Here is a 144,179-nt window from a genome sequence, read left to right as displayed (position 1 = left end):
CGTTACATACACATTCCAACGTGTAACTCTTATTGTTTAATTATAAAATTGAAATTAAATCTGACCAGTCTATTAACTGAGTAAATATTGGTGGCAATCCCTACGCGGTGAACTTTATAAATATTTAATAATCGCAGCAAGCGTTAATTAAATTCAACTGTAATGAAAGTCTTAGTCGAAGTGTTATCCAAACGTACGGCGATGCCAGGCTAAGTTTGTTAATGATCTTGCCAATGTCTAAGTCAATTTTAATCAAATCACAAAATTGCTCTAAATGAGGGAATCCAATTATTTTGTAAATGGGTTTCAAAGTGCCGATGCTTGTGAAGCTTGTCGAAATAAATTACGTTATAATTAATGGGGTCTACCAAAAACGTTTCCTTTGGCGAGTGCTTATCGCTTTTTGCTACATAAAATGTTTACAAGACGAGTTCTCTGAGTGTCGTTTATCCTGATGTCTGCGTCCGTAAATAACAAATTAGAGAAAAAATAAGTGTCTCAAAATCTTGGGTACTTAATGCGGCAACTCATTTTGGAAATGTTGTTTGTATTAGTCGGCACATCAAACGACTATAGTCGCATAACATCGTTACGTTAACGAATTTCCCTAAAGGATTATGGAATGGTGGACCTATTTCCTCGTTTCGCTAGCTTTGTTAAGTGCTATTTATAATGCACATGTTATACAGTGTGAGCAATCTGAAACTCTATAACGGCAGACGCTGTGCGTATAACTTTGACATAAAGTGGATCACTTTCCTCTTGAAATGGAAGTCGTACACGCACGCACACATTCGTAGTGAGTATATATGGGGATAAACAAGGTACACATGTAGGGGTATTTATGTAGTGTAACGTAGAGAGGAAACTCACGTGGCTGGTACGTGGTGATACCCACAGGAGCCTGTTGCTCAACGCAATTACTGAGGCAGTCGATGGCGGGCGCGTCGAGCTTAATTAACGATGTTCGGACGCATTACCGCGGGACCATCGCAAATATTCCTAGTGATGGCTCGCATATTCTCAATACTTTGTTTGGACGGAATTATAGGATTTGTAGCGATGCCCCGCCAGGCGTTAATAGAGATGTGAGTTTATTTTTCCAGTACGTTACGGTTTTCGCAAACTGATATCATGCCTAATGGTCAACACTGTAAATTTTTTCGAATTTGTTATTAATTTTGCTAACAAGGTACTGAAATGTATTAATTACATTAACACATGAGATTATTAGTCTCTTAGTAAACATTGGTCTCTACGAATTACTCACTAAGAATCTACAAATTTTTGTAATTACAAAGTGAAATTATTCAACGAGATCGTGCGTACTTTTATCAAAAATATAGGTACCTACTTAAGTCTCTTTACGCGAAGACGACGAGCGTTTCATTAAAGATAACGAAAACATTTTAAAACACCCGTGAAGTTATTAATCAGAAATGTTAATTACTCTATAAAAATCTCTGAACAATTTCCCGCTCGCGAGCCTTCGAGAAAACTGTCGTTTTATTACACTTTTATAACTTTCATCAAATGATATTTAAGCGAGAGTATAAACATTCATAGATTTATAAATTCGTAAGAGATAATTTTCGTTTCTTTGGAACAAACAATAATTTGGTTTATAAAAATGTAAAGAATGAAAATGTTAAGGTAAAATAATTTAGTTTATACAGAACTTGTGTATATCAATTAATTACTTATTATCCCACTATCTTTTTTCGGGGAGCATCTTGTAATGAAATCGCTTTGGGAACAAAATCTACGTTTAAAACGAATTACCGAAAGTGGACCGACACTTCTGCAAAACTTTCAGACAGTTTCAGGTGTAATAATAAAATCCACATTGTTATTTTAACCTACATATCTGGTACTTGCAGGGAATTCTGAAACCAAATTGAAAACTGAACTAAGATTGTTAGAATTCGTCATACACAGAACAGAAAATTTATTTAAAGCAGAGAACATCGATGTACAAAATGTAAACAAAACTGTTTGTAACAAATAAAATAATTCAAACAATTTTCATAGGTTGTTATCTTCGGAAGCTAACAACTCAAAGGGTATAACATTCAGTACAGACTCCTTGAACGAAATATGGGAGTTTATAATTGAAAATCGATATATATCTGACTTCAGATAGCGAGTCAAGAGTAAAGACAAAGTGGAAGTGGCTTGCTTCAGTGCGCAATACAGTGTAGTGCTTGTAGTGGGGCCAACAAAGCGAGGGACGCCCGATTGTTGTACTTCACTAGACGTTGTTGTGTTTCACTTAATTTATTTGTAACACTACAGGCTTTGACGTCACTACAAGTACCTACTTAAAATGTACTATTTAACAGAATTTTCAAAAGTTTCATTCCGCGGTTTACGAAAACCTGCCTACACTTTTAAAACCTGATCATACCGAAATTACGATTCCAAAATGACGACCCATTATAAGGATTGAACCAGATTGTGAGCGTAAACCCTTTTAATGATACTCAATTTATGGGGTAATAAAATTATGATACATTATTAATAAGTTTACGCTCAAACCATGTTTACTGTGGCTTACCAACGAATTGTTTTAGGATTAAAATACCTAAACAAGATAATGATTGTGCGCCCGCCCTTGTTATTTGACGCAAGCACCTTGTTAAATTAGATGATATTTTTTATAAACTTAAGACAACATTGAAAATTGCGTTTGATCTTTTAACTGAGAGAACAAATTAACCTCGCTCTACAAAAGTGCTTTAATCACACATTTTAAGAATGCTGGCACAATTGCGTGAATACAAAATGTAAAACACGAATAACAATATTATAAGTAATTAAAAATAAAAACAATGAAAATGATTTGCTCGCTGTAAATGGAGTTCCTTTGTGAGAGGAAGGAACGGGGCCCGCGAATGTTTGTTTGAGGCAAACAATGAGTCTGCAATTTGCGGCCAACGACGCTGGCTTTGTTGATGCGAATCAAAACCTTAACAAAATAGAGCTCAGCGGAAACAAATTTAATTATTTCATCCTGAACACACAAAATTGTAAATCGCTTTGAGGTTATTCTTTTAAGTAACTCGCTTTTTTCTTGGTATATATATACTGCATTATAATAATATGAATGGTTTGAGGAATTCCGAAATAAAGTTTACTTTTTTTGGAATTCTACAATATACATGGGCGGTTAACCCGTACATAAATGCGACGCTAAGAAAACACAAGAAAACGAAATCTTATAAAAACCAACCAGTTTATTTTTCATCTCGGCCGTTACCGAGTGACTTTTCCTTTTATCATGGCGGCCAAAATATTAAATCACTTTTTTTATTTAAGAAGCAAATAATTTATTCTCTTCCTTTTTTGTCCCTTTGGCACTTATTTAAACCATTAAGTTAATTAATTGCCAAAATAATCCGTCTGTTTGAATTTCAATTCACTTTTAAGATTTCAGACTAATTGACTTCAAAACAATTCGTGGATTTAATTGCCATTTTATTTTATTAATTCTACAGATTATTTGTATGTTTTCTTTTGTTATTTACTTCGTTTGTACTTCTTAAGACATAAAATCTGTAAATCTATCTGATATTTTACCACATAGATAATTTAGCGACCAACCAAAAGTTAGGCATCTTCTGATAACCGATTAAGAGCCTTTTCGAAATACTGTCTTGCTTACTCTACTTATTATACAATACGTTGATGTGGCCATTAAGACAGTGAAAATATAAGTTTGTTTAGTGGGTAAAAATATTTGTTTACCAAATTAAGTTCTTTGAAGCGCTAGGCGCATTGATTTTAAACCAGACATGATTATTTATTGTAAGTGTTTTAAGATAGCTTACTACACTATACAGTATTTCACGCACAACGGTCGGGCACGTAACGTGTTGATATTTAATTTGCTCAGCAACATAACGTACTGTTGGCATCACGAACCAGTGCCGTATTAGTTAAACTTTATACGATTTCCGGCAGCTAGGAAACCCAATTAGCAATATCATCCGGCCTGAGAGTGTAACGAGAGTGGAGTGGCAATAAACGCCGGCGGTACAGTTAACATACTGCAAATTGCTGTTAAATTTACTTAAACTCCCTTGTTACGTCACGAATAGAAGATAAGCGCTGATTCCGCAATTGCATAAGCGGTGCTCTTTTGTGAACACCTCGTTTCAAAGCAGTATACAGGTACGCGTACGCTTGGCTCAAACGCCTGCCTAATTTTATTGTATCTAATTGTCAGACGATGTTTAATTAAAATCACCGCAAACTTAATCTCTTGTTGTCGATGAATCAATTTCTTTTACAAATATCTTGCTGCATCACGCAATTTATACCTTTGAGTTTCAACTACTATTTTCAGAGTAATGGTCAGTGGTAGCACAAAAGCAGACAATTCACATGACACATGTGAAAACGGGTGGAATAGAAACTAAACAGTGTGTCCAATCAAGCTGTTACATTTTACACAGTTTATGGAACTCTCGTGAAGGTTTATGACATGTTGACTGTTTAGTTCAATAACTTAGTTCTATAACAATTCTCAGTCTAACTCTCTCTATCCTGGGGTAGGATCGCTAAATAGATTCGTACTACTTTTCAGGATCATTTATTTCAAACGCATGATCAAGATTCCATGAGCAAAATCGAATAGGACGAAATGATAATAGTTGAAATATTAAACTATGAATAAAATCTTTAGGAAAAAAAATCTTCCAATAGCACAGAATACTTTAACCCCAATTAAATGGTCTGAAACCACTATAATGAACATTAATCAATAGGATTGTATACTTTTCAACGAATTGAAAGCACTCAATAGGTACGTTGCCATAATAATTTTCATGAATCATATATCTTCGAGTTAATAATTTGCTTCATCAGATACGATGGAAAATGATTTCTTGGAATGGCGGTGCGAGGAATCGTATCTGTTCTTCTTTTTCCAACCAAGGAGAATGTATCTGAAAATAGGGATGCTACATCGACGGCCTCTCAATAAAGAATTCTATTGCACAATCTGTAGATGCCATCGATCTTTCGCGAGGATATAAAAGGACAGGCCGAATACAGCCGGGATATTTATATACACCCTCGATGTCGCCGTGTAAAGCACTGGCATTACGTCTTTAGCGCGACATATCCACACCCTTCCTGCATTTTGTGAGTTGCGAATCGGTTTAATAAGCTCGTTTTGCAGATATCTGTTAGCAGGTTGTTGATTTCTTTTACCGAATTTATTTCCCGGTAATGGTTAACATATATTTTACTCAACAAGATGTCAAGATATTTTTTAAAATCAAATACCTCGTGAAAAAGTAATATCTAGCTTTTCTTTAAGGTAAAATGTTATTTTTTGCATGCCCTAAAGTCAGTATTTTTCAAACGTGAATCTTGGAAATGGCCTCGTCCCCGAATACAATTGAACATAAAAATGTGACAAAAATCATTCATTTGCTACCTACTTAGATCGGATCGTGCGAGATTGGTTTGTGTAAAAAAGTAAAGCAAATCGAATCGAATGGCGATAATTATCGACAATCGTAAATCAAACGTGAATGGTTCCATTTCGTTTTCGTGTGTACCGTAACTGTGAAAGGCCTCGGGCAATGCCGCTAAATGAAGATTTGTGGCGGGTAATAAAATACTTGTGTTGTGCTCGACCCGTGGCTATTGCACTACGGACAATGGCAGACAAACAAGGAATCGTATGAAAATCCTGCCGGCCATTCACAATAAGCTTATTCGAATAATTCGCGCATTTCCCGCTAAAATCCTGTTTCGCTGACATTTCAATGAGCGTTTCACTGAATTTTATTTAAATACGATGTATTGACAGAGCAAAACCGCTTTACGTACAAAAATAAACTGTATTAATGCACGATCTGTCGTTTATAATATATAATTAATAACAGGAATAAGGAATTAGCATTTATACACTGTATTTTTTATACCTTCATTAAAACATTATAGGATAAATAAAGCTTTTTGTAATTATTGAGACATGTTTAAACTGTTCAAAAAATTACAATTCTACATAATCTACATTCATCGAATATTGGTTATTACAAGCCGAAACCAAATTAAATAAAAAAATTATAACAGTTAAAAGCTGTTGCTTAACCAAAAGTACTCGAAAGCAATTATTGAATTTGAACGCCTTAACAAAGTATTTTTTCAGTCGGCAAATGGGTCGCTACATTACCCTCATGGAACTGACGTTCCATATGCATCTGATTCTCTGAATACGTGTAAATTAATCCGCAGTACACACGAAGCTGTAGGTTTTATCTCGTGTGTTGTCAACAGCAATATATTGCGTCGCAAATTGACTACGGGAGCGCTTTTTAGGTCGAATATCCGTCGAACAACGGAGCTATGGACAATCAAAAAGCTGATGCCGCCCTCGTATCAGCAAGGAGTGGCTCATGTGACGGTGCATCTCGTGGATTTATCGAGGCAGGTAAACTGTAGGATTCTGCAACAGGCGCGTGACGCAATCTACGCGGGTACCCGTCACGATATTGCGTTGAATATTGAAACGACGGACTGTCGCCTTTGACAGCACGTAAATGTAGCCAGTGTTGATGTATGCAATGAGTTCACCCTCTATCACAGGACTGTCTGAATTCGTCACTGAAAACAAGAAAATCATTCAGTTTTGAATTTCTACTATTTCTGTGAGTAAGAATTATACGAAAAAAAATAGTGTTTTTAATGGTGAGACGTCTAGCTACGTATAGAATTGTTGTCTCTGAACCAAACTTCGTTTATACTCAAAGCGATTCTCGCTGAATATTTCTTGGAATAGTATTGACGTTCAGATTTCCATGAAGGTACCGGATACAGCCAATCTGCCTTTATTTGAGCAGTATTTGTTTTATACCTTTGACATATCATTCAGGTGAAATAAAAACTTGATCACCTAGAATAATGTTAGTGACTGGGGCCAAATATTAATATTAAATATCATTCAGGAGACTTTTGAAGTAACAATATTTGCATTGTTGAGAAACTTATGAAATATATATAAATGTGCTTTACAGCACGACCTACCATCGGTAGTATCGCGCTAAGAAAACTTCGAAACTAAAATTGCCTAAAGAAAAATGTTCTAGCCAAATACGTTAAGGCTGCTGATTTTTACATTAAAAATAAATATAATGATAATCGATAGGAAATCGAACTATAAATTACTTCATCCTTACTGTCTACTAGTTTTTTGTAAAGGAAGGTGAGGCACTAGATTTGTCTCAAAGCAGTTGACTTTGTTTGTGTAGCAATCACTTTCTTCCGAATAAACCATAAGTAACTTAAAATGACAACTACAAAACCATTATTTTATCTGACGAAAATAACAGTCTATTGTTTGCGTCAAAGATCTAGAGGAGTAAAAGTTTTAATTGCACTTCGCGTAGTATCTTGACTGTGATACTCGCATCGTGAATTATGTAGGGGGAGAATTTATTATTCATCAATCTTCCGCGCCGCCATTACCTATTGGTGTTTGCGGGTCATGGGCGACTGCCAATATCCCTTGTAAATTATGAAAATGGGATACTACTGATTATGTTATATATGGATATTCGTACTAGAATTATTTATGTAACTTAACGTAAGCGGTGACAAAATATTATGTATGCGTATGTTGATAAAAAAGATAATTTTTGGACACATAGTAGGTATCACGCCTTTTTCTTTCAGAAGTAGGCAGAGACACGTGTTTAAGAAATAATGATCACTTGCTGAAACGTGAAGGAAAACATCGTGATAAAACCTTAAAAATGTCTTGAGGGCATGCAAAGTCCCCAACTCGCATTTGGCCAGCATGGCGCACTAATGCCCACAATCCTCCTTCACATTAAGAGGTAATGCCTACCCAGCAGTGGGAAAACAATTAGATAAAAGTAGAAACAAACATAAAAGTTAAGCAGAGACATTGTTTATCTGATAGACGCATAATATTTCTCTTATATCCAGTCGGTCATCACGTCTGATATAGACTAAGAATTGCCAAAAAGGTACAGGTACCTAACCTACAAAAAAAGAGAACAATATCTGTCCTCGCACGTGTGTAGAATTTTATTTGGCGGTTATTGTGACAATAAAAGTATACAACGACGAAAACTAAATTTGTTAAGTATTAGAGTTCTTTATTATATCACATTTACACGGTTAATTATTATTTTTAGTATTTTACACTTATGTAAACTAAACTATAGTCATAGTTACAAAGTCAAATAAATTTGTTATGCGAAAGTATTGAAATAATGCATCATAAAATATTATTATTTCCACATTGCTGCCATCAATTACCGCACCAAGAAGACTGGCAGCACTGCCACGTTGAATGACAATGCTTAGCATATTATGTCCTAAAAAAAGGCAGACAGGCTTTGTAAAAAGGCAACCCTGTGGTCATTGCATCGATATGTCGCTATGAGAGTTCTCGGAATATTTTGGATAAAAACATTTTTGTTAAATGTCTAATATCTCACGCCGTGTTATTGGCGTGTAAAAATATTACCCATGAGGACACTTATTTGACGGTTTTATTTTTATAGCCCTGTCTAGACTAGAGTTGGGCCTTACTTGGCAGATAGGATGGGAGTAAGGATGTCGTTTCGGAAATAGATCTGTATTAAGTGATTTACCGAGAATATGTACAATACATTGTTCAATTTTATGTACATATTGCTAGATTTATTGATGGAGTAGGTATTATCACAATATTTGTGCATTATATTAAAACGTGACGTAGATTTATTTGTCGCAAATTCAGTCTTTTCACGATTTTTTGTTTTACAATTTCTATTTAAAATCTAAATAGTCGCTAAAATATATTAGGTCGGGGAAAAAGTCTTTTCGCATTGAAGTATGTATGAACTTGAAATAAAATCTCTTTGGCTTCAAGAATCACAAATGAGTACACGGTACATTAGGTTTCTTTCAGTGAGCTCGTGAGGTACCCAAATATCGAGTTTTTTGTGTAGAGATAAAAGATTTTATTACAAGTTTATACATACTATAATGCGAAAAGACTTTTTCCCCGACCTCATATTTGAAACAAAAATTAAGATCGAGTGATTGCTGATGCACGCGCTAATACAAATTGAGATAAGTACAAAACATGCTGGCTGTACACAAAATATCATTGGCGTTACATGACGACATCATAATCTGACATTTATTCCGATGACGACATAAATCCGACATTCGAAATTCGAATGTTTATCCTTAGCATACAGGGGGCGGCATTACGAGTTCACGCAGTCAGCAGTTTCACAAAATTCATGTTATTTTCTCAGAAGCAAGTATCGGCGCAGTTAATTGAGTTAGCTTCATTAATCTCTACAGTAAATGTATAATTATTTTGCTCGGGGACAATAAACAAGGGTACGTTGACCTATAAAAACTTCTATTGTGCGGCTAAAGGTGCATTCAGATTATGCTGTACAAATATGCATAATATTCTTTTTCTTATATTTCTTACTACTTCATCTACTTCTCAATTAGTTATTGCTAGATACAGAGCTAATTGTAAAATAATAATATCAAGTCTGAAGAGGTTTTTTTTGCAGCATTTACAACAGACGAAAGAATCAAAGACCTGATGCATACAATATGTTAGCATTATTTAAATAAAATGAGTGTTATTATTTAAATAAATTGTGTTTTAAACTATGTAAGTTTTCGGTGATCCTAGATATTCGAAACGTGTTACTGTAAAGCTGACATTTGATTAAGCAATATTTACCCTCGTAGGTGTATATTAAAATTGAATCATGCAACAGAAAAGATTAAAAAATCACTGTCTAGTGTAGGCACAGTATGAAAGCTCCTTAACGCGAGTTAAACGAGATGTAATTGAATCGAAGCCACTCAGGGGCCGCGTTTCTATTAAATCAAATTATGAACCGCATTCAGTGACGTTGTTACATGCTTTGACAGTTCCATGATGGTAGGCGTCTCCTCTGTATCTGCTCCGTCGCCTGTCTTCAAATCGTAGGCAATTCAATTTAACCAGGTTTCAGGTATAGAACCTCTGTTCCATGCTACCTTTTTAACACAAGTTAATTTTGGTAAAGGGTTATTTATGTATGGAATAAGTTGCCGGTATTCGTTGATTTTGCGTAAGCCTTTTATTCTGGAAAAACGTTGTGGATGATATTATTATTAGTAGTATTGATTTGAGTATTGGATTTTCATGAAAGGGTGCGATGTATTTTAGGAATGGTTCTCGAAATCTTTGACTTACATTCGAAAGTTTACTACTTGTTTTAAGCCCTCTTACAAAATATTCTCAATCGTCCATCTTATCAGGTCGATTGACTATAAAAAAGGACCCAAACTTTGAACATCAAATAAATAATTCTAAGCACAGTCAAATCCTAAACGTATCCTTCCTAAAGCATTCAGTGGAACAATTCAAGTGGCATAATCGAATAGAATATATTCGTCATAAAGGCTGATAAATTGTACGCATTCCGCGAACAGAGACCATAAAGTTCAACCCCAAGAAGAGATCGGTAGCGGAAACTTGGGCCTACAAATTTGCTATCGTTCTTAAGATAAGTACGTATAACTATAGCCAAGTAATATCCATTTCGGAAAACGGAACATCTTCTAAGTGTTATGTAATTGAATAGTGAGAAAATATGTGATTGCGGGCTTTAATAGGTTTCCTGTGGTCAGGAATTCAGAGAAACTTTGATGATTAATTTCTAACTGAGACGTATGAGATATAAACCATTATATTTGAAGTAGCTATATTCTACAAGTTCAAGGAAGATCGTATTATACAAAATTTTACTTTCACAATCATTTCGGAGATCAAAAATCAGGCAACGAAATGATTTTGTAATGTATGTTAATGCGAAATTGTCGGAAATCGTGAACATACAATAATAAGAAGTGACAGGCTGCAAGCTCATCACTTTGCGAAGATCTCGACGATCTATTTTTGGCTGTTGGTAATAAATAATGTGCAAATATAAACGCAGATAGAGACAAATATAAGCTAGCTTTTATCTTGCATGTTTATCTATACATAATATAAGTATAGAACATGTTTTTAGTATCTACATCTTCATATATAATTGTCATTAATTCAACGATTAGGTGTTTGCAGAAGTCAAGAAACCAAATATCTTACTTCTCCGCCAAAGACAGAAAATGACAAAAGTAAAATGTGCCGCGCTATCACGGTAATGGAGCTCTACATCACTATGTTTACGTCTTTTTAATGCTCTTAGGTCATCACAATAAAAGCCAATACTACCGAATAGTGCTGAAAAAACATCTATCCCAGATATATTCCGTTTTATTACGTTATCTGTGCGAACAATACTTATATGGCGACTATAATTCAAGATGTCATGTTGAAATGAGCAATAAAACAGATACAGCCGTTTGATACTTATATCTACTGAGCCACCTGTTATTAGATTGTTATTATCATTACTCTCATTATGATTTATTATCAGTTATGCGATGAACATTGTACGTATTTACATACTTTTACTTTTTCTTTTATTTCTGATGGCCGATTTTTTTAAAGAGTGGCTTTGCCTGGCATGATAGACAAGCCAATATAAACATTAGTCATCGCTAAGAGATGAAAGCTGGTCGAGGTGAAGAAATCTTTTGCAAAGTATGGAAAATGTACGTAGGTTTCAAACAAACATTTTCTTACAAAGCAAACAATTACTTTTCTGTGGGAACAAAGGCTTTGGTTGAACTCCTATAATAATATAAATATTATGACGTCAAAGTATGGCTGATCTTCGTTTCAAGTCGAAAGTTTTCACTTACTTATTCATCTAATACGTCTTTATTAACGTGGAACATGAACTTTATCGCTTCATATCTCTGTTATTTGAACTATGGAATGAGTTTGTTAGAATATCACTTAATTGAAAATTGTATACGAACTTCCAATGAATTTTGAGTATTTAATAATGTTAGTCTATCGGAATCTTTGTTCTTGTTTCACTCTTTATTAAGTCAGAAGTTTATATTGCCTGCAATTACTTCGTACTTTTTTATTCTATTTATAGCCTTGTGTTTGTAAATTGTTTTGTTTTATATGATGAATTTACGTATACCTACGTTACGGCCACATTACAATTATAATTACCGAACACTCTACAATATGTGATAATGGTTTATGAAAGTGACTACATACTTGTATCTAAATAGGAAAATTGTTATTAACTAAGATTTTTTCAGAGATATTAATGAAAATCTGTGTTGTTTTAAATATTTCTAAAAATCTTCATTCATATTAAGCCTAACTATGATAACGGGTCAAGATTACGAAAGAATCAGGGCCCTCGTAAGACTGTTTGTGTGTTAGACAATGTTATAAACCGCGTATATTTTACGACACACCTACAGTTTTACGTTGGCAAGTGTACGTGACTGTCGAATGACAGAGGTCATCTAACTTGGCTCATAAACAAGTTGGGGAACCGAGGTGCACTCCACATCATCCTTGTAAATGGATTTCATTACATTGTTGCCGGATTTTGTGTAGTAACTTTTAATGGTTTTTTGTACGCTATGTTAGCCATTAGCTTGAGGAAAAACAGTCAGTTATCAAAAACTTCACAAAAGAAGCAATTGATGATATGTAAAATACTGAAAAAAATGTTTTTTGTCTTCGCTTGTCTGTTGTCAATCGATCTTCAACATTGCCGATTGTGAGCCGATTGTGAACCGATAAATATATAAATCGATACAAATTAATGCATTTGACATATAAGGTTGACCTTTTTCGGTTCTTACAAAACGGAGACCCGGTATGTATATTTTCGGCCTTGATTTCCCCTTCGTTTATTCATTCGACATACGCTAGAGGCGATATAAAATTGTCGATCAACTTTCCATGTAAGAATGTGTTCGTAATCGCCCACATGGTGCGCAAACTTTATACCCTGCATATCTTAAAATAAAACAGGGTACTATTGCAATCTTCACGTCAAACAAGGTCCCTAACAGGCTGAAATCAGGATCAATAGGTTTAGTACAAACAAGTAAGTTTGTTTAGAGTTTAGACCGTGCTAGTTTGTCTAAATTTCGTAGAAAGCGACCAGATTAATTTAGGTTAAACTCGTGGCTCTTACGTCACTTCCTCTTCTGCCCTAATAACGTTGATCTTCTAAATCCAACTAATTGGAATCCATGAGCGTAGGATAGTTTGGGGCTCAATGGAGATTAGCTGTGAATGCTATATTCTAGTGACCAAATCTATATCGTCAACTTACATTGCTTGACCAGTTGGAGTGAGAGTATAGCTCATGGGTGATAATAATATATGTATTTATTAAACCGATTGTCGTCTATTGCAAGGTTGCAAGGTGTAGTGTACATTCACTGACGCCAAAATTCAAAAGACGTATCAGAATTTTCTTTCAGAAAACTATGCCTGAGCGAGACTTGAAGACTTTTGTATCAGCAGTGTATATAGAGAGAACACCGTCGCAGGTGCAGTGCAAAAACTTCGCAAAAATAAACGCTAACAAAATCACAAGTCCAATGAGTTTCGTTCATTCGCTAACTAGTACAAGTGGGGGTTTTATCCAGTCGTTCGTTAGCTCTAAGTGCTCTTCTGCACTAGTCGAGAGCTTGCCCTTTGATGTTTGTGCTGAGAGTCAACCCACTGCCGCGCCCTTGGCCTCATTAACTCAAGTTGACATGTTAACCCAAATCAATGATGGCCTGATGGGTGATATATGAACTATAAAGGAGCATCCGCTAATGTCTAAATTCTCGGATGTAGGTACGGTACAATGATTTATCTTATCCGCTGTAGTGGGATACAAATACATATAGTGTAAATAATAATGTCACGGCAAAATCAGCACCTAATCTTCTGACATGAAGATCAATTGCTCCATTTCAACGAGTATATGACGTAGACTTCTAGTTTGTCCGTAAAGGTATGAAAGAGGTTAATTGTAAATAGAAAGTGAAAAAATAGGTCCAATTAAAGAAAATTTTGCTAAAATAGCAGTCTTTTTTAAATAAATAAATTAAAAAAAAGACTGCAATCTTTCAGCGGTAATACATTTTATCTTTAATTGTAATAAACATTTTTTATGTTACAAAGCTTATTGAGAAAATGAGCCCTCATACATTGCTCCCCCGATTTCATTAACTCGATAGATGTACAAATTAACTCGGCGACTCGTTTATAGGCCACAAATAACTTTGGTAATCAGAGCAAAGTTAAATTGGACCCGAAGTAAGTAAGTTTTTTATTGTTATAAATAAACAGTTGGGTGCTGAGTGAGATGAGAACTTAGTAACGATCAATAAGTTAGTCTCAAGCTGGGTTTTGAAACTGTTTAGTTACAGATTAAGTTAGTTGGTATTGAACTTATTTCTGTGAGAGTAAAATGTAACTGTTAAGTCAAGTCACCTCACCGTTAAATGTTGGTTCATGTTTCTGTGCACACGTGTCGTTGATTCAATACCATACAAGGAATAAATGTTCATATGAGCCAAGCAGTTTTAGGCCTGTTCTGCGTCTATTATTTGCGTATTTGCACACCTTGTGTCCTTCCTTGTGTATTCTTAGAACAGGAGATTTCAATAAAAATGCATGAAATATTTTGTAAAAACACTATATTATAAGTACAATACATTTTAATATAATAAACTGTAAGTTCAAGAGTAATTGAGTAGACATAAGTGATTAATCTTAGAGTCCGCACACCGATTAGATGCCGACCAAGCAAGACACATTTAATTACAATCTAATCAGCGCGCTACCCTTGATTGAAAATCAGATATACCGACAAATGAGAGAGAACTTGCTCCGATCAATATTTGGACGTCTATATTCACTGGACACAGGTTCTCAAATTATCAACCGCGGAGGATATTATTTTTGAGGCTAGAAAAAAATACTTTTATCTTTTCAAATGTGAATGGTTCATATTTAGAACTATATTTTATATCCTAAACACAATTTAACTTGATTTATAATAAAATATCGTTTTGCTGAAGATTTAAATAGCCTTGTAAAGGTACGGTGGGCACCATATAATAAAAAAATCTTCCTTCAGTATTCAAAATTATACTCACAGCCTCAAATCACTCAACAAAACAGTAATTTGACTCTTTGCAAAACGTTGAGATCCGTTGGTCAATATTAACCAGTTATTGGCGTTACCACAGTTTGGAAATAACTTTTCGTTAGACAAACAATATAATTCACTTTCGCTGTATTGATTGTTGGTTGTTGCGGGAAGACTGCTACGTTTGTGTCAAGTTGAGAGTAACTTGCGTCAGGTTATGCTGTTTACTTGCCTGTTCTGTTCGTGTATTTACTCTGTGACTGATATAGTATACTGTGTTATTTATATCACTATTGTTTACTGAATTGAATTGTATTTGTAGTCATTTATATAACATATTAATAGAACAACCGATTGAATTATAATACTCGTTTTTATTTGGAAACTGGTTGGTCCTATTATCTCTTCTTCTTCTTCTTAACAATGGGAGCAGCGGGCTTCCTTCAGATTTTCTTCACGGACAATGACATCTAATGCCTCTTGACTTTGATGTAGCACACCCCAGCTCAAACAGTCATAGAACTCATTACGTTCAGCGATTGGATAAAATCCTTATCCATTTTCAGATCTCTTGTGATCAGTCATATATCAAAGAGCGTTCGCTGCGTGCGACAGTTTCAAAATAACTTTTGTAGACAAACAATGTAATTCACTTTGGAGGGATTTATTGTTTAGTGTAGCGGAACGGGCAATGTCTGTGTTAGTGCGTTTGTGTGTACTGTTACGGAACTATTATGTTGACGTGCCTGTATAAATAACTTTGGTATAAAGGCATTGTGTGGAACGCGGATTGAAAGGAATTTGTTCTGAAGTGCTTGTTGATAGACGAAAACAATCGGTAGATTTAAGCGATGTTTAGTGGAGGCAGTGTGGGATGGTTTAGTGGTACTTCAGTTTTGTTTGTTCAAGAGGAAATTGGCATCCATTTAATCGCTATAAGTTTTGGAACCAGACTAATGCTTTGTAAAACCACTCTCTGAAACAAAAGACGAAAAATTACCTACGTATTATTATTTAGGACGGTGGATTTTGGATACACTCCTGCCCTTAGCTATACGAGCAGTACCTTAACGTATATAGAAGTCGCTACAATTTTATGTTCGCCTAGTCCTATTAAACGTATTTCTGTGTGAGTCTGAGCGACAAATTAGATGAAGACGCACGAGGGAGCGTATCCAATATCGTGCAGCGTGCTACGTACTACAGAGTCTACGTACTAGTGGTATTTGCAAGCGGGAGAAGTTAACAATTTTTATTTTTATGGGTGAACGACCCAGGATATTGCAGACGCTTCTAATTTCCGCCCAGGCCGCCCTTTCACGGAGTTATTACCTGCGTACTTTACACTGAATATTTTCTTCAGGTTCAACCTTAAGTTGTAAAAAGCGGATATCGTTTAAAAGTTTATATCATTAGTCTGTTATACAATTTTAGGTGGAAATATTTGTTCCCTTACCAACTAACTCGTATTCCACGTAACGTAACCTATTTGGTTATAATTCGAAAAGTTACCTGTGAGAAATGTATACAGTGTAGCTATTTTGTATTAATGACTCCATGCAAGTTTAGTTTTTAAACCATTATCAAGCTTTACACACCCATTTATGAAAATAAAATATGACAAAACCGTCATAGTAGCCTGCGTAACAACATCGTATAGTTGCCCAGCTAACATTTTAGCAAAAGTTTATGATGTAAACGACGAAATAAGTTTTGTTTTGTCCCGCGTGAAATAATTAAAACGTCACTGGCTGGCTATATTGTTGGGCAGCGGAAATTTAAAATCAAGTTTTTATTGTCCGCCAGCAAAAGTTTCGGTAAATTAAATATGAATATTGAAAAATTCAAAAAAGAACAGGAAAACAATCGCGTGGGGTTTCATCAATTCCATCACTGGAATGGAATTATTCAATGGGACGCGCCTCACGCTTCACCCTGGATTACGAAAGTGATTTAAAAAAATCAATCAGAAGTTTTTAAATTTCATCGAATTTGGAATTAGCTTTTGTGAAATTGAATGTTTTTGATTTGGTTCCAATTTATTGTTGCTTTCTACCTGCATAAAGGGGAGAGGTCAAATTTTGTGTCTCTTTATTGGCAAATTCTAGTTGAATTGTTAAAAATTGTAAAAACATGACCTACGAAATGAATGGGTATAGTAATTAACATTATTTCATAGAAGCGCATTATTAATAACAAGTTTTCTAGAATGCAATACAAATTACCGATTTACTTGCTTAAATCAAAATATTCACAAGCAAATTATCACACAAATGGGTACTATTACAACGCAAAATGTTTCTCATAGGCAAAGTTTCAAAGTCCTCAACCCCATACAAAGTGGGCTCCTTTATGCAAAAACGTATTATAAAGATTTTACACATAACACGTACAGGACTTACGTCAGAGGATTTATAAGCACGTAATAGAATTTATAATAGGCAGTTACGTGCGTATCAAATTTAAATGGATTTCGTACAAGAGGCTCGGTATGTTCTGACGATTTAATTATGCCTGTCTTATGATGAGTAACAACAAATTGTTATTAAAGGTTATTTAAATGAAACGTGGTAATGTTATTAAATCATGAGTATTATCGCAATGATTTTGTTTACTTTACTATTTAAAGCAAGATGGTTTCAGATAATGTGGGCACATGCACTTACAGCTACACAACTTATAGTTACAACTTGTAGTTCCGGTCACTCCTTTAGCTAAACTTCAAAGTCTATGAACATCTGGCCTAGGAACATACTTTTTGTACTACTTGTGTCCTAGCAAATACTAAACAGTAGCGTAATGTGAAATATACTATGTACGTATACTTTGCATTCCTTTGTTTACTCCGTAACCTAATTAAAATTTTAGATTACCATAATATTAGGGTCAACGGTGAAGTTTGTCTTAAAGATCTGGGCGAGAGTGGCATGAAACAGGAATGATTGACGTAAAAGGCCGTCACGTTTATGCCCCGTAGTTGGCTGATAAAAGCTTAGTAAGAGTAATATGTAACGATTGAAACACAGGCGTATATGCAAGCCTAAGTTTTACTTGTAAAAACGTATGAATGCGAAAGTAGTATTGTTCTTTTGTTGAACTGATTTTAATGAAATTCCTGGATGTTTTCTCCTGATAACCAACCATCTACTAGGAACATATGCAATGAAATAAAGCCCTGTAAACAATAAAGCAAATGCATTACAAATAAAATAAAAACTCGGAGTAATGTTTCAATCAGGCAGCGCAGTATGTTGCACAAAAGGATTTTACACAATTTATTAATCAGTTAGATTAGTTGAAAGGTCAATTGTGGTCTGGAATTTAATCAAAACGGAAGCGGGTTCGCCCCCATTACACGTAATGAATAGAAATACTTTGCTACATTTTCGTATATACGCACTTGCACACAAAGGATGTTTCAGCTGCGAATATGTTTCTGTATTCAATTCTATATTGGCGATGCTACAAAGTGTCAATCCACCTGTAAACTTTCGAACAAATGATGAGTTTCATAAAAACGTAAAGAAAACACTACTATTTTGTATCTACGTTTATCATTATTAAACCAAATGAGTCATAAATATTCTCAAAACCCCGACAAAATCTAAGATGCATTTTCCTAAGTAGAAATACGTGGGGTCAATGTACTCGTAAATAAAACAGGCGAAGCGTCTCGTGGCGTGAGTCTGATAATGTTAAACGATACCTATTTAGTAAGCTTTAAGCTCATAGTTAGATTTATGTATTTTCACACTTGGACTACCATTATAACCCCTCTCGTAATTTTCTGTAAAATTGATGTTGAATTTTCGGTAATGAAATCTCGTTTCTCGCTACATGGTATTAACGATATTGCTAAATTAGATTGATGGGTGATCAGTGACCGCATTCCAATAGTATTATCGCGTTGGAAAACGTGTGCACCCCCTGCCACTCGGCCCTCGCTTCATCCGTTACGATGCCCACGGGAAGTGATGCGGTTGCCCACATGCTCCCGCCCTTAAGGGATGCATAACTTAGTTTGTTACCCTCGGATACCCACCATTACAAATAATAAAGTGAGCTTTGTATCTCTGCACGGAACTAACGTTGGTTTCTGTTATATGACGTGACGGAAGACCTCTTTCGGCAAGATGAGGGTTAGTCATTTGTTTCATAGCAAACGACCAATTTGAAGCTTATAATATTTGAAGATATTTACAAGTGGTTTCAGCATTTGCAAATAAATGTTGACAGTGGTTTATATTACATCATTTGTTACAAAATTCTACAGATAGACTATCCAGCAGTTACTTCTCAGTTTGTACTACCGGGGCCTTAGACTTAAAGCTATATAAGTTAATACGTAGTTTTTCTTTACAAAATTGTATAATGAAATTAGCGCTTAAGGAGTAAGCACCAATACATCCAAAAAAGACTCTAGCAAGCCCGTGCTCAGCAGAATTAAGCCGAATTTCTTCATTTACCCGATCCATACTCGATAGTTAGGTAATGTTATTGTTAGGGACCCTATCCCTATAGCGGGGCTTTGCCGTCTTTCGAAGTATGTGTCCACGTTTCAGATATTATTTCATACGTGACCTGAAAAGTTGCGAGAGGCAACAGGGTGTTTCTGACTTTATTTTTGTAAGACTTGTACCTTTTCTAGTCAATTTAAGAAAATAAAATATTAGCTGTTAAAAGTATAGCAATCTTTTAAAGCATGAGTATTTATTCTCTAACTTAAAGTTAATATTACAGAAGCCCGTTTCTATACTACTTACGAGTATGTACAACCGGCTAGCTATCGAAAAATTTTGAATGAAAATCAGATCAGCGCCTCTAGCGGACGTCGTAAAAACTGTTTTTGCCGTACATTTTAAATGTCAAACTCTAGCTGGAAGCGTTGATCAGATTTTCATACAAAATTACTGATAGCTAGCCGTTTGTCGATGGTCGGTAGAGGCAGAGAATTGCGCTACAGCTGTGCCTACTTACGATAAACCAAGGCAATATTTTTCATAAAATTTGCATTTAACTAAATACAGTACTAAAACAGATGCTAAAATACTTTGTTTCAGTCCCTCTGGAAATTATAAATGTATAACCTGACTGACTGGAACTAACAGGTCCGAAAAAACCTCATCAAACTTTCGATAAATAAACATAGGCAGTACGTTTCATACCACAGTTGTTATTAATGTGGCGCAACCAAGTACGGCCTCTCTCGGGAATACTATGAACTGAGATTACCAATAACACAGTGATTGCCACTGTTTTTCCCTTCAGGTGAATTTTCGTTTTCAAAATTGCGTCCAAAATTGAATGGCAGCTGTCCGTTGCATGAATAAAGATATTTTTTTGCGTTATCGGAGTGAGGAATAACATTTATTTATGAGTACAGATACAATTCCATTATTAGATGTGCAAAGTATCAAAAGTATTATGGTAAGTATAAATGTGTTCTAATAACATAACAGCGTTTAAACAACGCTATTTAATTTTTCACCTAACCTTTTACTTCATTAAAATGTAGTGAATGAATGAGTACATTTGACAAATAGTCTATAAAAATCCCAAAATTTACGATAAACAGATTCAGATGAATCGGCGCGATTTTTACGAAATTTTTCATGCTTATGTCCTCTTTCTGGTTTTACATTGAGAAAGTAAACCCACAGGCAACAACTAGTAGTAAACAACGATCGGATTCTAATCTTAGCCGGGTAACGTAGCACAAATAATTTAATCTGTTTCTATTAACGATCTCAATTATGGAGGCACAGCAATTACGAACTAATGGATTTGGTACCACTGTAATTTTCACTAACCTGTGATTAAAGTACTGTGAGCGTTCTTTGTTTACCTTTCTAATAGAATTTTGTGGTCTATTTATATTCTGTTTGTGTGTTAGTTAATTAAAAAGTAATAATAGTTTTTAATACAATTGCCTCGGCTTTGGAATCATTGTGCATTCTTAACGTCAAAATTTCGATAGCTAGCCGGTTGTCGGTCGTCGATAGTCGTAGAGAATCGAGGTACAGGTTATTTTTATAATGAAAAGTAAAACATACAAGAACATGCGTTATGATATTATTATGGTTGTATTTTTTACGGATCGTCATTGAGATTTGAACTTACTCTACTGATGGCTTATTTGTATATATCTTGTTCGTTATACCTTACTTGATGTATGATGGTAAATGATAAATTATACCTAAATATTTTTTCAGTTTCATCGACGTGAATTATAACAAACTTTACAAAGCATTCAGAGGAGTTACGAGCTTACATCAATAATCTATTAAAATATAGTAATAGGTGGCGAAAAGCTCAAAATAAGATCGAAGCAGAAAATACCCAGTTTTCATCGAATAAAATGTATTTGCAAACGAGTCTAATATTGTGCTCGTGATTATACTATGCCGGACTAATGTTATCCGAAAACTAAGTTGCATACAAATATTTTCGGAAGCGCTTTCCCTGTAACCATATTGAAACTATAAGCTATCGAATGATAGGTTTCGATGGCACAAGTTGTTTTTGTACGGATCCTCAACAAACAAAACTTCCCTCTCTATAATATTACTAAGATAATAGGATGAAAACAAATATGGCGGTCGTTACTGCCTATTTAGAACTTTTCAGCCATTTTCGTAATGGTAATTTACTTTTTGACGATATCGTAATAAATTATGTACGGGATATCACAAACATTATTCTGTCTTTTTTATTTGAGAGGATGCCTGCACCTTTGGGAACAATTATGTTATGTTTGTATGTCTTATTCTGTCCCAAAACTTAGATCAATGCCTTAGTTGAAAAAGTTGTTTAAACATTTACAATGAACGTTAAAATCTTTCAAACTCAATAACTTGTGAAAACCGCATGATAATCTGTTGTGCAGTTTATAGCGACAGGTAAATAGACGCTGTGGGGAAGTTTGTTTTTGTACTGTAGTTCTTGTTCTATCAAGAAACGATTTTGTTGGAGGTCATAAATCAATTAACGTCAGCTAGTTTGGTGTTTTTATTTAAAAAAAAACACGCTTTACAACAAACCTTGAACACCATCGTGACATTTTGTTTACATACAAATAACAATTCAATATTTTTGTCTATGATTGTACAATGCACTCCTACAAATATTTTTGCAATTCACACGAAGCGTTGTGGATGCCATTTCATATTTTCTACCGTAAAAATCCTTTAACTTCAGAGAAAAGACACGTAATAGCAACGCCGTGGGGCAACGCTGTATCAGCAAACTCCATATTAAGACTGGCGGTAAAGACTGGCGGTAAAGACTGACGGTATGTCGGTATTTGCGCAGGGGAGGTCAACAAGGCGACGAAGGTTCATAATTGAATTTGCGAGGGTCGCGATAAACGCCAAATAGAGACAGTTAACATCATGAGGAACGTCATGCGAAATCCTCAAGGACTCTAATCCTCAATTAAGGTAATTTGATTCACTTATTAACTTACAGCCGTCGCAAATAATTAGAAGGTAAACGATTGATGATTTTGTTTGGTCACAACTTTGAAACCGGATTAGGGTGTGGTTTTCTAATCGATTTTGGATAGTAGGCGTGACTTTTACTTAACAGTTTATAGCTTTAGCATTTACTTATGAAAGAAACCTAGAATTCCTAATAAAATGAGTAGAAAGTAAGCATTTTCGTTGCTTTTAAGAACCGATTAAAAGCTTTGGCATTGAAACTAATATATCACGGTTGTACTTAATTGAAATCGGTGAAATACGAAGAGTATTTAACTCCCTCTTCCTCAGTTGACTTGTAAAATAAAGGATTAATGGGCACGTTCAAACATTTCAGTTTGCACACGACGGAGACGTTTCCACCATGATGAACAGGAAACACGTTATTAAACTTCGCTTTTGGTAGAAAATCAGGCGGGTGTTTGCCAAAATTCAACCGATAACTAAGTTTACATTGAAATGTGAAAAAATGATTTTCAATTTACATTATTTTGGCCTCATGTCTTATTTCCGTATGCTTGTAATTAGATTGGTAAGTCGATGAATTGCACGTTTATTCGTTTAAAATTGGTTCTTTCATAATGTATGTACATATGTTTATCGGGCACAGTTATATTTGGGCAAGTATGCGAGTTTTAAGTATTTTTTTTTCTATATTTGCACAAACTTTTTTTTTTATGTCGTTACCGAATACGAACAAATAGACGACTCATAAAGTCTTCATCTTTGAACAAAAAATTCATAGTAAAAGTGTTTTGTAAAGTTGTGTTGTGTTTCTGAAAGCCTAATAAGGCGTAACGATTATTTTCACTGTGTTTAACAGCCGAAAGTACAATGCTATTTACAGATGAAATGGAAAGTTAGCGGCGAAAGTTCTTACTTTTAACAGATTGTTGTTCTTATAGTTAGTTTCGTTTCATTTTAACAAATCAAAACTTTTCTATTCGTTAGAAACAAACTTAAAGTAAAGCGTTTCGTGTACCGTATTTAAAGTAATTAGAATAAATTATTTGATCGTCATTCTAAACAGTCCTAATGGTATCATAATATGCCTAAAAGAGATCACGTTTCACTCAACTGTTTAAACATTTACGGTATCCAGTGTTCAGGATAATCTTTTATATTCTCACTATATCTTTGCTCTTGTACAAATCTTTTGAAAGTATTTGCTCAGTGATCCCACAAGATTATGGTATGGAAATTCAGACGCTTGCATAAATGTATTCGGAATTATTCATTCAGGCCAATTCGTTCACTTTGTGTGGAGTGGCCGGAGATTTATGTCGTTGGAACTTCAACTTAGTAACGTACGGTGGCCGCGACCAGTCGTGTTCTGTCTGAATAAATCAAACTCTACCCTCTAAATGCAGTGTTACGACTCTATTTTCAACGGACCAAAATCAGTAAAAAGTTTAATAGCTATACCCACATTATGAGTCGATATCCGCATCGATATTTAATTTTAAACTTTTATCGAAAGATTGTTGGGGTCCTGGAAATTCCTTTTTAATAGCTTTTGGCAGTAAAAAATATGTGACGTAAGAATACAGTGGGTTTTTTTTTATGTGAAAACTTGTATAGACGAAAATAGTCTCAAAATGTCTTATTTACATAGGTATACGTAAAAAGGCACATAATGTACAATTTTACACGGAAATAATGAAGCTAATGAAGATTGGTAGCTAGGTAAAGGCCGTACTTCCCTGAGTCGTTATTTCTCGTGGAAAACGTAATTAAAATGAATCTTTCTAGGACAAAGCTTTTTGGACACGAAAAGTTAAAAAAGAGAGAATGCTTTTAAGTTTCTTTTTGTAAACGCGTCTAATCAATTTATTTTAGAATGAAGGCAATTTTCGCCTGCTTTGAATGTAAGTTACGGCGACGTTGTAAATACAAGATAAAGAGTCCATTTTCCACCGAATTAAGGAGCTTATTGAATAAATGTGTTTAGTATTTGAGATGAACGAGATTTAAACGTTTAAATTGGGTTATTCCGGTTAGCCTTTTACAATTTTATTACTAGTTTTAGCAATAAATTTGCTTGTTGTATCAGTTTTTTACCTGTTTTGAAAAAATATGATTGATTTGGAAACCTGGAAATATGTGAATCATACATATTTACTATTTGTATAGTAATATACTTCTTATAAAGCTACATAAATTTGACTTCCGTAATAGATAGATTTTAGAGATATATTTCAGAATAAACATGTAATATCGAACGCATCGCAATAAAACAACACGATTGCACATCACATAAGAATAAAGTTGACGTGAGTTTAGTGATAAATTAATGATGCGCCGGGAACTGAATAATAAAACGGGAATGATTATGAACCACTGTTGAGTTTCCATAGAGCTGGTATAGTCCAACTTTAGTACAGTAGCTCGATTCTCTACTACTATCGACTACTGACAACCGGCTAGCTATCAAAATTTTGACATTTAGAATGTATTGCCAAAAGATTTCCTAACACGCCCGTCAGAGGCGCTGATCAGATTTTCATACAAAATTTCTCGATGACATGACAGTTCGGTTGTCGGTAGTCGATAGTTGAAGAAAATTGAGCTACAGAGCCTTGTATGTGTAGGTTCATGGCTAGCCGAGGTATATGAAATTTAGAATTTAAAATAATAAGTGACCCATGCAGTTGACGGTTGTCAGTATAATACAGCTCCTGTTTTTGAAAATACCCTGAACTGTTAACTATGATATATTATATAATAAATCGTGCATATTAAGACTCTGCTAAGTGAGACTGTATCAAGTTGCTATAGAGATTCTTTGTTTGTAACATTGAATACTATTGGATCAAGCGCATTTTGAGGTATGCTAGTATGTATATGAGATTCATACATAGAACCAATATTTATATAATTCACAAACAAAACGATGCCTAATTTTAATTATTCATATTTTAATATTTCTCTTCTGTATTAAGTTGGATTTTAAATGTAGCTTTTTAAAGATGTCTTATGCAAAAGTAAATATTAAAAATTATGACAACCTGATAGGTATTTCGTAAATACATTTTAGATGAAGTACATGAGTGAGATACCATAGTATTGAGAGTTGAGAATCGCGCCGCTGAATAATAAAACTTGAGTTGTTTCAAAGCGAATTACAACGCTGGAGCCATGTATAACAAAACGCAGGGCAACTCGAGATAATATTATGTTAGGATACTTTGACAAACGAGGTGTACTGTTACAGCGGTTTACGAAACGTAATAGTATTCGATCTGAGCGTATTTTAAAACAACAAACTACTTTTTGATGCTGATCGGGGAGCTGTTTTGAAGTAACTAGTTGTATTTTTACGGTACGATGATTATATTTTTATATTACGGATGATGAATTCATATTGTATGGTTTGGTAGAGTCAGCTACCAAATTCATTAAACATTTTAGTATTTCGAATCTCTTTATTTTGAAGTATGCATTATTCCATCGACAAAAACATTCGAAATTGATTGATACGTTTTAAATAAATTAGGTATTTCAGTTGATAGGCTAATTTGAAAGCTGACTGCAAATAATTTGGTAAATACATTAAGTTACAGTTTCCCTCATCTACTGCTTGTAGATAAAGGGAAAAAGAGTCTAAATTTACTTCATCTGATAGACGATAGCAAACTGTATTTTCGAAACCGTTGTAGTTTTACTAAACAGGAAGAAAGTTTACAAAACAAAATATATGAATAGAAAAGCGACGAATGATTAATTATATTAGTCACGTCAATTTTAAAACACTACCTTTTCTTAGAAAATAGTTAGTACCAAGGAAGTTGGAATGGTGCCAGGTATTGTGTAGACACAAGGAAACATAGGTAACAAGTCTCTTTGCAACCGTTTGCGGTATTTCTGTCGTGATATTATGTTAAAATGTTACATTTAATTTGCCAAGTAATTTGACTGCACTATTGCGCTGTGAACAAATACATACATAACATTTTGGTTAGTTTAATAGTTGTTCCTTGTTTTGTTTGTGTCCAGTCTCGGGTCGAGTTCGTGTAATAAGTGAAGGATCATTGCCGTTGCGGCGTTTCAGTAAGATATAATTAAACTACTTAATAACATCATTGTTTCCTATGACATAGTTACGAAACCCAAAAAAAATTGATTCTAAATCGTAAATAACAAACCGCTGACGTTACTTTCTCATTTATTACATTTGTACTCCCTGCATACAGAAATAAGTACTTATAAATAGTAAATTATTTCACAAAGTGGTTTTAAATAAAAAAAATATACTCACATTTTATATTACAGAGGAAAAATTTCTTAGAAATGTACGTTGAAAGCTGCCATCTTGTCCAATGTCCGTTTTATTGTACACTTCTGTTCGAGTGCAGTATATGACGAGTGCTGGCCGATACATATAACCTTTTATGGCTCCACGAAGCTCTTAGACAACATCAATGGCGATATTTTTAAAAGTACGTAGGTAGCTAAGAATTCTGAGTTCTTTTATATCAAACGAAAATACCTGTAAGTACGAATGACGTAATGCAAGGTATAAAAAAAGGAAAGCAATAGAAAATAGGTGTCATTCCGAATCCGTATCGCAGTCGCAAAAAAAATAAATCAGTATTATAATTTAATGTACATATGTACATGATGAGAGTCTTCAGAGATCTTTGATATTGTACCTTCAGTTAATTTGATCATTAGTTACATTATTTTAATTCTGTACTAACGAGTGTCGAGAATTTGTCGAGTATCTGCCTGCTGCTGTTTTGAATTCTGAAATTTACCTTGATTTCCTACTTTGTTGTTGGACTATAGCTTGATTGTTCAATCAATACAATCTAAGCTTAATTTCCAGTAATAATAATACATGCTACTGTTTTCTTAAAACGCGAATCTGTAAGATTTATAGGTAAACTAGCGGACCCGATAGACGTTGTCCTCTCTACACGTCTTTAATTTGAAAATTTTAAACTTTTTTTAATAATCTAAACCATTTTCAGATCCCCTTGAACACACACAAAAAAATTCATCAAAATCGGTCCAGTCGTTTAAGAGAAGTTCAGTGACATACACACTTACAGAAGAATAATATTATAAAGATTACAACTTGATTTATAGAGTTTTATGCAAAGTTATACTCCATTTAGTTTGCAGTTCTTCGTTTGTAAGTGTGAAGCAAGTTTTTATCTCTAAGGGATCAAGATTTAGCCTGAAGGTAACACACCTTTAGAGTTAGGTGTCGGGGAAACACGCAAGAGTGCAATAACAATGGCAAATGCATGTACTTTATACATAAATCAAGACTTGCGGGTACGGCATTTTTGTAATGTTGGGATTGCATATACTATCGAACAAACTGAATCATGACCCACCATGTGCTCATTTTCTAAAACGCGTCTATATACGCGTAGGTCGAAATTGGCTTGAACCTTCGTTTCCTTGGTAATGAATTTGTTATCTGTCATTATTGCGACAAATCTTTGTGCGCCAATACAATAATGCTTTGCTACCGTTTTCAACAGGCTCCGTGGCGTAGTGTGTTGATGTTACGACTGCGACGCGTCAGGAGTGGGTTCGATACCCACTCAGGGCATGGTTTATTCGGCCATTATAGGAAATAATGTAACTATAAAAATTAAATAATATAGGGTAACCAGCATAGTTATTACCCGGTTAAGGAATTGATAAACAATTTTGGTCAATAGTGTCTTTATTTAGTAAAACATTGACATAAACTTTATTATAAACGCAACTTAAATATTCTTTCTAAAAGAACATCAGTCCTTTGTTTCAATAACTTTATACTAATTCAATATAAAACACTTAAAAACCATAAATACTAGCGAATACTGTTAATTCAAATGTGTTATCCTTAACAAATATTGCAACAAACTTTTACTTTTTCTTTTCGAACTACACGCCTGTCGCACAAACGTCGGACATGAGTTCTATAAATTTAAAAATGTTACCAATATTCTAAAAATGATCGCAATTAATTTGAACTGGTTACTTTAGAAATTAAAATAAAAGTATTATTCCTTAACATTGGCAATCACTGTATGATGGGCAATGAGTGTAATGGTTACCCTAATCGTTTCACAGATTTCTAAATGACGTGCTATTTGATATTTGACACAAATAGGTTTTTTCGTAGTGAAAAGAGTTTAGACTATTTACATTCTACATTCAAATTAAGAGTGATTTATCGAAAACGTATCTACTCACTGTAATAACAAAGGTCAAAATTGTATGTAGTCGTAGATACATCATAACACAGTCGTATGCATGTTTAAAATGTCCTAAGTGCAACTTTGACGATAGAGACGAAATTCTTATAGAGTAAGATCCCAGAGCTGCCAGACCTACGTCATTTTAGCAAAGCTGAAACTTTGAGGATTGTTAGTATAAAGGGTCTGTTAAGAGGTATGCACATCCACTACCTTGAAAGCGGGGCCGTTTCTGAGGTAGCGCGGAGTGAAGGTGCGTAAAAAACGACCCAACCCACGTTATAGTAGCAAAGTTGGTTTTCAGATATGTTATTAATGATATTATGTAGAATTAAAATTGACTATTGCCAGACCGTTTCCCGGGGCCATTACTTCTGCCAGACGCCTTAAATGTTATAAAAAAATGAGGTCAACTACGTCATAGTAGCAAGCCTAAATTTTATATATGTTATTAAAGGTACAATTTTAAGACCCCCTGTATGCGGACAGACCATTCCGCGGGGCCCTTCGTCCCCTAGACGCCATTAAACTTTCCCTATGAGTGCGAGAGTAAGAGCATTATTCATATGCATAAATGAAAAACAATTGAATTAAAAAAATAAAAATTGAAAAATTATTGAATACTAACTGACCCGCGCATCTTTGCTTGCGTCACTTAAGAGAGATAGGTCAAAATGTTACATAAACGGGTTATGTAACATTTTTCACTGGTACTCTGCTCCTATTGGTCGTAGCGTGATGATATATCGCTTATAGCTTTTCTCAATAAATAGGCCATCCAACAGTAAAATATTTTTTTATTCGCACCAGTAGTTCCTGAGATTAGCGCGTTCACACAAACAAACAAACTTCTCAGCTTTATAAAATTAGTATAGATTAAAAGTACTTGGAATGTTTAGGAAGATAAGTAGCATTATTTTGGGAATTATTTTAAAAATAGATATGGTTTACACTATCCACAAAAATTATGAAAAAAAAATTGTAGTCATTCATCATCATCAACATTATCTGAGCTCTTACTTCCCTCATCAAATTGAATATTTAAATCATCTCCACCATCGTCTTCATTGTTACTTGAATTCTCTGTAAAAAAAAAATGTAGGTAATGATGTTGAAAACAGTTACAAGTAGGTATATTGAAATAATTTATAGTTAAAATAAAATACCTAATTCGTTTTCAAGTGATTCGCTTACGAAACTTGGCAATTTGTCACCATCAAACCACTTAAAATGATAATGGTTATCCTTTAGAACCCACCCTTTATTTGCTGGGCTTAAAATGCTAGGACGCTTTATATGAGCATTACTCCAGACACCCGCAATATAATTTGCTCGTCGAAATTGTTGAAGCAATTCAGATTTACAAGGAGGTAAATTACTTGCGTCGAATTTTTTAACATTTTGCCGGTGGAATTTATCATTCACATCGCCGACTGTATACGTGTTAATGAAAAGTTGTAGCCGTGCAGCATCACCTACATTTTTTTTTACAGAGAATTCAAGTAACAATGAAGACGATGGTGGAGATGATTTAAATATTCAATTTGATGAGGGAAGTAAGAGCTCAGATAATGATGATGATGATGAATGACTACAATTTTTTTTTCATAATTTTTGTGGATAGTGTAAACCATATCTATTTTTAAAATAATTCCCAAAATAACGCTACTTATCTTCCTAAACATTCCAAGTACTTTTAATCTATACTAATTTTATAAAGCTGAGAAGTTTGTTTGTTTGTGTGAACGCGCTAATCTCAGGAACTACTGGTGCGAATAAAAAAATATTTTACTGTTGGATGGCCTATTTATTGAGAAAAGCTATAAGCGATATATCATCACGCTACGACCAATAGGAGCAGAGTACCAGTGAAAAATGTTACATAACCCGTTTATGTAACATTTTGACCTATCTCTCTTAAGTGACGCAAGCAAAGATGCGCGGGTCAGTTAGTATTCAATAATTTTTCAATTTTTATTTTTTTAATTCAATTGTTTTTCATTTATGCATATGAATAATGCTCTTACTCTCGCACTCATAGGGAAAGTTTAATGGCGTCTAGGGGACGAAGGGCCCCGCGGAATGGTCTGTCCGCATACAGGGGGTCTTAAAATTGTACCTTTAATAACATATATAAAATTTAGGCTTGCTACTATGACGTAGTTGACCTCATTTTTTTATAACATTTAAGGCGTCTGGCAGAAGTAATGGCCCCGGGAAACGGTCTGGCAATAGTCAATTTTAATTCTACATAATATCATTAATAACATATCTGAAAACCAACTTTGCTACTATAACGTGGGTTGGGTCGTTTTTTACGCACCTTCACTCCGCGCTACCTCAGAAACGGCCCCGCTTTCAAGGTAGTGGATGTGCATACCTCTTAACAGACCCTTTATACTAACAATCCTCAAAGTTTCAGCTTTGCTAAAATCACGTAGGTCTGGCAGCTCTGGGATCTTGGTCCATTACTGTTTTGACGGTGTCAAGCGAATTATTGGCAAAATGGGTCATGAATCAGTTGGTTCGATAGTACATTATACTAAGAATGTGACAATTTACGCAATGCAAAATGAAGTTTTGACACATTTTATATTAGTTCCAACAGCATCCGCTAGAGGCGCTGATCAGTTTTTTTCATACAAAATTTGTCAATAGCTAGTCGGCTGTCGATAGTTATATCAAATTGCCCCTCAGCATATTAAATATTTCAATTAAACGTATTATTCTTCAAACACATTTTAGTGTGAACAAACCCAACATGTAGATATACGGTGCAATGATCACCTCCTCGGGATTTATGGGTGGAGCCATAAAACCTACATTCTTATTCATGTTCATGTTTATGTTCATTGATATGGGCTCATATAAATGGAGATGGCTTTGAACGGGGTATAAAACGGCGCCTGCAGCCAACTGGACAGACGTACGCATTACCTTACTATAAAATTCTCTCGTAAACTTCAAAGGTAACTCGGTACTGATTATTATGTTTTACGTCACTAGGATAAACATATTAAGGTGGGGTTTACAACTAAATCGATAGGTTTCATTTGTATTTGTATGTTACAAATTATAATAAAGTGTAACCAAAATCTCACAGTAAAAAGTCTATTTGTATTTGTGCGAATTTCGCAAAACGCAGTTTGTGAAATGTATTGATGACCTCTAAAACCTACTCCAAACAACTTAAGCAATATATAAGTCTAAATGTAACAGAAATCATTACAGCTACAAAACATTTAGAATCGCGAGGAAGTATAAACATTTATAAAGTTTTTTCAAATACTTGTTAGGGTTATCCAACTTTTATAGCGTTGTTAGAGCTGGGAACGCTTCAGGCGCTCACTCGAGCAACTAAATGAAGATACCTGAAGAGGTAATATTTCCATAGCGGAAAAGGGTTAAAAGAAAATTGTTCAACGTAACGAAGTCAAATGTCACTGGGAGTTTGCCTTGAAAATTGATAAAACGACGGCGGGATGTATTAACTGCATAACATTTTGTTACTTTAAATATCTGTATTTTATTGCGACTTTATTTATAATTCAACGTTAGTGCGATTGAAACGGACGTGGTGTAAGATTGTGATGATGTAGTGCAATTATGAAGCGGTTATATGGTGAATGTATTTTTCGATAAAAAACTCAAAATGACTAACATAAAACAGCCATCGAATTGAAATAATTTAACATGTCCCCAAAGAAAATGAAGCTGAAAATAAATGAAAAACATGTCCTTCGTTCGGAATACGAAAATACATTCGTCAGTTTTATGCATTACACGGAAAATACTTTAAATTTTACAATACAGTACACACGGTAGCTAAATGCAAATGTTTGTACGTATTTAATAAAAGATGACTTGTTCGCCGAGCGTCGCCCGCCAGCTCTTACGCAGGGTAAACTAACAAATTGCTGTCTCTGCCTTCGGACCTCGACAGTATTTTCAAGTAAATGTCTTGAAAAGGAGTTTGAAAATTTCCACCGCTACCGTCAAACTTCGTCCACTATATTTATAGACGATATTTCTCGGCGGGACCGTCAATTATTTCCGGGAAATTTTCATCTACTACTTTTGCGAATGAATGCAGAATATTTTGTGGTCTTATCGGCTTTTTGCGTTCGTTATAGTAGACGATTGGAGCTCGACAAGTGCCTATTTAAATGTTACGAGATTTTTGTAATTGCCTTGCTTAGTGCAAGTTTGTTGTGGATTTGGACTGTCTAACTAAAGTCTGTTTACATTGAAGTAGAGCCATTAAGAGCTGAGTTAAGCGATTTATATACACCAGCAACAACCTAAATATATATTTATTGCTACAAATATTATTAATCCACTGGATTTCAATTATATAATTTTACGCACACATTAATTTTATACGTAGCGACAAAATCGTGGGTAAATTAGGTTATCCCGTCGACACTAATGTAATTATATAACCGTCTTCAAACGTTAAACGAATAAACTGAGGAAATAAGCCGTAGAACCTATTCTACGAGTAACGTTTTATTTTAGGATCTACACAATTCAACCACCCACAAACATTTGGTGTTTGATTAAAATGTCGGCAGGGGTTATTTCATTATCCCATCTTGTGTAGAATTCAATCTTGTTAATCACGATTGTTATAGACAGACAAGTAATCTTTTAGTAGTATTTAACGTTAATTAATGCTAAAATAACATTTTTATTGGAATGGACACGATAAATACATAAGTAAAGTTCAGTTTTACTTATTTTATCCTCGGAAATAATATTTTGTAAAACAGTAAAATACAACCGTATTTTATTAAAGCATACCTAGTTAATTATTGTTGATTGCCAGGGTTATATTAAATATATATTTTTAGGCGAAGATATTGCTCAAAATATACAAGGCACAACCAGAAAATTAATCCAGTAGGTGACTGGCCGCCGCCAAAATTATATCGAAATTATTGATAAACAAAGCTGTTTCCTCTCAATTGTTGTTTGCGCTCGTATTGTTTAGAAATTCGGAGGTTCTAATTAAATAAACAAGAGAAAATATAATAAAAGGGCAAGGCTAAAGTTGAATTAATAAATGCCCCTTGTTTTCTGTTCATTTTGTGAATTGATTCCATGCGGAAGAACGCTTGGAGCTTTTACCGCTACGTGGAATCCATAACTTTAAAAGGGAAATATTTTCCATAAATATAATTCGGTTTGAAGGTCACCGGGCGAAAACAGAAATTAAGAAAACGTTAAGCGTTGATTACTTTTGATTATATTATTGTTATTCTGCTGCAATGTAAGGAGCTACTATGGATTCTTTTAGTTTAATATAAATAATTGTATTGTTTATTCGTATATTATAAACTTCTGCTACTGATAGGACAACCTATCAGGGGTTAGTAAAATTAAAAAGTATTTTTCTTTTACCTAATCTGGAAGAATGGAGTAAGTGTGAATAGATTTTCTTGTTGGCGAAGTAAGATTAGGTGAGACCATATTTAGACGTACACGCCAATATTCAATACGACGATAAACGAATTCTTAATATTACTACATAATACTTCTAAGGAAGATACATAGACATAAGATAGACGTATCTTACACGTTTATTAAGTTAAATGCACACGGATTCTCGTCGGAATTCATGAATAAAATAGAATTGCAATTGATTGTGGAACAGCAAACAACGGATAACAATGTTTGACGTACCGTACAAACATTTCTGGTATTTAGTTTGTTTTGTAAGACGAACAGTTTTCATCGAGAACAGCGCCGAGGGTTTAAGTCCAAACTGGTGGCTACTAAAGTAGCGGTTCGGTGAAGAAATTAGTAATTAATTCCTTCTACAATTAACATTTACTTATTATTTACTTTAAAAAAAGTTTATGTTCTACTACTTCTAAATGAGTACCAGTTAGTTTGCTGTTGTTTTGATATATGTATTTGCTGTTAATTTGTCTGCTGGATAGATCTTCGGGCACTTCGGCGTTATTTCATTTCATAATGATAAAAAAACGTGAATTTGAAAGACCACACACATATTATTTCATGTACTTTTACCTACCTACATTTCTTTTATCTATACTATTAATATTATAAAGCTGAGGAGTTTGTTTGTTTGTTTGTTTGAACGCGCTAATCTCAGGATCTACTGGTCCGATTTTAAAAATTCTTTCAATGTTAGGTAGTCCATCTATCGAGGAAGGCTATAGGCTATATAACATCAACGCTAGGGCCATAAGGAGCGGAGAAGCAACGAGAAATGTTACAAAAACGGGGAAAATTATGACCCATTCTCTCTTCGGTGACGCTAGCGAAGTTGCGCGGGTCAGCTAGTCATTTATACCTATCAGCAAATTTTTGACCAAGTGTAGGTAAGTTAGTTAGTTTGCAACCGAAAGATTTATCTGCACTTTGAATCAGTCACTAAAAGGACATTTTGTATCAGTAAGTTGTAACTATACTCCTAAATCTAATTGTACAAACATAATAACAGTATCTATACCATTTGAGTTATTTTGTCAATCGGGTTGTCGTTCTAATAATTTAGTTACGTTTTGTTCAATGGTTGCTTGCACTTGCTAACCTCGTTTCAATATTCCGGGAACATTGTGTTGACATGAAAGAATTCAATATTTGCTTTGATCCGATATTGTTTTATTTATTGCGATGTCAATTGTATGCTAACTTTATTGATTTGTTTGTAAATACACTTGAAAAACGTTATTATGTTTGAATACAGATTGAAGGAGAAAAGATTACATTAATTTGATTTAGGTACTAGTATTATCAAATTGCTTCAGTAGTCTCGTCGGTGCTATTAACAACTTCAATTCGTGAGGACTCTGGTTTGATACCAGAGTTGGGCAAAGTGCTATTGGTCTTTTCCTAATTCATATTATAGACACGGAACTTACATGATTAATGGCGAAACGTGGATGCATTTTATACTCTACCCCTACACCTTTGGGTATAAAACGCATGATATTATGAACATAAATATGTATGTATATCATGCATTTTACATATACCAAATACATTAGTTTTATTATTTTTAACTTATTTCTCGCTGTTTTAGAAGCCTCAAACTAACAATAGTCGATCGAACCTATGTTCTTCCACTTCATTGACTCTTTAAATTAAAACTCGTTCTTTCATTATTACGTTTGGTAAACAGTTTCATTTAGCAATACAGTGATGAATAAAGCTCCGTCCGGCATTCATATACTTATGATTAAGGGTGTTCCATTCATATTTTGTAAAATTAACAGTTTATAATGAAATCTGTATTGAAGTAAAACTGCTGTTATTTCAGGCTTCTGTTATTTTCGGGAGAGGCTTTTTACAAGTAGATTAAAGCAGTTGCACATGATATGTGATAGATAAATGCTTAAGTAATTAATAGCTGCTATTGTAGCGACATTCTAGCAGTTCTATTTCTACAGAAGATCGATTCTCTACTATTAAATGTTGTATGATAATCTTATCACCGCTTTTAGCGGGCGCGGTAGGAACTATTGTTGTAGTAGGTAAAAAAGTCTCGGTACTCGATAGTTTCGACTGTCTACTCTAACCGCGCTACAGAAATATAGTCTCATAAAATGTAATAACTCCCAAGACTTTATTTACACTATTTGTTGAATCTGTGTCCAATCGCGTTGTGTGCTAGTCGCGACATCGGGCACGCGAGTCTGGCGTGAAATCCTCCGCTTCACAAACCTCTCCCGAGGGAAACGACGATTTGTTACAACAAATAATACGCCAGACGGCCATCCGTTAAACCACTTTTCAATCTTTCCAATAATTGTTTAAATCGCGTCGATAAATAACGCTGGTCTAGACGACCATAAAGTATGTTTCAAGACGTTTTCGATGTGTCTTTACACGATTCAACGGACTGTTACGCACGAATTACTCTTGTTTATTTTGATGTAGAGTGTATAAGTGGAAAAACAGTAGAATATCTGTAAAAAGATTCGGTAGCCTTAGCTGTGTGCTGTCAAATTATTTAGCAGTGCTTTCGCGCTATTAGGTACAAACTTTATAATGCCATTGCAGATTTTGATATTTTATATTTTAAACAGTTTTTTTCTAAATGCATTTGTTAGAGGTGCTAACTGAGCAGGAGATGTCCGTAATCGCTCTGTAAAGCAATGACCATTGTTAGGACTCCTCCGGCCGCTCAAATACTGGGAGTGTTTGACATTCAGACGCTTACACCAAATTTGTTGGTGTGAAGTGAAGTAGGGGCGCTGTTCAATTACATGGGAAAATTCCTATTGATGACAAGTCGTAAGTAATCCGGGATCACCCCTCTTATTTCCCTCACTGATCATCAATGATCATATCAGCCAAGCGAAATTAACTTACGATAAATAAATGTACCAAAATTTTGTATTACGCGTAAACATAAAAAATGTAAAGGAACGATGTTCATACGTCGGAATTAGATTCATAGCGGGCCTGTTCACTTTTGAATTACATTACCGATCTCTTGCGCCACCAGTGATATTGAAAAGAAGCACTGCAATTTCCTCAAAGAAATATACAACGTTCTGGCTTCCTGTTCCACGTATTTCAATTACATATTATATACAAGGTACAGAAATAATGTATTTGATGGTAAATATAAAAGGATTGCCTATAAATTTGGACATAAAAGCGAGACGACTCATCTCAAGCCTGGATAACATACTATGTTAAAATAATATCTGAGCAATAAAGGAAGCAATGTAGTCTTTTGTCGTAGCACTAAAGTGACTAGGTATCTATTTTCTTTAAAATAATAAAATTATTTATGGTTAACCGTTTACGGATAATGCTTACATACTTATACAAAGTAATTTGGGGAAAAAAGTTGTTTGATTAGCGCTCATTTGAGTACTGTTTACTAACAAAACGTCGCAGTTTAAAAAAAACGTTTTCCCGCACTAAGTATTGCTCTTGTGTCGCGGGGATTTTTACAAACATACAAACAGCGGACACAAAGACAAGCAGACCCGAAACAATTATTTGTGGATCGCACAAATAATAATTGCCCCGCGTGGGAATCGAACCCACGACCTCCCGACGCGATGGTTGCGGCGTGGTGACCTAAGCCACTGCGCCACGGAGGCAGCAAAAAAAAACTTGTTCCTAAGTGACATTTATTTTCTTTTTTATTCTTTCAATCCCGATACATCAAAGGCACGTGCAGGATGTACAATAATATCATATTATGATTTAACAATGCTGGTAAGCCACAATTGGTCAATTACTCGTCTGTATTGGCTAGTAAATGCTTTGATGAACGCTATACTAACAATACATTATCTGAACCGTAGTACGAAGGCTTCAAATTTCTGGGAAAAAGGGAAGGCACGTGTACTGAAATGTTAGCACTTAGTTTAAATACTTCTTTGAAATAGATACTTCAAAGTGTAATGTAGTCATTGGTATGAGTCAACCGGAAAATCCGTTATATTAGTTTTAATTAAGTTTAGTCAAAGGCTTACTAAGGTCGAAGTGATATTTTGTAACTTTAATACGATCTTTACCCTACTTTCCAGATAGATAAATATGACTCTGCCTCGTCGTATCTGCCTAAGCGTAGTTGTGTAGTAGCGTATTATCAGCTATTAGGCAAAATTTAATTGGATAAAAAAAAATATACCTAGTGAGTGGTATGAGTTGACACCTCCCACGCAAGTGGTCGCAGGTTCGAAACCGAGGCAACACACCAATGACTATTCGAAGTTATGTGTGTATTACAAATAATTATCACATGCTCCAACGATGAAGGAAAACATCGTGAGGAAACCTTGCATGCCTAAAATTTGTTTAATACATTTATTGAGGGCATGCAAAGTCCCCAACCCGCACTTGGCCAGCGTGGTGGACTCAAGGCCTAACCCCTCCCTCATTACGGGAGGAGACCCTTGCCCAGGCAACCTGTCCCTGGCAGTGGGACAGAAATGGGTTAAATTAATTAATTAATTTTATTAAAAAAAAAACCGTAGCAACCGGACTTTAGTGAAGCTTTGTTGATTACAACTAAGTAATTGTACCTGCATTGAGCCGACAAAATGAACCTAACCTTTACAAGAATATAGGAGTTCTAATAAACTTCCTGAGCCTTTCAGAGAGAAACAGACGAGCTACAAATACTGACAATGTACACTAACGTTCAACTGCGATATAAGGCCTCTTACGAACTAGGAAGGCTGTAATCAACATTCCCTGTCCTGCTTATATAAATTCTTGCATGAACACATAACGGCTATTACGGGGAAGCTCGGCTTAATAAATATTCGTAATAAGGGTATGCTTGAGCGATGTGTTGTAAAGGAATTCTTTGAGAACAAATGTGATGGATGTAGATTTTCCGGAACTTTATTAAGATATAATGCCTCGGTTAATATCGGGGTTATACTTTCACGTCTTACAATTTTGAATTGAGTGGCTAGTAAAATTGTGTGGTAGCGTATGTAGTCTTAGCTAGAATTAATTCTAAACATGTGTTACTACAAAAATTAACATATTTTTACCTATACTTACTCAGCCGAAATGTAACTAAAATTGTGACTGAGTAGGTAAGTAGGGGGTACACAATCACAGTGTACAGAGGATATAATTTACAAGGCAAAAATATATAGATAGCATAATTGAATAATTTCGTTTTTGTTATACAATCCAAATGGTTTTCAATCATTCTTGTTATTTTACTTGTTAATAAAATGCAATGCACACAAAATTGTTGTTTCAAATGTCATACACGTTCCTACATTATATTACATATAGAAAGGAAAATACAATCAAAATTCAGCAAAATAGTTAGTAAAACTTGCCGCAAAACAAAAGTAAATAACCATCACCGACAACAGTTTAGTAAGCAACATGTGTCGCGACATATTAAACCGTTTGTTTAGTGTTTTTGTATGTTTGCCAGTATTCTATAGAGACACGATATGCTCGCTACACGTAAATGGTGAATCAGAAGTGGATTCGACAGAATTCCCAACGAAAATTCACAAACGCGATCAGAATATCAATTGCTTTCCTGGCCAATTTCCCTGTAAATTGCCACGGAATATTGTGCCGTGAAATATCTAATATTTGCATAACGCCACGTGCGTGTAAAAAAAAGTAAAGTGATAGTGATCCTTGTAACAGGTGTCATTGATTTCATCTGTCTAGTTTTACACATGTTGAGCAATAACCGTAATAAAACATCCCTCGCTCGTGTGCAATTTCACCAAATATTGCTTGTTAGGATTTAGTTTCCATGTGTCAGTGTGTCAGTTTGAACAACGACTGTCAGTTTTGTACGTAAAAAAACAAATCAAACGGTTTAGGCAACCCACGCACTATGTTATTAGCAAATAGCAAAACAAATATCGTTGCTTTTTTGTTATAATACTTATTTGGACAAGTTTCAGAATGTCGAACATGGTATGATAACCACTCAAGATTGCGTAGGAAGCTACGTACGACTTAAACACAAATGAAACGATAGAAACTTAATAAGCATCGTAAAACATTTTATTCTTTAAGGAACGTATTCATTAAAAACGTATAATGTAATTAAAAAATCAATATCGTAGGTATTCATTAGAACGTCCATCAGAACAGTCATCATGACTTGCGTACTTTGAATAAAATAGGAGGCTAACCCCTCATCACGTCTAAGTAGAAATATGGGCTACGGCTTAGCGGTACTCTGTAATTTGTAGTATGTTACAGTTTAAAAAATTACATATACATATATTACTTATGACTTAGTATATTTTGCAACGATCATGTGATTCATATAAATCTACAAATCCATTTCCAGAATTGCCTTACCCTAACAATAAGTTACTTCCGATTGTTTAGTTGATATATTATGACTTCTTCCCAAGTTAGAACGTTTCAATTGCAATAAAGTAAAACAGGACTATACTAAACAGTAACAGTTTTACCAAAACCCTGAATTTAGCCTCTCACGCCCAAAGATTTACGCAGCCACATGTCTCGGACAACAATACGCAATAAGTCCAAATCAAACGCACCATTTACCGCATTGAAATACAGCACCAACGTATAATTAAGACGGCATATAAATGAATTTCCGTCAATGTTGTTAAGGCGACGGCGAATTGAACTAGAACACTGAGTCAGTGCAGCCTCGGGCAGAAAACTCTCGAGTGTTAATTGTAGTTCCGACTTCACGACCCTACGTTGTTATGAAGGGAGTTATTACTTCCATGGTTAGTTTGCCACGTAGCCTACTTATTCAGTAAATACATATCTATAAGTAATACAAGTTTGTTTATGTTGTTATAATTACAAAAGTTCGTACTACGCCGATCACAAAGTTTGGATACTATCGCTTTAGTATCGACGCTTAAGAAATTGAGCAAAATATTTCTAGTAAAATTCGTTAATTTGCACCTGATAATCGATAATTATTGGAAATTGCTTTTCTATTGTACAATAAAGGCTGTTTTTTTTTATAAGCAGCTTATATCTTTCATCGATCGTTCTCCGCTTATGTGCATGTAACATGAAAATGGCTATCACCACGAAGAGAGAGCACTCAGTCCGAGCTCGCTGACAGCATCTTTCGGACGCTACTCGCATCTTGCCAAGTATATCGGAGCGTTTTCGAGTGACTCTCGTAGAGTAAGAGGCGAAAGTTTCTGAGCACTACAAGGCAAACGGCAGGCGGCATACGACGACGGCATTTGTCGCGACGTCAGACGGCAGCCCAACTTACTTGTATTGTGCTTGTTCCCGACACGTGACTGCAAGTGTTTGTCGATCGATTACATTTCACTCTGCTTCGATTAATGATTTGTGATTAAGACTGTAGTTGGTTTTGGTATACGGTTGACTCGATGAAACAGTCCCGCGCTGAGTATAGAAATTTTAGGGAAACGTAAATAAACTCAAATATTAGTAACCTTTAAGTTTTTTAGATCAGTTGACATTGTCATGTTTCGAAACACTTGTATCGTGTTTTGGAAATATTATATTTACGGAAAATCATTCACCTAAATTATATTTTTTATGCAATGAAACGTTTTCTTAAAGTTGGTCGTATAAAATAAATACCAATTATCCATTCCAAACGGATCACTTTACTCGTAAGCGGAAGCGATGAAGCAGTTCACTGTAGTTTGCCTCAGGGCTAGTCTTGTTTACTTAAGCTTAAGTAGTTAGGTTTTATCCTTAACCTGTACGAACAGAGATCTCGATTCTTGTCTCGATCATTTTCAAAATTTTCCTTTTAATTATATTACAAATCACTCATACTATTGTAAAAAAAAAACTGTGGCTCTATCAATATAATAATTTCTAGGTTTTATGGCCCTGGAATAGGTACCTTAATGTTTATACACCGTTTTATCAAATTGAAACATTCGAAGCGTTCAAGACTCAGATATATGAGAAGAATGGTTTGACTCCATTCATCACTGGACTGTTAGGTTCGTGGTCTCTATAACAGATATTATGTTTTGTTCAATAAGTTACATAGTCGAACGTTGAAAAATACTGATAAAACAGACATTAGGCTTATATTAAGCAGTTACATAATATAACGGTGTACAGTTACTGTTTCAGGGAACTGACTTGTATTGTTTACCCTCGAACTGTGGAGTAACCTAATTTCAGCCTCGCGTTCAACGTCATTGTAATATGTATGAATACTTCTGCTTGTGGAATTTCTGACCAAGTTCGTTTCAATGCTTCTCTATTTTGGGATTTGAATGATGTATTCAGTGTTAGGAAATTCTATATCTGTTTCGTATTATGTCTGTATTTCTTGGAAAGTTATTTACGTGTGTATGTGTACTTGTTTCTATGAAAAGATTGATGTTAATAATATTTTGACACATTTCAACTTAATATTACTTCATACCAGACCTGTATTACTCTTAGGAGTAGGCAGAGGTCTATAAAATATACTCAACATTTCGCTATTTACAATACCAGGCACGTTTTTAAGTACCGGGCTCGTTTTTAAATCTATATAAAATAATCTAATATAGATTAGAACAGACTTGAGACCTCGTGGGCAGCAATCGTATACACTCCTCTCTGACCACAGGGGATATCAAAGTTGTAATTCTATCAAAGTAAAATACATTTTTTTCGTTAGTCTTGCTATCTTCTTGCTATGCGGAGCCTTATAATTTGGTCACTAATTCAAGAAAAGTCGTAAAAACCGAAATAAACGTATCTTTCAAGTTCCTCAAGTCTCTTACTTAAGTCAACCAACTCGCGATTTAAAATAATATGCGATTTACACGTTCCATCACAGTCTACATTGCTCTATTAGCCTCAGTGTTCCCGCGGAGTTATGTCTCGTATTTCCTTCGCTCCTTCGCGAGAAATATCTACCATCGAAAATATATCGCTATTTTGTTTCACATGTAAAGTTTTATGACTTCGGGTGTACATAAAATATGATATCAAACCGACAGTTCGTGTCCAATATCTGTAGTCTGATAGCCGGATTATGTCTCACTAGGTGTTTGGCTTTATGAAGAGGTACTATGTGTAACTACTACTACTACTATGTGTTGTATGAATTTCGTTTGTAATTTAAACATGAAATTTATTGATTGAACTATCCAGTCACGTGTATATACTGCTGATTACGAAGCTAGGGTTTTAACTACGGGGTTTCAATAAGTGCTAAGTTTCTCGTTGTTTGGTAACATCCCCGATATAAGTATGCCAATGCGCTCATTGTTGTAAGTCGCGTATCGTATGTGTATTTCATTCAACTCTGCCTATAACTTCGAGTATCACAGTCGTGATGTTCTTCTCCGATTACAGCTCAAACCTTTAAAAATGCAGAGTAAGCAAAGATAATAGTACGTCAAGTCTTTGTGCCCTTTTTTATCTCCAAGGTGACAGATGGCGTTATTTATAGGGTGTGCTCTCAAGGAATCACACGTGCAGAATTTATTATTGGCGGTGACTTTCCCGCTGTAGCCTCACCATTTGAAAGCGATTACCTCTTAATGTACGTAAATTTAGACTAAATGTACCTTGCGTTTTGTGAAAGAAATAAATTTAAGATCGTTTTGGTTGTTTTATTAGGAAAAATATATTTCTATGCTATGTATGTATGATTTACAGATTTATAACATCGCAGGCAATAAGTTAGTATTAATAAAACTGTAATTTAACTTCCTCTAGAGCAAAATGTATCAACATCTTCCTTTAACTAAACTGTTCAGTTTCCCAACTAGGATCAAAGATATTTATGAAGTCTGAGTTTCTCGAATGCGATGCTTTCGCACTACATACTTTACAAGCGAGGCGTCTCTCTGTATGATTTAATAACATTGTTGAGACAGGCAACTGTCTACTATACACGGAACTTTCCCATTATTTCATAATAATGCTTTTACTGAAAACAAAGAACCTCGCAGATATTATGCTCCATTTATAATGAGATACAATTAGCTATTCTGTTGATAACATTCACTTTGAGACAGATTTATCACTGGGTGAGACGTTTTTTTGAAGATTTTTAATTCATTCGTCGTTTTGTCCAATGGCAAGTAAAGATTTCGGACCAACCGACATTATTTTTGACGAGGTTATTGCGTCTTCTATAATACAACAAAGGTCCGCGCTGAAATATTTATCTTTTATGGATCATTATAAGCGATATACCCACGGTGGCTATCGTGATTCGACAAGAAAGGCCGATTTTATGAAAGGCACTTGACGCAGCGTTTTACGGGGAGCGGTGTCCGACCACCGAAAATAGTCATATATCACTTTGGAGCCCCGTCTGACATTTATTAAAAGTCTTTGGCGTTTTGATTACTATTTTCAAATATTCGACGCGTCAATAAATTTTCAATAAAGACGGCGACGTAAACAATGTTACGGAACATGGCACGTGTATTTCAAAATGTTTGTGGATTTATTGAATTTATTCCGGCTTTTAAACGGAAAAAACTAATTAGGTAAGAGAAGTGGTGTAATTTTTCTGCTATACGTATCTTTGTTCTCGATTTTTAATGAGTCAGATCTCGTTTATTTTGGATGTTGTAATGCGAAAATATTCTGGATGTTGCGGTAAAATTATTTCGTATATTACGGTCTTCCTGGAAGTGATGTTAAATGTCAAGGGACGGCGTCGCACAATGTTCATGCAACATAGATTTCAGCTTCCCTCATCCCTCGAAGGAACTGTCATGACTGTACAAAAATAAAATTCAGGCTCAATATTTGATGGAAGCACTTAAAAAGATTGACAAAATTAGTATAATGTCATGGAATGTAAAATCTGAGATGCTCGTTACTTACTGATAAAAATGAAGATGAAATTTAATGATGTTTTCAGACGGCAATCATTATTAGGCACTCTGATTTTCCTGGAGTCGAATAATGCACGCTAAATGGCTCGGGATGGCTTAAGTAGATCCGCTAATGAGGTAGTGACGGAGGGATGCTCTACGGCTTTCTTACAAAATGTCCTAAGCATATTCGATAAATTATTCGATTTCTATTTACCCTGATTTTGAAGGAAACTTAATTTTTGTGAATATTAATTTCAAGAAATTAAGAGTCTGTTTGGTATAATTTTATTACATTCTTATAAGAGATATATTCTTTAGTTGCTTTGTTAAAGATATGCCATGTTTTATGATCAGTAGAAAGTGAATTGTGCTGGTCTGTCAGTTCGACCAAAATCATGTACGTATTATGCACCAGTATTGTAAAAGCCTTATAAACACACGTAACTCGACACAGATAGTATCAGATTAACATTACATACGATCTTCATGTAAATTACTTCACATACATATTTTCCTTGAGTATTCTATAATCAGATTACACCAACACATGAAGCACGCCTTCAAAATTTAATACAATCTGTATAAATTGTAAATATTTAATAAGACGATCGTAATGTCTTGGGATTTAATCAACGAGCTTTGGCTTGTACGAATATAATTTCTTATTTGTTGCGAAATTTCTGTTGACGGCTCCATTAATGCTGTGTACCTAAATTGATGTATGCATATTTAATTTGAATGGAGCGTCGTAAATATTTGATTTTTAATCGCTGTCACCTGGGGACCGGAGTTTCCAGTGGAAAATGTGCTTGTTTTTTTATCAATTTGATTTATTTTCGCTTAGTTGGTTCTAACAGTTTGCTGTTAGGTTTTTGTAACAAACTGATATTGAAAGTGCGAGTGATGACTGTTTGAAAACTTATCTTAACATTAATGTAATGTGCAGAGTCCAAAAAGTAAAAAAAATAGATTATAAAGATTACTAATAGATAATTATCATGAGGAAATATTTGTACGTAAGTTTGTTTGTTGCTCTTTCACATAGATTAACACACCTTTTACCTCGGGAAATGAATTCACGTGGACGACGTCGCGGGCAGTAGCTAGTATTATATAAATACCAACAATTAAATTCATAAGTACTATATGCAAATAAAGGCGTGATCACACAAGCAAATTGGTAGATCAACGTCTTTATTATCGGGGATTATGGTAGCGTCCAACTTAGCACTTAATGGATACATACCGTGGCCGAAAGCTTGCGAATTTTACGAGTACCCCATAAAACCGTGCCGGGAAATTATCTGTTCAAAAGACAATTTATGCCGGTGCAATTAAACGGTACTAGGTCTTCTTAAATTGCTGGAACTGCGTAATTGTATTCCCTTCTTAATAAGGAGTAGCGTCTTTCCTCGTAAATATAAAGCAGCTTAATCCCGTTTAATTTTCTTGTTTACAAAGACTATGGCGCTACTAGTTTTTCTATTAACTTGAACCTGTTATTATAATGTGAATTCTTTTACGGCTATAGTATTATTGTTTCCGCTTGCTACATTTGTTCTGTTTCAAGTTATTTTTTATTTAGATACATAATGTGAGGCACGGTTAAAATTCTTTTTGGGGTATTATATTGCTTTGTCTTTTTAGTTTTTAGATATAGGTAAGTACTACTACTAATATTTTGACTATTACACAAAGTGACAAGCATACATCTCGTCTAGTAGTCTAACCTTGTTTGTTTTACTTTTAAAGTACAATGAAAACTAAAACAAATTACGGGTTATAAACAGTAATAAAATAAGTATATAAAGAACACGTCTGTCCGTTTGTATTATCTAGATATTGAATTAAATTCTTTGTTTTTTAAGTTATTGAAATTTTATTCAAATTATTTAATATATTACTTTTCAAGGCGTTTAACGCTTCACTCTCTTCCCATAATTTCTTTGCGAGTTTATGCAAATCAACAAGTTATTTTTGTTTATTATTTAATGGTTCTGGATCTCGCGTTAAACAGTCTTAAAAAAGAAAATAATATACCTCATTTATACAAGTAACAATACTACCGAAATGTTTACCTAATTACAATAATTTAACATTATGTTCGTATCGAATATTTTACTCGCAAATTTATAACGTATGCTCAATTATTATCTCATTACATATACATTCATTCAAGAAAAGCCAAATTCAACAGCAATAAAATTATCGAAAATATAGCTTTTTTTTATTATCAAAAGTATCAGCGCTTAGCTTCAAGAAGCAATTAGATGACATTATTCCCAACAAATAATTCTGCCTCAAGACGCATATAGATATTTCCTCAAACGTAATAAGGCTTACTATATGAAGACGTGGCAGAATTTATTCCTGTTATTTAGCAGCGTTACATATGACGGTATGTAGGCGACCAACAATATAAGTTGTACAATCTGTCTATGGTTGCCGTCTTGCGACAATCGGTGAGCGACTAACGGAGCGGGAACGACTCAAAATTTATCAACGCAACCCTAACTTAGGGTTGGTGGGTGGAAGTTTTTGTGTAAATTAAATTGAATGTTGCATTTTTTTGGGCTGTTGAAAATGGATTTATGGAGTTTTTAGTATATGTTTTAGATTGTAGTCCTGAATTTTATAAAAGTTCCAACTTGTGTTTATAACTGTTTCGAACTTTGGTTAATAAGGTGTTCTTAGTATCGATTTCTCGACTGTATAATGTTACTCATATAAGGAAAAATGTTCTGGTAAGTGCTGACCATTCCAAAATGTCAGAAAAATATTTGCAAAACGGTTAAAATTTATTTTCTTATTTATTTCTTTGGTCAAATAAAGGTATCATAATCTGTCAAACTGCAAGAATCTAGAATAAAAGAAAATATAATGTTGCATGGAATATTTCCAATACTTTGTAATTCTACACTCTTTGTAGTTGTACACTTTATTGAATAAGTATCGTTTTCAACGCAGACAATGGGATTAAGATAATGGATTAAAATAAACTTCAACTTTTTCAAAGAGTAATATTATCTTAGTTCTATAGAAAAAAAGTATAGACACCTATTTTAACGTTGAATGGTTGCATTTTGTAAAAATGATTATAGTGAGAGTCGAACCGAATATTTCACAATCTATAATAGGTTTTGTGTCTTTTTAATGATGGCGAATTTTAAATCTCAAACATTAATAAAATAAGTATCTTTAATTGAAACATAAATTCCTTTCGCGTAAAATACAAGATAATGAGTCCTTAGATAATAGACTAAATGATGACCTTCGCCCCGTGTTCTTTCAATGAAGCTTAATTCTTATCTAAATTCAAATTATCGCCCAATTTATATTTATTTAAACAATGGCCTTTTTGATGTAATCTAACATTACATTGTGCATTATAATAAACCTGATTTGGTTCATTTCGACAAACGGACGAAAACCTTTATTCAATTTAAATTTTAAATGGAAGCGTATTGGAATCTCTTCCCGTGGTGTCCAAAAGTAAATTGAATTTAACAAATGCGGTTCAAATAATGAGCGAATCGAGTTAGAGCAGGTTTGAGCTTCTACGGAAACGTTATATTGGTAGAAACAGTAAACTGGAATTCTGTGTTAATTGGACTATTGAAATTATATACAGAATTACCGTTTCACGCTTATTTAAGTACCTATCTGAAGCTTCACCGTATTTATCTTCATTATTACCGGACTAACTGTTACATTACATTTTCACATAAATGCTGGAAAATGCATAAACCACACACGACACAGTATTATCAGATAAGTAAGCGACTGCAACGAGACTAACGTAAAAATATAAAATACGGCCACACGAAATAATCCACCTACCAAAAACTTTATAAACACTAGGCCACAATAAAAGAGAACGTTTCAAACAATTCATTTTACATTTCCAGAATCTCGCTGTAATGAGAATTTATTTGAAAATTAGAGCTGGTGTTTTTCACGGCGAGCGCACAGAATAGATGGATGTAGCGAAGATCGAGATGAAGTCTGTGGCATATGGTTAGACAAAAACGTTGCGCCCCGTGTCCATAAGTCATGCTAAATGGGAAGATGTCGCCCGACCACTTTAGCTGGAGCTGCTAAGTCCGTTAGATTTATAGATGCTACGTGGAGACATATTTGATAAATTTACCATTTGCTCAGATAATTTCCAAAACTTTGCGAATGTAAACATTTTACGTCCAAGGAATTACCGTTCAGCTCACCAAGTGTTAATTAATCTAATTACGTGGGGCGATGGCGATAGAGGCCAGGCCAATGTTACGCACACACTCGCAATACATGAATGGGTACGTCACACAACGCTGAAGTTTGTCACCTTCCCGGAATACGAGTTTACGGGTCAAGGGATAATGTATGATGGATTTGATCGGCAATCAACCGTTAAGAAACAGGATGAAGAAACACAAGCTCACCGCTATCTCTAACAAACCACTATAAATAAAGAACAACATCGAAGTATTTCCCGAGACCGCAACATTGAAAACACAAATATTTTCTTCTTTTGTTTCTATAAAGCTGGTTTATCAAATAAAGTATTTGTTCCTCCAAGGATTAAATGTAAATATACATGTGTGTACATTGTAGAAACCAGATAAAATCAGAATGTTCGTAATTGCCCGTATTCCCTGCAGATTTAAAGCTACGTTCCATATCCCGTCAGTGTAATACGAGAGGAAACTGAGTGAACAATTTTTTGCTCGTTCTGGGTGTCAGACAAAAGGGAAGAAGGATCAGAGTCCTTTGTCGTTTAGCGAGCTGATGAGACCCGTCTGGCCCCAACTACAATTTTATCTCATCTTCGGATGAAGAACTATTTAGTTAATTTGTAATGATTTATTATACAAGGCGGCTGTAGTACTTTTTATCATCAAGTAAAAAGCAAGTTCGAAATGTGTAATGCCAAAATCGGTTCAGAAAGTCATATACGCGTTAACTTACATTTATTGGACGGAAAAGATGTTTGAAAAATAGTCAGATATTGTCTAAAATTAATAAGAAAACCCACGTTTCCTTAACTTTTGTTGAAATTGTGCTTACGCAACGCACTGTCGTCTGTCATTTGAAAGACAAATAAATGAGATCTTCCACGTGACTCTAGTTACTTCCAAAGAAGATATTTGGTCGCAATTTTCCTATCGGCAGCCGATCTCTTGACATTTCAACAAACATTTAAATCACACCCCACTCGATTTTATCTGAAATGAGGTACGGGTGGTAGGGGAGTCGAAGATATTGCCAACTGTCTCGATTCGCGTTCGTCCTTTACGTATCATGTGTCTGGTCCTTTGCACTCGTAATTGGATTACATGTACTATGCTACAACTATAGATGAACTCTTCTACCTTATATGTCTGTCTCTTTCTACACTTGGTATTCTTTTTCGAATCTATTACAAAGTGAATCAGCTTTTTACGTCGCTAGTTTTAAAGGTTAGTGCCGATTGAACGGTAGCGTCACGTAAGCGACCTATTAACATTGATAGAAGTAACCTATTCAGATATTCAACTTGATTTACCGCCAACAACTTTCTAGTAACAAGCAAAAAACATGTTTTTAAATGTTATCGAATAAACTAGTTTCAATTGTCAATTTGCCAAAACCATTTTTAAATATTTTATTAGGCAGAACCGATTTTTTGTTTTATTTTATACTTCAATTCAGATAGTATTTTTACAGAATGATCATCTGCGACCATTTTTGGTGCATTTACAAAAAGAGTTGAAAGCAGGAAAACAGGAAATTACTGAAGTATAGTAATAACAACTGCATGGAGCCACTATGTTTGGACCTTTCTTTTCATTTAAACCGATTAAAATTAAATCGCGAAGAAGATAATGATGGAGTGATGACAATTAGCTAGTTATTCATAACTGCATAGGTATCAGAACTATTACCATATCAGCATACTAATGGCAAATTAATATCGCACACAATTGCCGACCACTCGCAATTGTTTCACGTTTCAGTAAAACAGGACACCGTTGTGTCACATTTCTATACCAGCATTATTATTCAAACAATGGAATAAATCAAAATTGAATACGTGATGCGCAACAAAAATGTATATTTATAGTAAATTCGTATAACGCACGGGGAATAAAAAATAACATTACACCAAACAAACACACAGTATAAAGGAACATGCATTTCCAGTTAAATACGAATTAATTGCCGATAAATGAAGTAAAAAATAGAACGTAATCAGTGAGTATTTATTCAATAAAATTAAAATACATGTTTTTAAATAGGAAGCAAATTACGGGTTCGTGAATGGCAGTTAAAGTTTAGGGATCAGAGATTTAAAACTGAGCGCGTCAATGTAATAGAAATCAAGTAACAAAAATTGCATGAAACTCTTAACCGGTCGGGATTATGGTGGCTGGTTGAAACCGAGGCCCGAATGCTCGGCTATTAGACGGCCAATTTGTTTGGCTACAGACGGTTAAGCCTTTAATCTCGTATAGCAGCCTTCAAGAGAAGCCCCGTCCAGGATCCGTCCACGCGTTCAACGACCCAACCTATTATTTTTCGAATTTTAAACAGCGTTCGATTCGAAATTGGCGCACCGTTAAATTGGATTTCTATTTTTACTTTTTAAATACGCTGGGGAAAGCTAAAGTGATGTTATATTCGATCCATGGTTTTATGTTACAAGTTTGCTAAACGGTAAAATTCAATACAACCAGGTACCTACGTTTTTTTTGTAATTATATTTTTTATAGTGAGAATATATTTCAGTAGGTAAATAAAAAAAAAATGCTAAAGAATTCCTAAGAGCAAATAATCAATAAGAATATACCAAACATATAAAGTATTAAAACTATTCACTAAACAAAAACACGAATTATTAAATAAATAAATATACCTACAACAAAAAAGCTGTACTACAATTATGTACTGCGAAGTAAATTAAGTTACAAGTCGGTACATCAAAAAGCGTAGGCCTTGGGACCAGACACGTGTCGACAGTAACAAATTGTCAACTATTTTTCTTTCATTGTACGGCATCAATAACATACCTTTTTGGCAACAAAGTTGTTTAATATGCTCTCAGCCTCTCACTTAGTTATAAATAACCTAAGAGTTAGCGGCGTTCTGTTACGAAATAAGGCTTCGTTTTTATCATGTCTCTTGGTGTTTGATAGAATTGCTAGTGACTGTACGCTTATTCAAAACAAAAAACGCCTGACTATTAAAATATAATTCAATTTTGTTTAGTATGAGGTATATAGTGATAGAATTAAAATTTTGCTAAGAATATAATTAAAACGCAACGTAAGTAAACCTATACTTCCTAAAATAACATTTTAGTAAGTCATAAAATTTAAGTACCAAAACAATTACGTTCTTCTATCTTCGTATTACGTATTCTACTTCTAACTATCTATACTTATTTATAGATATATAAGGTAAATTTTATTATAGAAGTGCTTATATTTAAAAAAAAATAAACGCGTTAAAAAGAATGGAATATAACCGTAAAAGTTAGTAAAAAATGTGATACTATTAAAGCATTAAATAAAACGGAATAACGGACAGTAAAAACTGTATTGAAAAGCTTAAATTATAAAGACACTAACTCCATACATATTCGTAACACAAGTCATCGTTAACAATAACATGTCTACTAAGTAGGTATTTGGCAAGGTTGTTTGGTGTATGTTCCCAGCATCAGTGAGATGATGTTCCATTGTTCTCTTGTGTGCCCGGGGACACGGGCCCGTCATCATACGTCAACATGCTATCAAATGTAACTGTTTAGTCAAAAGCTTATGTTACTAGTCACTACTCATCGTGAATAAGCTAAAGTAGTATCTGTATTATGTTTCTTACCACTACGTAGTGTGGCGTTTCTTAGATCTATGCGAATAACAAGTAAACAATAAGGACTACTTTCATGACTTTTGAATAAGTTTCGGACACTGTCGGATAGCCTATCCGATAGATTATGTAACAAGAAATGTAGAAAAAAAAAAACTGTTAGTATGCCACCTGATAATCTAACCGATACTTATTTAATGTTGTGCTATTGGCCGGACACTATGAGTGTTATATTTGAATGTCTGAATATAGCAACAAGCCTCTGCTGTTATAACAACAAGATCGCAGCTATGTTCATACACATTATTTAAAACTGCGCTTTGCCCGCATTTCTACAAGTTTGGCTATGTTCTTTGACAGGATACAGTCTACATGGCGGCCCAAAAATCTGCACACTACACTAAAATAATTATTAAACTAAATTGATTCAGTAAGATGACGGTTATAAACCTAAAAATTCTGCAGTGCTATGAAGTCTCTATAAAACCACACCTATTATATTAGTTAATGGATTATTTAAATAAACTGACAACGATTTTATCATTTTATTAAAAAATATAACATAAAATGAAGGAAAAAATTAATAAGTGTAAACGTTACAATAATAATATTGTTGCCAAGTGTTTTATATAAGCGTATAACAACAGGAACATTTTCATTGTAGCTGTTCGTCTTTTATGATTACGATACGACAGTACTCATTAAAAGGCCGTATTTCACAAATTCCTCATAAGCCGTCAAACGAAGTACCGGTTCCTTCAGTTATTTCCTGGTTCGTTGCTAATATCTAATTATTACTTTCCCTGAATAGTTGACCTTTGAAGAACCGTCTCTTGTTGCTTTGCCAATATTCTAACAAACACAAAATACAGGAAATATTATATTATACTTATTATCACCGAATACTCATTTTCCGAGGGTGTTGTTTGTTACCTTTTTATTCTAAAGAAATAATATTTAGATAAGAAACAGATGATTAGAATGTCCTATGGTTTAATAACATTCTTTGATTCAGTTTCGTGTCTTGAGAGTTTATTCCATTAATTTAGCTACGTTTTAAATACACAATACCATCTTCAACACTCTGAAGTATAAAATATCATCTTCGTTTGAATACATCGAAAATTACTGAAAATTATCCAATATTGCGACCATAGTCCTAGTTTATCAGCTTAATTTAATTTCAGGGTCCTACATAAACAATCAACACAGGTGTGCAGCTTCAACAACTTGAAAGTTTAACGTCACCGACCAAGACAAGCTGCAGCTCAAAATTTCAAAACCTCAACCATCTTCCTGGCCACCAAGACTAACTACCGTTAAAAATGACCTAAATTATTTGAGACAAAAACTTATTTTTCTTCCAGGCTCATTCGCAAACTTTGAACAAAAAGGTAAGGAATGATAAATCGGTGTATCTGAGTTCACGAAATTAATTGGGCTCGCAGGAACACGAGATTGGAATTGGTCTTGTGTTGGATACAAGTAAATTCTTTATTCCCCCGAGTCCTACCCATCACTTTCACGAACTTACCTATACACGAAATTGGCTGGTATGGAGCCCTTTAAGGAATGAAAAAGAAAATGTTTTTGTTTGTAAAGTTCGGAATAGGCTTATGTTTGTGATATGATTGAGAATAATGTGCGTGTTTTTCTCTGAATGTTCCTGTGACAAAAACTTCAGTATTCTTTTGGATTTACCGCAGTAGGGAAACCTCAGTATGATAATTATGCTGTATGCTGTATACCTCTAACTTTTTAACCTTTTTTTTATTATAGTGTAGCACGATCAAGTTAATTAGTGGGCACAAATTTCACTTGGCTTCAGCCTCACAGAAATAAAGGATTACAGACTAAATTAAAATTCTGCTTCGAAAAGTAATTAATCTTTAATTTCAATGTCACCAGTAACATACTTATTTAAAATCAGAAAATTCGAAATGTACGATTAAAACTCCGCACTAGTTGGTACGTTAATCATAAATTTTGATTACCAATTAATTCGTGTACCAGTAATTTTCATATTAATTTACAAATATTAAGTTAATTACTGTTATAGATGATCGAAACTACTATCATTGAAAGTATTAATACGCGAATTCGTTACTGAATGTTACATAGGTCGTAAGGGACATAGGTTCAAAGAACGTTGAAATAAAATTAATGAATTTATGATGAAAAGAAAACCTTTACACTAATTTAAACTTTAAAGATGTTTTTGACGTGTAAAAGAACTGTAAGTTAATTATATTTAAGAACTAAATCATATTTAACTTTGTGCTTTTGCTGGAAAAGTATAAAAGATTTAGTACCTAACCTTGTCAAGTCTGGAGCACGATCACTAGGCTTGCGAAGTTTCTAACTCTTTCTATGTTTTCGAAAAGAAGCATTGGATGTGTTTGACATTTGACGCACGATTGGTCAGCAAATCGTACTGAGTACGGATGGTAGAGATTTAATAATGTTGCATTAATGACAATGTACTCTGACTGTCTTTAGTAATACAGGTTTGACAACAGCATTAATGCATTCTTCCAATACATAAAAGTTTTTAATTTTTTCTACTCTTCTAAGGCGACACCTGCTATCCTTGGTACAAGATGACTATACTCCCACACTAAACAATAAAAAATACTTAGTTCGATATGTCACTTGTTTGATTGGTTTGTAAATTCCTCATTACACTATTACAGTGAGAAACCTACTGTTTTTTAAATAAATAATGATAATAACAGAGCTAAGCTTCTAGCTTATACTTGTATTTTTAATGTGTTCGTAATTAGATCTGAAGCGAACATATTAGGCGTAACGTCGTGGACACATTACCATAATTAACACGAACCAGTGGCCATTTTGCATACTAATACGAACTTAACCTCATTTGTCTGTATTAGGTTTACAGCTTAAAGGCACGCGTAAACGACTAATAGAATAAAACAAATTAATTATTACTACTCTTAACACAAGATTTTTTAGTATCTCTCCATTGCTTTATTGTTCAAAAGAGTAAGTTTTGCTTAATTTTATATGTTTGTCATGTCTTTATCTATTATGTTTAATTTGCCCGAAAGGTTTCGATTAAAGGTAATACAAAACACTGAAGTTTCACCTTTTATAATGTAGAGTCCGAGTAATAGTTAACCTTAACCAAACGCGCTATTAGAACGCCAGTAAAATAGATAAAAAGTGATAAAAGTATTACTTGTAGCGTAAATCTCAAGCCTTATATAACAAACTTGTATTTATTAACTTATATTATTAACTGAGAACTAAAGAATGTGGGTTCATTGTACGTAAAACTTTATGAATTCCATCTACATAAGATCTCCGGTAAAATACTAGAGAATTCAATGTGTTTTAAATAAGGTTTGTGCCACACGATACGTATGCTCGCCGCCCGCCGCTGCATTTGTGCACAAATTGTATTTTGTAAACACTGAAATCACGTGCGCACGAACGTACAAGCCGAAACGAAATAATTATTCGTTAGTGCATTTTTCTATTTTAAATTCCATGCGAACTAACTAGTAAAATTTGTTTCATTTCTAAATTTGAGGAGTTTCGTAAACCTAATTCATTAGTAAACGTACAATAAGTACGTCGAGTTTATGCCAAATAATTTAACGGTAAGCAGTGATAGCTGAGTAGTATTTGTTGGCACCAATGACTTTTCAAAGTTATGTGTGCGTTAGAAATAATTATCACTTGCTTTAACGGCGAAAGAAAACACCGTGAGGAAACCTTGCATGCCTAAAAAGTGTTCCCAACCCGCACTTGGCTAGCGTGGTGGACTCTAGGAGCCCAGCCGAGAAACAGTAATAGGTAAAAAAAAAACGGTAATGCATAGTGTAGACAATCGCTCTACAGTCTACAAACAAATCGAAATGCCTCGTGTGACACGCCTCTAACACAAGTATATCGCATAACCGAATGCAGCGTTGCAACTCTATAAAACTCATATGCACTTTTATTATCATCATTTTTATCGCAATATTGAACTCGTACTATTCAAATGGTATTTTTATAGTACAGTTGCGGTTCAGGCGGTTGCATTAACTGTAGGTAGTATAAAGTAGATAGTGCGGGCAGGTGCGTGTCGCCCGCCCAAGGGTGGTTTCTCTCGGCCCATTGCACGTGGAAATTGCTTCGGGACCAAAGCAAACTAACCATATTTCACACCGAACAGCGCTCTGTTGAAGCATTTTCATGACTTTTTTAACTAACACAAAGCGACCATGAATTTATAGTTGTTTTTCAGTTTTACTTCTATAGTGATAGTGTCTGTGGCTAGGTTGGTAGTGTTTGCGACTGCCACGAAAGGGTTTGATTCCCGGCTCGGGAAAAGAGCTATTGATCTTTTCAAACTCATTATAAATAAATATTTCTCAGAAGTGGTAAGGAGTTTGTGAACGTACCCGATAAATAGTTCCCTAAAATGGTGAAACGTGAGTGTATTTTCACGATACATCTCAGCCTACCCCTTTGGGTATAACAGGCGTTCAATTAATGTATGTTTGTGTAGTATGGTGTGCCGCTGTCAAATTCATATTGTAAAACTGAATGTACTGAGTTTGTCTTTAACGCTTCTACAGTTAAATGGCTGTACCGATGAAGATTACAATTGACGGGGCTATAGGTAACTTGTATTCTAAAGAAGATGAGAGCGCGCCCTGTGATGCTGAAATCTGCGAAACTGCTTTACACTAATTAACTGCTTTCAACCTACTTACAAAATTACAGAATAAAAAAAAGCTTTTGAAAAAAGGAGTTATCTTTAAACAAACTTATTTATTTATTTATTATTTATTTATTTAAACTTTGCTGCTGTTACGTAGGAATGTAACAGAAATATAAGTGCATTGAATCCCTTCCAGCTATAATTTCAGTTAAACTGGTTACAAAAAAGTCAATATCAATCCAGTCTTCAAAAATACGAAAGACACACGAAAACAATGTTCTAAAATAAACACAATACGTAACAAACAAAACACGTACATTTTTGTTGACACAGTGAAATTGATGTGTGCAGTTTGAATGGGTCTATCGGAAATTAACTGTGTGTTTAGGAACAAGCACCAAGAATCCAAGTACACAAGATAAAATCTCCCCAAATTATTAATGCACGGGAGTAATAATAACTTTTCCCTAAAATTTTCGGTTCTTTTTCCTGTTTTCGAATGGGAATGAGGATAACGCATTAAGAAGTAAGTTACCACATTTTTTTGTTACGCAAATGACCGTGATTTTAACGTTTATTTAAAGTGTCTTAAGCATTTCTTGGAGATTCATTGTTGACCATCCATTATTTAGGATAAAAAATACCATTAAAATAATGAAACGACGTTAAGTTATGATTGAAAGTTGATGCATATTTCGGCTTTCTTATTTATTGTTGGTACTAACTTGCACTTTATATATCTACAGTTTTTCCTATCACAAAGTGAACAATTTGTTGAATTTCATACTTTATAATGAATCAAAGGTTTGATGGTAAGTGATGTGCTCTTTTCAAAATTCAATCCATTTAATTACAATAAGGAAAACCACCTTTACGAAACTGAAAAACGTTAAAAAACGCGTCACATTACCTACGCAAAAGGGTGGTCTGTTGTGCTTTGCTTCATCTAATTTCATTCTTCGTCCCACGTTAGTTTACGAGCGGTAATATAAAGCCATTTTATTATTCTTATTACTTCCAACCGCTCCGTACTTTCGGGGGCCGCGTTGTGATTTTAGTCCACGAATACGATCGCCCAATCCTATTTCATTTTGGCTGTTCCCATTTTATCAACGATCTACGTTTTACAGTGCATCGTCTGATTTGATCAGTTTTAAAAATTCAGTAGCGTAATAGACTGTTTGTTTCACTTACCTTTTACGATTTGGAAAGTTATTACTTTTTGTTTATTGATAGGTATTTGTTTTTATTCTTTTATAATTTAATCAGTTCTGTAGACATTTTTTGGATTTTTCTGTTTTAAGTAGAAACTGATAACTTAATCGGTTACTGAAGAAACAACACAACTGCACTGAGGAGGTAGTTTTGCTTTACAGAAATTATAAGAAATTGAGTTTAAATGAGATTTATGTAGAACTGTCATGTTACCACTTAAGAAAAATACTAAATCTAGATAATTCTAGATAAGCTTAAATGAAAGAAATCGGGACGAATAAAAACTGTGTTGGCATGAAAAGTTCCCAGACTTTCCGTTAATAAATCAAAACTTCATACTTACCAACTTGCTGTTCTCGAATTTTTAAGTCTTTATCTTTGTTTATTGTTCGCTCGTCTAGTTTACTGAATAGTTGCTGAAATAAATTATCATCAAAGCGTACCGTATAACTAAAAAAGTTGTATTAAAATGCAGATTTAGCAAAAAGTCGGACATATGCATTGATATTATAATAGAGAAAAAGCAGCATATTTGGAATACTGCAAGTAACTTGGAGTATTTAGTTATCTGAACACCTAAAAATAAATCTATATTAGTATTTTTGCCCACAATTGACTGCCTCCGTGGCGCAGTGGTTTAGGTCGCCACGCCGTTACCACTGCAACGGGAGGTCGTGGGTTCGATTCCCACACGGAGCAATTATTTGTGCGATCGACAAATAATTGTTTCGGGTCTGGTTGTACTTTGTGTCCGTTGTATGTATGTTTGTAAAAAGTCCCCGCGACACAAGAGCAATTCTTAGTGCGGGAGTTGTCTTTAAAATACAAATTATACAGTTAGTGTTTAATAAAATTATGGTAAAAAATATACACTTAAATAAAAACTTACAACGATAAATAATGCTTATAATAGATATAATATAATATCTTAGTCTTATAAGAAGAAATTAATTAATCAAATAAAAAAAGTAAGCGGCACACTCGAATTTCTTTGCTTCATTAGCGAGAGTTGAAGCTTAAACTGAAGACGGACTCTAATTCTAACTCCAATTAACAAATGTGGAACTTTGCCGTGTCACTGAGGTCTATTAAGAAATGTTCTAAGAAAAGTATTAGTCTGATTAACTTCTCTGCTATTTAGATAAGCTGTATAAGTTTTATCTATACTAATATTATAAAGCTGAAGGGTTTGTTTGTTTGTTTGAACGCGCTAATCTCAGGAACTACTGGTCCGATTTGAAAAATTCTTTCAGTGTTAGATAGCCCATTTATCGAGGAAGGCTATAGGCTATATAACATCACGCTACGGTCATTAGGAGCGGAGTGGCAACGAAAAATGTTACAAAAAACGGGGAAAATTTTGATCCATTCTCTTAGGTGACGCAAGCGTAGTTGCGCGGGTCAGCTAGTACTGAATATTGCGAGGGAAAAGAGATTACTCCCAGGAGTCTTTTTTAGATAATTTTACTTGTCCTCATAATAATAATAATAATTAATAATAGTGAAATGGGAAATAAATATGATGAAAATTTACGAATAATCTGCGTTTTTATTACCTCGTTTTTCGATTTTACACTTGCTTTCCACAACGCTTCTCTTATTGTTTTATTTATGGGTTTGGATATTTAATGATTAAATAGATTGCTTGTGAGATGTAAGCTTGTCAATGCTTGTTAAGAAATGAGATTTTAATAGGTAGTAACTTTTAGTAGTAAATTGAAGTATATTTACAAGTAAACAATATTTCATACATCTTAAAGGCGCATCAACGACTGACAGAAGCCATTAACCACGCCACAATCATCAAACAAACGCCAGCTTCCACCATTCATTTTATCCACCAAAGTTTCTTTTATTTGGTTATTTTCCTCGAGTTTTTATTATTACGCGTGAAATAAAAATGCTTGTACGTTACACAACAAAGGGAAAGTTTTGTTTTTGATAAGTGACCCTATAAAAAGTACCAAGTTTTTTACTGTTAAATACTCACATAAACGGCCTGCCTGAATATCTTAGGTTTCTGATTGAATTGTTTTTGTTCTTAAGTTGTACAAAAGTTTCTATAAAAGTATTCTTATTCAATGCGAGCAAAGAAATTCATAGAATTTCGAAATAATGGAGAGAAAATTGGTATAAACTCTGAATATAAAGAAATGTATAAATCATACCGAATTAGGTATAATTATTTCATACATACAATTCTATAGCTTCTATACCAATTATACAACACACTTACTTTAGTGTGTAAAAATATTTATCGACATAACTAACATTAGAAACAAGTTTGCTTTGTAATTAACTTCTTTACCCGTTTCTTCATAATTGGCTGCCACTGAAGGCTCTGTTTTGAATTGCAAAATGTCTGAAAAGCAAGCATTTCAAACAGATGTACATAGATGGTTCAATGTAACGTATGAAGGGAGCAAGAACAGAGTGCTCGGCAGGTTGTCTGAACACTGAACGCAGTTCAACACAATGTGTTCGTTGCATGACAGACTTTAATCCCCCGGCTTGTACTTCCAATGAGATAAGCTTTAGAAGACCCCGGGATATCCTCATTGAAATATTGTTATCAAACTTCTCAAAGCCTCGATGTTTTATGAGAATATTTGAATTTGTAATAAATTATAAGGTGAATGTTATACTTACTCTCCTTACACTTTTAGAAATTAAAATATGAGCACTATGTTGATTCTGCCAGATTTCAGATTCAGATATTTCTCCTTTTAAAAATGAAGCAGAAAGTAATAGTAACAAATTCAGGGTACAATATTCTAGAATAAAATGGCACACAAGTTTAATAAAAGACGTGAATACAAAAGCTTGAAAATATAAGATTAACTCGTTACTTTCCGTGCAACAAGTGAGTAAACAAATACAGTTGGTACATGAATGTTTGCCTAAACATAGCTCTAACAAAAACAGGGGCCACCATTCATCTCAGTTAAAATCCAAATATCAAATTAACACCATGTCAGCGGCGTTAATTTTCTCACGAATCTTTGTTCTAAAACGTATCTCGCAGTTAATTTATCTTTGTTAAAAACTTAATTATGGCAGGGACGAACGCCAGTGGACACTCCGACGCGAACACAATGCCACTCATTGTTATTGTTTACAAAAGAGCCTTCACCAACTTTTACTGCAGCGTTAAATGTTGTTTAGATGACATAACGTAATTTGATAACAGAAATAAACTAATTAGCGCATCGCTACAAAATGATCGTTAAAAGTTTTATGGGTTCTGTTTATTTCAGAGTAATTTTCGCCGATTCCGAGTAAAATCTCTGCGAATGTCGTACAATCGAGACAGTTGACATTGATCTGTTCTCAGACTTGGATTTCATGAATAAAGAAGCGTGAGAATTATACAATAAGACGAAACGATTTTTTTTTCAATTATGTATCTACCTATATTTGTCTCGGAGTTTCACATAGATACTATTTTATTTATGTGAAAGCTGAAGGAAAAATGCTTCGCTAAGTAGTATTTTATTTCGGAAGTAACACATTCCACTGGAGGATAATTTGTTATCAGTGACGTAGAGCACACCGCGTTAGCTAATCCTTTACACCGGGCGCCATTAGTACTCGCCGTATTTATGTTCCCCGAGCTCCAATTATATAGTTTTAACGAACTGCACACAGCTCCCGTAAGTTCAACTAAATTCGAATCTCTTTAATTGTTATTGTAAAGTGTAGGGCGCGGAAGATCGCGATATCGTACGCTCGACAGTCTTAAATAAAACTTGCAAATTGCGCGGAGAAAAGAGTTGGGGTTAAGGGAATGAATATCTGCCGTGCCCGCATGTAGTTTAAATTGCGTTTCCTTTGAGTGGGGCACAAAGACGGCGGCTGGATGCGGGAACTTCATCTACCGGAAGACTTTGGCAACGGCCTTTTTCAGGGAACACAACTTTGGGATTGGCGCAGTGCTAGCGAATCAAAAGCTGCTAAGTTAGCAGCCAACTCCGAGCCCATCTTTTCTTCAACTTCATATCTCATTCCATATTTAAGTTATTTAAGTTTAAGAATAAATCTTCTGCATGTTCATACAATTTTCATGTTGATGTACACGAGATCATCGCAGGAATTTAATCTGATAATAATAATAATGCATGTAAGAAGGTATGGCAATGAAACCAGTTTTAACAACCAGGATTACGTTAACATCATTTGGTTATAATTCTATGTAACCACCACACCGATTTTATTTACAAGAAGTATAATATATCAACGTAGAAGCAGCAATAACAAAAGTATAACTAACGAACGTCGTCGCGTGAACACGGGAAATATAAAAGAGAACCACGTACCAAACACTTGTACTGGTAATAGCGAGTAAAGAGAAAAATAAAAGTACTAGTTCGGAACCTATCTTAAAAACAAGTTTCCGCCTTAGAAACCTCAAAGGCAAGAGAGGAAGTTTAAAGAAAGGCAGAGGCGAACATTTCAAATGGAAAGTTTAAACTAAGGAACGATCGAACTGATAAAGCCTCGGTTCGATGTTTGCTTCTATGATTTTGTTAACTCTACTCTCTACGAATCGTATGGAAGGCTCTTGTAATCAGTTCTTGGCACGAGTTTGATGCCACTGTATGTTTTAGAGTTTAAGTATTACAATAGCTTCTTTACTATACGAAATTGGGCGAGTAAACCTACGAGAAGTAACTATAGGTAATGCTATGTTTTCGAGTATTATTCTCTTTTAGCTTCTATCAAGAATGTTAAGGGCAAGCTCTTCTTTCGACAATTAATATGACTATAGACTGTAAAATTGGAAAAATTGTCGTACTTATCATCAATGAACGCTTGTATTACTGTTAGTATAAAACCATTAAAAAAAATATGGCTCTGTTTAGAAGCGTATTTTGCTGTCGTGGTCCAAAATGCTGTTCAAACATAGATAACCATAATCTTAGTAATATATCGGTAGTAATTATTGTAAAAAAATTTGCTTGGCCTTTCTCTGTAATTTTATTGCTTTAACGGTAATATTATTGTATTACTACTTAGCTTAATACTGAAATTGAACAATATGGTTTTTTTAGGTATACGATGAAAGATTCCAGCCCAGCCCTCAAATCGGTTGAGCCGTTTTGACTTAAAACAAGGGCAGAAATATAAATATACTTTCGTATTCATAATATTGAATACGAAAAGAATAAAGTATGTGAGTCCCGCACGAATAGAGGATAGTCTTTACTAGAAGATTAATTAATTTTCTTTGATGGTTACGTCACAGTCTGTGCTAACCTGTGAAAATAAATGAGTTGTGACGGGGCTCCTGCTGCGGCTGCATTTCGTTCATGCCTTTGAAATACCTAACAATTTTTTCCTCTACATAATATTAACGGTAGAAATTTTGATTTTAAAGATTTGAAGCGCGATTTTTCACTGTCGGAACTATCGAAATATGAAAATGCAAGTATACCTCTAGTTCCTAAGATACCCACTAGAGTAGCTAATCAGGATTTCATATCTGATTTGTCAATGGGTCAAATGTTTCATATCTGTAGAAAATAGAATTCATTAAAGAAAACCGTCAAGTAGTTATAGTCATCCATTGATTATTTTTATCTAAAGTCTGTTTCTTTTAAAGGGGTAACAAGGGGTAAGTATAAATAATACACGAATTGCATTCATTTTATCTATTTCAGTGTAACAAACATTATTCATTATTTATAGAATCATCTACCTATTAAAGTTAGCGTTTCATTTAAACTAAGGGAGATGACATTGATTTTATCAATTCTTCTTTCCGTTGATAAAACCAAAGTTATCCAAACTATTTACATCTAAACTAAGTTATATCTAATTACATAAGTGATAATAATTAAACTTTACGCAAAGCTATGTCAACCTATTAGAAAATAAAGCTGTTATACCATACATCTTTATCATCGTGTACATCACTATGCGTTACATTTTATGGTTTTGGTGACAAGGTCTTATATGGGCGAAAATGTGATAAATTTTAAGATATTTTAGCCGCTGCCGATAGCCAGTCATTGGCAATCTAAAGTTGCTTTAGTTAAAACAGCTATTAAAGCTAGGATTTCAGATTTCGTCCATCATAATCTATGTATTTAAATGAAGAATGGGTTCATAGATGTATTGTTCTGGTCGTTGAAACTCAGTTGCTTGTTGAATGACTATCGTATGTCATAGCTGTAATATCGCAACGTATGGCATGCGCCAAGTAACTTTGTATCCCGGAATATACTCGCAAAGAACATAAATTATGAATAAAATTAGTTGCCGTCGTTGTTACGTTTCCATCACACGCATTCCTCTCCTAAACTTCTTTTTTATTTTTGACGTTCTCGGAGCGACTTTCGGCTATATTCAAACACACTCAGTTGTTTAGATTATGTTAAAGTAACGCATCACCACATTTGCTTTGCAAAGTGTGACGTAATTTTCTTGATAATTATTATTTTTTTCTATAATAACAACGTTGTAACGTAAGAAGTTTAGCAATGCATCACTCCACGTCGCGTTATTACGTAACTTGTCACTTTCTTCCGCTCATATAAGACAATGTGTTACGAATGCGCGTCGCGTGTAGCAGGCATTTAATGCAGTTAAAATTGTGCCAGTTAAACTACAAGTACGTGTATTTAACTTTATAACTCATATATACCTAATTCGAGACGGTAAGAGCCAGTTTTCCAGGGTTCGATAACATTCTGGTGGCCAATCTGGTAGATAATTTGACAACAAATGTAAAAAAAAGCTGATACAATTCCATCTAGTATACTATTCGATACTTATCTAGACGTGATAAAACCGTATCTAAAGTTGTCTTTTTTAAAGAGTCATAAAATGTAGGTTGAAAATACACTCCCATATTTAACGTTACGTTTTCCACGTCTGTAACGAGTTAGAAGTTTTAGCCGACAGGCGTATAGCCAGCCAACTTGTTGAGTACGTGATCGTATGCGCTACACATGGATAAACCGAATCTACACACATTTGTTCCCTATCTCGCTTAGGCAGAACGTAAGCGTGTTGTACGTACAAAAATTCTAGAACAACCCAATATTATCCTACCGTATGAAGTATAGGATAATGTTACCGATTTGCAAATACGTTTTACACACGAACGCTCATTTCATATTGATTCGCTCCTAAAAGAAAATGGCTTTTGTACCAAAAATGTGTTATTTTAGACGCAAGAATTGTCAAAGATGAGATTTGCTTTTGATGTATTCACGAGATTGTTTATATAAAGTTGTAGAAATATTGGAAAAACCGATAAACGTGTATGTTTACTGCATTCAATGCCTGCTGCGTCACAGTACTGCGTCCGTTTACTGCAACACCTAAAACCAAACAACTCGGTGCGCAAAACATTCCGCTATTCAGTTTCAATTTTATTATTTTTATTTTAACAAACCTATAAAATATTTCTGTGAGATTTTTTGTGTTTTTTTATTCAATTCCTGTGAAGTGCTTTGAAATCCACGATAGAATGATTAAATTTGACTGTGTAATATTTTCGAATTGCTGGTGATAGAAGTTTAAATATTTTTGTGCTTTAATAACTTTAGTTCATACGAAATTCAGTTGCTTTGAATATTTTTTAGTCTCATATTTTTTATTGATTTTGGAAAATACAGTTTATATTGAAGCCGCCGATATAATCTGAAGTGATCACGATATTTGAACGGTGAAATAAATGCAATTACAATAGAAGTACATTATGATTACATACAAGCAATAAACAGCGAAAAATTGAGAGAAAAACAACTTCAAATGTTAGTTTCTACGGATTTATAATTGACAGTAAGACAGTTACTTAATAAACAGCCATTTATATAAACATTAACGCTACCTTATTAAATACGAAAACAAAGAAACAAATGTTCAGAGAGCGTTGAAATAAAATTACAGCAGAATTTTTGAAGCGATATTATTTTTTCCTACTTATCCAAAAAGTCTTTGGAGGTGTTTTAATCTATGCTATTCTATGAAGATTCGTTTAAGCTTTTTTTATATTCAATATGTACATACATTCACTCGTATTCCATACAAAGTCTTTGGTATACTGTACAATTGTAACTAGAAGAGTGAAATAATAAATAGCCCGTGAACACTCGCTGGTTAGGGTTAGAATACTTTCGGCATACCGTTTGATATATGTGCTTGTTTTCACGAAGCACACTTCGCCACTTTTCCCTGTACTTTGATTTATGATCGAGAATAAATCAATGAAATTGACAGTTTTAAATAAGGTATTGTAAAACTGAATTTATAATGTGAACTATGATTTTAAAACAGAACTAATAATATTGATTCAACATTTTCTATTAAGTTTTTTAATTGAAATACATATCATTATCTATAAAATTAATGTGCGTTACATTTATGACAAACAAAATCAAACACGCAATTTTGAAAAGGGCATATGTCTCATGTCTCTCTTATTCAAGAAGTGTCCTTTTCAAATTTGCATTCTATTCATCTATGATTCACACTTTCAGGTATTTATTAAACATCTTGTTGTGTAGCACCTAATACTTACAAGAACACCGTGACTCTCTCGTTTCGTCAAAAAACCAAGCTTTTCTTTATTTCTAACACTTTTGTTACAATCAGCTTCAAAGTCTTACCACTGTTACACTTTTCATTGCACCAAATAACATACCAAGCAACCTTTCTTAACTACTAAAACTCACTTAAATGGGGAAAAACTACACAAAAAACGGCTAAGTTTTGAAATGTCATTAAAACAAAAAAAAAGAGTTCGTTGCTGTCATTTTATAAAAATAATTATATGGCAAGATTATTGCAGGAAATTTAGTTTTTCGATGATATCTGACTGATAAACATTAAAACTAATATATTTTACTGTAATTTTTTCCCATATAATAGAGTTTTACACCCACTACATTTCGTTTCAAAGTCTTAACACTGGTATCCAGAATACACAGTATAAAAGTATTTGCGTCGTCGTGATTGTGGTGGCCGCAGCAGACGCCGCCGGCGCGGGCGTCGGTGGACCCAAGCGATTGTTCGCTCGAACCACTTGCGATCGCCACCGTATCGTATACAGCGGCTGTTGCCTTGATAGTGCTACTAACCTATAGAAAAAGAAGAATATAAGACACTGTTTCTTTATTTTTTGATAAGCCCGCATTAAGAATTGCTCTTGTGTCGCGGGGACTTTTACAAAGATGCAAACAACGATTACAAAGTACAACCAGACCCAAAACAACTATTTGTGGATCGCACAAATAATTGTTCCTTGTGGGATTCGAACCCATGACCTCGTGACGCAATGGTAGTGGCATGGCGACCGCCTTAACTACTGCGCCACGGAGATTTGAATCTACGAGTCTGATATATTATATATGGGTCGATGTCTGTGCAAAATTGGATTGAATTGATATGAAATGGAAATCTAAAAAACGTATACCTCGGTGTAACCCGTGTAACGGTTATGGAATTGGACTAGTGATCGACTTTCTACTACCGGTGCGAATATACTTCTAGCCACTATTGAGGTAGATGAGTTTTGCAAGTTGTGCAGTTCAAACAATAGTCTACAACGATAAAAATGAAAAGTCGTCCAGAAAAGCAATTAGAGCGTTGAGCTATATAAAGCAGAGACTTTTCATTTACACACATTTAAATCTTGAATACTAAAATGAAAGCTCTGTGTGATAAAGTTACTTAGTAATGTACAGTTCTACAATTTAATTCTTTCAGTTAACTCAGTGGATGGCTCCATTCAATTTCTCCTAATTAATTAATAAATTTAAGTTAGTTAATAACTTCGTATTCTACGAGTGTATTTTCTGATACGCTTTATAATTCATTCGCTGAGTAGTTCACTTCGAGCTAGCCGGGTTTTTTCGGTTTGAAAATACAATGGCGAACAAAGAAAGCCATTAACCTTAGTGCGTACCTATTGTTTGATTCCATTTAATAACAGCCAGTACCACTATCGTATAGAAGTTACGCGTGTTGGTTTTCAATAGCACTATTGGCCAATACATAAAGCCAAAGTGCATTCGTTTTATTGAAAAAAAGTGTGGTTAAAAACTAAACCATCTAACGCGAAAAGCTGCAGCGGGAACACCTAAAAACTTCATTTAGTGTCCCACCTGTGTCCGCCGAAAAGGACGTTTCGCGTCGACCTCTCGATTCATCGACAAAGGTATGTTTTCACACATCGTTATTCAGGATTTACGAGTGAAAATGTCATTTCGGAAACACGCCACGTACCCTCTTACGGCTTCCTCTAATATGCACAAAGAAAAAAGATCTTTGTACCGAGAAAGTAGCTAAATAAAAGCATGCGCTCTTACGTATTTGGCACGTCGGTTGGTGTATTAAAGCCGAGGGCCATTCATAAATAATTTATCGTAGCGTTTTTCTTTCTTTTGGAAATTGTTTAGACCGTGCTAAAAGCTCGCGAAAGATTTTTTGAGCGAACTAGATGTATACATAATACGTGTATACATGTGTCATTGAACAAAAACATTATGTGTCGAGTTAACAATCTAATCCTCATACATTTTGTCGTAGATAAAGCAATTCTCAATTTAGGATACTATTTCAATTAGTTGGCCAATCGATCTCGTCATCTCGATAATGTCCGGAATTCATACATACGTAATGACGACCGTATTGGGCCACGAGGCAAGTGAATTAAACTAGACCAGGTGAGCTAGTTCACTACATCGAACCGTATTGTGCGATGTCTTACAATTTACTGTAGCTATTTTCAGTATATGTTTTTGTTTACAAATGTGTTATCGTTCCATCGCATCTTTGTTTGCATCTCTATTCAGTATTCTAGGTTTCCTAACATAAGTTTTAACTTATATTCAGTAACCTAGACGGTAGAATAGGGGTTGTTTTACCGAAAATACCTCAGTATTTACAGATTAAGTATATTTGTGCATATCATATTTATACATTGCAATACCTGTCTCGGCGTATTACAGTATCTCGGCGTACAAGCTTAGCTCTTGAAGCCTACACAGGCAGGATATCTTAGCGTATAATTTATACATACCTAATAACGACTGTGTTGAGTCGCCAGGGCAGCGTGTAAGTATGATTCTTATGTCGTGCACAGAAGGTGTATAATAGTTCGCCCGCCGCCCCCGCCAGGCCCGCGTCGTTGGCTCCGGGGCCCGACCACTCGTGCAGAGTGATGTTCCAAGAGCCGCACGACTTATCCTATGGAAATACTTTCATGGAATGTCCACCTTAATCGAAATAATAATGATGGTGACTTGAACGAGGATGAGGCAATCTGTTGAATGATTCAGCTACCTCATGTCCGAAATGTCGGATTGAAATGCTTGAATGAAACTTATAGCTAGGCTCGTGATTTATTTAGGTTATTAAAGAGTAATTTTTAAGAATGTTTTTTTTATAATACTTCTACTTAATTAAAATAAAAGCTCTAAACCTGTATTAAATTAAATAAAAAAAGCAGGTTTAGTTTTACCTCAGTACCTCAGTACAACATATTTTCACTTTCTTCAACATAATTTTCTACTAAGTAAAATGTTTTCCGACACTGAAAACTCCCAGAGAATAAATAAAGTCAAGAGATGAGTAAAGTAAAATAAGGAAAAACCTTCTCAAGCTTTTATCGCGGCTTACCTGCTCAGACGTGATGTCAATGAACAACTGCCGCTCGACGTTCGAGTCTAATACCCAAGTGCATTGTTGATAGAAAAACTCATTCAGACTGCCCGTAACCGACACGTTTCTCGACGATATTTCACCTGCACAGAGAAAAAACAAAATGAAGTCTTTCAGTAGGAAATAATAAATTTAAAAGGCGATACCGAGACATCTACCTACGTGGGCAATAATGCGACGTTAAGACAGGCACGACGACTCGCCGCAATAGCGACGTTGTAATTGGAACTTTACGATGTTGTTCAAGGTTTTTTTCGATTCAGTGTTACCCTAGGCGGTGTGAAACTGGGTCGTGCCACGTAATTTGGTCGGACGCGCCCCGCCGCGCCGCTCCGCTGAGAACAATACCCGACGCGTTTTTCCAAACGTCTGAGACGCGCGTCGAATGTCAAATACAACTGTTTGTTTTTTCGCTTTATGTGATTGGGGGTCTACAGAGTTCATTGGGGATAAATTGCCGATTATATCCGCTGAGATCTCCTCTTCGAATTATCCTTGATTTCGTTTTATGTAATGTAAATCCTGTTGTTTACAGTAGAACGCGAGCGGAGTGAATAAAACGCTTACCTGAATGAGTCGTATACGTTCGTTGTCCGCACATGGCGTCATCGTTGAAACTGTATGCGGCCGCGTAATCAAAACCGCGGCTCGCGTACGTGTAATGAGCCACAGAGTACTCTAACCGAACACTCGTCCAACTTCGCACCACCACCGGTAACCAGGCCGCCTGTCAACAAAATATAAATTATAAAAAAGGTTGTTGTGCGTTTTTCACAATCATAATTTTGAATAAGCGGAAAAGGGAAAAAATAATATTGTTTTAGCACCCATTAGCAGCATTCTTTATTTGTTTGGTTGGGAATTTAGATTAGTTGAGTAGTGGCTTTTGTACTGCCAGTTTATATTTCAGAAAGTAAATATATAACGTAATGAACATAAAAATGTTTCAAATTGAATACGTTACTAGACACGTTATTTCAAAGAGCAAGCTTTAATATTTACTCGTAGTCGGCAAAAAGTTAATATTTGTTTAGATTCCGCGCCAGGGCATAAAAACATGTATCCGATACACGGCTTCATCATAAACGTCGGTACGTGCACAGCGTATTGACACATTCAGCGGTCAACGGTCTACGCAATAGGCATACGCAGTCCGCTACTAAGTAATTGAATTTTCAGGGGCGAGACTCGGGAGCTGTCGCCCCGAGGTGCGTCGTCGGTCGACCACTAATAACAGGGGCGGACGGATGACATGCCGCCAGTTAGACCATGTTTTATGAGTACCGGGACATGGACCGCCGAACTGAAGCCCGTTTTAGATATTGCCAAAAGTCCATTTTCCAACAACGCGGCCTCGTAACAATTTGGCGCGGACGGCGTCAAGCCCTGACGGGGGTAAAGCACTGTTAATAATTAAATTACGCGCGCGTTCTGCGATGTAAGATAACAAAGCACTGTATCATATCTCTGTTGGTTGCTACTCACTTCCCGTCAATGTAAACACATCAATATAAATTGAACATAAATACACCGGAAGCAAAACCACCTTGCTCTTCCATAGTACTACGGAATGCGACCTGAATTATTTATTATTCAATAAATCGAGTATTGTTACAAAAATCTGAACGAAACCAAATACCCCAGGTCTATTTTAGGTATAAAGTAAATACAATGTTAATAAAAACTAAGTCGCCTCATTTATGGAAATAATTTTCAGAGGGCCCAAATTAAAATAAAAATTAAACTAGTTTGGTCGTTTCAAAAGAAAGTTAATTTGTATGAAGTAGTATTAAACATGGTAAGTAAATTATTAAGCGGCATATTTGCTTTTATGTAGGAGTCCCTATACGCTCGGGTGGTCGTTCCGCGCTTTATTGCTGTTACATACTTAATAGTAACCCTCTTACTTAATTATGCGGATCGCACCGCAGGCCGGCGCGTCGTCGCTGCGGAAGGGTTGCCGCGTCCTCCGCCCGTGTTAGCATAAGGCCTCAGTAACACGATTAATTTATTTGTTGTCGTATATTCAGAGAGAGTAATAATTAGATCACGCATTTCGGTTCCTGTTTGCCGAAGACCCGTGTTTATTCTAGGTGAAATTGAAATGTACAAAGTACAGGCTACACGAGCACGTCACGGAAGTACGTAACAGTTTATATACAAAACTGTGTAACATCGTATTGTGCCGGACCTGTGATTTTTCCCGTCGATTACCCTCGATGTTTCCCTTAATATTTCAAGCAATTAACGTCAATTTTCTTGTCGATGGTTTCCGAATATTTCATTCGCTCAGATAGCCGTAATGAACGTCAATTCCAATGAGTGTCACGTCGAGCACTGTTATTTTTTGAATTGCAAATAAGGGACCGGTGCGTCATAAAGTTATAAGTTCTTGTTTTAAAATTACCTCATCTTGTATTCAATGTGGAGCAGGTATCGGATATTTTCATTCATTTTTCGAGTGGTTTCACTGAAAAATTGGTAGGTATATGGGATACCAATTTTACTGACTTTACTTTATAAGTTTGCTAGTATATTAAGGCATGATGAGTTACTTACTCGGTATAATATGTTGTCACTATAGACTTACGTAATGGCTTAATAAACTCACGTTAGGCACAAAAGTTCATAATAACCTATTATGCGTAACTTGCAGAAAATACCAAACAATATCCAAACACGCTTCCAGAAGTTACAAAAAAAACACAGAAACAAAAAGCATTCTCACCTGAAAGTCTCCACAGAGGCAGGAGAGATGTGTACCATCGCCGGCGACGAGAGCCACGTGGTCGTGATAGTACAGCGGCGTGTTGGAGCGACACTCACAGCCCGCGTCCCCGCACGCCGTGCGACAACCCCCCGCACCCACCACCGTGCCCGTCGGCTCCGCACTCCACATGCGCTCCAGACGTTGGATCTAATGAAACAAATGCGCACATACATAATTATATCAGGACTGTTCCTTAAGCTTTTGTTTGTGTTTGTTGACGTTTGAAACGTAAAAAGAAAAACTGTACAGTACATTATACTATACATTTCCAGCAATATACTATGAAAACAATATTTTGACGCGTCCATTACATGAAATGCCGTAGCAAATTTCGTAGCATCGTAGCAAACCTCGTAGACAGCTACGTGTACGGCGTAGCTTCTTTCAGAAATAGCTACGACAGATTTGTATAGAATGTTTCTGTGACTTTTGTAATTCACTAACCTAAAGTTCCTTACCTCAATTGTAACGCTCTGATTTGAAGCAGGTATGAAGCGATGCGTACAAAGCAATCGTTCTTCGATGTTCCAGAATATGTGGTGGTGTGATGGAGCTGCCACGCCCCCATGCGCAGGCGACGCGAGGCCGTAGTGCGTCGCCGCGCATGTCGCGTCGGGAGACGCTGTGCCTTCGTGTTGTTCTAAGAAGAAGAAGACGATTAGAAAACTCTATATGCTCATAAATCATTTTAGAAGAAGACAATCGTAAGATGGATGAAATAAAGAGTACGTTACAGCATGTTTTCTCATCTCGTCACTTATATAACAGTTCCAATTTCTCTACGTAACTTGTTGAAGAACAAAGCTAAAGAAATTTATGAAAATAATATGTCAGTTTTCGCGACTCAATCTGAACAGAGTTATAGCTTAGCTGTAGTACAAATAATGTAAAGAAAACACTAGGAATAAACATAAGAGATATAACATTCATTTATCACTTGTTCCATTACCACTACTGTTTCAGAGGCATAAAGCTCTTGAAGCAACCCACAACAGGAAACATCAAATTACACCGCTGTTTTATTCATACAAACACAAATAATGTGGCGAGATTATTTCCCATACGTCTTTTATTTTTCCACTCACCAATCATTGTATATCACACACATACAAAGAGGCTTGCACATAAACATTCACATTACGAACGTAAGCACCAGTAGAATTTAGTCTCCGTGAATAATTTCATCTATTCCTTTTCTGTTTCACTCATCAAATATCATTGTTTATGTCTTGTTGTGAAGCAAAAATATATTTTTCTGTCGGTTTTCCTTGATATTTCTAGTGAATGCGTTATGCTGTGGTTACATTAAGCGTTGTTTATTGAGGGGTCCACGGTCAACGAGGCTCCTATCTACCAGAGTATTGTTATAGCAGTCAATGTTTAGATGGGTCACCATCACTTAAAGATATACCGCTAGGAGTATACCAAATTATTTTATGCAGTAAAAGTGGGTACCTAAAACACTGACGCAGCTAAAAATCACTTTTGTTACAAGATTACTAAATGCGATATCGACTTTAGTTATATATTCGTACTCACCATCGTGGAAAGCGAAAGCCCCGTCCACAAACTCCTCTTCGTCTGGAGTTTGCGAGCTCGCTCTTCTTACCAGGATAGTCAAGTTAGCACCTTTAGACGTCACGGCTTGACGTATCAGGAACCGGCCGGAAGGATCCCTGGCCTCCCTCACTGCCGGTCCACATACCCTAAGCAGGGCACGGTCCCCACGCTCAGACCTGTCTCTCTCTCCTCTCCCACCGAATTCGTGAAGACCCTCTAAGATCTCAATATGAGATCGACAGCTTTGTAACCTGGATAAAGCATAATAAGTACTCTAGTTGATTGATTTAAGCAACACATTAAAGAAAGTGAAGTCAGATTCGTCATAAAGCTTGAGTTTCTAAATGTACTAACACGACACAATGCAGCGACAGAAAATAAATATTTGAGGGTTAGGGTTTCTTGAGAACATTGTTTGAAATGCTTTAGAAAAGAAAACCACGACTTCATTGCTCATATCAAACAGACGTGAAAAAATGTTAGCTATTTTGAAGTGATTCATACAGGATTTAAATTTAAAATGTTGTGCAAACATCGCGACATTTACTAGTCTTCAAGCAAAATACTCCCTGTTCATATATGTATTCTATGACATAAATTGGCGTTGGGAGCTAGGCTATCGCCACGGAAATAAGATTCGAACCGGTGAAGCGGAGAAAATACTGTTGCTACATGTATTATTTATAAATGTAGGTTAGTGTAAGGGATTCGCGTACAAGAGCGAGTGTATTTATGTACATTGTGCATATAATGTTATCATTCCCCGACTATATTACGGGTGGAGTGATTAACTAAATGCTGGTCTGTTTACTTAATATATGGATTGTAATCTAAACTCATTCAAATTCCTTCCGCTCTATTAAACTGATAAGGGGATGATACGACTACATTAGGACTCGCCCTAACTGTTATGAAGGTAGTATACATAAACAGGGTGTGAATGCCGACTTAATTTCCCATAAATATAAAAAGCCCATAAGCTTGATTAGGTGTTTCACAATTCACGCACATTCTCAATGTGTTTATTTTTCACAGGAACTAAGCCAAAGCGTTGCGTGTGCCAAATTATAAACTCAGAGGCGGTACTGACAGAAACTGCAATACAAGTCTCTGCAAAATTGGATTTCGTTCAAGTGGTGTGCAAGCGGCAAGAGTTATGGAAAATTGTCGAACGCATTGATAATCATGTTCCTCATATCAGTTCCTGTCGTACTTTCTTTTGGAGTGTGCGTGGAACTAATAGGACTTGTTTACTGAACTCCAGACTTACCTTAAATTATAATTAAATAGTGAGACTTGGACGACGTCTGTGGGTGCGCCCACTAGGTGTATGACACACTGGGCGCGCCACGAGGTGGCTCTCGAGTCGAAGTGGCCGGAGCGCGCGCCCCCCGCGCCGAAGCCCCGCACAGTGGCGCCGCACCCCACCCTCGCGCCATTCCCACTGGACACTTCATTTGTCATCCCGTTACTATCTACTGGTATCCTATCCGCTACAAAAATAACATATTTGAGGATGTGTTTCCACTTGTAAACAACATGGTTTATTTTTATTGTTCTCTATACTTTATCAGAGGCTAAGGAAACAATATAAAGTTTATCTTACAGGGAAACCTTTTCCAGCTCAGGTTCAATAAATAGGAAAGGATTATCGTGGGGTATGGACAACTTGTCAGTATACATGTATTCTTTAAACCGAGGCTTGTGTGGGTTTATCCGTTCTGCGGTAAACACACTTTGCATTTTTCAATAATGTTAGCCGCGTTAGGAATATTCAACTAAAGTGTTCAGCGTTGCTTGGAATTTTGAAAAACTTAATTAATTCAGAAGTTCAAGCTTCAGCGTTAATTTGGAAGCGAAAGAAAACACCGAACAGCTTTCCAACTTCCACAAGTTTGAAAAACTAAAATAAAAGGTATGTGGGAAAATGTTCAGTTTTGCACGTTGGCTTTTTTGTTTACAATCGCTTCATCCGAACTCCGAACCATCCAATCTTTAGTTCTTGATGTCAATAAAACTTACAAATTCTATTATAAATTGCGTTAGGTAGTACGAGTAGTTAGCAAGTAATAAAAATATTTTTAGAGCAGAGAATTTTCCATCATTTTCTTGTCTTAGCGACGCTAGAAAATTAACTGAGGTCGCACATTGTCACATTTTTAACGCTGCCAACGCCGGAAGGCGCTCCGTGAATACTCTTTGATTTTTTGTATTTTTTCTGGGTGGTAGACGTCTGAAAAATTTTAAAACCTCAAAAACGGGGTGTGCTTTATAATTCACGAAATACTGGCGTTTTTGCTGATGTCAGTTGTTAGGTACTGTAAAAACCTAGTGGTTCTGGTTAGCAAAACCTATTTTACTTTCATTTATGCAGCTAAGTTGTGAAACTCGAATAATAATATTACGAACATGATAGTAATACTTTACAATAGTATGATTCCATGAATAGTAATTTTCCTGGAAAAACAGCAATAAATAGTTCTTACTTGAGCAAAATATAGACGTATAATATGAAGTTTCAAGAACTGACTACAATAGCCAGTGAGAAACTAAGATGTAAAAAGATATTAGCAACAAGCAGCAATTCGAAACTAATGGAGCGTTTAACCCGACTAGTTGACATATGGGTGCTCTTTAGACTATTTGATCTCATTATCTTCGACACGTTAGAAGATGGGTCTAGTCGAATCCGACTTAGACAATAACTAGAAGCTGTACATCAAATCGGAAAGAAGGAACTCAGACGACTTTAACTACTTTTAACCATTCTGGCAAAAGGTTTCCCACGTAACCGAAAAAGAGAAAATATAAATTCAAACAAGTGGTAGTTGCAACTGTGTAGTAACTAGTTGTACAAATAGGTATAATTACCGTGCTGCATATGATGTGTTAACGCGGCTAATGGCGGCGAGGCAGGAACCACAGTGGGTGGCGAACCACTGCTCTCAATTCTCTCAATAAACTCGAGCTTCGCTATAAATCCGTTATAGTCGTACGGCGGTACTAATGGCCCGGAACTGTAAAGTATCATCACGTTAGCAATTCACCACACACTTACGTGTGAATCATAACACATTTATTGCAAATATGACTTGGTTAATGGTTAATTCTGACGTCATAGCTCGAATTAAGTTTAATGATGGCCAAGTTCGTGTTCTTTGATCATTTCAATGTATGTCAATTATCATGACGATGGAATACATGAAAATTAATGTTACACATTAGCACTGATATTTGTTTGATTATACCGATCTTTATGCTTTTTCGATCATACAAACACTTCATATTAGACGGACAGTGCTAATTAATGGATCAATCTAATATAATAGTTAAGTGCTCTAATACTGAACACTAGCATGTTCAGCGCAAATATGAGTGCAAACCAATGGAGCACTTCAATTACACCATATTTCTCTTCTTCTAACGTAAAACATATAGCACGTGGCTTAGTTATTCTTTCTGTTTCTTACATATAAACGTGGTCGTAACGTGGTAGAAATTTAATAAAGTTAGCCATTTTAAGAAACATATGTTTACTTACTTAAATTCCAGCAGTAGATTGGGCCCCGGATGTTCAAGTGTGGCGGTGCGCTCGGCGCACAGGGTGCCTAGTAACGACGCAGAGGGCGAGCTCCCCGCCCGTAGCGTCAGGTAATCCGTCGTACAATGACTGAGAAACAATATTCTATATAACATCTTAAGATAGCTAGTTGAGAAACAATGAGATAGTTGATTGCTCCTGTAGTCTGTGTGGTGGTGAATGAGACTGTCAGTAACTAGGCCTTGGGTTCATTTCACTGGTTAGACAAAGCTATTTTTCAGAAGAAGTTTCAATACAAAATAGCAAGAGTATAATGAATATACCTCCGTATAGTTTATGGCTACTGTTCCACTCGTAACGTCTGTGCAGATAAATATATTTATTACGTCTTAATCTTAACGCATAAATCTTAAAAACCCATCAAAATGCACTTCAGAAGCAAATAGCCCAAGTTTAGTAGGAAATAACTGCACACTATTTGTAGCACTATCATAAGAAATCCCGTTTTGAAAGGGATCATAAAGCGCAACGTGTTTCTTTCAAACTTTATGGCGAGTGTGTTTGTGCTAAATCTGGTAGCTAAAGTGGCCCAGCTCGCGTGTGAACATTCTACCTATTAGTATGTTGGAAAACGTATTGCAGAAAGATAGCGCTTTTATTTCTCTCCCCTGGCACTCCTTTGGGATTTATCGCAGAACTAGTGCTAGTGAAACAAAGATATATCAATGTGTATCCACATTATCATCCCGGGAAAATGCTGCAATTGAAACAAAACGAGCTCTTTGTCTTTTTCAATTTGAGTTGTGGTTTACTTTTGAAGTCTTGGTTATTTCTAGTTTTACAGCTTGTGATAAAATAGTACTTTATTTACTATCTAGTAAAAAGACTTAGAAAAGAAAACTTAAAGATATGGTTAAAGTAAAATTGTTGAGTCAACTGAATTGATAAGAAGTTGTAGTAGATTAGTTCTTGAAAAGTATATAATACTTCTAAGTCCTAGTTTGGCTAGTAATCTGCAAATATTACATCTTTATAATTTCCTAGTTACCTAATTTTTTTACTATAAAATGTTATAAATTGGTTAAGTTATATTAATGAGAGATGCAGTTAAAGGTTAAATACTTTTCTAAAAATATTCTTTTTTGCGCACTTCATGTCTTGCACGGATCATCTAAAAATAATCCAAGTCTCGTGAATAAAATAAATATATTTCACGTCGTACCTGTCAAGTATTAAATTTTATAAAACGCTTGAGCTTCATCTATAAACTCCGATATCTTGGATACCAGTTGGGTATAAATTGAGATCTTTTTTAAAAAAATACTTTCGTCAAGAATTTGTGAATATCCACCGAGCAATATCGACGATGTTAAAATACTTGGCATTTTCCAACCGTCAGCATGGAAACGAATCGTTTGAGCGGCAAATACATTTCAATATACACAGATATATTTTAATAAGGGTGAGTGTATGTATAATTGTGTGTGAAAGTAGTAACAAGAGAATGTAGGAGAGTCATTACGAAATGAGTCAAGTGGGCCGGCTTAAAGTCGGTTGAGATCACATTACGCGAAGCCTGGATACGGCAATTAACCCTAAGCCTTATACGCTACGCATGCTAATCAAGTTTATGTTTTGTCTGAAACTCCTAATTTAATGTCGTTTTAAAATGTAGCGGGCCCTGAACATAAAATGTACTTGACGTAAACAGGCAGAGTGCGGAACAGTTCACAATTCTTGGCGAAAATTCAATTTGACTGTACCAGACCAATCTGCTCGGTTTAAAGCAAGTTACGTGAATAGTACACCAATAGCATTAAAAGGACAAGATAATGAATGACATAATTAAAATAAATGATTAAGTTCATAACTAACGTATAAAAAATGGAGCTGTACCGCGATTCTGTACAACTATCGAGTATCGACTACCGACTCGCTATCGAAAAATTTTGTATGAAAAATTGATCAGCGCCCCTAGCGGATTTTCGCAACAACTATGTTCGTCAATGGCGCCATTTTCCACCAAACATTAAAATAGAATAAAATTAAATAAATTATTTTTTTTAGCCAGAGCGCACTTAGGGGCAATTCGAAATTCGAATTTCGAAATAATATGTTCTTTCCATTTTTAATTTTAATAAATTATTTAAATATTCTTTATTAGATAATTTTAGGAAGACGAGGCCAACGAGGATGAAAAGGTATTGTCTCCTTTGCCTGCTTCAACGTAGAAAAAAAAAGACGCTGATTCTTTTTTTGTGTTGATAATGTTTCGTTGAACAACATTAATTATGATATTTATGTTATTGATTTATTTTTACTAATACTGTTTAAAGTAGACTATAATTATTATTTATGAGAATAATACCTTTTATGATTATTTTTTATCCACTATATAATATATTTAAAATTAGTTTATACACAATTATTACCCATAAAATTTTATTTAAAGAACAAATTTTCAGAACGAATCTTTTTCTCACTTTAAATGTCAAGTTTTCGATACTCGATAGGTCGTGATTCTCTGCCGGATTGCTGCCGGTTTCCTAACGAGTAGCTCGATAGTAATGTATGGTATTCGATAGCGTGACGTTAGTATCGAGTGTACAGAATCGAGGTACTGATTTTGTCTTTGATCAAAAGTTAAATCAATTAAAAACTAGCAAATGAAATAAAATAACTTTTAAACAAGTTATCAAAAAAACTCATTGAACAAAAAAAAAATTATAAATTGTTCACTCATCAATCTAAGTTTTAGAAGAATATTATAAAGCTCTTGACTAAAGTAATTTACTGAGGACAACATAATTTGTGGAGATTAATGAAATATTACATTTTGGTAAAACTACGAGGTGATTAGATTTAGTAATTAGATAAGGTCTGAGTTCAGCTCACTCATTCAGTAAAATGTAATTTAATCTAGGCTCTATTTAAAGTCGTATTATGTAGCGTGGATTATTTGTAATAGTCAGCATCGTTTTGGAGTATTTTATTAAAAGTAAAATAAAATTAGTTAGCCTACTAACTCCCAGATATTTATACAATAATGATCACAAAAGGTTTATCTTCGATATATTTAGATTTCCACGATTCTCACATTTTGGTAGGTTATTGTGATGTAGAATAAGATAAGACTCATAATAATATCTGAACGTTCTCGGAACTGTTCTACGAAGGCATGCGTGTTTGGTTACGCAATTTACTTTGGTCTGTATGAGGGACCATTACTTTGTTGCTATGCTGAAGAAACTCAGGCAATGGAAAACAATGAGAATGGTAGTGTATTTTGTGATAACTAATTGGTATTAAATTTATTTTATTTCAATTTGAATATAGTATTGCAATTAATCGGATAGAGATTAGGTAACTAAATAACATCATTATCTCGTTACTAAAGCTCCTTTAATAAACGCGTTTGGAACATAAAAAGAAGGACAAACATTTGGTAGAGATTTGATATCAATATAATTTTAAAACAATTCACACAATTTTTTAGTATTTGCGCCCACAAAACCTCGAATCTCAGTAACACAGTGACTGAATCATTTCTATCACTTTCATTTATTTCAAACAAATAATCGGGAGCGACACTGGTTCACTGATCTATATATTTCACACACAGTATAAAGTATTCATCGATCTACCATACATTCTAGAGGCGCGGAACCACGCGGGTGGAAGGGAGATACGGATGGCGATCCTTTTATTTACTCAAACGATTGTTCCCCGCTTTTCAAAACGAGTGGATTTCATACGGGTTGATAAAATTCTTCCAAAAGAACTGCTTAACGTGACAACCATTGTCGTTATAATACAGATTCATCAGTCTCATATAAAAATGCGTATCGATATAACAGCGACCGTTTTATGGAAAGTAGATCGTAGAATCACGAATGTAACAAATAGACGTATTATGTGTAATAATATATCGTTATACTAAAATATTGGAAGTAATGTGGCTATAGTAATAATATTCTATGTTTATTTTCGAGGTTGAACTTTGTGTAATGTTGATAAAATAATGATTAGACAGAGGTGTTTTATATTCAAATTTTACTAGCTCCATTGCCATATAGACGATGGTGAAATGATGCCAAGTACTATTGTCTAACTGGCAAATTTGGAACTACTAGAATAACGAAGTTGGATATTGTCTTCAACTATATTATTTCTCGCACATTTACATTCTACATTGAATATTTGTGTCGTTGAGTACGTAAATATATTATGAATTTAAAGTGAAAATTCTAACGTGGAATTTCGTTCCAAATATTTTATTTTAAAGCGCATCTCATTGATTCCTATCGAAGCTTTAAGATGAGAAGCATCCTTTATCCATGCTCTTTACCAGCGGATTTACGATTGCAAAAGGCCATTGAATCACAATGTTGCTAAGTCTGTCATTCATTGAACAAAGTAGTCGTTTAAGAGTGCAAACTGTAGCGCAATAGCTTTTACTATAGTATTGCTTCCATACAAAGCGTGTTAGTTTAACATTACTTTTTCTTCTTTTGCTTTTTTTACCGATCCCTTTTGTAGTTACTTGACTGAAATTAGTCCTTTTACACTACAAAATTATGGTGATTAACGTCACACATACAATTTCTTTCCCACTACTCGTACTGGTATAAAATTGTTCTCATAAACGTAGCGTATCGTTAGCCATTAAAACAAAGTGTAAAACCATAATGACTATTAACATAACACCTTTCGTGTCGGTATTATCACGAGCCCCGAGGGTCATTAAGCCTACAATTATGGAGTTTCACTAGCAGCGACACTTTGCTACCGATACGTGTAATCGTTCGGTCGCGGTATAAAGGATGACACTCATTTCTCTACGTCGACCTGTGAAACCACGGTGGACTTACGGCTGGAGCGAAAATGTACCTACGTCATGGAGTTCTAGGAATGTTACCATGCCATTTTTTGTAAACAAGTCTATGTTTAGACCTCTGTATCGCGATTGTGCACAGTCGGTGCTTTTGTGTATTCAGAGTTTGACATTTAAAATGAACTGCAAAAATTGTTTCTACGACGCCCGCTTGAGGCGCTGAACCGATTGTCATACAATTATTTTTGCTAGCTAGCCGGTAGTTGGTAGTCGATAGTGGTAGAGAATCACGGTACAGTAATGGAGTATTGTAAAAAAACTTTAACCTGGCTACTGGCGTGATATTTTTTTAAGACAATCTCAATGATTGTTACAATTTCGACAACGTTATCCTAAGTGGCTTCGGCTGTAGTATTTGTAGTTCATTTTACGCCCACTATTTACTGGTTACAAATAATTATTTCGCGATTAAAAAGGCAGCAAATGCTTTTGATTTCTGCAGAGTATTCAGAAGGTAATATGTTTTTATAAACTGCAAAAGAGATTGCCGTTTCCAAGTAATACGAATCGTATATTACGATGAAATACCGGAGTCTCAATAATGAATGAAATGCTACGAAACTAAAGGATTATTTGCATCATTAATATTGCTGCATCGCTTTAAACATATAATTATGGAAACCCCGCGGCTTCTCTCGCAATTATGTATTTTATCACACACTTACATTACATCATCATCACAGTAATAAAAAATACGCGATAGAGAAATTAAGTTAATTTAATTCTTATAGATTCACAGACATTCACTACTTAATAATATGAAAGAACCAGAGTGAAATGTGGACTGATAATTAAGTATTGTGTATGAAAATTATGATCTCAATTAAATATTTATTTTACTAGAATTTATTCGCGCCATCGTCCGCGTTTATAGATTTCTCGGGGTATTTACTTTTTGTTTATCAACTATAGGTTATAAACTATCTATTTTCTAAACTTCCTTTAATCCTTTCAGTAGTTTTGCGTAATGCGTAACCACCATCCATCCAAACTTTCGATTGGATAATACAAATAAGTTGTATTCATATGTTGTAACGAAACTTATGCTATAATACATATTAAAAGCAAAAGATCACAGGTCCGTAATACACAGAATATAAAATACGACGGCAAACATTTTCATTTACGTTCGTCCAAGCATAACGGGATGAGATTAAGAAAATGGGACTTCTGACTTATTAACACACCAATTAAAGTTATAATGAAGACGTATATGCCGAGGACTTACGGGATCTAATTGACTTCTCTTTTACACCACTGCGCTCAAATTAATGTAATGACTTTCGGGTCAACGTGCTTCTTTTCACGGGAGTTTTTGTTGTATTCCTTTGATGTGAGCGTAAATGATTTGAAATATTATTACAATCGATGTTTTACGAAGAACCAATTGACTTCACGGAATAAAGCCTAGAAGAAAAATTATGGTTGTGAATTTACAAGTCAATACTGGGAATGATCAAGAACATCGTGTGTCGCAGAATAAGTATTCAAAGAATTATAATCTAAAGAGAAGTCTTGAAGTTGTCTTGTTAAAACTAATAATTATCTGGTAATAACCTTGTTGAAGTATAGCTAGCTTTATCACATTTAAAAGGTAGTACAACGTGGATTAAGTAAAAGGGGCATAGCATACAAAATGATATAAAGAGATTGTTTATCAAAATAGTTGTACCGAAAGTAATAGGTACTTGACAGATTAAGATTAACGAGTGTCAGTTGAATACATAATCCATTTACCCGTGTGCACGTGCTGACTTATCAACATCTCTTTTCAATTTAAGCAGCGGGCTATCCGTCCCAAATTTTACCCTTTTCAAGGCAACCTCAATATGGCACTTTCTTTGTGAAGCAACATTTGTTATAACTCATAAATTTAAATAAGTACTCTATGTAGGTGTGTATAAGTACATTTGTTGCGTGGCACGGAAGTGTCGCATGTTCTGTGCGGTTAGAGGTGAGGAGTTACCCCAAATTGCTTGACCTCGAGTTATTGCGGGTTGGTCAGATAAGTAACCGCTGCCCGAATTAGGCACTCGACTCAAGAAATGGAAATGGAAATTTAGAGCGCCTTAGATTGTTTAACACGGTACATGTTTATTTGGTCTACTTTATGACGGTTTCGGTTCGTTGTTTCAATTTTAACTTAGATTTTATCTGCAGCTATATTTTATTTTTCTACTTTCCAAAAATGTTTATTATTTCCCCAAAAATATACAGTGTTGTATATTAAGTTTAATCATCATCAATGTATTATCAATATTAAAAAGTATCAAAAAAGTTGTGCGCGCTTTATCTCATTTCAGCAAAGTAAACTATTTATTTCTTTTCACGCGTTTCTTTCATCAAATAATATTTATGGTATGATTACAAATAAAGCTATAAAAAATGTATATACTCACTTTCTAGGTAATAATATAGATGTAAAGATAATCTTGACCCTGGTGTGGACTGAGTTGGTCGCGAACAGGTACCTACAGCGTCTGTGCGGTGGGTACAAACCGGGATACCCCGGACTAGCCAGCACACATGCTCCCGGACCACGACACGACACGTCCTGGTAGAGCCAGTCGCAATCTGTTGAAAGAAGACAGCTTTAGAAATACATTTTATGAGAAATTTTATTTCATACCTCGTATTCTAGTATACTAGTCTTTTAGTGTAGTATAGTTATGGTGTTACGTGACTGAGTTCAGTTAGTAGGTTAGTGTTAAGAATGTGCTTTATTCGTACAGACTACCTTTCGATCAAAAGTTCTACAATGTATGTATTCTCTGGCAGGTATCTCTGGTTTGTGTCATGAGAACCTTACCGTAATTTTGTTTTTCATGTAATTTGCAAAGTATAGTATTTATTACTACACCTCTTCTTATTCGAAATACAAGATTATCTTACATTCTTTGCATCGGAGAAAAGCTACGTAACAGACGCAAAGCGGCATGGTATTAGCGAGTAATATTTGCCTAAGGTATAATCTAGACTTCAATTTTATAAATAATGCTGGCAGCTAAAACTCAGCGTGTAAAGCCCCCTTCACTCACCTTTTACAACCGGCTCGGGGAGATTAACAACTCATGTTTTTTTCTTTTATACTCAAGAGAAAATGAATTTGAAAGCCTTTACTTAAATTTTCATACATTTTTCCAACAAAAGCTGGTCGATATACCCATTAGTCTCGTAACTTTAGAAGTTAATCGAAGTCAGAATATGAAATGGTCCGAAAAGTAAAATTTTGTTGAAACAAAAGAAAAACTGTGACTAACGTTTTAAAGTTTCATGTTTCTTTTTGAAGTCTGATATTGTGTGCTCGGTTTTTCGGCTTTAAAGTCGTGTAACAAGTAAAATGGTTATTTTTAGAAGTTAAAAATACGCTTTCCATTTTGTTAAACTTAACCTTATCTACGCTTATTTAATCTTTGACTTTTTATAGGGTTTAATGCTATAAAGTGATCAAAAATATTTCTATTATAATTTTATAAGCATTGTGTTTGTATAGATATTTTTGAGTTTTTTATTAGGCTAAAACAATCCTTTCCCTCTACTGTATTCAGTACCTCGATTCTCTACCACTGCCAAAATGTTTCCTACGACACCCGTTAGAGGCGCTGATCAGATTTTCATACAAAATTTCTTGATGACAGTTCGGTTGTCGGTAGTCGATAGTAGTAGAGAATTGAGCTACAGGTTATAATCTAAACAACAAATATTAGAAGAAATAATTTGATCCAGCAGTCATCTATTCTTTGTAAAATAAGATACACGTATCGTAGTACATTAATACTAGATTAATCTAGTTCCCAGTATATTTGAGGGTAGTCCCTTCAGCAAGTATCATTGTTCGTGACAGCTGAGGCCGACATATGACGGCTAGGACTCTAAGAATCGGCTAGTTGTGACGTCAGTTCTGCGAAATTGCTCTAGTGAATTTCTAAGTAGTATTCTTGTTTAGGACCGCGTAATTGTCTGCATTTGAAGCTTAAGTCTTTGCTTTTTTATCTAGTTGTAAATTCATGCTTGGAAGTAGGGATTATGTTTCTCGAAAGATTTGGCATTTTCCCCAAAACTTGTTATAGCTCAAGTATTTCGTTTAAAGTCTTAGCCTTTGTTAGCTTCCATTGCGCAGTGGTTTAGTTCGCCACGCCGCTACCAAAGCGTCGGGAGGTCGTAGGTTCGATTCCCACACGGAACAATTATTAGTGTGATCTACAATTAGTTGTTCCGGGTCAGGTTGTACTTTGTTTAATAAAATACTTAACCTTAACTATTCTACGAAAGTTAATTGAGAGCTCTGTATGCAAGGTGCAAGGGAGGCGCAGGTATGCACAATTTTTGAAGCCAATCACCTAACTGTCTAATGAGAGAATAAAGTAACGATTGCTTATTTGTTGCGGTTATATCGTTGTGAACATGAATGAAATTGTTAGGCTCTCTAATAAGTTGGTGAATTGTTACTTTTCCCGGAATAATGCATAATATACATCGTTGAAACTCCCGAGATGGAGCAGCACTAATATTATATACTGAAGGTAAATAAAATATCGGTACATTAAGTCCATGTAATGTTGTATTCTGGCTATAATTATGAGGTAACTTGTGACGAGGGTCGTTCCCACACTTGCACAACTTCCGAAAATATCTTGACAAGACAGCCGTCCTATACTTGACGTTGTGTTCATGACATACCATTGAAACCTTGGCACGTGTTACATAACTTGAATTTTGTTGCTTAGATAACATCTGGCCGTGATTGAGGAGGATAAATTAAAAATTAAAACTTGTTAACATATTATATACATATCATCTCGACTGTTATATTTGGAGGTGCATGATACATATATAATATACTCACGTTTCGCCAAAAATAAGTATAAGTATATTGCTACGTATTTCGACCAAATATTCATACTGCGGCTTCGGCCATCCAGCTCTTTACTACTACTATTTATATCTACTAATTAATTATTTACTAAAGTGATTGTAGTTTGCCTGACGCATTTTTGACGAGTGTTTACGCTATACTCGGGCCATTTCAAGCGTGCGAACTAACTCCCGGTTTCTGAGTACATTTTTCGGTAGTTTATCTATTCAATAGCGTTTTTATATGAGTTTAAACGCTATTGAATAGATAAACTACCGCTAAGTGTACCTCAGAAACCGGGGGTTAGTCATGTAATTTTATCGGAGTCCCTCGTTCGCACTCACACATTGTCACATTTCTATGATTCTTTTGATATATGACGTAGTTCGCACGTGTGTAACGGCCTGAGTATAGTGACAATGTTGTCAGGACAATTGATCCAAGCTACATCTGGCGGCTCGTTTTTGCGGCAAGCCCACCGGCTCGAATGCCCGCCGGGAATGCCGCCAGGCTTGTAACCGGCATATCTGCCGCACCGACTGTGCCATCAGTATAGTGTGAAGTCAATAATGTTTGACATACCGACACATACGCGATGTATTCACAACTTTTGACTCCAGACACCCACTCGCGCAGACACAATATGAACTTTCCCTGAATTTTAACAAACAATGGCTACAAACTATACACCTGAAACAACTATGTTGCGATCCTAAATATTGTATTCGTTTCACATAGGAATCGTACACACAACCTCCGCACCTAGCGGCGTGGTGAAACCTTAACCACTGCGCTGGACGTTATCAACACAAGGGCTCTGTGCGATTTATAATACAAATTTCATAGCTATCCAATGTCAAAATCACTAGATATTATTAGTGATCCAATTTTTCAATTTTATATTTATGAGTGTAACGCCCATAGCACATGCGTTACAAGAGGTGTACCTAAGTAGGTCGTATACGAAGATTATATCGGTGAATGGCTAATTGCACATAAACCTGGGACCTGAATTAATGAACAATCTGTCATTAAACGTTTATAGTCGAGCGGCGATAAATGTTTTAATATGTGCTTTAAACCAGGGTGTGATCATAATTTTTATTTAAAACATATTGGTAGTCGAGACCCATCGAAGAGTTTAAACGCCTCTAAATATGTTTTAATATTAATGATTTTAAGCGATTATAAAATTCATTTTTAAAGTTTTTTAGCAACTTTAAAGGAGGTTCTCCCTTAAACCTGTATGTATGAATGTTTGTCCGTGGCTTTGTACCATTCATCTGTACTTATTTAAGTATAACTCAACTTAAGTAACAACCAAACTCAATTTTATAAGACATTTCATTGAACCGAGATAAGAAAAACATGTAATTATCTAATCAGTATAAAAATATTACCAAGAATTACAAACAGCGTTAATAATATAAAATAACAAAGCGTAGTGTGGCAGGCAATCATGTCTCGACCTTTATTTGACCTGCTTAATTAGCAATTATTCAGCCGAGGAACAAAGGAGCCCTAACTACTGAAACAAGAACTGACAGCCGTATTATGGCGCTAAATAGGAGCAATAATTTTTCTCAAGACATAATTTTAGGGACACTCGTAATGTATAAATAAACCACATTTTCTCTTCCCAAGTGTTAAACAAAATGTCCAAGTCTAAATGAATTCCTTACAAGACATATATATCCTTTGAAGAGCAAAGATTTCTCGAATATATTAGGTGTAAATGTTCCAAACTTATTAAATTGATATCCGAATTGAATTATATCTATTAGTACAATATTCTGTTATTCGGAGAAACATTTTTTCCGGAAACTTCGGAAAGGTCCTATTTATTACGTTGTGAGGTTTTTGCTATAGATAAGTATTCCGGTGAAATGTTGCTGTAATATTTACCTGTGTGAGGTATCCGAGAGCCGCCCCTCGGGTGAAATCCAACGCCTTGGGTATTACTTAGCGACGTGAAACTGAAGAACGCGAGGAATTGTGACCTCACGGTCGTATCTGTTATCCTGGTAACAAAATGGTTTAATAAATCATAGTGCGTTGTAACAATCACGTCGTTATTTTATGTAATAAGCAGAAATAAACATTAATTACATCGTGACAACTGTATAAATATTTTCATACAACGAAGGTACAGTCGTACACGTCCCACAAGGACATTAAGAACGCAATTAGTTACACGAGTTTTACTGCGAAAGAGAAAATGAATATAGTATTCACAGGCATATTTCTTCAACCATATAATGTGAATCTCGGTCAGCATAATGTCAGCTGTCGCGCACTCCGCCGCCAGTTACACACACCCACACACACATAGGTACAGTTCATAAAATCAAGCAATTCAACGTCGTCAGCTGACAAGAGCATTTGCAGCACTCGCTGTCAACCGGCCACAATTCCGAATCGAGCATTACCGGTTCCGCTGTGACGACCTTTTGTTCCGATTCCGAGTCCCGCTCACTACCGGAACTCGCGTTTCCGAACCGAACTGCAAATGGAGATAAATTCTGAAATGCTCCACGCGGCCGCATCGCCTCACTATCCGGATATAATGCTCATTTGAGTGCCTGCCGCTCCCATTAGCGAACGAAAATGTAATTAATTATTGTTCATTTTCACCGCGCGAGTAGACCGGATTGCCTCTAACGAGTTACGTTTAATGATCGATGTATCTACTCTTAGCATCGCATTTTATATAGCAAGGCAGAGGATTATGTGCTCGCAACCAGGTACCCGTTGCGTAGCGGTTTGCCGCAAATAATGAGTTTGTTCTGATACGGTTAGGTACACTTATTCGCAAAATATAACTACGTTTGCAATATAAAGGTTAATGATAGCTATTAAAATTAGTGCTTATGTTTATCCAGAACCACCGTATACTAATTACGGAAAGGTGTTAGGAGCAGATAATCAGAAATGTTCTCACTTATTATCGTTAGAAGAAAATACGAATTTTGTATTTTGTAATACAAACTTAAAAACGGTATATGTTTATATATTTGTTTATCCCTGGTAATATGATATTTTAACTAAGTTAATATAGCTACTCTTGTTTCCGGAGCGGGGAAACAATTTTTTAAAAACTAATTTAATTAAAATAATGTGAGAAATTAAAACAAGATATATGTGTAGCCGATTCGGAGGCTGTTTTAATTCTAGTTGTTTACGAGCGTTAGACCCTCAGGAGAGACACATCCGTTGGGCCCGGCTTATCTTACTTCTAAGAATTGTCAGCATTCTGCTGGCTAAGCATAAACTAATTCTAAACTTAATCTAAGGCGGAAGGTGTGGGTGTTACCATAACTCCTCCGACCTTAAGAGGAAAATTATCGGGAGAATCGATTTGAGATTGGTTCCGATAATTTTTCTTATAACACGTATATTTCAACAATTTGAGCCGAAACACATAAAGGGAAAACACAAAAATACTTAATATGACTAAACCTAAAGTTACGTACACTAAAGACGCACTGAAGCTACTTTTATTTTCATCAAAAACACTTTCAATCACTTCACTATGTTTTAATGAGTACGCCATATATTTAACTTCATCCAAGCTTACGTCTTTCATGTTAAGTGCACGTGTACTGGATAGAGTCGCGTTCGCTCGTAACTGGGGTAAGGTGATGATTGGAATTCTTTCCACTCTTTCTGTTTCTACGAGGATGCGATGGTGGATGTGAATGCCACGGATCTCCAATTCACAGGATTCGTCAATGGTCATAAGGTAAGTACCAAATACGAGCTGCTTGCTAACCACATTGTTGCAATGTTTTGTTAGCGTAGTCCTCAGTCTACTGTACAAAATCCAATTGTCAACGGAAACTTGCTGGACCCTGACCTCTTCAATTTGGATTGGGTGTTGCTTGCAGCGAGAAAGGTCATCTTCAAAATTCATAAGCTGCTCAATACAGGTAAGTTCATAGTAAGGAACTCGATTTTCTGCAGTGCACAGGAAGCGGCTGCCAGCAGAGAATGATCGGCACGGTATTACGATTGGTAAGTATGTACTTTCTTTCGCCAATAGGTAGGGGTATTTTGGGAAGATAGTAAGGGTTTTATTATCAGATTCATTGAAAATTGGTAAGGAATATATTTTATAATAATTATAAGTAGCATTATCAGTAAGTGGGATCTCCATTATAAATGTTATTTGATTATTTTTAATAAAAGTCTTGACAGTTATAATCTCTTCTATCTTTAACAAGTTTGATTCATTGGGATAATATACTAGACTCTCAGATTCAGATATTAATTTTAAATGATATAAAAGTTCTGAAGAGTTTACAATTGATTGATGTAAAATGGATATCCTGCTTAGTGCTAGTGCAGTTTCAATTTCACTTAATCTAATAAATATTGTACGAAAGCTACTCATAAAAACATTGAATAACCCAATTACATAAGTTAGAAAATTCCAATTATTTTGTTGGACAGTTAAATCTTTAATTAGTACTTCAATTTTAGTCAATCTGTTATGAAAATTAACTGTATTCTGTTCAACTGTTTCTGTGATATTTATAAAGCTATCAAACATTTTAGAGATCAGAGTTAACTTTTTAGATATAATGATTTGATTGTGATTTAGTTTTGAAATAAGTTTATCATATTGTAAAGCATCATCATGGTCTAGATTACCGGTTATAATTTTTATAATAGAACCCAATGGATTTATAAGGCCACGCCTAAAGCGTTTAGATGGTACAAGTTGCTGATACTTTTCCATAGTTATATCGCGTATAGACTCTGTATGTAATTTTATACTAAAGATTTCTTGCGAATATGATGCATTCCAATCGATTAAATTACAAAGTTTTTGATAGTTTGTAGAGATATAATGTAAATCTTTATAAATCTGTTCAAGACTGATAGCTTTTACAATAGTCCAATGATCGGTTTGGTAATATGCTTGGCCTTGCTTCACCGGCAGTATTCCTGGATTTCCTTCAAGGCTTTGCAGATGAAGGGCCAGCGACGGCATTGTCACTGTCATCAGTAACACGACGCACCTGTGGAGGGCGTTTTATATTTTTAATAGGAATTTTAGTATCTCTATCACCTATTTTTATGGGTAAAACGTTTCTCTCTGCTTCACCTGTGACCTTAGCTTTCGTATATCGCGGTTTGTCCTTACTTTTACGTTTATTTACATCTTTACCGAAAATAGTATCGCCTTCTTTAAACTTTACATCGCCTTCACCACCTTTCCTAGCTCTATTATTTTCTTTAATAGTAACCATTTTTTCCGCTAAGTGTTCATATAAAGTTGTTATTCTTTTTGCATGATCTTTTACTAATTTTTGGAAGTAACGCTTATCTAATTCTATGCTAAAAGGGCTAGTTGAGTCAGTGTGCCCGAAGACAACTTCGAATGGAGTAAGCTCAGTAACAGAATGAATAGTATGATTATATGCCAAAACAGAATAGGTCATAACCGAGGCCGCGTCAGTACATCGTTTCTCATATTTAGCCAATCTGTATATTTCTATTAAAGTAGAATGGAACCTCTCGATAAGGCCCATCGAATTAGGGTTGTTTGGTGTTCCAATATGAAATTCTATTTTGTGTAAATTCAAAAATTCTTTAATAAGTTCATTATTAAATTCAGTACCGGGATCAGAGCTTATCTTTTTTGGAGTACCGTAATAAGAAAAATATTTCATAAGTGCTCTCGTTACTTCAGGAGTTGATTTTCCCTGAGTTTCGATTGCTTGACCCAATTTACTGAATGCGTCAATGATAGTTAAATAAGTTTTACCTTCAATACTAAACAGATCTATGAATAATTCTTGAAATGGCGCGTCCTGGGTTTGCGTTAATTGTAAAATAGGTTTTATAGGTTTTCTATCATATTTTGTTTTTTGACATGCTTCACAACTATTTATTACGGCTGTTACGGTTTCCTGCATTCTATCCCAATAATAATTTCTACGCAATCTAAGTAACGTTTCTTTTATACCACGGTGGCAAGACTTTCCTTCATGATGTTTCAAAATTAATGCCTTCTGTTCTTTCTCGTCCTCTATAAAAATAACCCTTTCCGTACATTCATAGAAATTAACTGTACCTTTTTTGAATAAATCGATTATAATATTGCTAAATAATTTACGATGTTCATCTTCCTCAAAGTAAATAAAGTACTTAAGTTTTGGTTGAATGTATTTCTTTAGAAAGTCCTTTACCAATTCGGGATTATTTTTAGGAAGGAAAACTTCTAATATCTTTTGTTTTTCACGTGATAAATTGTTTACATGTATCTGATTTTTAAGCCATGAAAATATTAATATTTGATTGGGCTTGGTGTCTATTGCTTCATGTAATATAGGTATTCCAGTTGATTCTAACTCTACGGCTGAATGAATAGTTCCGTCTGATTTACTGGATTCTGATCGCATCGGATAATCATTAGTATTTTGGTTACTGTCTCTAATATTTTTAGAAAATTCTATAGGACTACTACATGACGCAGTTCGACTAGAATCAGATATTGTTATCGTTGATGAACTTTTTCTTTCCGGTTTATTTCCACTTAGCTTTTCTATGTCTTCAACTACACTTTTAACGTATTCTTTTAAATTATTATCTTCCTTTTCATCAACATTAACTGCCATAGACTGATTTTCGTCGTCTGAGGATAACGCATTAAGTTTGATTCTGGAGAGAGCATCTGCATTTGTATTTTGTTTACCATTCTTGTAGATTAATTCGAAATCGTAATCTTGTAAGCGTAATCGCCATCGAGTAAGTTTACTGCTAGGGTCTTTAAGTGATCGAAGCCAAACTAAGGGGCGATGATCTGTGTAAATATAAAATTTTCGACCGTATAGGTAGGGCCTAAAATGTTTCACTGCCCAAACGATAGCGAGCAGTTCACGTTCGATAGTGCTATAACGTGATTCTGTATCACTGAGAGTACGGCTAGCATAGGCAATGGGCTTGTCACTACCAATCTGTCCTTGCGATAGGACAGCACCTAAGGCGACATTAGACGCATCCGTTGTCAAAATAAAGTTTTTATCATAGTCAGGGTATTGTAATAGTGGTGCGTGTGTCAGAAGTTCCTTGCATTGATTAAATGCGTCTATGTATTTTTGGTCAATGATAATTTTGTTTCGTTTCTTTAAGCAGGCGGTCAATGGTTGGGTAATTTTAGCAAAGTCTTTTATAAAACGTCGATAGTAACCTACGAGACCGAGAAAGCTTTTTATCTCAGTTGTAGTCTTGGGTAATGGGTAATTGAGAACAGCATCTATTTTGTCGTTGTTGGGTCTTAGTCCGTCTTTTGTAATGGTATGTCCAAGATAAAGTACTTCTTTGCGCAAAAATTCCGATTTGTCTAACTGAATTTTCATGTTGGTGGCTCTAAGTCGGTCAAATACAATTTTAAGTCTGTTTATCATTTCGTCAAGGCTATTTGCGTAAATTATAATGTCATCCAAGTAAACCATACAGTGCAGTCCCTGTAAACCGCGCAGTATGTTATCCATAGTACGTTGGAAAGTCGCCGGAGCAGTCTTAAGTCCAAATGGCATTCTGAGAAACTCAAAATGACCATTTTGCGTGGTAAAAGCAGTCTTCTGTCTGTCCTTCTCTTCTACTTCTATTTGGTGGTATCCACTTGCTAGATCTAGCGTTGTAAAGTAAACACTCTTTCCTAACTTGTCAAAAAGATCGTTGATATTGGGTAAGGGGTACTTGTCGTCAATGGTAATGTCATTCAGTCGTCTGTAGTCAATAACCATTCTGTATTTAATTTCGCCAGATGTATCTTTTTTCTTTGGGACTAGGTGAACTGGAGCACTCCATGGGGAATGCGATTCTTGTATGACATTGTCATGTAATAATTTATCTACCTGATTACTAATTTCATTTTGAACGAAAGGTGCCTGTCTGTAAGGTTTAATGTATATGGGGTCTTCATTCTTTGTACGTATATTATGTTTTACCTGATTTGTAAATGTCAAAGGAATTTGTTCACAGTAAAATATATCTTTGTATTCTTTACAAAGTGCATATATTTTGTTACGTTCTTCGTCGTTAGCGTGGTCGAGTCTTAATTTATTTAAATTTTCCTCGAGTAATTTGTCTATTTCTATGGTAGAGTCGCTTGCAGTAAAATTAGTATTACATTCAAAGTTATTGTATGGCGTCACTGAAAAAGGTCGTGTAATAGTCAATTGTCTTGGACAGTCTAAAGTATTTTGTATGACTGTAAATGCATATCCGTGATCACAATTTACTATTGCGCTTGGCATTCGTAGTCCATTTTGAAAGTCATGATAGTCAAGAATAGCGTCACCTGAATATTGGTCTACTGGTAGTTTGACACGTTGTTCTGAACGTGGTGGTATATTAATTTTATAATTTAAATTATTATTAATAATTGGAATACAAGTAGAATTGGTTCGTAAGATTTGTTCTTTCAGATCAATAACAGCGCCTAATTGTTGTAATAGATCATTACCAATAAGTCCGTCATATCTTATATCGACATCGTATACAAAGAACTTATGCCAGTCGTTACTAACAAAAGTAGGTAAAAGTGGTATTTCAATAACTTCGTCATGGGCACTAGTAGCATGTGTACTGACTACGTGGAAATTTTCTTTGCTTATATAGTCACTGAAATATTCGTACGCTTTCCTAGGACTAATAAAAGAGCGCATACTACCCGTGTCTATCATCATTTTCGCGTCTATTTCTTCTAAGTAAATATAAGGTAATTTTAAATTAGAATCAAAATTTAGTTCTAAGATTTCTTGTTGTTCGAGGCCATTTCCTGAAAATTTTCATCTTGAATTTCAGTTTCCATTTGCTGTTCGCAATCAGTAGTTTCGTCATAATAATTTAAGTCATAGTTATATTCATCATCATAATTAGGGTAATACTCTTCGTAATAAGGCTCATAATTTTCGGTACATAGTTCATTAACTTTGAAACCTTGTGGCACATTTGATTTAGGCTGTGCTGTACGCATGGAAACGTCTGTGTTTTGCAATTGCGGTTTTTGTTGTTGAGGAACATTAAAATTAGTAGGGGGTTTGTAACCAAACTGTTGTGGTGGTTTATATCCAAATGGCTGAGGTTGAGGATGCCTATAGCCAAACGGTTGAGGTTGTGAAGGTCTATAGCCAAATTGTTGAGGTTGTGGAGGTCTATAGCCAAACTTTTGCTGCACAGGTGGTCTATAGCCAAACGGTTGAGGTGGCTTATATCCGAATTGTTGAGGTGCCTTGTACCCGAATTGTTGTGTATGGGGTACGTAGCCGAATTGTTGGCGTGATGCATTAGATGGTTGACCTTGAGGCATTTTATTTTGGGGAATACCGAAATTAAATTTTGGTGCACTCATATTACCGGGTAATAAAGGTTTGTATCCAGCTGGAGTCATTACTAACCTTGATCCTGAACTATGAGATTGACCTTGGATACGATTTTTGGTATTGTACTGCTCTAAGAAATTAACTTCCTCAAGTACTAAACTCAAGGCCGCTTCCAAAGTTTCGGGTGTCTTAAGTCTTACAACACGTATCATATTCTCAGGAAGATTATACAAAAATACATTCAGAGCCGTATTGTTATAAATAATAGATTTCGCGCGTTTCAAATCTGTATCATCGATCATGTTGACCTTGGACATCAGGGCTGATCGGACACTTTGGATTCTGTTACAAAATTCTAAATAACTTTCACCGGGTTTAATTTTTAAAGATTCAAGTTCAATATTTATACAAGCTTCGCTACGTGGGTCTCCAAAATGTTGGATGAGTAATTCCCGAAACGTGGACCATGTCACAATATCTTCGCGTTCTGATAGAAGTGCGGCTGCGTCGTCTCGCAAACGGCTAGTTAACACGTTATATACGTAAAGATTTTGTTCATGGCTTCCCTTGTATCGCTCAAGAACATATTGACACTTTTTCAAATAAAGATTTAACAGTCTTTTATCCCCATTATATAATGGTATTAACTGAATAATTTCCTTTGGTATTTGTTCGACAGTAGGAACAGTTTCGATAGTAGGGTTCGACATTTTTCCAGAGTAATGTACGACACAGATATAACACCAATAAAAATCACAAAATTCGAAAAAATAAAACAATTAACACACGTAAATCTAATTGAAAAATAGTATAAAGCAAAATGTAATTGCTAAGAGTTTTAAATTGATTTTAATATTATATGTATGTATAAAATTTATATTATTATATAAAATATGTGTAAAATCTCATACACGTTACTTTATACTTTAAAAAGACACATTTAAAACACAATTAAAACATATTTAAGAGACATTTAAAACACATTTTATAATTATATCAGAAAAGATTTGTATTCTCTGACTTTTAACTACTCTGTATATTCTATTTATAGCACAGAGATAAGAACAATGGAACTTATAACATAAACAATTGGACACGTTATAATGAGAGAGTTTCGATCTCAAAATAATGTAATTATATTAATATAGGATATAGGAGGATAGCGGAACAAGGATTGGCGACAAAATTCACTCACCAACCGACTGCGACTCCCATACCGGCTGTTTCTTACTCGAGCTCACGTACCAAGAGTTATTTGTTTGATTCGTCGGATTCCACTCGTCGTCGAAATTCACGCGGCGCGACGATTTAGAGTTTACCGCGGAAAATCTATGATAACTGAGTGAAATCCTACCGGCTGCGCCACTCTTGTTTCCGGAGCGGGGAAACAATTTTTTAAAAACTAATTTAATTAAAATAATGTGAGAAATTAAAACAAGATATATGTGTAGCCGATTCGGAGGCTGTTTTAATTCTAGTTGTTTACGAGCGTTAGACCCTCAGGAGAGACACATCCGTTGGGCCCGGCTTATCTTACTTCTAAGAATTGTCAGCATTCTGCTGGCTAAGCATAAACTAATTCTAAACTTAATCTAAGGCGGAAGGTGTGGGTGTTACCATAACTAGCTTTTCAACACGTGTCGACTTTGTTGACACTAGGGAATGGAGGGGTTTGCACTACAACACCTAATGTTTGTATCATATTATATGCTATTTCATAGAGTAGGTATCCAGTAACTGATTCAATATCTTTTATTTTTATTTATCACGTGTTAGCTTGTAGAAATCGCTTATGATATTAAGTAATACTGTTATATTAATTACACAAATTTTCCATCTAACTAACAGCTAATAACTGTTGTGAATCATACCTTTGGGTTGCTAAGGCAATACCTGGTTTAAGGAGAACTAATATTGACACATATACGTTGTGACCGATACTGGGGTAAACCTTTGGAAAAATAAATGTTTGAAGTAGTTTTAATAATCCTTGCCCTGCTTGTTTATTTTAATCAAGGCTCACCCTGTACCTGTAGCAGACAGTATAGTAATGATGGAATTCTTACCTAAATTCTAAAGTAGAAGCGCCATGGTCGGCAAAGAGCACGACTGGCGGTGTGTAGCGTTCGTTGGCACCACATAGCCGCGTCTCAGCCGCGCCGCTCGCAGGCACGGCACTCGCACTGCCCAGTTGAAGCCAGCCGCCCACGCAACTGCACATAAAAAAACAAACTGTTTGACAAATGGTCAACCTAGGACTCGAATTGTTCAAGCGGCTTAAAGCATTTGACTTTAGAAACACAAATATACACAGGGAATATAAAGGTAATTTAGTTTACCTCAAAACCTAGGTCATCAACCCGTAGTTTTAAGTTCTAGGTTAATTTGTAGGGTTGTTCCAGTTCATTATATTGCGTTAAAACATTTAGGTATGTTGTAATGTTACTTTATACTTCTACGAGAAACACATCGGTATTGGTCACTTGGACATTGTCATACAAGTTGTTCTGTAATAATAACCGTTTAAAGAACAAAAAAATATTTTATAGTAAAGTGGAACGTTCACGAAAAATTTATAATTTTATGCTAGTGCCCAGAGTAGACTGTCCCTTCATAGATGATTACAATTATCATAATTTCGTTTTGCAGAGTTGAAATGTAGCGAGCATTAAATAAAACGTAGTCAGAAATTAAAATGTAACAGTCCAATATGTATGGTAATCTGTATGTGACAGTAGAACAAATACAAGAATATTGCGGTGCACATTTTGCAGACATATTTGTCTTGTCCCCGACAATCGCCCGTGGCAGTCGTAGCAGAACATTCTAGTAGCAAGCACTCTGCCAAGAACGCCATAAGTGTAACGTACAAACCACTATAATTGTACGTACAAATACTATATTCTTATTTGCCGTTGGATTTTGGAGCCGCACATACTTATTTATGTATTTCTCCTTGGGTAAAGTAATCTTTTAATGCCCTCTGCATATTTTATTGTAAGTTTCATATGCTTGAGTGTTGTTCGTGACATTCGTTATAAAACATATTATTTTTAAAGGCAAGTATATTTTTTATGATCGAAGAACAGACGTACTTGTATATTTTTAATTTCCGCTTTTCCAATGTGCCAATTTCGGGTGCGCCTGTGACGCAACACATTTTTTATGTTTATGAAAAATGTATTTTTTTCAATCACGTCAAATATTAACAAAGCTATCGGTATTCACAGAATGAACAATCGGATCAGATACATAAATAATGAAGAAGCTTTTGTCCACAGAGGGCAAAATTCTCGTAATCTACCGACTAGCTTTTTCCTATAATAAAAAGTATGTTTCTCTAATATTTATATTACTAGTATTTTTTGGCAATATAATATCAATTATTGATTCAGCTGCAGTTCTAACAGAGACTATGTTCAAAAAAGTAAAAAGTGTCTATCGTTTTACGGAAAGTGAGTTGTTTCTCTTTCATGCAAAACCTTCTGAATGGTTTTTGATGAAACTAAACAATATAAAACAATTTACAATAACAAGGGTACAAGTTGAATTTTAAAACACCAAAGTGAATTGTCAAACAGTAGTAATACACGATTTCCTGCAACATGACTCAAGCATCAGTAATGTGGACGCAAAAACGCCTAATACGAGAGAATCACATATAGTATGAAGAAAGATTTAAAGCCCACACACCGTTATGTTCAGTGAAAAACAGTGGAAAAACAAGCACGGTGCTGGCCATTTATCTTAGCACAAGTTGCGCCCGGTATTCGTGATTCTGTATTGGTACGTTTGAAACGTTGCAACTAGTACCTACTGCTAGCATATATGACTTTTTGTAGCATGTAATGTAAGTTTCTGAAAAGTAACATTGATTCAATTCTGTTTTCGACAAAACAGCTACGTACTCTAATGATTAATTGATGAAAGAACATAACACAACTACGTAACAATACTTTATGGAAATAAAAATCAGCTAACGATAAAGATTGGTAAAAATCACAAAGAAACCTATACGTCGTATTAAAGATTGCCAGAAGACAGTAGTTTAAGGTTAAGAAAAGTAATAAAAAAATATATCCTGGAAAACGTCATATTTCTTAAACAGTTTACAAACACCAATCCGCGATACAATTCAGCTACATCACTACAAAACCTCTACCCATTATACACACATCCTTTGAAAGAATTATTACTTTTTTCTGGAACGTTCTGTCCTCATAAAGGCTGTTTTACATATTGGCATACACACATGTAGCAGTAAGTATGTGAATATATGACCGGTGTCGATCCCAAGACGAACGGCTGGAAACATTCAATTTGACGGGACATTGATCATAGCAACGTGTGTACGACAACCTCGGACCCGCCACTCGCGATTCTTTTTCGTGCTCATGTCGCTCCATATATTTCTATTAATATATTCACCGTGAATGTAAATGGGACACGCCGCTGTAATTATTCTGTGTTTTGTTTCGTTTTCAGTTTTCACGTATTCAGTTTGTAATGTAACATATTCTATAGTTTCTTTTTTTTATTTAATATACTTCCGGAATTAAAATTTTATGCAAAGAATACAATAAACGAAAATAGTATTTCCTACTTACGGACTAACTAAAAACTTAATTTTGCTGCCGTCATAATATTATGCACCAGAACTTTATGGTATCCTAAGGTTATTAAAATAGGAACCCTAAACGTTTTTTTTTAGTTTACTATCAATCAAAACATAGTAAAATAAAAGCTTGTTTCCCTAAGTTTGGTCTATGCTTTGAAAAATAATTTTAAAACGACATAAGTTAATAATAATATCACTAGAAAAAGATCATTCATACCTGGTACCATTGAACCTGCCGACGGAGACGAGCCTGTACAGCTGTATCTCGACTCGTTGGCCCGCGTCCGGCTGCAGGAAGTAGGAGCAAGCGCCCGGACCCTCGATGGACGGCGACTTGATCTGCCCGAACGTTTTGCCTGACTTGCTCTTGAGGATCCGAGAGTCAATTGTGATGTTGCACACTGAGAAAAAATACTCCTATTTAGTTATGTGTGAAAGGAAATATTAATAACTTGACTGCCTCCGTGGCGCAGTGGTTTAGGTCGCCACGCCGCAGCGCCGCTAGCATTGCGTTGGGAGGTCGTCGTTTCGATTCCTACACGGGACAATTGTTTGTGCGATCCACAAATTATTTATTTATTTATTAGCAGGAATGCATTTGTATTCAACTGGTTAATGACTGTATCCTGGTAATTGTTTCGGGTTTGGTTGTACTTTTTAGTCCGTTTTTTGTATGTGTGTATAAATCCTTGCGACACAAGAGAAATTCTTGACGAGAGAGAGAAGAGAGAATTCTTTCGTGATAACATTAGTAAATAATATTATTCAATAATGAACTAATTCATTAATAAGTAATGAACCAATCGGTGATAAGAAATTCTGTAGAGTGTATGCCAGATACTGAGCTGCATCTATGAACAAGTATTTTTTGCTGCGACTCACAATCGAGCATAAAATTTGAATTCGTAGTGGTTTTATCGGTGGCATATCCCATCTTATTATACTCCAGTTCTTATAAAGATAATACCCAGTAGATATTCAGCATACAAACGTGATTTTTATTCAAACAAGCGTATTTGCAATCATAAATCAATTTGGCGTACACGACCGATCAGGGTACTAATCAACAAATGTTTGATGTAAAGGTCTAATGATAATGTCCAATAATGATCGAGCACCGGTCGTTATGATGATGATATCATCGAATATCTGTCCAAATTTTGGTCGTAGAAAATTACGGGTTCATTGGTAAAATGATCAATGTGAATCTGCTTCACGTAAACAAGATTGATTTTACCGATACCGATTATTTAATTGGAAGCATCGTGTTTATGAACAATATGTTGAAACTGTACCAGTAATTGGCCCTAAAGCTGTGTAGCATCCTCTTTACGCTAATAGCTTCAACAATAGAGGTCTTTAGTGACCAACAGTGTGTTATTACAGTTCGCTTATGTCTCGCGTGTAAATTTGTAGTGTCCTCCAATTAGAAGGTAAAACATGTAATTTACGGTAGCTTTTGTATTTCGTATAGTCGAGCGGACGGGATCACAATAGAACGAAACTAACCGACAGCGGTACAATCGTTACCGCCATTTGTTAATCTCATTCCGACAAAAATACTCAAATAGTTTATATAATTTGTTTATAACCTATCTAAAACTTTACTAACTTTAGAGGTCTGCCATTTCAAGGCACGGTTGCACCACTTTTGGATTAGTATGATAAAGCTTATCAGATTAAATTTTAATAGCCCTTTTCACTTACATATATTATATGCTGAAAGCTTACCTAACAGAAAGGTTATTTTTCATAAGCTGTGAAACTGGCCCTAAGTGTATAAAAAATATATTTACTATCAATTTCTCACTATCAATATATTTTATACCCAAGAGAGAAATTCGATCCCTTAATATATCTGACAACAAGTCAAAACTGTAGATCTTATCTTTATTCTAATGGGTACTCTAGGCTATCGGCAGACGGCACTTGGAATAACTAAAATTTTGCCGACCAGTTTGTCTAAAAGTCGATCCAAATGTTCTAAATTATTAAAGATCTTTGTACGTGAGGGATTTATATCAAATATTACAAGATTAACCTCCGGTTTCTGAGGGACATTTAGTGTTGAAACTCATATAAAAAAACGCTATTGAATGGATAAACTACCGTTAAATATACTCAGGAACCGGGGGTTAGTGGATTATAATGGGTAGAATAGCCTAAGAAGTAAATAAGTAATGCTGTTTTTCCACTAAATACATGTGGGCAGTATAAGAAATTGTCTTGGAAAAATATTATCAATAGAATTAGCTGCATTAAATGTCTTTATAACAACAAACTTATCTTCGCTTCCTCATATATCCCTGGTAGAAGAGCAGCCTTAAAGTTCCGTACTTCGTTTCAATACAAAAATCAGCGCAGGAAAATCTACAAAGTTTTTCACAGACTGCACATAGTTCTGCAAACAATACAGCAAGGAATCCTTGTACTTTTTACAAGAGTTTGATTTCCGATCAAGACTTTATCAGTTTTTTGTAATGCAAATCGGAATTGGCTTGGCAGTAAGTAGTAGGTATAAGCCACTAGTCAATAGTTATCTAATAGCATCTAACATTTCCTAAAGAAAAGAAAGAGAAGACCATTTATTACCTGTGTAAATGCTTATGTTAAAGCTTCTATATACACATAATTGTTAATGCAGGTTTAAATATATCTAAAAAGTCTTCGTAATTAAACATTTATGTTGTGTACGTATTTTTAAACGAAATTCGTCCCCAAAAATGCTGACGTTAAAAAGAATGTAATAAGTCACGTAATATAAAGTTAAAATTCAATAGCAAATACAGAAACCCATCAATTTTTGCGGTAAGTAAGATCTTTATTGTTATGTTTTGTTTGGTCTACCATAAAATTAAAAATATTAATTTTCGACCGGATACGGAAACATATCAATGTTACGTTGGCGCTACGCCAGCCGTAGATGGAAATAATTGAATTTCTTGTAAGATACATCTTGCTTCCGAACTGTACCGTAATTTGATATACAATAAAACTAGCAAAAATTAAATAACATATTGTGAACGTATTCTGTTACAGAGAATTTTGTTTGATGTAATGCACTTATAAAAAAATATCACTTAGGTAATTCATTTATTTTATAGATATGATGTTGCGTGATTTTCTACAGCCGGTTTTGTACAGCAATGATAGTTTCGCATTTAAAATATATTTACTTAAAATATTGTTCGGCAGCACCCGGTAGAGGCAATGCTTTTTACGTTGTGTTAGCACTGTATTTGAAATCTGGGAAAGGGCATAGGGGACGGGATCTAAGTGAGTAAAAACCACATTACTTCGGTCCTCCTCGACGGAATCGTGGGCAAATGTACCTATTACTTTAATTTCACTCTTCCGATTACCGATATAGGTAAGAGTGCCGACATTTAAAAACAGAACGTCGATGTAATCACATAATAAATATGCGTAAATTCAGCAAACATACTCCTACGCTCGAACCTTTATGAGGAATGAACCTTTAGATATATGAGGAAAATGTAGGAACCCTCTCCTTGTTTGTATACCCGGATAATTATTTTACCTGCTTGTTAAGTAGTCTTAATAAAGCTTTTCATTGTGACGAACCCTATATTGATTTGTTAATTTTAGAACATAATGAGTTTGTCGACGGCTAGGGTGGTATTGAAAAGATTAATTATAAGAGCTTTTTCACGAAAGGGTAAGTGTTATAGTGCATTTATATTCTGATGAATACTTAAAAGAATATCATATAATACTGGCCATAGCACAACAGCATTTCAGTAGCAGAATTTAACAATAATTCTAGAATTACATTTGAATCTCACTTCATTTCAATGGGAAGAGTAAATATTGATCCATACAAATCTAGCTACCAATGTTAATAAAAAACAGATAGAAAAAATCCAAATCAAATGACCTAGAAGCTATAGTTATCACTAACGCAATTTTCTATAGTCAGTATTATTGATTATAGTTGGGCTATAATTAAAAGAATGACAGGAATAGAACACTGTGTAAGTGCGAGCGGAAGAGCCCAATTATGTGGCACAAAGTAGTTCGCACGTTTGAAATAGCCCAACTATAGCGATCGTTTGACGTTTCAGTAGTCTAGGTTGATAGTAGTAGGAAATTGCTTTATTGATATCGGAAAAATACACAGTAATAAAATAGTTCTTACTATTAGCGCAGTACTGCTCAAGCCCGCACTGCGCACAGCGCGCCGGCGCCACATCCCCGCAAGGACAGGCGCCGTCGCGCACGCAGCACGCGCAGTCATCGCCGCCGTCGCCCGGGCACGCGCAGCCCGATGACGACTGCGTCCATAAGTCCACTTGACCTGGGGAAATATCCCTAATATATACTCTGCTGCCATAAAGTTCTTGGCTTTTTATTTTATTTCTTAGGTGAATCTTTCAATTTCGGATGTATGGCGCTAAATAATTGTGTTGGTTTAATAGTAAGAGTTCAATAATATATTTTTTTGATTTAACACAATACAATTTGGGGATTTTCCGGGTATGAACCTATGAACAAATCAACAACTAAAAGAACATTGGTAAGGAATTGACGGAGTAAAACTTACTACTGGCATCTAGAAAAATTGGCGTCCAGGCAATTTGTGCGAAGGAAGTGCACACGGCGAGCAGCAGCAACACCGGCAGCAGCGGCAGCGGCGGCCGCATGGTGCGCGCGCGCAGTCACCGCGCCCCTCGCGCCTCTCCCGCCGCCCGCCAGCCGCGCCGCCTTCGCATTTGCACACCCACACAATCACAACGCACACCGACACTGTACACCATCACAAACACAAGCGAACCCCATACGCATCATTGCACACAAACTCTAAAATCCTTTTACTGTTATTTCACTACGCAGCTAGTTTATTGCGGTTTTATTACGAATCTCCTCGATCTCCCTTTTTCCATTTGATTGGGCATCGGATTTTGGCCGACGTGTTGTCTGCAACAAAATATTATCTGTGTTACGCCTTATTACGCTCGGAAATCCAGAATCAAAGTAATAACGCTAAATTGATCGTTCATCTTTACGTCTTCTACAAACTTCATTCGTTACGTGAGGCGACACCTAAAAGTAATTGGAAGGAATAAAAGTAAACAATGAATAAATAAATATATTACTTCGCGTTGATTTCCTTTTGAACATTTTTCTTTTTTGGTTTGAGTTTGATTACAGAATGTTCCTGGTAAAATGGTTTTTAAACTGTTCAGTTTAAGGACCATTGGACATTGGAGAAGGAAATAGATACAAGATATGTGTACAAAATAAGTAGATTCTGAACTAACTTGTATTGTACAGTAAACAGATTGGTCCTACTCAGATTCTCCGAAGAGGAAAAATATTTGTACAGTATAGTTTATGCTTCAAATATCAGCTAATTTTGTGAAACAAATAAATGTATATTAGAAAGGCATAAGTAAAATACAGGTTGAAGAAATAAGTATTTCATAATGTAACCTATAAAATGTGTGTCACTCGTATCTTGGTAATGCAATATCCTCTTCTTGCATTACAGCTTAGATTGCCTTGAGCTGTGTGAAATTGAGATAACAGTGCTTGTAAACATGAATTTGTTCTACTCTAGCTAAAATTAGCCAATTAGGAACTATGCAGTATCTGCTTACTCAGAGGTAAAGGTGGCTCTATAAAAATCGACGTCGAAAAATGAAATCAACGAATACTTAAGCAAAAACTTTAATAACATAATATAGCCGCCAAATTGTTTAGGTATTAATTACACACACAATTTGATACAACACAATACACAACTAGCGCGGTATTTGTCTGCAGTAGTAACAACAGCTGGGCGGCGTGCAAGGTTCCGCAGCCACATAGTCCACGTAGTCACAGCCAGGACTCGACACACAAGGACCGATCGGGTAACACGACGGGACGGGAACACATTCGGCACAGCTACTTCTTTCAAAATGTATGCAACAGTTACCCTGCATCGAAGAAAGGAAACAAAATTAAAACTCAAGAATCATCCGAAATCAACAAATAAAATCCCAATTTAATTAAAAAAATCTCCACGAGGGGCGCAACTCTTCTTATTTGCATAAGCAGATAAGTTCCCCAACTGGAATCCCGTAAATTAATTAACTTTGCAGGTAAAAAAGCACGGAATCGTAAGACCAAATTCCTATCCAGAAAGTTTTCGTGTTTCGGATAATAACTACGCTTTCTGTTAATTACTGGGCTTAGACGAGGGAGTGTTAAAAGTTTAAATTCAGTTAGGGATCTGTTAACTTTCTTTTTCGTGTTAAAGGATGCCAAATGGCCCAGGTGATGGTGTGTACGAATCGTTGAATATTCAATTGTGAGATAGCGCTCGAGTAGCGCCGACCGCAGCGGATTAGTGAACCATCACGTTTAGAGATTTAACTTTAATTAAACTGTCAAGTGTGTCAAACAATAAAATGTTTAACTAGACGGGGCCAGCTCAGCGCGTTCTCGTGTACAAAGGCGGGCCTATTCTGCGAGCCTCAGGATTACAGGGTCCAATCACGAAGAGTCGTATCTTGAGCCCCAGTCGGAAATAAATCCCCATCTGAACCCATGTCGCGTTCTCCGAATAAACATTGTGGTCCACAGGACGGCACGATCGATGTCAAAAACACGCCAAACAGACCGACTCCAAACAACATCTAATCTCACGTAAATTGCTCGTAAATAGTGTAGCAATTTAATTAAAATCCTAATTTACCGGATAATCCGATTCTTAAACACTTTCATTTCGAAGTTGACAAATTCAGTAATTGCGTTTGACTCGACCGAAACTGGAAAACCTCCTTTAACTTTGTTAATTTTGGTTTTGGTAAGATGTAATAATACTCCACCGGTTTTCACTGTTATTATACGAAAGTGAGTAAGCTAATAGTATAAATTAAAACAGGAATTAAATATTTTTGTTTAGCGCAGTTGTTGCTTTGTATTATTATAATAAAAACCTGTTATGTCCAACGAACGTAGTGAATTTCCAAAGAGGCAAATTTTATAAAGCGTCATTTAGTTTCGGTCGTGTTCAGATTTTTTTATTAAACCGCATCCAAAACGTACACGTACTTTTAATTCGATTGTCGCGTCGGTAATTTTGATCGAGACAAATTAATTATTTGCGAAATATTCGGTTATTTTTTATTACGAAAAAAATTTAATCTCATTTGCCGGTTGTGGTCCACGGCGGATTATTCTAGCACTGAACTGGGTTTGTAATGAAATTGAATTTCTCCTCGGCGTCACCGACGGCGTTTATTCGGCTTTTTGCTTTGGCTTCAGCTTCTAAAAGGATATTGCGTGGGAATCAATTCAGGTGACGGTTTTCCATCCTCCTACTGAATATTAATTTTTCATAAAATATCGTCGCAGAGTTCAATTGGAATCAAAAAAGAAAGTTATTTGTCGAGGAGCATTATCTTAAAATCAGGTGCTTAATATTTCTTCATTGGTTCTATACTTGATGTTTAACTTTGGACGAGACAATAAAAATCTGCCATTATGATTTACATACGTTTTACAGTTGAAATTTAATCGAATACATACTTTTGCATCTTCTGAGTGATAGCGTCGTACTTCTTGTTCTGGATCGGCGTGATAAGATGAGACGACGAAAGGCTTACGGCGCGCGCGCGCCCCGCATGCCACCTCACAAGCGCGGCGCATCAGCACCGTCGTTTGATTCTTCTGTAACAACACAAAACACACCTTTATAATGTTATCTTTATTCTATAGAAATAAAAGGGCGTACGTAAAGAAAAATCAAATATTTGTTGCTCCGTTCTTATAGCACATATTCCAAGAAACAATCCTAGCAACGCTCCCTGACCACTTCAATAATACAAGAAAAGCTGCTTACGTGAGCTCCTCCCGTTTATTATACCGTTCTTATATAACGACAACAATTTTTCAACCGTCGTATTTCTGTTTTAATTCATTTTTCTGTGTCGCGTTCAACACTAGTCTAGCTGGCTGTAGGGATGTAACTCTTAGTCGTCCAATATATCTTCAATGCTAACTTCTATTGGTTTCTTTTTCATGAAAACACAAGGGAGTGCGGGTTTTGTGCACAAAGGTGGAACTTTCGCTGGATCAGCTACTTTGACATTATCCAGGGAAACGTCACAAACGACGGACACGTCATGAGGACACCGTACGAGGAAATTCGCAGTGCCGAGCATCTTCGAGTGCTCTTGATCTTGCATTCCATTGCGCTTGAAAGCTGATACGGGTAGCTTCCTCACCTGCAATCGACCAAATAGTCTCTATTTAGTAAGCAGGCAACGCGAATTTCCTCGTATATTATACGAAATTACGGTAAAGTTTTATAAACATCTCTTATATAAACGCGAAATTATACCTAATAAAACAATTATCATTCCGCAAAGTTCGAGCTCTAATTGTATCATAATTTAGTTATTAATTTACGCACCAGTACTCAGCATTTCTTAACTACAGCCGCTACTTTCTTGATAGGTCTAACAGGGATCATAATAGGCCGGTAGCTCCAAATTGCATCGTGCCAACATTTTCTAATGTGTGAGATGGCGCCACATTCTAAGAATTGTTGGTCTTGAAGCCCATTACGCTTTAGAGCAGAAGACGGAAGTGGATGTACCTGCCAGGTACATGGTTGTGATTTGTCATAATACTCGAATTTCAGGTCAATAATTGGGGACTTCAAAAAGTTTAGACACACACAAATGGATACAATCTCAACACTTTTTATCTTTTTTCTTTTTGACGGGCAATACTTCTTGTGTAACCCTCGGAAATATTTTGCGCATGGGCTCGACGGCAGTGTGAACACAATAACCAATCTCTGGGTGATTAGATGTACACAAGTATCGGACAGCACCTCGATAGCCGTGAATTTGGTCCTGCATTCCGTTTCGACGGTACGCTGACATGGGGAGTCTACCGGAACGGGTCGGAACATACCGTTCCTGAAACCAACAACAAAACAATGGGATCCACGAAAAAATTCACAAAGGACACGCCCGGCTCGGTAATGTGGCAAATTCACTGAATAATTCAAACTCTCGTGTACAGACTATGTATATATGTGATATATGTACAAGAAATAGACTACATTATTTTTCTATATTTCCAAACGCGATTCTAGGAAGTTTTTATAACGGAAGCACTACTTGAGTTGGTTTCAGGACGAAATGTTGTGGTTTGTGTACAATTTTGCATGTTATGTTTTAACGACATCCAAACAAAAATCACGAACGGCTACATATAATCAGAGTGTCTAACAAGTACTTTAAAATCAACTTACTATGCGGCCATCCTCATATCGATAGCATGGTATAATATATTTAGTCTTAACAGGTGGTGGACATGGCGCAGGTGCTTGGCAACAAGGAGGACTTTTTTTGCAAGGCGCTGGCCGCTCCTCCTCACGAGGAGGTTTCTTCTCACAGCAATACTTAGTTGGAGTCGCCTCGCAACAATATACTGTTTTCGGTTTAGCCTCGCAGCAGTACATTATCTTCCCTGGACACTCCGGTAATCGCGGGCAGCACATCGGTGGCTCTTCACAATACTTCGCCGGCGCTCTATGTGCTACAAAGACAGGAGTCACCGAATACGGTTCGCAGTCCCCAATTGGATAACAACACTCCATTTTTTAAGGTTTTCAATATTATTTCTAGTTACTCTTGTTAATTTTTATTTCATAATAATACTTTTTTATTTTCACAGAAAATTTTGGTTTGCCAAATTTGATGCGCAAAATTTCCGAGAGAGAAAGATTTCAAATTCTGCTGATGTTCTTTTGTATTTTTTTAATTATAATTTCATAACAGTCAAACCAAAGAGTCAAAGTATATTATGCTATCAGGCCAGCATTTTTTACTCAGTTCAATTTCGCAAGCAGATTGTTCTATTTCTTGCGCTCTCTTTGGAGTTTGGATCTGGGGCACGTAGTAAGCGGAGAAGTAAGTTGCTCCATGTTTCATTTGGACCCTAATCTCTAAAAGTTTTCTCCAATGGACAGATAAACTAAGCGATAGCCTCAGACTGATAATTTAGATTTGAACATTATTCGACCTTCAATATAATTATATAAGGAAAAATAAACACTGGATCCACTTTTTAACATAAACAACAAACATAATCGATTGAAATTTGATTTACTACTAAGTAAATGAGTGTCCCGGCTTACGTCATTTGCTTGGCGCGGCGTCGTCTTGCCAGCGGTAACGCCGGGGGCAAAACTCCAAAGCAAAGCTTTTGCAACACATTTGCAAACATTCTCAGGCGCCGCCTCCTTGTCGCCGACGATTCGAAAATGCAATTTTCCCAATGCAAATCGAACGCTCCAGACAGATTTAATGCCTTTTACTTGCCGATTCCGCACATCATTTCCGAAGAGAAATCGTGATGGCCACGTCTGTGCCACTCAATATCCGTAACTACTAATAATGCCGCAGTGTTATAAATTATGGTGGCTAATACCAGCATATTAACAGAACAATTTTGATTTTCTATCAGTAAAATATTACATTTGATTCATCAATGGGTCATTCACTTTCGCATTATTTGTGAAGCTTAATATGAGTGATTTGAGCAATTATTTTTACAAATAAATGCAATCGATTTGGTATTCAATAGAGAGTAGAATTTCATAAATATGTCGGAAAACTGGAACGCTTTCAAATTGTTTCAATGCAGAATGTTTGCACGCCACATTCATAGAAATGCACTCTCGATGCGTTTTGTTTGTATTGGTGAAGTCTGGCTGCAAACATTTTACTCAGCGGTTTACGAAACGTTGGTAAACTCTCGACACGTTTAGAATACACTTTCCCAACTCTCAACAGTATCCGATAGAATGTGTATTTACATTATAATCATTTTACCGGCTCCCCTATTGTTTGTCGTTATTGTTTTCCTTATTGCTGACGATGATTCAACGGGCAATAAAAAGATAAATAAACAAAAATATATCTATAGAAAATGCCTATTCACCACAAATACAAATGCTGGAGCTAATAGCCATCCCTTTCAATTACGTTAGCTTTTGTGCGTACTGGTCGACATCATTATTCAATGTGAGTTTTGAAGTATTATTTAGGTATAGAATATACGTAATCAAGAGAAAAGTTTTAATATACTACTAGATAATCTATTGAACATACATAATCATCACTTGAATACCAACTCAACAGATAAGATCATGACACGTCGCGTTTCCTTCCTGAAAATGAAGATTACTTCCAATCGACTTGATCCTTTCGCTCTGTCCTTTGAAGTGAATTCGATAGCGATGCCCTCGTACGTACCTATTGTATGATATTTCCACTTTATACCCTCCACACAAGCCGCGTTCGTACCTAAGCACTATAAAGTGAGTCACCATATAGAGATGTGTATCACGAATCATACTCAAAACACAAGGGAAGCCCCTGCGGATCGCGTTTCAGCGAAACGCAATAAAGCATGCCTGCACCAATTTCAAAACTACATATTTTAGATTTCAAAATAGTAAATGTTGGCACGAGCACAATAGAATTATTGCTTTGGTTTAGTATTTGTCAATTGAACATTGGGAGTATAATGCTGGCTATGCATTTTATGTACATATGTAGAATCACATGAAGTGATGTCCTTAGAGTCTAAAATGTTAAGCAATTAGCTTTATTCTCGTAGTACCTGTAGCATAAAAGTTTCTTTCACAAAGAAAGTGAGCTCGCGAAACCGAAAAAATAAAACACAAATCACCACAAAAGGACACCTTTGACAAATACGAAATATGTTTGTGTAAATGCCTATTTACCATTATTTGCACAAAGAGAACATCACTTGAAGGAGTTCTGTACGAGTGGAGAGAAGCGTGTAAGAATGTATTTATTTATTTACGATGGTACTTTTGTCAATGGAGGCCCGGGTTCATTTGGGTGATTTATGACCGTTCCCACAAAGAGGGTTTATACATACTTATTTATCGAAACGTAATAAATTCCTTTTTCTGTATGGGATATAAAAGTATTGAAAGTGAGGATTTATGCCACGATATAAAGTATATGTTGAGTTATTATCTATTTTTACGTTCAGTAATATGGTAACCATAGAAAAGTAGGGACCTTTATACAGTGGTTTGTTACGATATACGCTATAAATTCCTCAATGCTTGTCCTTTACACACACAGGTCCTGCTTTTGTGGACGTGGGGTAATAGTAATAAAATATGCATCCATCGGGGACGGTGTATTTTACCCACAGACTACTACATATTTATTCTGGGTGCTAATGGGATCCATGGGATTGTTAAGCGGATAAAAGGTGGAATACTTTTAGAAAATCTGTAATGAATTCTTAATGAAAAGTGCTGGGGGGCTATCACGTATCTCAGTTGTCAAATATTTGAAAGTCACTACCCTGTACATTGTTTTCTCCCTTAGAATACTGTGGTTAGCGCGTTATATCAAAGCAGCAATGTACTGAATAATGACCATCAATTTGACGTACACTAACTGTCAACTGAGATACGTGATAAGCCCGCAGGTCGGTGAAGCTTTACATTGCGATCTGGTGATCATGGTTTGTGTGCCTAGCAATCAATTTCTTAAGTGCTGTACGTAGAAGCTTAACTAATAAGTATTTAACATTGCCTACACACGCGATTTTGTAAGTAATTTTCTTGCAATCCGTTCTTATAAATCGTCCTCGCGAGAGCTTTTACTGAAAGTAAACGATTTTTGTTATAATATATCATGCTTTCGCATTACTCAGCTTTTATAACGTATGGCTTATATACCTAATAGCTTCATACGTATGCTAATATGCTTAAAGCATCACCTTTTCCTTGTAAGATATTTTTATTTTTTGATTGACTGTGTAACAAGGGAAAAGTTTACAGGGTCAAACTGCAATATTAAGGATTTTTAGCTTATTAAAAAAGGCCCGCTTTGCTTGACCTAAAATCAATCTCATAAGTATAGTTTATAAATAAAGAAACAATGCAAATAACTGTTTTAATATTACCATCATACTGTGTTAATACCAACGGAATATTGTCTCTGGGTTTGTTCTGTAGGCGATTACAACGCCTTGCCAATTTTCCGGGGTCGCAAAAGGTTGGAGTTTCTGGTAAAAGGATGGCGGACACCCCCTATTTCGACCGTTCGCGACCCCAAGAACCCCGTCGGTCACCTCTTACGCGGTCACTGGTTAACGTAGTGCGATGCTTTGTCTAACAATATGTACCTACTATAGCTGCCTTTTTACCATCAGTTTCCTAATTCAATAGATTCGTATATTTTTTCGAAGTTATATGTGTTATAGTCAATTGTTGTTTTATAACAATACGTTTATTTATAGTACCAAATTTTTGATACTGTAAAATAAATGGAGTAAAACAAAAAAAGAACTGCAAAGTTATTTTGCTGTTAATAGAACAGAGAAATAAAAACCTTTTGAGGTGACTACATTGAAATACAACGTGCGTAGATTGGCATGTCAATTATACTATTTTAGTACAAATCCTATTATGCTAGCTTGGAGAATACCATATAAATACTCTACTATTACTGGCTATATAGGCTATTAATAGGTACGAAAATAGTATGAAAATTCGACCTAACCTTTGAATACCTATTTAGTATCTAAGAAACATACTAAACGTATGTAACGAAACAAAACACAATACATATGTATAAATTACCTACATAATAAAATAATGTAAGGCAAACGCTTCTCAGAACAGGTACAAAGCGTTATTTCTTTCACCTAATTCTCTGACGTAAATAGTTTGAAGTAATATCAGTAGGTACAAGTGGATATCAAAGGGGCTTCGTCATGAATACACGTAGTGTCTAATACTGTATAACCACTAGACATTGAGCTTAATATGTGGAGATCCAACCTAGTTCTACGTGTTTCATTAATTATTGAATACTTGTATCTGCCCGCGTTTTCGACTATGTAGGTAATCTTGCTAGGGGTAAGGAGTATTTTATGTATTAATACGATAGTGGGATATTTGCCGTTGGTTATATTAAGTATTGAGAGTTTGACATTTAAAATGTACGTACATATATTAGTTCCTACGACACCCACTAGGGGCGTTCATAAAGGTTTCATAGAAAATTTATCGATAGCTAGCCAGTTGTCAAAATTGGTAAATAATCGCAATGCGGGTTATTGGTCTTTGTGTTCACGTTAATCGGTTTTTAGTGCGATGCGTGAAAGAGTAAAACACTTAGCGTTTGAGAGAAGTTCGAAACAATTTTGTATTGTTCGAAATAATATCGATTTCGTGTCTATAATGAAAGTAAAATGAAATTATTTTTATACCTCTCTTTACAAAACGGTTGTTAATACTCAGGAGGGGAAAGTTACTAGTGATTTTCCGTTTCGTTCTAATAAAAGGTAGCCCAGCTCTCAAGTTAAATACATCTGTAGCTTCAAACACTACCTACTAAAGAATACTTAGACTTTATTTTTTCCACTCATCTTTTTGCCTTCGAGCATTTTTTTTGGGCAAAGGAAACGTATACAAATATACATAATTTAAAATCTTGTTTCATATAAAATATATTTCATATTACTAGTATTTCTTTGCGCTTAGCAGGTATTAGTTGGATGGACAACGGCGAGCAATCTCCCGGAGACTAACAAGGTCCATTCGAGCGGAATCGCGGGCAGCTGACACAATAATAAATAGAAGAAAAATATCACCTCAGTGGCACGTTATAAAATAACAAAACATTTTAAAGTAATAAAAAAAATACTTAAATTTCTCTAAAACATTTTTGTAGAATATATAAATGGTATTTTAAGAATATGATATTTATATTGCACACAATTATTTCGTAGTGTCCATTAAATATATTTATGTACCCACATATACTCACCACATACATACACACAAAACATAGCCTTGAACGTGATTCCAATAGTCCTCAAACAGTATAATAACGGACGTCCCATAAACGAACGATTTTATTTATAAAGGATGTATATTGTATCTATATCACAAGCAAGGAAGATATTCAATCTATAGTGGGAAGGAAGCAGTACATACTAGTTTATGATCAGACGATATCAAAAGATGGAAGGAAATATAAAATAGTATGGGCTTGGAAAACGATACAGTATTGTAACGAGCCACGTCATTTGTCAATAGGGACGAGATTTAGTGTCCGTTTTATAACACGTTCACGCCACAATGACGCGGAAGGATCGCGGGGGTGACTCGTAATAACCTGAATAACCTGAGACTTTTATACGCGGCTTCGTCCCCGGCGTAGATATAACGAACTATTCAAAAGGAAATGACACCTCGGATTTTATGAAAGCGCTATATTTCTCTTGTGAGTTGATGTACCGCCCTCTTTGCTACCACTTTTAGTTGACTACTTCATAAAAGAAAATACGTAACGTTACAACCACTTCTTGTTCCGTTACATAAAACTCAAGAGACGCAATCGGAATTATCGGTCCGCCTTAATAAGGGGATCGAGTCCAATAAAAACTCCAATATAGGAAAATGTAAGGGATATTTTCATTACGGGACCGCGGACCGAAACAGCAAAATGGACCGCATTTAAATTTTGATAGGGCTTTCCCTATCTGTGCATCAATACGAAGGGCTGACAGAGAGCCCTCGGTTACATTAAGGACCTTTTTCTCATTGTTTTACGACATTTAATCGAGTGTCTCTTATCCGTACCCTCTTAATTACATTTTTTATTAATTTGAATAACGTTTTATTGTTTCAAATTACTATAGAATTTCTTGTTACGGTGATAATTCTACATCTTTATTAAGCAGTTTGTTTTTAAACGTTTCAATGGTGTTTTGGTCCCAAGTCGGTTATGTTTTTGGGGTATATAGTCCTTCATATATAACGCTGGGTTGTGACAAACATGTCTTTTTAGTGTTCCGGACCCGACTGAGAGAGCGGAACACTTACGGCTGGCAATATTACAATGTTTGTGTTTTAACTTGTGCTATTTTGTTTCATCTTTTCAGCCTTCTATTGTTAGAAGGAATACAGTTATTTTAGAATATAATACTACGTTTTGGAGTTTTATATAATAGATTAGTTTTGAAATATAAACTGCACTTTTATATTATAATAGAGACGAGGTATAAACAACAAAATAACAAAATTTAAATTAAAAACTTGAAACGAATCATTTAATAAAAATAACCATACGAAGTAATTTGCAACCGAGAGTGTTTGTTGTTCCACAAACACGATGTTACAATTAACAGAGGATAGTTGTATGCCAATACAAACAGAATCGTTGTTTGCTATCTCAAATACTGATTATGTGAACATAATGTGACTCGCATCCAAGCTATTACGATATAGCTAATTGAACGATTAGCTATTATATGTTTAAGTACTACTACTTTAACTAATCATATAAACAAGTGTGATGGAGTGGCAGTATATATTAAGTGTGAGCACAAAGTCAAAGTTAAGGAAATAGTGTTAGATCATGCATCGTGCTTACAAGTAACTATGCCTAATCTTGTTATCCTTGCAATATATCGATCGCCCTCAAATACAAATGCAGATAAATTTATAGATTCGCTTAATACTCACCTAGAATCACTTAAATCGTATAAAAACATCGTTTTAACTGGTGACATAAATATAAATACTATTTATAAACCCACCGAACCATCAAATGAACGTGCAAATAGATTAAACTACCTGAATATGCTCGCAATGCACGGCTTGTTACCGGGACACTCTTTTCCAACAAGAGGTGAAAATTGTTTAGATCACTTTAATTTGAAATTAGATAAAAGGAAAACCGCTGCCTCTGTTGCCGTGTTGAATACTACTATCACGGATCATTTCATGATTTTTCTTAAACTATCAAACCTAGTGAATTCTTCTAAATGTTCGAAATATAAAACAATCGTGAACTTTGAAAGAGCAATAGCTGACCTAAAGTTAAATAATATTGCTGAACTTTGTGCTATAAATGATCCAGTCACATTATCAACTCAATTAATAGACACACTCCAAAATTGCCTTCAGAAAAATACTACTACCACTTTAATTTCGAAAAAAAATCGCATTATTAAACCATGGATAACTTCAGGAATATTACGTTGTATAAAAAATAGAAATGATATGCAAAAAAAGCTACGCTCAGATCCCCAAAACAATATACTACAAATTACTTACAGGAGATACCGTAATTATTGCAATAATTTGATTAAAAAGCTTAGAAGAAAATACGATGAGGAACAACTAATAAAAGCAAATAAAAATACTAAACTAATATGGAGCACAATAAACAGTATAACTCAGCGCAAACCAAATAAGAACTCAAACAAAGAATTATTAGAAATTATGACCACCCCTCAAGCTTCAGTAGACTACATAAATGATTATTTTGCTAATATTGGGAAAACTCTAGCTGAAAACATAATCTCAAACAACCAATCACTGCAACAACACAACTCTGATGTCATAATAGATTCACAAGCCTCGTCCCTTGTCCTTCTTGAAACCGATCCTAGCGAAGTACATAGCGTGCTTATGGCTCTGAAATCTGATAGCGCTCCAGGGTGGGATAATATTACAACGAGATTCTTAAAAACTGCCCATGAATTAGTTGTACCTATCATCTCCCATCTCGCAAACTTATGCTTCAACCAAGGTAAATTTCCACCAGCTCTTAAGCAAGCCATTATTACCCCTGTGCACAAGGGTGGAGACAGAGACGATATTAATAACTATAGACCTATCTCTGTCCTACCTGCTATATCTAAGATCATCGAAAAACTAATTAACATAAGAATAACAAATTACATGAATAAATATAACATAATTTCACAAGCTCAATACGGTTTTAGACAAAAACTCTCTACGGAAGACGCAGTGACGGCATTAACTAGTGATATTGTAAACTTTGTAGATTCAGGAAAAAAATGTCTAACTGTGTTTCTTGATCTGAAAAAAGCCTTTGATACCGTCTCTGTCCCCATTCTTGTGCGTAGTCTGGAAGAAATAGGCGTAAGAGGAACGCCATTAGCATTACTAATAGATTACCTGCGAGATCGTAAGCAAAAGGTTAAAGTAGGAGAGTATATTAGTAAAGACTCCAACGTAACGTACGGCGTTCCGCAAGGCAGTGTACTTGGTCCGACCTTATTTTTAATTTACATCAACCGTCTCTGCAAATTGATGCCAGAAAATGGTCGTGTATTTTCATATGCTGATGATACAGCTATCGTTTTTTCGGGTGATACCTGGGAATCTGTACATAAAACTGCTGAAAAGGGTCTTTCCATAGTTGCTGATTGGTTGAACTTACACCTTCTTACTCTTAACATTTCCAAAACAAAGTATATTACATTTACAAACTACAACAACACCCAACCTAAACATAACTTAACACTAAAAATTCATACTTGCCATAACATATCTTACAACGACTGTTCATGCAATGCTATTGAAAAAGTAACACATATAAAATATCTAGGTGTGATAGTTGATCAGCGATTATCATGGCATACTCATATCGATACGGTTATGGCTCGTGTAAGAAAACTTATCTGGATATTTAAGAACCTGCGGCATGTGACTAGTAAAAAAATGTTAAAAGAGGTCTACGTCTCTTTAGCTCAATCAATTCTGGTTTATTGCATACCCGTGTGGGGTGGGGCAACCAAATTAAAATTTCTAGAGCTGGAGCGCGCGCAGAGATCCCTTATCAAGGTGATGTACTTCAAGCCATATAGATTCCCCACCAACGAGCTATACTCTCTCAGTGACATTCTTACAGTCCGAAAATTATATATAGTCCATACCGTCTTAAAACTTCATAAAAGTCTGCCATTTGATCCTCATCATAGAGACAGAAGGCGAAACTACCGTGTTGCGCCAGTAAAATTTGTTAGGACAACATATGCTAAAAGACAGTACATTACAAACTCCGCTGTCCTATACAATAAAATAAATAAGTTAATAAATATATATTCTATGTCTACTAAAAATTGTAAAAAAGCTATTGTCGAATGGCTAAAACTGAATACCTATGACGACATTGAACTATTTATACAAGCAACGTAAGTATGAGCATGCATATTAGGTACACACATAGTACTCGGGATTAGATATTTATACTCACTACACACACACACACACACACACACACACACACATACACACACACAAACACACACACGCACATACACATACTACATTTTTAGAATTATTTTCATTTTTGTCAGATTTTATTTTCGTTTCTTTTTGTTTTCTCTATTCTTTATTTTATTTCATTTTTGTACTGTACATCTCTTTTACAAAATTTTAACAATGTGTTGAAGAGCAGAGCCTCCTAGCACAGGTATATGTTTTACTTAAAAGGAGGCTCTAATGTAAGATTCACTGTAAAAGCTGTACCAGTTTCTGAAATAAACATTTTTAATTTTTTTTTTAATGTTGATCACACACATACGTCATTATAGCTAATAGAGGAATAGACGGTCAAAAAAAGATAGTAGTAAAGAAATTAAAGCAGAGGTTTTTATGAGTTTAACTTAGACATTTTAAATACATATTAAAACAAAATGAAATCTGGAGAATCTTTTTTTGATTAATAAAATATAGAATTGTTATTCTAGCCTCTGTTCTAGACAAATTATAACATAACTTAGTGTTTATAGCACTATCTGTCTCAACTTTTAGGGAATGTGTTCCAAAATGACATTATCCCTAACTTCCGTACGAGGAAAGTGTGGAACATCCTCAGAAACAATGCCAAGGACAACATAATTTGAAAGAAATAACGAAAACAATGTATTTATTTATGTGTTAGCTAACCCTGGAGAATGTCGAAAAGGAGTCCAAAACAAGGAAGATTTATGCTTCCCACAAAAAGAGGGTTTTTGTTTCATGGTAATTGTTTTTTTTTTATTGTTCGCTCCCTCGCTAATTGCAGTTTCGTTTTCTAGAAGCGATCGGTAGGTTTCAAGACGATCTTAGTTTCAGCGCAGTTTGTTACTCCAAAAAGAAGATTCTTTCATGCTGATTGGACGTGGATTAATTGAAAACGAATGTTTTTATGACTTGCAAAAGCAAACGACGTCAATTAATTGCTCAATATTATAAAGAAACGTGTTTTTCTTTCGATTCATCCAAGAAGCAAGAAAGAAAAGCTTAAGCGTTGCTAGTCACCTTTGAGAAGCACCTCTTCGGAATAGCTTCTAAAATTAAAAACTAATTGAATCGGTCGACTAGCTGACTACAAACACGAACGGTTGAACGAGAAGTCACGAGGTGTGGCGCTCACGGGAGTGAACGGGAACGAACTCTTTGAAACTCCGCGAACATAAATCGCGCTAAGTTCATGAAGTTTAATGAAAGCACCGCCCTCGTAATTGTTACCGCTGGGACTGCATTGCTACGTACATAAAATTGTTATATAATTTTATAGTCGTTAGGGTAACGTGTTATGCAAACTGAGTGTATAATGTTGTGTGTGAACTCTTGTTACGTTGTGAAGTACATCACGTGTTTATTTGCTTACACTTTTATTAGGTTACAAAGTGGTTCATTTAAATTCGAAAGGGGCTTGTAATAATTTGTCTTTTCAAAATGTATGTGCGACACTTTACGAGATATTTAAATTTAAACAATGTTAGGCTGTTACATGATATTATAACGCAACGCGTCTCAAACGCGATTGAAAATTAAAGATCATTTTATTTGTTGCTCAATTTTTTTTCGGTCGAATTGCATCAGCTGTGGTACGGGCTGTCTGTTATACATTCACGTGCCAAATAGTTTCTTCAATTTACCAACTTACGAACAACACTTCATAAATGTATACAGTTTGGCCTCATAAACAACAATTACTTGCCCTACATACATATACCAGGTAATATTCGCAGAAGTTGCAAGACTCTAGAACTTTCCCGCACGTGTTAACTACACTGCTTAGCCTTGCTTTTCATTAACTACTTGAGTCTACTGGCGTTATTCAGCACAAAGGTATAACCCGTTTAGCTCAGCCCAAGTGTGATATTACACATGATAAGATCTTACTCTCGCCACGCATTGTCGCCTTTGACACGTTGTTTGGGCTCTGAGAGTACAAATAAGGATAGAAACGCAAGTATATTTAAATCTTGTTGTTTTTGTTACGTTTTGTGCGACTGTAGACCTGCTATAATCAAGTAATACGAATATTTGTTGATATTTTTTTGGTTTTTAGTCACAATTTTATTCGTTATCAAATGTCTGTCGAACTAGAGAAATTTATTAGGTAGGCATTAAGGTAAATTAGTTCTTCACTATTTCAACTTTTCTACGTTGACTAGCGACACTTTAGAATCAAATATCAAAACCAAACATAAAACAATAAAAACATAAGAATTATTATTAGTGTATTTCATTTGTGGAAAAGCTCTAAGTGGTTAGATATAAACAACACGCGGACACGTTCCGAAGCTCGTTAGATTCAATGTCACCGAAGATTGCGTCCACGGGCCACGTGAAATATGAGATGCGTTTATGTAGGTACTTATATTACTGTAAATAAGAGGAAAATCGCTATCAATATCTTTCGTAGCTGGTGTAAATATTACACCTATTGCAAAATGTATTACCGATATCGTTGGACATTATTAATTTATAAAATAATAAAGGAATATTAATAATTGGGCGATCGTGTGCTTTGTGCGTGTTGCATGTAAGCAATTAACAATTTATTAAAGCACAGTTATGTAACTAAACTAAATAAGTATTTAATTTTGGGAGGAAAATTCCCTGAGGTAAAAGATAATTTAGTCACACCACGTCAGTTCATCATAATATATTGTTAATTGAGTTTGTTCTAAATCAGTTCATGTTGATTGTTTAGATTGCAATAAAATGCAATTAATCTACACAATTTTACCGCAATACGATGCTTATTTAAACATTTCAACTACACAACAAACGTGTAACGCAAAATAAATTATATCAACAAACTGGCTTGTATTTGCAAATGAAGGTAATTGCTTCATTTGCGTTGGCAATCTCGTTAATACATTGTGTTTTAATTAATATCTAAATAGGTGTACACTTTGGGGAGATGGCCGGGCCACAGGCATGGCATGGCGGCATGAGCTCATTTGAAATCCAATCATATCCGGAATCAAATAACTGCTTTACCGCACCTGTGCGGTCGTTAATACAATTGCTCAGTTCAAAACGGACATGTTTGAATTTAATTTGTATTATGGATAGCTTTAGAATATCAGTGTTAGCATAATTAGATTGTATAATTTCAAGAATAATGAAAGGATTTTGTACTGCGGTCACTCCATTGAAAATTGAACGAAACCATCCACATATAGGCTTAGTGCACATTTGTAGAAATACAATAAAATATTTTTTCTAGCTCATTTATCAAACACTATTTTCATTTAATTTATTCCTTTAATGTTTGTTCTTAAGCAACCGAAAGACTGATGTCAACAAGGCCTTAAATGCTATTCAAAAACGAAAAAGTTTACAAAGTTTTTTTTACAAAAATACGTAAACCAAACAGTTTAAAACGTCCAAACAATTCCACGGGCAGCAGTTAAAATCACTACGTAATTTATTCACCAGAAAAAACGCAGTGCTGTTTGCATCAGGTGTTTTGTTGGCAAGCAATTATTGCTCTAACAAAACATGTAACCAATTGAAAACATGCTAACAATTGACGAGATACTCGTACCAATTTAATTAAATAGACATTTTATAGTCCGACTGTTTGCCGGTAGTGCTCCCGACTGCTAACCGGGGTTCAAAACCCAGGATGAACAAAGTGCTATTTGGTCATTTTCTAATTCACATAAGATCATTCTTATTATCAGCCCGGAGTTTGGTCACGTACCTGGCTACGAACTACGATTACTGAATCACATTGTAAATGACGCTAGTATTTGGGCACTGCCTATACTTTCGAGTATAACAGGCATAATATGTATAGACAATATAGACATTATGTAAAGCAAGTTACTGGATCATCAATGCACCAATTTATTTATATCATTTTAAAGTCCCACTGTTTTATTAATTGTTACACGTAAACAGAAAACATTGCATTTATAATTTGTTGTGATTGAAAATACTACATCTCTATGAGTAAATTATTATGGTTATAATATCGTTCAGTACAATTATTATATCGCAGGTATTTTACGGTTCAAATGAATTACAATATCGTTAACATTATACAATAAATTCTGATGAGAATAAGGAGTCTCTGATTGTCAATAAATCTGATAGATATCTTTTGTAAGAAAAATTTTCTTGGGAAGCGCCGGGGAGGGACGCCCTAGAAAGACAAACACAGGTCATAAGGATGATGTCTTGCAAAAAGGTCAGATGACAAGATGTATGGATGTGATTGAAGCAAAGGAAGTTTGTAAGGATCTTACCTAGTGACGTTCTCTGGTCCCTGGCTGCCCCTATGCAAAAAGGCGTATTTTTGTGTATGTATTGTATGTAAGTACAAATGTCACATTCTCACAAAACATCAAATAAAAGCGTGCTTATAAAGTTAACTTATTTTAAACGCGTTCTCATTGAAAACCTTTATTGAAAAATTGTTGGGACTTTTCCCCTCGGATGATTGCCTATTACCTCGTTATTCACTTATCTCTATTCTAGCTTCAAACCAATAAAGAATATTGCGATCTCTTGAATAGCCGAGGTAACTTGTTGATAAAAATTCTTGTTATTGTGACCGTAGTTTGTGTCTGTAAATAGCACTATTTTCTACAGTCAGTACAATTGACAACCGGTTGACTTTTGACAATATTTTGAATAAAAGACTGATCAGCGCCTCTAGCGCCGGTCTCAAGAACTATTTTCCTTGAGTATTTTGAAATGTCGAACGCTCGCTCGTCGATAGTACCGATTGCAGAAAATTTACTTTACTGTTACGTGATTCTCTATCACTATTGACTATCAATAACCGGCTAGCTAAGTAGTATTTTTGTATGAAAATCTGATCAGCGCCTTTAGCGGGCGCCGTAGGAATTATTTTTGCATTACATTTTAAATGTCAAACCCTCGATACTCAATAGTACCGTCTGTAGGATATCGCGCTACGCCGAATAGACGCGGTTCACGAATGTTACTTTTGACCCGAAACAAAAAATGTTTCTTTGCTATTTCGTTACCTGTAAGTGCCAGCCACGGGGCTCGTTCAATAAGAATAAATGCAAGGCCTTACTTCTGTTATTGGCGGTTTAGTATCTTGCAACCTATTTCGTTGGGGTTCATCCTTGGAAGCCACTGTATCCTAATTCAACCGTACGCTAGGTAAAGGTGTGGAGCCTATTTCTTGTATAATTTGATTAAAAAGGAAACTTTATGTTGTATGAAAAAAATGTGTTTCTTAATAAACTGTACGAACAATGAATAAGCCACTTGGCTATCAATCGCATAATCGACTTTGTTGACGACATTATGGGCACTTAACAACACAGCAAATTCTTATGCCGCGTTATCAAAGTTTCTTTGATTTAATGGTAGGTACTAAAATACTAAATATTTCTAGACGAATAGAGACCTTCTTTCTTTGTCCTGAAGTCGGGTAAAATAGTTACCCGGTGATCCTAATCAGAGCGTAAAGGCTAAACAGACCACGTGGTTTCAATACAAAGGGTTAGTTCTTTTAATAATCCGTCCTACCACATTACCGCTACAAGAAACAGGTCAGTATCGATTGTCAACCTCGAGGTAACTAAGTATGTAATACGTTGAATCTCCGTAGTTATAGGGAAGCATACTAATGACGCCTACCGCTGCCCTGTGTTTAAACTAAAAAGTATCCGAGCGTAGTTCACGAACTTAAAACTTATGTTATAAAACTAAGTAAGCTCTCAAGAAGTTTACGTCGTGGATTTTTATTTTGCAAGGTGCCTGTCTACATTTTGTAATGTGATATGCTGTTGTTGTAGTTCATGGTTCATTTTATACGCTCCTGTTATATTACATATTTTCGTAATAATTAAGAGGAAAATGTTGAAGTTTATTTATTTTAACTATTCTTTCTAGGCTAACAAAAATCAGAGCTGCGGCTAGCTAGGCTAAGGATATAAGAGTATCAGTAGCTCGATTCTCTACCACTATCGACTACAACCGGCTGGCTATCGAGAAATGTTGTGTAAAAATCTGTTTAGAGCTTCTAACGGGCGTGATAGGAACTATTTTGGGAGTACATTTTAAATTTAATATGGCAATACCGGTTTTAGAGAATCGCGCTACTGCACACATTAAACTTAATAATCATGGAAAAGAAAATACCGTTATGCGTCACTTAACTTATACACCAAAAGTATAATATGAACCTACTACAAAACGAGCCTATCCATAACCAAAAATAGATGCATGTTTTCCGAGATCACCTCGCAACAAGACAACAAACAGATGCGTAGGCTGCATGATACTATGTAGTGATAAGTAGGTGTTGTTACGAACATAAGCGTGGCCATATGTTTTCCCTTCGCAACACCCATCGTTGTGACGACGTCATTCATTCTCCGTTCGTACAAAGCTTACGTTAATCTCTAGATTATGTTTGGAAGATACAGTTACATAAATGGACGTGTTTTCTTATTTAGACTAAAGAGAAATAAACATTTAGGATTGTTGGCAGAATATGGACAAATCTATACTAATCTATACTAATATTATAAAGCTGAAGAGTTTCTTTGTTTGTTTGAACGCGCTAATCTCAGGAACTACTGGTCCGATTTGAAAAATTCTTTCAGTCTTAGATAGCCCATATATCGCGGAAGGCTATAGGTTATATATCATCACGCTACGACCATTAAGAGCAGAGTAGCAATGAAAAATGATTCAAAAACGGGGAAAATTTTGACCGATTTTCTTTTATGTGACGCAAGCAAAGTTGCGCGGTTCAGCTAGTTTAGACTAAAGAGGAATACACATTTAGGAATGTTGGCCGAGTATGTATAAATAGATGGATAAAATTCTGTATACTAGACATAATCTATTCCATAGAAATTCGAGATGCATTTTTGATATGGCCAATTTCTGAAATTGTAACAGTCTGGTTAAAATTTCAGAAATTGGCTATATTTAAGATAAGTTAATTATCATTATAAGTTGATTTTTGCTGCATTAAAAATCAATTGATATAAATAGACTAAGTAACTTTTTCCTGAAACAAAAAGTTCTGTGCCAACATTATAAGCGACGTCTATTTATCGCTCCAACATTATTTCATTACATTACAACTACGATGTTTAATTACTGGGGAAATTAGTTTTCGCCGTAACTAAATACTATTACAACGAATAATTTAGAAGCAATAGTGACGTACTGTGGGCAAAGCAATTAATTTATCACTAACTGTCTGCTCAAATCGTACTTGACTAGAATTTCTAGATATGTATACCGAATTGAAATGCAATCTATATTGAATAGCAGCAATATCAATGAATAAATTAATAATTATATTTACAAAATCCGACTGCTTTTGTCCAATGGTCTCGGGTTCGATTCACGGATCGGGCATCGGAGGTATTCCTCGAAGCGTAACTGTTTTGAGGCGCAACTTTATTATTCTTAGTAGCGTACATTTTAGTTGCGCTCCCGATTACAATAAAAAATGATAAAATTTTATTCCTGGATTTATATTAGTACAAGTATTTCTCAATTAGCAGTCCGAAATTTGATTATATGCCCCTATTACAACGGAAAAACATTATTTATGGCGTAAGACGTATAATGCCTCGACCTACACCTTCGGATGTAACAGGCGTGATATTATGTATGTACTAATATCACTTAACATGAAAACGGGGTTCCCTATGTGAAAAGAGGGGAGACTCGCAACAGTACCACCAGATGTGGTTAAATCAGGTTAAAGCAACGCTCCAATTTCCTGCCTCACCCAAAATCTAATCGTCGTTAAAACTCTCTCTCGTCCCTCCAGCCTCTTCCTTATAACCCGTGAATTAGAATACTATAATTTCTCCTTGTTACTTTTACCCCACATGTTATTGGCTCTTGTTAGTACAGACTACACAACTTGACTCGACTCGCAATTCCATCGGGTGATTTATCGAGGCAATCTTTAAGTTAGCTTTGAATTGCTATCGAGAAATAGGTGAGGGTAATTAAAAAGTACCATTTGTGTATTAACACTATTCATTATTGAGTATTTTTTGTCGAGTACTTGATATGAAGGCGATACGATGATAATGTCGATAGTAGAAAATCACACCTTCTAAAAATGTTTTTCTACCACTATTGATAAAAATATATTGTAAGCCCCTAGCGGGTACCGTAGACGGTATTTTTAAATACATTTTTAAACGACAAATGGTCCATACTCGATGGTTACTGACTGTAGAAATCGAAATTCCGAGTTTCTTTAATACTGACTTTTCCAACTGAACTATCAATACGGCAATTTGATTGTGCCAACTAATTGTAAGGAAAATTGAGACAAAAGTCGTGTTTTGCGTATTCAGCTCACGTCGAGAGGGGAACCAAACAATATGTTAGAGTATCTCCCAGGCGTTCGTGTGCTGTAATTGTTATCGGCAGAATGTTAAAAGTACTTAGGATACGCATAATGAGAATGTGCATGTAGCTTTATATTAGTATTGCAAGTTTAGAAGACGCGAGTGCAAGGAAAAATGTTTGTGTTTCATTTCAAGATGTCTAAGACACTGTCTACATTTTTAATATTTAGATTGGGATAAGTATAGGAAAATTGGGGATAATTTGATTATAGAAATAACTAAATAGCTCCCACAAAAAGCTAGTAACGAGTTCAGCAAGATAGAAGAAAATTGTAGCTTTACAAATAGTGTAATTGTCCTTAAACATGTACTTTTCTTTCCATTTGAAGTAACCCCTATCTTCAAAAGTAGCCCCGTTCTACCAGTAGTCTTTAATTTGTGTCTAAGTCCTGCGGGAAAATCAGCCTTAGCATGGTCAATCCACAGATAAGCGGAAGTTGAGTCAACGCGCTTTAAAGGTCACGTAAAAAGTCGTTGTTGTGAATTACGATTACATTCGTTAAATTGCAATTCATTGGACGAAGCATATCCAAGTTTCCATCTTAATGGTGTTCGAATTGTACCGGAACAAATAAACATCTTTACGGCAGTTTCATAACACTCACAACGTGAAATTACTCTTAACATTGATAGTTGGTGTTTGCAACAGACTTCTCATTAATGTTTTAATAGTTTGTAATAAATGTACTTCGTTCCGCGTCGGCAAGCGATCATTTATTTACAAATTAATTACGTGCAAAGGTCTTCTTGAAAAGCTCTGGTCGGTTTGTAATTAAAATATGAGGATACAAGGGACCGACTCCGTATTGTGATACAAAAAACAAGATATTTCGTATTAACACCCTCGAATTTTAATGAGATTTAAAATAGTATGTCGTGTTGTTTCGTTTGTCACTTCTAAAAGGAATGTTAGATTAGTAATTATCTTAATTAACAAGCTTATTGCGATGTAAACTAGTTTCATTTAAGGCTTCCAAGTCACTACAAGTGTTATTTTATTACAATACTACAGTGGTATTCAATTTAAACTTCAAGAAAATTAATTACATTCGGTTTCATACTAAAACATTTCGAAATATTCGGTTCTTTAGGTCTTAGATTTCACTCAAAACACCAAGTTAATATAAAATAATTGAAGACTTCGTGATTCTACGCGTAAACCTTCATAATAGCTCTAAAACGTAGTGAAATTTCAAAAACACAAAATACTCGAAGCCTTGAAACAAATTGAGGAAAATAATAACGTCGGTGATAAAATATATTGTTGGACGAAACTATTCAAACTTTTCGGACGGAATGCGGTATGTCCGTGAACTACTTTAACGTATTACAGTTACATCACAGTGCAGTATTGCTCTCTCCCTCTAACATCAGATACTAAAGCACTCTTAACCTTGAATATTGTAGAGTTGGTTTCATATTTCAACGAAACGACTGGTTGAAAGTTCATTATTTATAATTATTTACCAGAACTTACATTTTTTATCTACTCACGCAGTATTGCGTGATTGTTCGTTTTAGATTTATAATTTTATATTTGTTTTTTGTAAATGTGCCAATTAAAGCTGCCTACTTTTTCTGTATGGTAAACAAAATGCCGTTTTAAGTGCGATATAAATCCCCGTTTCCATTTCATCACGAAGCGTCACCGTGAGAATGCTCCGGCCCAAGATGTTTTAAATAACAAAATGGAGATTATCACCCTTAAAATTCCAATAAGACTGCAACGTGGTGAATAAAGTAACCAAATTTGAATTGGCAAGTCTGTGTCATACATATTCAGTTGAAGAAGTGGAGGGAGACGCAGTGCGCAAAACTTTTGGCACTCTCGCTTGCATACAAAAAATGAAAGTGCTGGCCTCGACTAGGAAATGGTGCATTACCACCCTTGCAATGTGTCGTCTGACCTATTTAGCTCGTCGTTCACCTTACATGTTACGTTTCGAATTTGACACGGCTCATATAGCAGAATAAAAAATAACAGGACTTTTATTTGCTAGTCCAGTGCTCCCAGTGTGCGTTTTAACATGAAATTACTGTACTATCGCGATTTCGATTAAATTTCAAATTGTATGGTTTGTATACAAAACTAACTACAAAAACGCTAAGTCTCTCTAGTCTTCGCTATTCCTACACTTTGAAAACCTTACACTATTTACCAACATCTGCTGTATAATTACTAATGTAACTGATTGAATCCTACCAACACAACGACTTAAAGTCATTGTACAAGACTGCATTGCATCATTAAAACGTTATTGACCCAAAATTTTTTTTTTATAATGTACCCAATTTACAACAGTACTAATGTACAATGGTGAGACAAACTAAATAAGTAACCGAGTGAGCACGCACTGTGGTGAACAGAGGTACTTAGTCAAGTGTCAGGGGCGAATGCTTGGCACTCGATGTATCCACGCCACGCCATAACTCTTGCGTGTGACAGGTGGGACTAGACTGCCGATTTAAAGGTAACAGACACGGGAAATTTCCTGTAAAGCCATCGGAATTTGAATTTAGACGTCTGTTGTTCGGAAATTTGATGTTTGCTGTATAACTTTGTGCCAGAATAATACGGAGTACAATAGCGCGATTGCCAGCTTTATAGTGTCGTGTCACCTTTTATGAAGTGTATTTGATTTCGTTTCAAGACAAGTTCGTTCGAGTATGTAACGCTCATAAGGATTTATTAAAATAAGTTCTATCAATATACATTACTAGCTGACCCGCGCAACTTCGCTTGCGTCACTGAAGAGAATGGGTCAATTTTTCCCCGTTTTCGTAACATTTTTCGTTGCTACTCCGCTCCTAATGATCGTAGCGTGATATTATTGAGCCTATAGCCTTCCTCGATAAATAGGCTATCTAACACTGAAATAATTTTTCAAATCGGACCAGTAGTTCCTGCGATTAGCGCGTTCATACAAACAAACAAACAAACTCTTCAGCTTTATAATATCAGTATAGATTTATCCCACTAGCAAAATGAATAGCTATGATTAATTTTCTATTATAATTTTCTTGGTTGTAAATCGCCTATATTAAATATTCGGCACATTAGGACAGTTAAAATTGTAATTCGAAATGAAGTGATATCTTCATGAGCATTGAAAAGAAAATACCGTAAGCCTTTTATTTTCAATCCGAAAGGTATATGACAGCAAATATGTTGAGTTCCATTTCGGTACCTAAAAAAATATAAAAAGGGTATTTTCCATATGCAAGACAGAAAAAATGCCGGGAAGGTTTTACGCTCTTTGAGACTTGTAATTAAAATTCTTGTTCGTTTTTGGCCTATTTCGTTCTGTATTAACGTAAGTTGGAACGGATTTTAAGCGATATTTGTAATTTGGTAAAATTTCGTAGAACTTGAAATGGACATAATCCGTACTGTGAAATGGAATTTATATTTTTAATCAATTTAATCAAGAATACCCATTTATCGAGGAAGGTTATAGGCTATATATCATCACGCTACGACCAGTAGGAGCAGAGTACCAGTAAAAAATGTTACAAAAACGGGGAAAAATTTGACCCATTCTCTCTTATGTGACGCAAGCGAAGTTGCGCGGGTCAGCTAGAGATCAAATAAATTTTATTTGTCTTTACTATATTTATGCAAACATAAATTGTTTAACTTTAGACGCAGAGTGACCACCTCCACCATTAGATAATTCACTTTTTAACTCACTCCACTCCACTGCAAGCAAGGGTTTCCTTTTGAACTAAAGAGGGGCTAGGCCTCGAGTCCACCACGCTGATCAAGTGCGGGTTGGGGACTTAGCATGCCCTCAAAAATGTATTTTTAGTTTTTTTTACACATGCACAGTTTCTTTACGATCTTTTCCATAACCGTTAAAGCAATATATGATACTTTTAAGGGATATCACAGACATCTATAATCTTTGAACTAATAATAGCGGTCTAACAAAACACAACATCGACGAAACATAATCTGACTTAAACGTTGAATACAAGTTCTAACATTAACATGTTTCAGCTTACAAACTCGGCTCAAGGATACCTACTACGTGTATACAAAGCAAATATCTCGATAGCGAACTTGTATTATTATACTAATATTGTAAAAAGGAAAGTTTTTGTTTGTCTTAGAGTTGTATTATGCCATATGATAACTTCAAGTGTAGATATTTTGTTAAGAGAATGTAACATACATACGAGTAAATATAACTCCTTATTATTTTGTAGTATTTTGTGCATTTTATTCGTCATTTGTATTTTTTGGAATGATGAAATGGAAGGAATGATTTTCTTTTAATTAAAATATATTTTATATTTTTAAAGGCTGTTCACGCCTCGTTCGAGTAGTATGAAATTAAAATTCGTAGTAATGGTCAATATTGCATAAAAAAGCATTTTCTTATTTTCCAAAAACTGTGGTTTCATTGAAATATAATTTAAAATACTTACATACTTTTCGTTTATTTCCTGTAGATTTGGTCAATAAACTGTCTAAGTGGTCGAATTTACGATAATATAAAATGTACTAGCTGAACCGCGCAACTTCGCTTGCGAGAGAGAATGGGTCTGAATCTTACCCCTTTTTGTAACATTTTTACTAGTACTCTGCTCCTATTGGTCGCACAGTAATGATATATAGCCTATAGCCTTCCTGTCTATATGGTAATAAATAGGCATAACCGATAAATGGGCTATCTAACACTGAAATAATTTTTCGAATCGGAGCAGTAGTTCCTGAGATAAGCGCGTTCAAACAAAAAACAAACTCTTCAGCTTCATAACATTAGTATAGATAAAATAGGTCTGATTTTTGGCAAATCAACAACGATCTACTAAAAAAAATTGCTATACTTTCCAAATTGACAACATACCTACTAACAGTTTCCAACACCGCGCAACGGCAATTCTTTTAATTAAAAGACAGTGTAAATACAGTAGTATTATTGTACGACCACATCATGTTGAAATTAAGCGAATGTTTCACGTTCATCACATGTTATTCCTTTATTCCGCGGTTACATTAAACGTAATGAAATAACCAAATTATATGCAACTAGCTTCCGTTCCCGACTTTGTCCGCGTGAAAAAGTTTCACGTAGAAGAATATTTTGTAATCTAGGTTATAAATTGTCGTTATATCTATCAAATTTCATTAAGTCGTTTTTTCGAAAAAGTAACAAACACACTTAAATACACACGTCATGTATACATAAATAAAAATAAAATAAACAAATATCATTGGACAACTTATTATATACAAATATATTGGATAACTTAAACTAAGCAGAGCTTGTACTATGGTAACCAAATAACTGATAAACATACTTATATAATTCTAAATATACACTTATGAGGACAAATTAGCAACTAGGTACTATCCCACCCCGGCAAATTAAATATAATACATATATATAATAATATTATACATATGTACGTGTATCATAGGTATGACATATGCAAAACCTAGTAAATACCCTAGATTAAAGCACTAATCAATTTATATCCAATATCGACTAAATTCAATATCAGAAGATTTCATAAACGCACGTGAGTGACACAAATACCTACGTTATCGTAGGCAATATCGTAGCGCTACGGGTTAGCTACGATTATGCTACGACGGGACGTCCTATACAAATGTCATAAACTCCACAATAGAGAGCTGCAGAGACATGATTTGCTGTTATTGTTAAATAAATTATACATATTGGTAGCAGAATATTATTAATAAGTTGATTTAACGTAGGTAATAGGTGTTTATTGCTATGTTCCTAATTAAGAAAATGTGATAATTATAGGTCGAATAAATAAGAACATTTTTGTCTTATATTTGACAACAAGACACCTCAAAATGAAATCGTTTTATAATTGATCCAGAAACACAATATCGCACGAAACAAACACAAAAAAATAAACATAAACAATTTTGTCCCCAACGCACGGCATAAAGTCCAATTTACGCGCTCTCAATACGATAGCTTTCGACCTGGTTTTTAATAAAAAGTAAATTTCCTACAATCAAACCAATCAAAATGAAACATTTCCTCGAAGTAATGGAAGTAAATTACGAACATTTTTATTCAAAGCGTTTTAATCAAAGAAATACGTTTCAGGGGCTTCTAGAAAACCAGTATTTACGTAAATTATCGAGTTTAAACAACTAATTAAGTCGTTTCTCTGTAAGTTGCGCTCCTTTTTCAAACGTTTCGGTGTTCCTTTGGTGGATTGTATAACCATTAGTAATACCTTTGGTAAACCAGCGATAGCCGATTGATAAGTACTCGCTTCCGACTGCTAAGAATTTATACCAGAGGCAACTACTATTTATAGAGAAAATAATCCAAACCCTTGAAGAAGCTATATTATTATATGCTTTAGAAACAATTCTCACTTGCTTTAATCATGAAGGAAAATACACTAATGTCTACTTTATACAGCTTTTAAAAAATTAAAAGTTCTATTCTTAAAAATGGCCATTACCTCGTTTAGGAAACCTTGTCCAGCAAAAAGTATCTAGCTGATAAAAATCTAATACATTGGACTCCATTTCAATATTGTAATTTAGGTGTAACATAACAAGTATTGTGTAATAACAACGAAGGCTGTACACGATAGATCGAGAAGCACTCAACTTGTTCTTTGTAAGTGAAGAGGTCCTCCACTTCTATGTTATTATGTTCAGGATTGTTCTATATTGAAATTTAATGCTTTGAAATTACGTGTAAACTCACTTGAAGTTGAGATTGTATTTTAATTTGTTTGAAACAATACACCCTTGATTTGTTTGTCTCTTGTACTTGTAATAATGCTTAGTAATTAAAATGTTAAGGACTTTTATAATTGAAAAAGAAAACAGTTTTGATTGGAAAACTGAATGTCGATGTGAATGAGGCAATATAAAATTTGTTAAAATCGTACCAAGTGGTATTCTTTGATCTCTGCCTACCCCTATGGAAACAAGGCATTTATTACGTTTATATATTGTATAAAGAACTAAATACGATTGCCGTAACTATGACCATTTTTTTCTATTGAGAAAAACTTAAAAATTAAAAGAGTATAGTTAACATTCTGGGAGTTATTGACAGTTTTTGTAATCATTAATTTTATTAAAAATATAATAATAATAATATGTATCTCTTGGCCAAAATTATCTAATGATTGAAAACTCGGTTCTCAATTAATATTATTTACCAAATCAGAAGTGTTTTAGTAACATTAATATAGCCGATATGTTATTAGAAAACCTAATTTATTGGTGGTCTCATTAACTTCACATGACATATTGCAAAATGTATACGTCATTTAATTAGTTTTAATTAGAGCACAACAAATGTAATCGAGCGAAAACACCATTTATCATATTACAAGTAATTTAGAACGAACTAATTTATATTGAAATCAGAATATCACATAAATACACACGAAGTTAAATTGTTAAAGTGGTGTCAATGAAACTTCGTTTAATTAAACAATACTTTTGTTATAGTAGTCTTTCACCATTTCTATTATATACCTACTTATTATGCCTCAACCTAACGTAGTAACTTGCCTACAACATGAAAAAACAAGTAGAACACGAATACGGTAAATACGTGTACAAAGTAAACAATTCTTAAATTACAGCTGTAAGGTCACATGTGTACTTACCAAACAACACGTTCGTAGCATACAAACATCGATACAGTCCGTATTAGCACAGAAAATGTCTAACAAACACAATCATATGTTCACTCACTTACACTCTCAATACTGTTTTTATCAATCAAATAAACCTGAGTCTTTATTTCAAATCACTTTATAAAATTTATAGAGTCGTGTATGAAGTTTATGTTATTTTGAATTTTTCACGTGACTTACGTAAGTAGGCACGCTGCGAGGCGGCGCGGCGGGATTCGCGCGCGGTCGCCGCGTCTCGCCGAGTGCCACTGTGGCTCGCTCGGCTGCCGGCCTCGCACCGCGCATGCCTCCATCACAATAAGCCCAAGCTCACACGAACATCTAAAGAGCTTGCACATCCCGTGAATCTGATTTTTATTTAAACAACAACTCTATCGGCGTCTGAATCCGCAATGTTTTATGTAGCTGTTAGCTTTGCTGAATTTGGAATATTGAGTTTCCCGCGGTACGCACTGTTGATATTTGCTGTGTGTTCTTCATGTACGTGTGGACATTTCCTTAGAGGTTCACATTTTAACTATTCATGAACGGTTGGTCCTATGTTTGCCGCGCCGATAACCAGCTCTGCGATGGCTTTCTTATCGTATTTTTAGAGCGGTCATCGGTCCTTCAGTTGGAGATTAACAGGCACCTTGGCGTTTTATTAAGACGCTCCTAAGATATCAGAAGATTGCACGATGTTTGGAGTAGATAGATTAATCTAAAGTACGTTATTATCGTGATATGTTTTCTGTCGATGTAAGAAACTATTAGGCAGTTTAATATAGGAGGAAACTTATCTAATATGCTGTGGGATGCTCTGTAATCTGATGAAAGCCGATAACGTAAACGTGTAATCGAATGTCGTCGTCTTGTAATGAAGTGATAATATTTGGGAGAATCTAAGGGTTTCAGGGCGTAACTATGTATTGTTATCACGAGATTTTGTTTGTTATATTAAAGCACAATTGTTTAACTTATTCGATTTCGTAAGTAATTGCTTGGAGCAGCTTAAGTTTTCAGTACTTTTCCGTTCTAGTTGTACTCTACCTAATTCAGCTCGTGCTTATTTTTAGAATTTTCTGATGTTTCATTTGTATTAAAAAATATTCTCAGAGATGGAAATTGCCGACCACTGACATCAGTAAGGTTTAGGCTTCTCAGCTTTGCTCGCAACTACAACAATTTTTAAGGAAAAGTATAGTACACAGTAAGTTCATAACAGTATTTTGCAAACAAAATACCCATATATTAATTTTGTCTGCAGTTAATTAAAGCCTACAAAACTTAATTCACATGCAAAACAGAAAACATTCCTTACATAAAACCTACAATTCACGGCTTTCCCCAAACAACGTACATACAACAGTACATACAATATTGTCATTCCGTAGTTTGATGCGTATAGATGTGTTTACAAGCTCATTGCGAGCGCGACACGTGATCGGAATTAAGTGGCGAACAGATTGTCCGTTTTTGTTCCGAACCGTGGTGAATGTACACATGTCCTGCATCCCGCGTGTCTTTTTGGTCAATTTTTATATTTTACAATAGAGTTTCCAGTAAACGAATTGCTGATAGAATTTTTTTGCGCCAGTCTGATTGTTTGTGAGTGTACTCGTCTGTGTTTATTGTCTAAAATAGTACAAGAATTATATATTTTGTTTGAGATAGAATGAACATAATATTTATTATAAAATGTAGATTTAAAACTAGATTTTAAATATGTGATTGAGTATGTTTTAGTTGGAAAATAAACGTTTCTTTTTAAGCTACGCGATGCTTTCGTAGCAACACATTGTTGCTACGAGCCTTTGCTTATATTTTCCATACTCAGCCCTATGTAATGAGACGTCTTATAATACAAAAAATAATTGGAATTATATCAACGTAAGTAACCATGAGGAAGGCCCCAAACTACTACTAGCCCAACTAGATGGTCGGACGACATAGTTCAATGTGTAGGGCTGCATTGGATGAGACAAGCGCAGGACCATATCAAGTGGCGTATTGAAGGGGAGGCCTATAATCAACAGTGGGGTGAAACGGGCTGATTAGATAGATAGAATTAACCACAATATTACTGTGATTGGACATCAACAACAAAATAAAAATAATATAATAACATTCACTTACAAATCCAAACATACGAAAGGGAATAAAAAGGCAAAAAAAATATAACGAACATAATTACTCATAATAAAGTGCAATAAAAACAAAATCTGCATTACTTAAAGCCCTAATTTCCATGACGATTAGCGGTCGGAAAAACACAATATATATCAGCTTTATACCAACTTGTAGAAGTCACAAGGAAAATGGGTTACTTAATGCTGCACGCGATGGGTTACCAACTTGTTACTGCCTTCGCTAATTTGTTTCATATTTCAGGCAGACAATGTCGCGTGATGTTCTTGAGAAAGGTCAACGCCGGTCAAGTGTCGAGGAATGTCAAATTATGCATGAGTGGAAATGAATAATGGTATGTAAAGTACGCAATGCTTGTTATTTTTCAACACGTGATAGGATTATAGTATTTAGTTAACAAGAATTATTAAATGTAATTTTTTTGTATTATTTTATTAGTATAATATTATTATTCATGTATATTAATTAAATTAAACATATTTTGTATATAAAACTTAAGCTATACAATGCTATTTAATTGCTTCGTTCCCATTCAAAGATGGCCAACGTTTGACGTTTCGTATATACCGAAGAAAATTAACCACGCATGTTTAAGGCCAGTTTTGATTTTATTAATTGAAAATAAGTGATAGTTATGCCATTAAAATACTATTTTGTCGCTTAATCATTTAATGTAAAAAATGCTTCGAAGACATAAGAAACTGCGATACATCTATTACATTTCTTTCGCCCATTTATCACCGTATCGAGTTCGTAATCTCTTATTTATAGTACTCATGCCTACATTCGAAGCACTTAGTATTGCCCTCTATTCTCACAATATCGTTGCCAACTAAACTTCCACTCATAAAAAACGGTGACAAAAACAAGAACGAATTGTCTTATTTTTTCGCGGAAAATATGGCGTTAAAGCAGCTAGTTATCTCCTTAATATCATATCATAAAGCCGGCTTGGTGGCGCTGGCGTCGTAATCATGGGCTACCATCTAACGCGGCTTAAATGACTTAATGACGTCACTAAGGGCTCCAGCACGATCAATTATGAACATTTAATTCGTTTTACTCCAGTACATTTGAGAAAATTACACAGTTTAATATTTAATTGTGACGCGATTCTAATTACGTAATGTTTTATAGAGGAAGAAGGTGCCCGGACAACGCAAGGACGATATACTAACAGGTAAGTACATAATATATGTATGTACATATGTAGGTACACTATTCTACGTATTTCCTTAACCCAAACGATTAATAAATTAAGCATTTAACTACAGTACACAAAATATTGTGGTATTTTTCTGCATTTTAAATTTTCTTTGGTCTCTGCCTACCACAATTATATGCATGATACTGCCGTCTTTATGTGTGTACTTAAAACTATTCCTAAACAATAAAAATATAAGCCATTTGTACTAGGCAGAAGTATGTATAAAAATAACATATCATTATGCGTGAATGGCCTATGGTGGCTTTTCCACTAAAAGTCCTCTAGTTGAAGTATGCACACTCTGTCATTAAATGTAAGGGAACCTGTTGTACCTAGGCCGGTTTTTTAGAAATATATTTTTTATTGTGATTTGACGTGCAGCACACAAATCATATTTGCATATTTTGAAATGTCAATTATTTGGGTACTCACCAAAAAAATATCAGAAATGTATATTTAATACTTACATAATAGTTTTAAATTTAAAAAAAAAAGGGAAATGTGGCCAAGGTACAACATACCCTATGTACCTAGGCCAGTAGTACGTTGTACCTAGGACACATTGAAATTTGGGGGTAATTTAAGCAAATTATCAAGTTTTGTTAACTAAAATCATTTTATTTGATTTATTACAGTACACGGTATTATTACAGTATACAGTTTTTAACAAAACATTTTAAAAATTCTCAAATGATCAACATTTAGAAATGATTAAAATTAAAATAATATTCATAGCTATTTTTATGCTTTTCAAACAAAATATTTAAACAAAAACAACTAACTTTTTGCCACCGTTTCGTTACATCACATCGCTGCGCCTGCCAAACTCCAGATGTGTATTTTGATGTTAAAAAAAATGAATATTGTGTCCCAAATAAAAAAAAAAAAGTTTTCCAAAATCTCACATAAGTCACATGTGGAACTTGGCAGGCGCAGCGACGATATCACATAATATAATATAGCAAATCAATATACCTATATAGCATACCAAATGGAAAACAAAATATTGAAATGTCATTAATCTTTACCTATATAGGTATAAGTTATTATTTCTCTCTTAAATTTTAATCAATCATTTGGACTAGCTATTATAAAAACACTATCAATAATCAATAATGTAGATATATTATTCAGCCTTAAGCATTTAGTAGAAATCCCAGTACTTCTGTATCTCTGGAACATAATAAATTTCTCTGTTCTTGTTAACTTTTTGTCGATCAGCTGTACCTAGCCAGTGGCCAAGGTACAGCTGATCGACAGTGACCGAGGTACAACACTACTCCAACTTCACTAAAACGGTGGATTTATATAGTTTAGAGGTTAAGTATCTCGTAAGTTTTTTATTGTGTTGAGACTTGTAAAATCAAAGAACCGATAGCATATAACAGTTAAGTGACTATTAGAAAACTTTTAAAACTATTAGACTTCAAAATATATTAGAAATAGTTACTTTTTCACACAAAAAAGTTTCAGCGTCGATAACACCAAACACCGGCTTAATGGCGGTATGCGAATAACTTCACATTGAATAGTCTGTAGTGACCTATCGAATACTATAAACAGTAGAATTTAGTATCGCGCGAATATTTGAAAACGAGCCCAGTGGCCTAGGTACACATAGTGCCAAGGTACAACAGGTTCCCCTACATAATATGTAATCATTAATGTTCAATTGAATTCATTAAACGGTACTTGAATCAATCAGTTGATGAATATTACCTGTGCAATCTGCCGAATAAATCGAAACAGTAAGCAAATCAAATTACGAAAAATAATGACAATTATATAATTGCGTTTATATTAATTATGCGTTATTCTGTATTTACGCATTTTTTAACCAATTAACTATCTAGATCGTATAAACGGCACAATAAAGGGTTAATTTAACTTATCTTTAAATGTCTTCTTATAAAAGGTCTATCAGTAATAACAGACACACGCGCTTACTCAGCTCGAACAACGTAAACAGGCCGCGACTAAGGTAGGTGAGGTGAGGCTTAAGCTTTCCGAAGCACCTGATTCAGTTTAGTAGGATTTCACAATACCAATATCAACATACATACATAATACCTACAAATCAAGCCTGTTTTCTAGTAGGCAGAGATAAAAAAAACTCCACTTGCTACGATGCCTACAAACTCCATTCACATCCATACAACTCGTCATACAAGACGAGGTATATAAAAATATCAAGTCCCCTCCAAAACTAAATCTAGGAACCGTCTTAGGCTGCAAAAATATGTAAAAACAATCATTTTACCTAAATAAAAAATAAACATTGTCAACTTTCCTTAACAGGAACCAAAGCGAATAGTCGTTTATCGTGTCAGTGGTCAATGCACCAAATGTTTGTGAAGCTTATTTAAAGGCTCGAGCGACAACGCAGCGGCATCGGCGGCGGCGCCGCTGCTCAAAATAGCCACAATCAATAGAAAACCGCGCGCATTATTTAGTACCCGGCGCTATAAAGGCGAATATACACTTTATAAACCGTTTGTTTCATCGGACCGACTTAATTCTGATTAAATTTTGAAATAAACATGAGCCCACTTATTTTCCCGGAAAAAATGTTTGTAATAAACGAAAAGTTAGATTTTTGAACAGTTATTATGTGCTGAATTTCCAAGAATACATGAACGAAAAACGCTCTCTTACTTTGCTTAATACTGAGATCTTATCTGTGGCTACGTGATCTAGCGGTTTAATATTATTTATGTGCTATAATAATCTATAATCAATCACAAAGCTAGCTCCAAAAAATATCGAATAATTCCGATAAACAAAACATGGAGCCGAAAATCGTGTCAACAACAAACGAGCTCTAGGCTACCTATTCATATAACAATCGACGGACTTCAACTGTGAATGAGTGATTTATTCAGGAATGTTCTCCCATAAATATGCATTGCTGGTCCGCTAGCCGAATCTCAGAAATATCATGCACGTGCTCCAATATACGGTTCGAAAAAAGCATATTCATTGAGTGGGCAGCCGATAACAGCATACCAAGCCGGTTTTCAGTCCGATCGTCATAATCAAAATTCCCCTTTACAATATCTGAACCGTATTATTCTGGTACAAAGTTTTATCCATTATACCGAATACAGTTTTTATCTTATTTGCTTTCCATTCCCTCGGATTAATATAGTATAGGTAGGTTTATATTATAAGAGATTTAGTCACCGTTTTCCTCATTCAGTTAGCTCTGAGAGAATAGATAACAATTTCGGATATAAATCAGTGAAAATAATTGTATTCTTTATCCGACTACGTGAAGCCAAAAAGAGGATGATGAACACGGATATAATAAATTCTTGGTCACGTTGTTTTAAATCATACACTACATTTTTTGGATAAACAATGTACACAATCATCCACCTCACTTTAAAATTCAGTGTAGAGTATACGCGTCGCATTCGTCGACATTGTCAGAATTTATTGGTCGGAGCGAGAGATGACGCTGGCGCATACTTATGGATCGTGGCTTTTCCTGCGACGTTACTTTCCGCGGGCTCGCTGCATTTCAATGAATTTCGCGTTGTCATGGAAATATAGTGAATTCCACATACAAAAGGCGAAACTTTGATGTCCTACTATATGCAGTGCAATCTTGCTCGCACAAGTTGCTCTCTTCAGATCTGCTAAACAGACTCCGTCGGTCGGTTG

The 144,179-nt window shown here is 35.1% G+C and overlaps 2 protein-coding genes across 2 annotated transcripts; both read right to left on the bottom strand.

Annotated features, from left to right (window-relative positions):
* Positions 1-64,391: 64,391 nt before the first annotated feature.
* LOC142975391 (uncharacterized) lies at positions 64,392-106,855 on the bottom strand. Its single transcript, XM_076118203.1, has 16 exons — positions 106,563-106,855; positions 106,158-106,316; positions 102,216-102,399; positions 99,447-99,593; positions 89,948-90,063; positions 85,587-85,761; positions 78,294-78,422; positions 77,624-77,769; positions 76,023-76,245; positions 74,732-75,003; positions 73,651-73,832; positions 73,151-73,339; positions 70,990-71,149; positions 70,381-70,505; positions 69,782-69,948; positions 64,392-67,838 (listed from the first exon to the last, which is right to left on the bottom strand). The coding sequence occupies exons 1-16, from the start codon at positions 106,660-106,662 to the stop codon at positions 67,655-67,657; spliced, it is 2,658 nt and encodes an 885-aa protein (XP_075974318.1). The 5' UTR covers positions 106,663-106,855; the 3' UTR covers positions 64,392-67,654.
* Positions 106,856-107,763: 908 nt separating this feature from the next.
* On the bottom strand, positions 107,764-112,381 carry LOC142980865 (uncharacterized). The gene is made up of 3 exons (XM_076126470.1): positions 111,276-112,381; positions 109,538-109,675; positions 107,764-107,940 (listed from the first exon to the last, which is right to left on the bottom strand). Exons 1-3 carry the CDS (start codon positions 111,621-111,623, stop codon positions 107,764-107,766), a joined length of 663 nt encoding a protein of 220 aa, XP_075982585.1. The 5' UTR covers positions 111,624-112,381.
* Between the last annotated feature and the right edge of the window lie 31,798 nt (positions 112,382-144,179).

This window comes from Anticarsia gemmatalis, chromosome 1 (genome assembly GCF_050436995.1).
Source record: "Anticarsia gemmatalis isolate Benzon Research Colony breed Stoneville strain chromosome 1, ilAntGemm2 primary, whole genome shotgun sequence".
NCBI lineage: Eukaryota > Metazoa > Arthropoda > Insecta > Lepidoptera > Erebidae > Anticarsia > Anticarsia gemmatalis.
Note: the sequence above shows the minus strand (reverse complement) of the source record. Positions and strands in the feature narration are given on the sequence as shown.

What these genes read in the sequence shown, in the direction of transcription:
- LOC142980865 (XM_076126470.1), bottom strand. Translation starts at nt 111,623, where the DNA reads ATGGAGTGTTGTTATCCAATTGGGGACTGCGAACCGTATTCGGTGACT. An exon ending in GATATGAGGATGGCCGCATA is followed by an intron (nt 109,676 to 111,275) that starts GTAAGTTGATTT and finishes TTGTTACAGAAG; the next exon opens with AATCAAACGACGGTGCTGAT. An exon ending in ATCACTCAGAAGATGCAAAA is followed by an intron (nt 107,941 to 109,537) that starts GTATGTATTCGA and finishes TCTTCGATGCAG; the next exon opens with GGTAACTGTTGCATACATTT.
- LOC142975391 (XM_076118203.1), bottom strand. Translation starts at nt 106,662, where the DNA reads ATGCGGCCGCCGCTGCCGCTGCTGCCGGTGTTGCTGCTGCTCGCCGTG. An exon ending in TCTATATTATTACCTAGAAA is followed by an intron (nt 78,423 to 85,586) that starts GTGAGTATATAC and finishes ATTGTTTCTCAG; the next exon opens with TCATTGTACGACGGATTACC. An exon ending in TTGACATCACGTCTGAGCAG is followed by an intron (nt 69,949 to 70,380) that starts GTAAGCCGCGAT and finishes GTATTTCCATAG; the next exon opens with GATAAGTCGTGCGGCTCTTG.